Below are 117,676 nucleotides of genomic sequence, written 5' to 3'. Positions count from 1 at the left end.
TATAAGATGGTTTGCACCTTATTAATATGACATTAACTAGAAGTTGTGACATATATGAGTGGTCAAATATTTAAAAACCAGAATGGCAAAGGGACATTGGACATAAATCCTTGACTTCAAGAGTCAGAGTAAGACTTCAAAGGGCTGGGTGCAGTGGCTCATGCCTGTAATCCCAGCACGTTGAGAGGCTGAAATGGGCAGATCACTTAAACCCAGCGGTTCAAGACCAGCCTGGCCAACATGACAAAACCTCTTCTCTACTAAAAACACAAAAATTAGCTGAGCATGGTGGCAGTTGCCTATGGTCCTAGCTCCTTGGGAGACTGAGGCATGAGAATCACTCAAGCCTGAGAAGCAGAGGTTGCAGTGAGACATGATCATGCCTGCACTTCAGCCTAGGTGACAAAAAGAGAGTAAATCAATAGAATAGGGACCAGTAACATTGTTCTTTCCTTTGGCTTAAATTCCAGAATGCAACATAGTCATTTTGATAAATGAAAAATGGGGTCAAGTTAGAATAAGAATATAAATGTCACTGAAAGTGGGTAGGTTCTCTGACAACTGTTATGGGGCATGGAAACTAAGTTGGTAGTAGGTGGTAACCATGGCAGATTTCATAGAGTTTGATACCTGGGAAAGATTAGTTCTCTAACATAAGACTACGAAAAAGATTGACTACCAAAGCTCAAATTTACTTTCATTTTTAGGATTATTTTAACATTTGTAATACAGACACCAGTGAAATTTTAACTCTGGTATAGTGTGAACTAAAACATTTACATCTTCATTACAAAGAAAAGACAAAGATATGAAATATGGATTTGAAGCAAGTGAAATGGCCATTTTTTTTTAGCATAAAAGCGGTTGCCTATTGGCAGTTCTATATAGTTTATTCTGAAATGAACTCTGTAATGTTAAAACTCAACGTTTCTAGAGAAATTTTATCCTGGTATTTTATTCACATCTTCTCTTTATGTAACCTAGATGCCCATAGATTACTGAAATCCAGCAACACTGTCTGATTTTATTACAACTCAAGGTTCATTTTTTTGATGTAGTTTTCCCACATTTCTAAATACACTATTCCTTGGTTTTAAAGAAACATGCCAAAGCCAATCTTAACCAAAAGCCAAATTATTCTTGATTCTGTATTTAGGTTATGCAGTGTTTCTGGAAACACTTTGCTGCGGTGTGCAGATTCGCCAGAATCTTTCATCACCCAGCCCTTTTCCTAACACATTTAAGATTTCTGTGGCTTCATTTTTCCATCACACAGCATCCTTGAGTATGGAACTACTTGGAAAATCCTTTGACAGCTGGCAGAGAAATCTCCCAGGTAAGTGCTAGTTTCTATGCAGATTTGTAGAAAACACCCAGAATCTATCAAGTTAAGGATTAAATGACCTTAAGTTTAATGGCCAGACACTTATTTACCGGGTTGGGCCCAACATTGTGCCAGCGAGCAATGCAAAAGATCTAGGAGGCCTTCAGTTAAGCCTGCCTCCTAGGACACAGGTTGCTAAGGCAATTTCCTTCTTTCTTTCCTTTCCTTTCCTTTCTTTTTCTTTCATTTCCTTTCCTTTCTTTTCTTTTCTTTCTTTCTTCTATCTTTCCTTCCTCTTTCTTTCCTTCTTTCTTTCTCTCCTCTCTCTCTATTTATTTGTTTTTATTTTACTCTAAGTTCTGGGGTACATGTGCAGAACTTGCAGGATTGTTACATAGGTATACACATGCCACGGTAGTTTGCTGAATCCATCACCGCCCATCACCTACATTAGGTATTTCTCCTAATGTTATCCCTCCCCAATCTCCCTACCCCCTGCTATCCTTCCCCTAGCTCCTGACCCCCCAACGGACCCCAGTGTGTGATGTTCCCCTCCCTGTGTCCATGTGTTCTCATTGTCCAATACCCATTTATGAGTGAGAATATGTGGTGTTTAGTTTTCTGTTCTTGTGTCAGTTTGCTGAGAATGATGGTTTCCAGCTTCATCCATGTCCCTGCAAAGGACACAATTCACCCTTTTTTATGGCTCTGTAGCATTCCATGGTGTATATTTGCCACATTTTCTTTATCCAATCTATCATTGATGGGCATGGGGGTTGGTTCCAAGTCTTTGCTATTATAAACATTGCCACAATGAACATACATGTGCATGTGTCTTTATAACAGAATGGTTTATAATCCTTTGGGTATATACCCAGTAATGGGATTGATAGGTCAAATGGAATTTCTATTTCTAGATCCTTGAGGAATTGTCACACTGCTTTCCACAATGGTTTAACTAATTTACAGTCCCACCAACAGTGTAACAGCACTCCTATTTCTCCACATCCTCTCCAGCAATTTCTGTTGAACTTTTTCAAATGCATTTGACAAGTGACAGAACATGTACTTAATGTGAAATTTAAAGAATATCAGCTTGTGGTTTAGGATTTCTAGGGTAAAGAACAACTAAGTGGGAAAGAAAAGTGGTATAGACATTATAAGAATCTTGAGTCCAGTGAAAAATGGTTAACATTCTTTAAGAAGGAACAGGTTAGGTGACTCTTACAACTGCTGTAAGGAAGCTGAGCAATTGGACTGTGATTAGGAAAACTCAGTGATAGGCCTAGAACCTAAGGTCTTTAGTAAAATATGGGTGGTATCTCCTTCAAAAAACCTCCATGGTTTCCACAAAGAGGCTGCTGGCTTCTTAAAAATATACATTGCTTTATCCTCACCTTCTCAACTTTATGAACCTTTACCTGTCACCCGGGCTGGGGACTCCTGTGTCTCCTCAGTGTGACAACTGATCACAGGCAGAGCTTCAAGTGCTTTATCCACCTCCCCTTCCAGCCCCTGCTTCACCCAAGACCCTTAGAACTCTCCTTAAACAAAATCTTCCCAGCCTCACCCTTATCCTTTCTGCTACTTTCCATTGTGGCAGTGCTTGATGTTTTTCATTGTGACCCACTGTCAAAGCATTAGCACCAGGTTCCAGAACATGCAGGTTGCATGTATCTTGCAGGCTAACTGACCCCTTGTAATTCCCTTTATGTGAGTCCTCTGTGTGTGTTCTCTGAAACACCTGTTCCCAATTTGCTGAACTTGCTGATTCTGACCTACTCATAGCCTTACTTATGTATTCTCAATCTAACCTGAGGATGAGGTTGTACCCCTTCCTTCCAAAACCTCTTTTCCCCGGCATTAATGCCTTGTTCTGAAGGTAACTCCTTCTCATGTAATGGAGAGGATTCCATCTTTAATTCTAAAATCAGTCTGCTATATTCATCTCCTCCACCAATTCTGCTCTTCAAAATTGCATTTCACCTCCCCAACTTGGGAATGCAGCAATTTTGGTTCGGGCCTCTAAATGTCCCAGTGTTTTTGAAGATGAGATCCCCATCCACCTCCCTCTCAGCAGCTAGAAGAGCTTGTGAAAAATGCAGCTTCTCTAAATGCTGTGTGGTATCCTGGATTTGATCCTGGGACAGATGAAGAGCGTGAGTGGAAAATCTGATGAAGTCTGGAGTTAGGAGTAACGTGCCAACACTGACTTTTTAGTTTTTACAAATGTACCGTGTCGATACAAGATGTTCACATTAGTGGGAAACTGGTAAGGGCATACAGTAACCCTGCATTATTTTTGTGACTTTTTGCAAGTTTCTTTTTATAAAACAGCATCTTGGGTCCAAGAACTAATGAATCTCCATTCCTGGGGCCAAGGCGTAGGAATCTAAAGTTGTAGCAGACACCCTGAATGATTCAAATTGAAATTCTAGTCCTGTCAATTTCCTTTTATTCCTTGTCTGAACAGTTGCCTCTCCCTCGTTTCACTTACCTTAACGTGAGTTAATCCTTTAACGCTTCTGAATCCTAAGATTTAAGTCCTGTTATCTACTTTTCCCAGATGAGAAAACTGAATAGTAAGAGGTGGAGTGTCCAGGATCCCAGAACTCATAATAGGTGAAGTTGGGACTTAAATTCCCAATCAATAAGGCTTGCTCCCAAGTCTATGCTTATAGCCACGAGCTCAAGAGCTCTGTAACTAAAGGAACAAAAAGCAGCATTCTCACCAATATTATCCTGGGCCCACCTATTTATCCACCTTTCTAAGTCCACCAGTCCCTCTGCTTCAGCATGTGGACTTTGCCCTTTCCCTCCTTTCCACTGGAGGAAAATGAGCAATGGGAAAGCATGGGGAAGATGTGCTGAGGAGAGCCCTGCACATGGAAGGTGGAAGGGGCAGTTGCTCTTCTCTCAGGACTTAGCTTAACAGCTGTATTTTCTAGTCTGCCTCTCCCAGCTGCCTTAACTTACATACTAATGTAACAAAGTTCATAGCACCTGCTTTGACATGAAATGACATGCTCTCATATATTACTAATTCACTTCTCACTAGATTTATGTGATCTCCCTGAAACACTTTAAGCTCCTAATTACAGAGTCATGTCTCCCACAGACTCATGTCTCAGAGTATGATGGAGAATGCTGACATACCAGGCGTTTGGTAGACTGGTGGCTAACCTTTATTTTGCCAAAGCAGCAATCAGCAGAAGGTGGTGTGAAAATGCATCTGAGGCTCACTAAGCATCTGTTTAGATTACTAGGGAGAAGCCAACTCTCGGTTTGTGCCTGAGCTTCCTGATGTGGATTTGGAGCTCAACAGCAAGTTGTGGGTCCAACAGGTGTATAGGAAAGTTTTGGGAGTTTCTGTCCTCCAACCAGACACATAAAAAAGCACTGTTTCTATTCAGATTGTTTCAGCATAAATTGAGCATTTATAAAATGGAAGGCTATCTTGGGCAATGACTATTTTCCCATGTATCTTCATTTCTTCAAGTGGATCATGAAACAATAACAGGTTTGCCAGGAGAAACCTAGGAAGCATATTCAATTAAAACATGCTTTAATTCGTTCTGCTTCTGTGATTGGAATTTGCTTGAGATTAATGATTAATAAAATTTTTGCTGCTTAAATTTTAGGTACATCTGAAAACTGATTTTAGAATTAAAATCCACATCTTTCCTTATAAATCCTTAGGAAGCAGTGTATCTCTACATGTAAACATGAAAAGAGACTTCGATGGCATTTCTTTATTTTCTTTGCTATTGCTTTAATGTATTTTAAAATTGATGTACATTAATTGTGAACAAAGAAACAAAAACACATTTCATTTTATCATTAATAATATCCATATTTAACAAAAATGTTACATCATTATCTTTCTATAAATAGAAAACACACAAAACATTTTTGCAGATAATAAAATTACCAAAAATAGGACTAACATAACCAAATACAACTGCCTTTCTACTGACTGTCAGGAACAAAATAGAAACAAGACTTAGCAAGATGACCTGGGTTTCTTTTTGTAGTGTTAAAACTTCAGATTTATAATCTCATCAATATTATATAGCTTTTAGCCAGGACATAGGCATGGGCAAAGACTTCATGACTAAAACACTAAAAGCAATGGCAACAAAAGCCAAAATTGACAAATGGGATCTAATTAAACTAAAAAGCTTCTGCACAGCAAAAGAAACATCATCAGAGTGAACAGGCAACCTACAGAATGGGAGAACGTTTTTGCAATGTATCCATCTGACAAAGGGCTAATATGCAGAATCTACAAAGAACTTAAACAAATTTACAAGAAAAAGACAAGCCCATCAAAAAGTGGGTGAAGGATATGAATGGACACTTCTCAAAAGAAAACATTTATGCAGCCAACTAACATATGAAAAGAAGCTCATCATCACTGGTCATTAGAGACATGCAAATCAAAACCATAATGAGATACCATCTCATGCCAGTTAGCATGGTGATCATTAAAAAGTCATGAAACAACAGATGCTGGAGAGGATGTGGAGAAATAGGAATGCTTTTACACAGTTGGTGGGAATGTAAATTAGTTCAACCTTTGTGGAAGACAGTGTGATGGTTCCTCAGGGATCTAGAACTGGAAATATCATTGGACCCAGGAATCCAATTGCTGGGTATATATCCAATTGATTATAAATCATTCTACTCTAAAGACACATGCACATGAATGTTTATTGTGGTACTCTTCTCAATAGTGAAGACTTGGAAGTAACACAAATGCCCATCAGTGACAGATTGGATAAAGAAAATGTGGCACTTATACACCATATGCCATGGAATACTATGCAGCATAAAAAAGGATGAGTTCATGTCCTTTTCAGGGACATGGATGAAGCTGGAAACCATCATTCTCAGCAAACTAACACAAGAACAAGAAACAAAACACCGTGTGTTCTCACTCATAAGTGGGAGTCGAACAATGAGAATACATGGTCACAGGACACACTGGGACCTGTTGGGTGGTAAGGGACTAGGGGAGGGTAGCATTAGGAGAAATACCTAATGTGGATGATGGGTTGATGGGTGCAGCAAACCACTACGGCATGTGCATACCCATGTACAAACCTGCATGTTCTGCATGTGTACCCCAGAACTTAAAGGGTAAAAAAAAAAAAAAAAAAAAAAAAAAAAAAAAAAAACTACTCCAACTGCATATTAGGCATGAAGAACTAACCTTTAGGACCACCAAACCGTAAAACTGCTACCAATAGGAAGTGGTAGGATCCTATTACTTGAATCATTGAAAACCAAATAAATTATAAGGAGTATGTGGGTGAGAAAGCAGGCCAAAGAATTATTAGCTCTGTTATTCTGTATGTCATATGATGTCATGAACTTCAGTTACAAAAACAAAACCGTTTACAAAGACTATGAAAAGTGTCCAAATTATTAGTCTCTTAAAATAGGAGCAGAGATGTCCTAGAAGTGTTAGGTAAGTCTTCCTCTTCAGTTGACACTCTAAGTAATCACCTATATAGTATACTACATTGAAGGAAAAGAGACTGATAATTTTTATTACTGATTTCATCATTTCTCTCTTGTTTTCTTCACTTGGAATTTGAAGCAAGGTCCATAAGTCACTTTGTGTCTGTATTTATGGCTGGCACTACACAGGCCACGTGGGACAGGGCAGGGGCCCAGAGCTTCAGTGCGTAGTGCTCAACAATGATGCAGGAAGAAATGCTTCACTTTTGGTGTAACAAGGATTTAGGAACAAAATAAACCTTTACAGGAAGGGCTTCAAGCAGGTCAATGGGGCACCAAGTCTGTGATGCTGAAGTTGAAATAGTGATAGTGGAAGTTTAGATTTGAAAACTGGAAGGAAAATCAGAGAACATTTGGCTTAGGTTTACAAAGGTTGCACTAGAATCACTTTGCTTTAGTCAATGCGGTGAGAGAAAAAGGATCCTCAGTTGTATGATGTACTTTTACTGCTGGTTGTATTGACACCATGATTGAGTGGTTCTGTAAGGAAACCAGAGACCCTTCAAATGGGGCAATTTAGCGGGATTGTAAATGGGACAGCCACTTTGGAAAACAGTCTGGCAGTTCCTCAACACAGGAAGCATAGAGCTGCTACATCACCCAGCAATTCCACTCCCAGGCATATTCTCCCAAGAGACGTGAAAAGCTGGACCTACAAAAACTTGTATGTAAATATTTACAGCAACATTATTTGTAATAGCCAAAAGTGAAAACAACTCAAATGTCTATCAAATAAGAAACAGATGTTACTGTACGTATATTCATATTCAACATAAAAACAAATTGCTTGCTTACTGATGCATGCTTCAACACTGATTAACCTAAGTGAAAGGAAAAATGCTAAGTGATAGAAGCCAGTCACAAAATGCCACCTACTATGTGACTCCATTTACATGAACTGTCCAGACGGAGCACTGTGGTAGAGAGGTAAGGTAGACTGGTGGTTGCCGGGCAGGGGAGAAAGAGGAATGCGGAGTGACTCCTCATGGGTATTGTGTTCTTTGGGGGATGGTGAAAATGTTCTGAACACAGGTAGTGATGACAACTTCCCACCTCTGTGGAAACACCACACACCCAAGTTATGAGCCCAGTGGCACACAGGGCAATGGGGGGAGGTCTCGAAGCATCACAGTGGAAAGAGGTCTGTAGCATTAGGAGGCACATAGGGCTCTGTTTCATCCCGGGGGCTCAGCCCCAGAGCCCCAGAGAACAGCTGGGTCCTGCTCACCCCACTCCGCGAAGACCCACCCTGGCCTTCGAAGCCAAGGCTTCCAGGGGCTGCAGAGGGGAAAGGGGGGCTCCTGCCACCCTACCCTGCACTCAGGCGGTGCTGGTGATGTGCAATTGGAGGAGTTGGGAGGACTGGTAAGTGCAGCAGGGGCACGGCCACCACCAGGACACCCAATCACCCCCAGGGCACCCGGTCCCTCCCATTGCAACTGATGACCCTCACTGGACCTGGCTGCCCCCACTCCACCTAATCACCCTCACCACCACAGCACCTGATCACCTCACCCACCTCATGACCCTCACTGCACCTGGCCACACCGACTGCACCCGATCACCTTCACCACACTCGATTACTCCCACGCACCCAGCATCCCTTGCACCCTATCACCCCCAGGGCACCTAGTTCCCCACCACACCCAACAGGCTGGACCGAGTGCCTCACTCAGAGCTCTGGGTCAACCTCCTGTCATTGGGAGACAGGGAGACAGAGGGCATCTCCGTGGTCATCGTTTGGGGAAACGCTGACTTCTGGAGAGGAATTGCGGTGTCAGAGTGCTCACATGTGCCTGCATGTACCTTACTTAGTCAGCCCACACCGACCTCAAAGGTGAAGGCACTGTGGTGCCCTCACCCAGGAGCTTACCTCTGGTGTGGAAGAGAAGATGAAATCCTAAGGGTGACATGAGGCAGTGGTAAGTCCTGTGAAAGAAGGACAAAGCACTAGAAAGCCACCCAGAAACCGGGAAGGCTCCCTGGATGAGGGGGTGCCAAGCAGGGTTCTGAAGGCCTGATGGGACTCAGGAGAGGAGGTTGTAGAGGAGAAGGTGTGTGGAAGGGGCAGCAAAACTAGAGTACACAGGTGAAAAGGCATCCTCTAGACATAGCGGCTCAACCAGTTTGTGACCACCAGCCATGGTGGGGTGGGTGGGGCATCTTAAGACCAGATACTTGAATTCCTTGTAGAGGAGTTGTTTGGGCAGATTCTAAGAGAAACTTGAACTCAGTGACTCAGGAGTCCAGAATGTAGGCTGGGGATATTAAAGGTGCTTTTGTGAGGGAAGAGAGAAGGCCCAGTCAGGATCTGACATGCTGTGCCTTGAATAGAATGCAGTTTGAGACAGATTTAGACATCATCTGCACACATAAGGTGTTTCTGTTGGTGCCTTGGCTAAAATGCATCAAGACCTCCCACACTTTGTATTAGCTGTCTACACTAAACCTACATTAAGTCTTCAAGATGGCATTTGTGTAAAGCAAAATAAATGATGATGTTTAAAAAATGGTTAATAATATTCTGGTACTAAAAGTTTTTTTTTAGTTTTAAACATTTCTGTGAATAAAAATAATAATCTTTGAACAATCTTGCAAAATTCAAGAAGTACTGGAAAAATGTTAAAAACATTATCATCTATAAGTGTACCGTTTAGGTTTGGTTACTGTTAATATTTTTAGTTTAAATAACAAAAATGCTACAACATTTATCACAAGGAAGCATGTGATAAGGTGAATAAGTTTAAACTGAAAAGGAGTTTTGGAAAAATTAAAAAAATATGTTTGATAATGTTCATGATGGAATTCAATAATCTACAAAAGTGATTACTAAAGGAAAGATTTAACATACAATGGTGATAATTTAGAGGAAGGCTTTTTGTGCTTAAAAAAAAATTCTGGGTTTTATGTTAAACTGAGACCTCCAAGCACACAAGGGTCACACTTTGGACCCTCCAAGGGGCTAAGCCTACATACCCAGCACCCTCCCACCTTTGCTTTGCTAGCCCCTGCCACCACCACCACCCAATTAATGATGGAGGAATGGAAGTCTCTTCTTTTGTTCCCCTTCTCCTCAGTGTTTCCCTCTTCCTGGTTTCCTCCCCAGCTAGCTCTTTCCAGAAGCCACCTGATTTCCTTGGCATGCTTGGATGCGCTGTCTGTCCCACAAAATGAAAGCTGCAGGCAGGCAAGATTCCAACCTTTTGTGTTGATTGTTACATCCTTAGCTCCTAGAACAGTACCTGGCTCCTGGCAGGCATGCAAGAGGTATTTCCAGAATAGTGAATGAACTGATGGCATGGCGGTAAAGAAAAAACCAGATGGCTTGTGTCAAGGGCTCACAGAGCAAGCCCAGCAGCAGCAGGCACGGAGCGGCAGCCCCACAATGTCGGCACTCATCCTCCAGGAGCCTGTAGGCCACGCTGATGTTGGGGCACAAGAACTGAACAGGCAGCAGGCGGAACTGGTGGAAGGTGCCTTGGAGCCAGTTCTCACGAATGCAGAAGGAGAGGCTTTTCTCCGGGAAGCAGAGCTCCCAGGGCTTGAGGGAGCTGCAGGCTGGAAAGGAGGTGTTGAAGGAGAAGTACACTCGGGCACAGCCTGGCCACTGGCACTCGCCCTCACAAAGGGACATAGGTGACAGAAGACCTTGAGGTAGATGGTGAACACCCGGAAGCCTCCGTCTGCAGAGAGAGAAGTCAGGCCTGTGGGGGCATCGGCCACACCTGCCAGGCAGTCGGGAATGGGGAGGAGGCAGGAGCTCCAGGCCTGGTGCAAAACCTGGTCCCCACCAAGGTCCACAAGCCTCAGCCTGGTGCTTCAGCTCCACCTGCTACCTCCTTGCCTCTGCTGCAGTGCCCCACAGGCCTAGCTCTCATCACTCAGTTCTCAGCTTAGAGGCCCCTCCTTAGGGAGGCGTGCTGAGCACTGGGTTGAAGTCTCCCCGACTCTGTTGGTGGCAACTTTTCCAGTAAGTGGTGACCAGTGCCCTGCCTGCCACACCCTCCCCAAGGAGGTTTGGAGTGGCCGCAGACAGACTTCCTCTGCCTAGAGGGGGCAAGTCCTGCAAGTTCCATCACCGAGGTGCCAAAGCGATTTCCACTGTATTGTGAGGGCTTTCCCAGCTTCCATCTCAGCTGGAGGTGGGCGGCTGCTCCTCAGAGCTGCTCTTCCCATATTCTTTGGCATTCTCTGCTTTTTGCTAGCCTGTCCATCACTGCTCCAATCCTCTGTTGTAACTAATTCTTTACACAAACTTTCCCTGTTCAAGTCACCATATGGTTTCTTCCTTGACAGGACCTGGCCATGTATGAAGCCTCTCCCCGCTTTGGAGGGCTCAGACCTCCTAGGAATCTCAGGCCCAGGGCTAATTCCATGCTGGCCCCACCCAGGGACTCCCATTTCTCAAGCTCCACCCTGAGGGCTCAGGTTGAAGAGAACAGCAACTAAGTGCATAGAACCAAGACTCATCTCAGATGCTGCCTCCTTCAGGAACTGCCTGGGCTACCCCGGAGGGAGCTGCCCACCCAAGCCCTTCCCTGTCCTGCACCGGGCTGTCCCTGGCAGATGGACCAGGATGCCTGCTCTGCACTCATGGCTCAAGGCTTGCCTCTCACCAGCAGACAGGGCTTAGGGTGGTTGTGGGGGCTGAGCAAGCCGTGGCGCTCGAGGGGTCACAGGGGGTGGGAGCTACCCGGGGCAGCATCACTGTTCCCTGTCACAGGCACCCTGCTTTCCCCACCCTTCCCAGCTCCAATGTCATGTGTGGCCATGACTCTAGCACTGACTGCTCCACTTTCCTCCCTGGACACCCGGGACAGACACGAGTCTCTGTCACAAGCCGGCTCTGATAAGAAGTCAGGCTTTCCTTAGGAACTGCCGCTTCTCCAGAGAGTTGCAGGTCATTTGGTAAGTCAAAACTTTGGGATTTTTTTCAGCCCCACTTACTCCCTCTCTCAAAATCTCCTAATCGTTTTTAGCACCACTGGAAGAATTCAGGTCTGGCAGAAGAGTGTACCCGGATTCCTGTGTGTCTCCAAACCCCCACAGCCTCAGGAAGCCCCAGGGTCACTGGCAGCCCTGAAACTTGTCCTGGCTTCTCTCAGGCTGGACATAGAGGCAGGCCAGCCTCACCTCACCCCTGACCCCCTCCACACCCTCCAGGCTGGACACAGAGGCAGGCCAGCCTCACCTCACCCCTGACACCCTCCACACCCTCCAGGCTGGACACAGAGGCAGGCCAGCCTCACCTCACCCCTGATGCCCTCCACACCAGGGGTGGTGGGGAAGCCACCCCGAGCCTCAGTGTCAGCGGTTGTGATGAGGGCAGCTTGAGGAAGGGGTGGGGTGGGGTGTGGGGATGGGAGTGGGGGCAGCTCCCTTACTGCAGACACTGAGCTTCTCCCAGGTTCTCTGGTCCAGGTTCCAGTTAATGTAGAGGAGGCTGGTGTCCTCCTGGATGCGGATCCAGTTGTTCTCGTGCAGCTGCATGTGGTATGTACCATAGAGGTGCTGGCCCAGGTGGAAGCTGGGCACTTCCCCAGGAGTGTCCCGAAGGGCATGGACATAGAGCAAGGGCATGCCGGCCGGCTGATCCACATACAGCTTCTCCCAGTAAGCATCCCTTGAGAAGTAGAGGCCCAGTGCCACTGTGGGAAGTAGGGAAGTGAGTGAGGGATGGTGAGGATAAGGCTTCGTCAAGGACAAAAAAAATCATTGGTTTAAAATTCCTGTCTTAGCAGGAATTTTTCATCTCCAGTCCTGAGAACATGAACACTCAATTATTTGTGTAGTTACATACTGGCTAGAAAAGGACTGCTTTAAAATAGAGAAAGGAAAGAAGACAGGGGAGGCAGTAGCCACAGTGGCAAGCCTGTTCTCAATCACCCAGGCCGGAGGGGCACCCGAACCACACAGGCTTCTCAACAGGTCACCCAGAGCCAGAGTGTTCAAGGACAGGAGACACTGCCAGCCATGCAGGCAGGCAACAGTTGACAAAAAAGAAGAAAGCTCTTTACAGGAAAGTCATAAATCTTTATCTAAACATACACCTACCATATGACCCTGCAATTCCACTCCATTCATCCAAGAGAAGTAAAAACATACGTCCATCAAATGACGTAGTGGGAACTGGAGGGATGATTCATAGAAGCCAAGAGCCTAGAGGCCCTTCAGCAGGTGGATGGACAGGCAGACTGTGGTCCAGCCATGCCACAGAATCCTGCCCAGAAAAAGGGTGAACTATGGATACACACAAACACCTGGATGGGTCACACACCCATGCAGTGCCACATACCCGTAAGTGCTAAGTGGAGCCTGGAAGAGAAGAGGTGAGATGTCTGGAGTCCCACACTAGGAAAACAGAACAGGAGAAGTCTTCTCTTGAAGTGCTCACTGCACATAGGAACACGGCTCCCATGACAGCGACCTCGGGATGGTGGTTGGGGTTGCATTTCTGGTGACAAAGAGGGTGAGAGACTATAACTCACAGTGGCCTCACAGGGCGAGGAGGGGCTGGATGCCATGGGCCTGGATAAGCCCCCTCCCAATCCCATGTGGCATCCCATGTCTGGGCTATTCATGTAGGTGGCGGGGTCCACATTCTCACCCCAGAGGGGAATCTACGGACTGACTGAGCTCATGTCGAGAGAGGCAATGCAGCTCTGCCAGATCTAGTTTTCTCTGGGACACACGCCTCTGGCCCTGGCCTTCCAAATAAGAACTATTTGCCCTTTGGTGGCTGCAGAGTGGCTCTGGTGATGCTCAGGCTGCAGAAAAGTGGGCACCCCTCTGCCGCAGGAGCAGATCCAGACTGGGAATCCCAAGGTGCTCCTCTGGGGCCTCCGAGATGTGCATGCACCTTCAGTGGTCCAGGGACTGGAGGTAGGACAGGCCTGGGTTCCCCAAAGCCCCCACCACAAAGACCGTATGTGCAGGAAAGAATGGGCTTTCCTGCTCCCATCTGGTGGAGCCCATCCCTACAGGATCATGTGGAGCCCAATCCCAGTTGGTCTCCCTGCTGCCAAAAGGGATTTGTGGGTCAGGCAATGATTGCGAGCAGAAACAGACTTAAATGCACTTAAAATGCCTCCCAGGTGGTCTCTGCAGCTGGGCACAGCTGTCTTAATGTTCCTGCTTGTCACAGGCACGTCTAGATGGAAAAACACATGGTCCAAGTTGGGATAACCAAGGAGGTGGGTGTAGGGCCAGCCTCAGCGGAGTGCAGCCTGGGCAGTCCTGGTGGGCCCTGCACAGAAGTTTCATGCTTGGTTTAATGCTTTGTTGCTACAGTCTTGAAATTCTTCATAATTCTAGAACAAGCAGTCCACAAATGATGATGCAGCCAATCGTGGTGGGTCAGTGACAGGGGAGAGCTGACGAAGAGCTGCTGGTCAGACACCATCGGGCTGTGCAGCCTCTGTAGATCACTGGCTTCCTCTGGACCTCAGTTTCCCAGCTTCTAACTGGGAAAGGCATGCTAGGGAGAGGAGGAATGGCCAGTGCAGGTGAAGCCAGGCGTGCACCTCTACACAGGGGTGTATCATCATGAGCCTCTCATGGCAGACTAATAGCCAATGGGTGCAGATCCCTTCACTGCCCATTTCACAGATAAGAACACCGAGGCTGAGAGGTGAGAAGCCTGACCAAGTCAAACAGCTGAGCGTGCTGTGAGACTTTGTGTCTTGGGAGTTGGAATAATGGCTAAGGCAGTTGATGGTGGAAGTCCAGTGCCAACAGGTGTTGAGCCTGCCAGGAGGTCCAGGGCCCTGCTGACTGGCACCCATCCTGCTGCTGCCATTCTGCCTACCAGGGCCACCTGGTCTGTGGACCAAGGCCAGGCCTGTGGGCTGAGACTCGCCTCTGGTAAGAGCCACCCCTGGCACCATGGGGAGGTCACCAGCAGGACTTGCAAAGCTTTTCCCACCCCATGCATTCAGGGCCCAAATGACACGTGGTGACAGAATCCTCCCCTACACCTAGAACACAGAAACAGAGATGGAGGCATGCCCACCCAAGACCTCATCTGCTTTCACCCTGCCCACCTCAGCAGGAAAGACTCGGCCCTCGTGTTTGACAGAGTGAAGCGCTAGACTGTTTCCAATGATCCACACTTGGCTGGGCTGTTTAATTTATTCATCTTTGGATGCAGAGCGGACCAATCCCGAGCGCCCTCATTCCACACGTGTGTGTGCACACACCTTAGGCCACACACTCTGTCCAGGTGTGCACATTCTCAGGCCCAGTTGGGCCTGGAGCAGGCTCCTTTGCAGGCAGCACAAGGCCAAGCTTTATTCGTGGAGGGAGGTAGAGCAATGCTGGGGACAGGCCAGGGCTTGCTCCTGTCTCCTGCTCATTACACCTGCCTTTTCTGGGTCCTGCTGCCCAGCCAGCCCACGAAACAGCGTGTGCTCCACTCTAGGGCATACCCAAAGCATTCAGTCCCTTGGCGCTGGTGCAACCCACACCTGAGCCTGGCCATCAGCTTCCTGCAGCCCCAGCCTCAGCTCCTGTGCCCCAAGGGGTTGCCTCCTACCAGCCCTGAACCTGCACAGCAGCCCCGGCCTGGCATCCAGCTCCTCCCTCAGACTCTGACTCCAGCTGGGAAGGGGGTTTCTTCCCTAGTGCCCATTGCAGCCAAGGGTGCCCCACAGAGCTCTCCCCACCCCCCAGCCCTCTTTCATCACAGTTTTGTGCCTCTCATGTTACTGCTCTTGTCCCAGGGACCACGTGGGGCTGTCTCCTGGTCTGATCCAGACTGACACATGGCACACATGCATTCCTTTTCTCTCTCACACACTCTCTTGGATGCATATTACACACCACAAGGGCACACACTGCTACACACTCATTCTCCCATAAGCTCACACATTCTCACACAGCCAGTCTGGCTCTGACAAGCACATGTATTTGCTCATACTGGTGCACACCCACTTTCACACCCAAGCACACACATTTTCCTGTACCCTCGGTGCACACATACTAAGCTTGGCCTGGCCCTGTCTACAGAGGCGGGGGGTCACCAGCTCTCCACAGGTTCCTGGCTGTGGCCCTTGGTCTCCCACTCCCCCAATGCCATCCACCTGGCAGCTCTGATGGGGCACTGTAGGTCACCCTCACCATGGCATGGTGACACTGCCACAGAAACACAAATGAAGCTTCAGATGGTGAAAAACTTCCCTAGGATAGCAGTACAAGGGCCGCAATTTGAGACTTCCAAAAAAGGAAAGAATAACAACTGAACAGTGTGAATTAGAAGCAGCGCAGGGCGTGTGTGCAGAGTAGGCCCTTCCTGCAGAACCCCACATGTGACACTAGCCCCATGCCTGCCCTTGATGGGTGGCAGACAATGGAGTTGACAGATTTATTATGGCCCAGCAGAATCTCTTTAAGAGACAATGTCCTTTGTAGGGACATGGATGAACCTGGAAACCATCATTCTCAGCAAACTGACACAAGAACACAAAATCAAACGCCGCATGTTCTCACTCATAGGCGGGTGTTGAACAATGAGAACACATGGACACAGAGAGGGGAGCACTACACACTGGGGTCTGTTGGGGGGAAACAGAGGAGGGACAGTGGGGGGTGGGGAGTTGGGGCGGGGAGAGATAGCATGGGGAGAAATGCCAGATATAGGTGAAGGGGAGGAAGGCGGTAAATCACACTGCCACTTATGCACCTATGCAACAATCTTGCATGTTCTTCACATGTACCCCAAAACCTAAAATGCAATAAAAAAGAAAAAAAAAAGACAATTTCCTAATGCAATCATCTTCCCAGGAATGGGAAACATGCCCCAAGGCTCTTCCCTGGGGGCTGGGGGTGGAAAAGGTGGTCCCCACCACCCCAGGCCAGCTGTCCCTGTGGGAGTCCCTCCAATCCCACACTGAGCACTGTTATCCTCTCAGGATGTGACCTGTTACCCTGCCCCCCACCCATCGCTTCCCTCCCACTTCCCACTCATGTTTTCTCTTACTATAGTTAAATATTTGACATGTATAAAGAATACATTTCACAGAACATTTATGTTGAACAAACACCCAGGAGCCCGTGGCCCTGCTGAACTGGATGCCTGGCCTCACTGCTGCCCCTCCCACCTCCCCACCTGCCACTGCATCCCACCCCCACCAGCAGGAGGCTGCGCCCGGCTTTATTCTTGCCTTGTGTTTTGGCATCATTCGTGGAAGGCACATTTTTGCTGGGTGGAGAGTCCCACGTGGACAGCTATTTTCCTCCTTGCTTCTGTCTTTTGGCCTCACTGCTGCTGCTGAGGGCCCATGCTCAAGCTGCCCCTCCTGGGTATCCCACCTTCTCCCAGCTGCCCGCAGGGCCTCCTCTGTCTTTGGTGCTGTCCAGCATCTCTGTGATGCTACGGAGGCTGCTCACCTCGGCTGGTTTCCTCCTCTGCAGCCTGTCCTCTAGATGGTGGCAGCGGCTCACTGACTAGCCATATCCGGGCCCGGGGCTGCCAACCCAGTCTCTGTGCTGGTGTGCAGTGTGCTTATCAGCAGCCTAGACCTTGGCCCGGGGCCAGCTGGGCATCTCCATGCCTTGCTCCCTCCACTCCTTTGCCCTAGTCTGGCCCCTCCTCACCCCAAACTGCCCCCAACTCTTCCCCATCTCAACACGGCATGGCCCCGCCTCACTGCTCAGGTCACACACGTCAGTCCACAAAGCCCTGTCTCTTTCACCCTCCACCCCAGCCCCCAAGTCCCCTTTGCCAACACCATCCAACCCTGGACCACACGCTGGGCAGCATAGGCCACTTTGCACAGAGCAGACAGGGTCCATCGGATCATGGCACCCTCTGTGGAGCCCTGTGTTAACTCCGCTGCTTGCAGAATAAAACATAGCTCCTCATCAGGGCTCCCAGGGACCCCTCTGGCCTCCAATTCACGTCCTTCTCACTCTTACAGGGTGCCCACGTTTCCACCACATCTGCTAACTCACTCTCTGTGAGCCGAGAGAATAAATGAATTCATGAAGCAATGAATGAATCAATTAATCAAAAAGTCAGTACAGTGGTTTCATAAACAGGAGTGTAAAAGGGCTGGGCATGTTTGGGAAATGGTCAGAATTTGGGGTGTGGAAGGGATTGGAGAATGGGAAGACACTGTGGCACGGTCTCGCAGGCACTGGAGCCACAGGCAGGTTGTCAGTGGCAGGACAGAGCTGTGTGGACGCCTTGTGCACACACAGAGTGCCCACGAGTGCACCAGTAGCCTTGTGGGGCCAGCCACTGTGCTCAGCAAACAAGCCTGAGGCTGAGAACAAAATCACTCCTCTTCAGCTCAGGAAATGATCTCTCGATGCCTGAGGAGCCCTGGGCACCGGAGCTGCCAGCTAGACTTGCCCGGTGGGGACCACCTGCAGCATGCTGCACAGACCTGGGTCCTGGCTCTGTCCCTGCTGGAGGCTGCTTTTGCCTGGGACTATAATCTAACTTTACTTTTAGGAAAAAAACATGGATCAAGTAAGGCTCTACCAGAAATAACAAATTTGGAGGTGTATATAAGGATAGATCCCAGTTTTAAAAGTTATTTTAAATTGTAAACTACACATGGAATTTATCATCTTAAAATTTTGAAGTGTATAATTCAGTGGCATTAAGTGCGTTCACACTGTTTTGCAAACCATCTTTCAATAGCACTTTTTTATCCTGTAAAACTGAAATTGCACCCTAAGACAATTACTCTCCCTCTTCTCCTCCCCCAGTTCCTGGAACCCTCCATTCTACTGTCTCTACGAATGTGAAGACTGTAGGGACCTCATATAAGTAAAATCATACAGTGCTTGTCCTTTTGTGCCTGGCTGATCTCACTTAGCATAATGCCCTCGAGGTTCATCCATACTGTAGTATGCGGCAGGATTTCATTTTTTTTAAAAGCCAAGTAATATTCTATTTTATGTCTGTATTATATTTGCTTACTTGGGTAACTTCCACTTTATGGTTACTGTGAATAATGCTGCTGAAAACGGGGATGTACAAATGTATCCCGCCTGCTTCCTGCTTCCTTTCCTGTGTGTATTCAAAGTAGAGGTGCTGGAGCCGAAGGCAGTTCTAGGTTTAACCTCTGAGGAGCCTCTCTGCTGTTCTCCATGGCAGCTTCCCCATTTACCTTCCGGCAGTGCACAAGGCATTCTCCACATCCTCACCAACACTGGTTCTTTTTTTTTTTCAATAGTAGACATCCTAATGGGTGTGAGGTGGTATCACACTGTGATTTTGATTTGTATTTCCCTAATGACTGGCAGTGCTGAGAATTTTTTCATGTGCTTCTTGGCCATCTGGAGAAACATCCACCCAAGCCCTGTGCTCACTTTTTTTTTTTTTTTTTGAGACAGAGTCTCACTCTGTCACCCAGGCTGGAGTGCAATGCTGTAATCTTGGTTCACTGAAACCTCCACCTTCTGAGTTCAAGCAATTCTCCTGCCTCAGCCTCCCAAGTAGCTGGGATTACAGGCACCCTCCATTACACCAGGCTAACTTTTTTGTATTTTCAGTAGAGACAAGGATTCACCATGTTGGCCAGGCTGCTTTCGAACTCCTGACCTCAAGTGATCTGCCTGCCTCGGCATTCCAGAGGATTACAGGTGTGAGCCACCACACCTGGCCCCCTGTGCTCATTTCGGAATCAGGTTTTTTTGTTGCTGTTGTTGTTTGAGGAGTTCTCTATAGATTCTGGATTAACTCTTATTAGATCTATGAATTACAAGTTTTTCTCCCATTCCATGGGCTGTGTTTTCACTCTTTCGATTGTGGCCTTGGTTCACAGAAGTTTTACATTTTGATATAGCCCAATTAATCTGTCCTTTTTTTTGGCTATCTGTGCATTTGGTTCTTACAGGGGATCCCAGTTTTGAAGATGTGCACGCAGCTAAATTTTCAGCTAGAATCAAGGTCAGACAGAAGCATGAAGATTTTGGCCCCATCTGGCATCTCCTTGCTGTCCTGGCCACCTGCCTGGGGCAGGTACACACCTGGGCATGGCCAGTTTCTGTTATGGTTCCCACTTCAGCTACTGGCCACTCATAAGGCCACGGCATCCAGGCAAGGGAGCGCCCTGACTGGTTGGGGAGCACACCATCTCTAGGCGGGCGTGAAGGCTCACACAGACTGGGCCACTCATGCCAGCCCTCGGTGCCAGGGTCACGGGGGACAGGAGCCTGCAGAGGAGGAACCTCAGCTGTTAACCGGCACTGCTGCTGCATGTGCCTGGGCATGCAAAAAATGTTTTCATTTTAATTAATTTTAAAATCAAAAGGATGAACTAAATATAACAATAAGGAATAAATAAAGTGGTCTGGATTATATTTGTCTTACACCAACACTGTCGCATAATGCAATTTTGCTTTTGGATGTGGGAGGGGCCCGTGGCACACAATGTGGCCCTGGCTTGAGAGTCACCTGGTGGTGCCTGATCCCCAGGAGGATGAGGCTTAGCATGGAGCACGCAGCCCTGGGCAAGGCAAGGACCTATCTGAGGCCTCAGCAGGGGGGGCAGTGCCTAGCGGCAGCCCAGTCCCATCTCAGCCACCTTCTGATGCAGAACCCTTCCCTTTGCCATGGCTCCTCCTCACACGAGCCCAAGTGCCAACCCAAGAGCCTCCTGGGCAGCCATCATGGGATGCTGGTTTCCATGTGACGACTAAGTGCACCCTGCCTGGCGTCCTGCTCTCTTCCTTAATTCCCTGTGTCTTCCCTGCATCGGGGGCAGCTCTCATCACCTCTAACTCAGGAGGTTCAGTGGCCTCTCAGCCTCACCCCTGCCCAGGGCAGCCACCACACACAGCTGGTCCCAGGTGTCTCTCCAAGCCCTTTGCCAGGCCTGGACCTGCTCACACAGTTTCCCCCTGCCCCATACACAGAGCCTGGTATGTGCGGCTGCCTGCATGACCCCGTCATCAGCCCCTCACTCTGGGCTCTGGTGCTCACTCTGCTCAGCCTGGCCCAGGGCTCCCAGGTTCATGGCCACCCCTGTCCTCTTCACCTGTGGGAGTCCTGCCCACTGTCCTGAACAAGCTCCTGCCAAGCCCCAACCTTTGCCTCAAGTCCTTACCTTGCTGGCCTTTGGTGAAGACAGTGGTGGTGATGGTGATGCTGATGGTGGAGGTTATGATGGGTGAAGGTGGTGATAGTGGTGGAGGTGATGGTGATGGTGGTGGCAGAGGTCATGCTGGTGAAGGTAGTGATAGTGGTGATGGTGATGGTGATGGTCATGGTGGAGGTCATGATGGTGAAGGCGGTAATAGTGGTGGAGGTGGTGGTGATGGTGATGGTGGAGGTCGTGATGGTGAAGGTGGTGATAGTGGTGATGGTGATGATGGAGGTCATGATGGTGAAGGTGGTGATAGTGGTGATGGTGGTGGTGATGCTGATGATGGAGGTCAGGATGGTGAAGGTGGTGATAGTGGTGATGGTGATGGTGATGGTGGAGGTCATGATGGTGAAGGTGGTGATGGTGATGGTGATGGTGGAGGTCATGATGGTGAAGGTGGTGAAGGTGGTGATAGTGTTGGAGGTGATGGTGATGGTGATGGTGGAGGTCATAATGGTGAAGGCGGTGATAGTGGTGGAGGTGATGGTGATGGTGATGTTGATGGAGGAGGTCGCAGTGGCAGCCTGCAACCCTCCCCTAACTCTAAGGGTTCTTGACAGATGATAACAAGAGTATGAGGCTGACGGATGCTTCCCATGCACTCAACCTGCTCTCGGCAGGAGTGGCTTCATCCAGATGCCCTGCCTATGAGCCAGAGGAGGGTCTTGCTGGCCAGCCTGTGGTGGTTCCGATCAGGTGGGACAGGCCACACGTGCTCCATGCCTTCCAATGTGTCCTTGCATATAGGGGCAGGCTCCCTGACACAATGTTGTTGGCCCTGGTGCACAGCAGGAGCACCTTGGTTCTGCCTCTTGACAATGTCCCCTGGGGTACTGAGGTGTGTCCCACAGAAAGAACAAACATGCATTCCTCCACGCCACCTGCATGCCTTGGGAGAGGTGACAGTAACTGGGTCCTGAGTACTTACTTGAGCAGCAAAAGAAGCGGCTGTCCTGGCAGCCCACAAGCCAGGCAGGACAGATGGACACACACATGCTGATGGCCTTCTGGCCACACACAGCCCTGGGCTCATGGGGAGGAAGCTTGCTGGCCAAGAAAGCAGATAGCTCATCAGCCCTTTCCCTGGCAAGGAATCCTTACATTTGGAGAGATGAATGTGTTATACCCTAAGGCTGGAGACACTGGGACACCTGACCCTGGCAGAGACGTCAGGAGAGCTGACTGGGACACCCATGTGCACCCTCCCTGGTGTCAGCTGGGCTGGCAAAGTCATCACACCCTTCTGCTGAGCTGCCACAAGCAGGAGCCAGTGCCCAGCAGGACAGGAGGGGAGGAGGGGCCTGGCGGCAGAGCCAGAGTGAGAGGAGGGGAAAAGCAGCAGGAGGTGGATATGAACAGCAGCAGCACAGAGTCGGAGGCAAATGCTGGCTGGAGACAGGAGGCCAGCTCCATGGGCCATGGGGACATGCATTTTGGAAGAAGAGGAGGTTGGGGAAGCTTGTGGATACCAGGCAAGGCTGTGGACTGTATCTGGGTAAAGGAGAGAGTGTGTGGTGCAGTGGTACCCAGCCTGGGGCAAGGGACATATGTTTGTGTCTTAGTATCTCCTCTGTACCCCCTGAGACTCAGAGCTCCCACCATACATGGGGGTGTTGGGAGCTAGAAGGAATTAATGCAGGTGAAATTCACACAACAGTGGCTGGCACCAAGCAAATGCTCAGTGAAGATGGCTGCATCACCACCATCGCCATCACCATCACCTCTACATCATCATTATCACCTCCACTACTACCACCGTCTCTACCACCACCATTACCACCACCATTGCCTCCATCACCACCATCCCCACCTTCATGATCATGACCTCCACCACCACCATCACCTTCACTATTACCATTGCTTCCACCACCACCATAGCTTCCACCACCATGACCTCCTCCATCAACATCACCATCACCTCCTCCACCACATTCTCACCTTCACCATCGTGACCTCCACCACCAGCATCACCTTCACTACCATTGCTTCCACCACCATCACCACCACATCGCCTCCGCCATGACCATCTCCACCTTCACCATGATGACCTCCACCACCACCATCACCACCACCATAGCTTCCACCACCATGACCTCCTCCACTAAGATCACCATCATCTCCCCCACCACATCCTCACCTTCACCATTGTGACCTCCACCACCAGCATCACCTTCACTACCATTGCTTCCACCACCATCACCACCACATCGCCTCCACCATGACCATCTCCACCTTCACCATCATGACCTCCACCATCACCATCACCTACACTACCATTGCTTCCACCACCATAACCACCACCACTACCTTCACCATCATGATCTCCACCATTACCATCACATTCACTACCATTGCTTCCAACACCAACACTACCACTGCCGCTGCCTCCACCACTGCGACCTCCTCCATCAACATCAACATCACCATCACCATCACCTCCAGCACTATCACCACCTTCACCATGATGACCTCCACCATCAATGTCACCATCACCACCATCTTCACCATTACCATCATCACCATCATCACTCACCATCATGACCTCCACCGTCAACATCACCATCACCTCCACCACAACCACCACCATCACCACCTCTACCATCACCATCACCAATACCACCACTACCACCATCACCACCATGACCAGGCATGAGCCACTGCACCCAGTCAATTATCTGTTATTTTTAGCGTCGGGGTTGAGGGTAAGCAAGAGGGCAGCCCTGGGTTCCCATGCTGCCAAGTCTCATCTCGTGGGTGGGGTGGGGGTCCCTTGGCACCTTCCCTCTCCTCCATCCTTCACAGGGTGGTTCCTGGGCAGCTCCTTCTTATGCACAAATGGTGACACCATGGCTTCCAGGAAGTTTGTGCTCAATGTGGCCTCAGTGTCCAGGTCTTCGAAGAATGTTCTCATGGTCCCCGAGGACAGTAGTCAATGCCCATGTGAGGAATCAGTCAAATCCACGCCCTCCTCACAAGAGACCTGAGGCTCAAGCACTGACAGTGATGAAGCTGCTTCTCTGCAGCCCTCGGTGCAGATGTGACAGCAAAGTCAGCTGTACAGTAAGACGGCCACCCAATTAGACAACAGGCAGAGGGCTCGAAAAGATGCTTCTCCAAAGAGACATGCAACTGGCCAGACTGAACAGGAAAAGATGCCCAGCACGCCATCACCAGGGAAAGGCGAACCAAAGCCACAACGAGCTAGCACTGTGCACCCGCTGCACGGCCAGAGTGAGATGTGAACCAGAGAATAACAGAGAACAATGCGAGGTGGTGAGGATGTGGATAGATTGCAACTCTTGGGAATGTAACACAATTCAACCACTGTGGAAAACAGTTTGGCAGCTCCTCAGAAAATAAAACAGAATTACCTAGTGATTTCATGTCCAGGTATGTACCCAAGAGAACTGAAAGCAGGGACTCAGGTATCTGCAACAGGAATGTCTCTGGCAGCATTTTTCATAATTGCCAAAGGGTGGAAAGCACCCATGTTTCTGTCCACAGATGAATGGGTGACGGCACACTATTTACCCCACACAGGAAGGGGCTGACACATGCCACAGCCTAGAGGAACCCTGACGACCTTATGCTGAGTGACTGAAGCCAGACAACAGTCCATGCAGCTGAAATGTTCCAGGACAGGCCAAGCTGAAGAGACTGAACGCAGGCTGGGCGTTGCCTGGGGACAGGAAGCAGCTATTTAATGGGTATGGGGTTTCCTTTTGGGGTGATGCAAATGTTTTGAAACTAAGGCAATGCCTGTGCAATGCTGTGAATGTGCTAAATGCTCCCAAGTGGTTCACTTATAAATGGTTAAGTTTATGTTATATAAATTTCACCTCGATTAAAAAAGAGTAACCCATAATTATTTGCCACTCTGTTTCCCCCTCCCTCCCCCTCAGCTGCTGGGCCCACCCTCCCTCCCCCTCAGCTACCAGTCCCTGCTGTGTAGCGCAGGACAAGGGTGGGAGAGCCGACAGGCAGGAGTGTGTGCAGGCGCACCCCTGCACGCCCCCATCCCCGTGTCCTCTGCACTTCAAGCCTCCTGTGGTGAGTCAGGCCATGTGACAGGATCACGTGGAACACAAGCAAAGTGACACTGGCCCCTCCCAGGCCTCAAAGCTCCTCAAGTCTCAGCCTCCTCGAAACTCTGTGTCCTCCTGTGCACACAGCTGGGCACATGGGCTGGGAGGTGTGGCCACCAATTCCAGGGCATAAGGGCCATGCCAGGGTGTGCCACAAGCAGGACACAGTAGACAGCGTTAAGCCCCGAGACTGGGACGTTCCTGTCATCAAGCACAGACTCACCTGCCCCTGCAGATACAGGGGGTGGGGAGGCTAGAGGAGCAAAGACAATCTGAGGCCTTCCTGGGTCACGAGTTTTCAGGGTGCTGTGGGGTGTCCTGTATGTGACCTGCCAGAAGGGTCACCTGCAGAGATGACCTGAGGGCTGCCCACTGGTGATGGGGCCCACAGCCAGGCTGGCCCCTCACGATGGCAGAGCAATGTGCCCATGTCACCAAGAGACTGTGAGCCCCGTTGTTTCCCTGGGTGAGGAGGGCTAGGCCTGGACCCCCGCTGGAGTTAAGTGTCAGGCTTCCCTGGGGTGCCAGACACCCTACAGGCAATGGTGGAGGAGCAGAAGGGGGAGCAGACCAGGAGGGAGCCCCTGGCCCCTGGCCCAGCACCAGCTGCCAGGTTTGTATCAGTTTCACTGGCAAGAAAAATGTGAGGAAGAAACTCAGTGAGCCCTCTCCCTCCCTCTGGAGCTGCCCCAGCTCGTGCTGCACCCCCAGCTCACCCACCCTCGGGTGCCAGCACCAGAGTGCACATCTCCCCCAGCATCTCCTCAGTCATTACTTAAATTCTTTTTTTTTTTTTTTAATTTCTCTCTTTTTATTTGACAGAGTCCCACTCTGTCATCCAGGCTGGAGTGCAGTGGCGCAATCACTGCAACCTTGACCTCCCCAGGCTCAAGTGATCCTCCCAACTCAGCCTCCTGAGTGGCTGGGATTATAGGCACATGCCCCTACACCCAGCTAATTTTCTTATTTTTTGTAGAGATGAGGTCTCACTATGTTGCCCAAGCTGGTCTCAAACTCCTGAGCTCAAGCAATTCTCTCGCCTTGGCCTCCCAAAGTGCTGAGATTACAAACATAAGCCACTGTGCCTGGTCAACAATTAAAAATTTCTATAGAGGACAACAACAACAAAAAAACCCACAGCACCCCACCATCACCACCACACACATACACCATAAACAAAGCAAAAAACAAATACCACACTGGAAAAACAGATGGAAGTCTTAAATGAGGGCAATTTCCTTAACAAATACTAAGTTATAATCAATCCATAAGAAAATAAAATGGCACAGAAAACAGAAGGAAATATAAGTGGTTTTAGGACACAAAAAGACACTCAACTTGATGCAATTAGAGAAATGTAAATTAAAGCTACAAAATTCTATTTTCCACCTATCGTATTTGCAAAGATAAAAATACCTGACAATACTTCAGGTCAAAGAGGATGTGGAGAAACAGGGACTTTATATCCTGCAGTAGGAACATAAACTGCCAGAGACATCAGACAGTAAAAATCACAAATGCATTTTACCTCTGACCCAGACTGTGCATCCTGAAACACCAGACCCTCAGCACCCTGAGGACAGGGCTAGATGGGCTTCACCTCTGCGCAGGCTCAAGCAATTAAGAGCCTCGCCTGACCAACTGCCAGGCGGGCTGCCTCTGCTGAAAGGGGGCCTGCATGCTTAGGCTGAGGTCTGGGGCCCAGGAGAAGGCCCAGGCCCCAGGAGGAAGTGACAGGGTTTGTCCTCTTTCATCCAAACACCTGTATCACACACCTGGATCCTGAATCACCTGATTCTTCCCAGCTCAGAGATTCTGGACCTTGACAGAAACCATCTCGGCTGGCCACGCTCATCTGTGACCTGGAGTCACAAGCAGTGTCCTGTGGATGCAACAGCAAAATCTTGCTCGGGGCAGCCACAGACCCGCTGCTTCCAGCAGAGTTTGTACTTCAGCAAACAGTGACCTGTGCTCCCATGGACTGTGCCCTCCCACAAGGCAAGGATCAGGGCCCAACACTCCTACCTCTCTCAGCACAGAGCAAGTCCTATTGTACTGCAGAGGCTGCCACAGACAAGCCTTGAGAACCAGGTGTGAACCCATAAGGTGTGTTTCATCATGAGAGCTGAGTGACAATCCCTGAGTGGGGAGGCTGGTAGCTCTGTCCCATCTCATAGACAGGCAATGACTCAGAGAATGACAACCACTCAACCAAAGCCTAGCATCTCCACCTGAGGCTCCCTTGACACCTTCAAAACAACCTCCGAGGACATGGCACGGTTCTGAATAACCCAAGCTTTCACTAAACAACAACAAAAATCTGGGAGGTTTAAATTCATTCATAAACCTAACAGGCTGTTTCAGATGTAAAGTGGAGATGATCAAACATAACCCTGCCCCTGCAGCTTGAGAGGGTTGATGCTTCAGTGGACGCAGAAGTGCTCCAGGGCTGGTGTTCTGGCTCCTAGGCTCTGGGTGCCCTGGCACCCCCTGGGTCCCAGCTCCACTCTGCATATTAAGTTCCTAGTAAGCTCACCTTTCACTGAACATCAAATGTTGCATCCGAAAAATGAGCCATTCCTGGTTTTTTTTGAGATGGAGTCTCACTCTGTAGCCCAGGCTGGAGTGCAGTTGCACGATCTCAGCTCACTGCAACCTCTGCCTCCTGGGTCCATGTTCCTCCAGAGTAGCTGGGGTTACAGGCACGCACCACTATGACCAGATAGTGTTTCTATTTTTAGTAGAGACGGGGATTAACCATGTTGGCCAGGCTGGTCTTGAACTCCTGACCTTGTGATCTGCCCTCTTCAGCCTCCCAAAGTGTTGGGATTACAGGCGTGAGCCACCACACACACCCGGCCAAAAATGAGCCCTTCTAAGAAGTGAAGATTCCCACCTCTGTGGCCCTCCATGCCCTTCATCTGCTGGTCCAGAAAATAATTTTCTCACTTGTTTGCTAAATGTTTACTGAGCACCAGCTCTGTATGTGCCCTATGCTAGGCACCAGGACGACTCAGACTGGGTAATGCCTTCGAGGGCTTCATGTTCTAACTGGGGAGACAGGACACAGACCATGACAAGGCCACAAGCGTCCTGACTGTCCTAATGACACGTACCTGCCACAAAGAGAACACAGGCAGAACAAGACTGTGTGCCTGGGAGTCGGAAAGAGTTCCCAGAGAGGCAGCGTTGGATCTAAGACTTGAAGGAAAACTTACAGATGCTTATGGGGCAAATGAGAAGGGGTGGCCTTCTGGGCAGAGAAAACACCAGGGGCAAAAGTGCGGTGCTTCAGAGCCCTGCAGGGACTGAGTTCAGCAGCAGGGTGAGACAGGAGACCTTGGATATATAGGAGGCCAGGAGAGGAGACAAGCAACTAGTGTGAGAATCGCAGGCACAGAAAGGCCTGGCTGCAGACATTCAGGGAGTAGAGGGCAGGCTCTGGCATCAGACTGGCAAGGGGTCAGTCTCAGCTATGGCACTTCCTCATTGGTTGTCCCTGGGCAGCCCTCCTGCCTCTCTAACCCTCAGGCTCTTCATCGCTGATAGGGAGATAACACTGCTCCCTTGCAAAGTCAGCATTGTGTCAGGATTAAATCTGCAGCATGAGTAAAGCGCCCGGCACATAGTAAGTGCTCAGTAAATGCTAGGTGCCATTTTCACTGTTCACTGTTCTTCTGGGAATGGCCCTGCAGCCTTCTCGGGGGAGAGGCTGTCTAAAAGAGGAGACAAGGTGCTCACAGGTAAAGGTGGTCAGAGGATAGCAGGTGTGTGTGGACAGGGGAGTGGGGAGGGACTGCTTGCAGCTGCTGAGCAAACAGGGCCAAGGGGCCTGCAGCAGATGGTCCCTCAGACGCATCCCAACTCAGATATTCTGTGCCAGGTGACAGGTGGGCCTGCCAGGGTGGCACACATTAGGTGCTCAATGAATATCTGCAGAATGAATTAATAAGCATCCTCCAATTTCTGCTCAAAATTAAATTTTGACACCTTTTCAGAAAGAAACCATTGGAACCTTGTCAACCATTGAAGTTCCTGTCCATTCCACTTCATAAGCACCCCCCACCCGTCCATGAGGAACGCTCACCCCGGGCAGACTAGGTTAAGACCTGCTCACTGCAAAGCCTCTCATGCTAAGCCTGCCTCCTACAAAAAGGATTCAAATTTACTTCCTCTCCTCACTCTAGCCTCCAGGGAGCGGCCTGCTAAGGGACCCTGAATGCCTGGGACTGCCATGTCCCTGTGGCTGTGTGACCTTAGGGGGATGTGTTTGCTCTCTGGGACTCAGTTTCCCCAATGGTGAATGAAGGGGCCACTGGGTGAATCTGGAAGGCTGACATTCCCTACTCAGCCACACTGTCACTCCCTCAGAAATCCCCAGCCCAGCCGGGGGTTGGGGTGGGGGGTGGCTGACAATGTGGTTTGAAGTCATTTCCTGCAAGGAGGAGGGGAGGGTCTTTTCCATGGAGAAGATGACAAACCTGAGATGACAAAAGAGGGGGCTTCTCCCGGGCTTGCGTCTGGGCACGATCCATGAGTAATGGATTACCTCACTGGCTGGGAGACCCCACCCACACCTGCAGTCCCAGGCCCTTCCAAACAATACGAGGCTCCCCCACCCCACACCCCCCAGCAGATCCATTACTTAAGACCAGAATCACACTGAGAGGGAGCAGACCCTGCCCCTCTGCCAAGCGGGCAGGTTCGGGCGGCCACTGCCCAACAGACCCCTGGATACAGCTAAGGGAGGAGAGGGGCCGGCGGGTGCGGAAAGACAAAGGCTTCGGGAAGCAGGAGACAGTGGCCAGGGCACGCTCGCAGGGAGGTCCACCCAGAGTCCACGAGGGCCCGGCTCTCCGCGCTGGGCTAAGGGTGTACACAGATCCCATGCCCACACTCCATGCCGCGCGCTGAGGGTGCAGGGCGGGCTTCCTGGAGAAGGAAGAAGACCCGCAGAGGCGCGAAGAGGAAGGAGAGAGATGAGACAGACACCCGGACGGACTGACAGAGGGAGATGCCGAATGAGACCCGGGCCCAGGGGTGCCGGGTGCTCGTCAGACCGATGGCAGAGACGGAGACCCAGAGACGCACGACAGATCCAGAGGCAGGGGCGGGGGAGGAAGGCAGGGCACCCGGGGAGACCCAGAGACCACGACACCCGCGCAGAAACGGACGCTCAGAGGCGGCCCAGGAGACGCTCACCCCCGCCGGCCCCGGCCGGGCCTTGCCCCCGGGCCCCACTCACCGAGGCCGCAGACCTCACGGCGCAGGCTGAGGCGGCCGCGCTCCTCCGCTATGGCGCGTAGCACGTGCTGCAGCGAGCGCTCCTCGGCCCCGATGCCGCCAGCAAGCTCTAGGGCTGCGGCGGCGGGGAGGGCGGGCGGCTGCAGCGGCGGCGGCGGCGGCGGGGAGTGGGGGAGGCCGGACCCGGAGCCCCGCGGGCGCGGACGCCAAGGCGCAGGCTCGGCCCGGCCCGGTCCGGCGGCCGCTCGGAGGCTGCGGCGCGCTCCGCCGCCCCATCACCAGCGCAGCCCGCCGCGAGCACCAGGGAAGCCACAATCCGCCTCTGTGCACGTCGCGATCGCCGTAGTCACCGCCGCCGCTACCCGCTAAGCCCAGCACCGGCGAGCGCACTTCTGCGCCTCCGCCTCCCGCACGCCCGCGGCTCCGCTCCGCCAGCCCCTCTACTTAAATTCTTAAAAAGGAAATTACGGGCCGGGCGCGGTGGCTCACGCCTGTAATCCCAGCACTTTGGGAGGCCGAGGCGGGTGGGTCACGAGGTCAAGAGATTGAGACCATCCTGGTCAACATGGTGAAACCCCGTCTCTACTAAAAATACAAAAAATTAGCTGGGCATGGTGGCGCCTGCCTGTACTCCCAGCTACTCAGGAGGCTGAGGCAGGAGAATTGCCTGAACCCAGGAGGCGGAGGTTGCAGTGAGCCGAGATCGCGCCATTGCACTCCAGCCTGGGTAACAAGAGCGAAACTCCGTCTCAAAAAAATAAAAGGAAATTACACGTTTATTTTTTCCCTTTCAGGAACACAAGGGTGAGGATCCTCTGGAGTCACAGGCAGACAAGGGAACTGGAAGCAGCTTGGTGGCCACTGTCCTGCTCCTGCCCTGAGGCCACACTGCCCCTCGGGTGCTTCCCTGGAACCCTGGCTCCTGCAGGGCACAGGTATCAGCAACACAGAGGAACAAGGGCCAGGAGCAGAAGCACAGCTGCAGCATCCGAATCTGGGAGGGGATTCTGAGACTGTAGGGCCACAGGCTCTCCCCTGAGCACAGAGCCCCAGCCCCAGGCCATCTGGGTATCCCTGGTATCAGGGAGGAAAGCCTGTACCCGCTGGTCCACCTGTGCAGCGGCGACCTTTCTGTGGTGGTTCCTGGGCATCTGTACTTTCTGGAGCCATGCTTGAGGCAAAAGCGAACAGAGGTGTTTGCTCGGAGCTGGCCACCTGCTCCCTCCAGGGCCAGGTGCTGCCTGCCTGCTGTCCTTAAGGTCTTGCTGGCACCATGTCCCTGCCCCAGGCTTTCCAGAGGGCAGGAGCACAGCCAGGAGGAGCTTTGGGAACAAGTACACCTCATTGCCTGCTCTTGCCCAGCTCCGTGCTGCCTGGAGTCTAACGTGGACATCTCAGGGACTCCCGGGCTTCATGGCCTCTAGGCTTGGGGAATGGAGGAGAGTGTGGTTGAGGCCCCCATGATCACACAGCTGTGGGGCCAGAGCTCCATGGAGGTCCAGGCCACATCCTCTCATTACCCATCCATGTGCCCAGGCCTGGCCCCAGAGCTCAGGGAAAGGGGGAAGAAGCAGAGAGGTAAGGCAGGACCCCAGAGGCTTCCAAGTGTCCCAGAGCCTTGGTCAGGAGAGCGCCCATCCTCCAAAGATCCCCTATGGGAGGCAGAGCTTTCCTCAGGGGGCACAGAATCAATCCCCCAGGCTTTGCCTCAATCCCTGAGCCACCCAGACTGCTGTTCTAGTTGGGGAGCCAGGTGGGCTCTGGTGGACCTGGGGCCTTCGCCCCTCCCAGCCACGAGGGAGGCAGTGCCTGGGTCATGGACCCCAAGGGATCTCCCAGCTTGACCTCTCATAGTCCCACTGACTGGCAGCTTCCTAGGGGCCAAAGACCCCACCCCATGCAGCACAGAAGTCGGCTCTGGCAGGCCTAGAGGCAGACGGGCAGGGAGAGACAGCCCCGTGCCATCACCTCCTCTGTGATCGTGGCCGGGGCTCACTTCCTGCCTGGTGGTCACTGCCCAGACCCCGCCCCTCACCACACAGGCATGTGGAAGTCACTACGCAGGGTCTCCTTGATGAGGGTCTCTCCCTGCCACGAGACAGCTCTGGAGGTCAAGGGGCCCTGGGGCTGAGACCCCAGCCCTAGAACAGCCTGGCAGGAGCTGAGGCTCCCTCAGAAGTGCTCCCAGGCTGCTGCTGTTACTACCAGGCTGCTGCAGTTACTATTATTGTTACTTTTTTAAAAATTGTACTTTGGGCTCTGGAGTACACGTGCACATCCTGCATCCTGCAGGATTGTTGTATAGGTACATACATGCCATGCTGATTTGCTGTCTCCATCCTACCTTCCCCACCCACCTCCCCACCTTTATCACCTACATCAGGCATTTCTCCCGGGGTTATCCCTCCCCATCCTCCCTGTCCCTGCCCCACTGCTGTCCCTCCCCTCCCCTCACCTAGCCCAGTGAGTGTTGTTCTCTTCCCTGTGCCCAAGTGTTCTCATTCTTCATCACCCACCTATGAGTGAAAACATGTGGTGTTTGGTTTTCAGTTCTTGTGTCAGTTTACTGAGAACGATGCTTTCTAGATTCATCCATGTCTCTACAAAGGACACAAACTCGTCGTTTTTTATGGCTGCATAGTATTCCATGTGTATATGTGCCACATTTTCTTTGTCCAGTCTATCACTGATAGGCATTTGGGTTGGTTCCAGGTCTTTGCTATCGTAAACAGCACCACAACGAACATATGTGTGCATGTATCTTTATAATAGAACGATTTGTAATCCTTTTGGTATATACCCAGTAATGGGATTGCTGGGTCAAATGGAATTTCTATTTCTAGATCCTTGAGAAATCACCACACTGTCTTCCATAATGGTTGAACTAATTTACACTCCCACCAACAGTGTAAAAGTGTTCCTATTTCTCCACATCCTCTCCAGCATCTGTCTCCCGATTTCTTAATGATCACCATTCTAACTGTCATGAGATGGTATCTCAGTGTGGTTTTGATTTGCATTTCTCTAATGACCAGTGGTGATGAGCTTTTTTTTCAGGTTGTTGGCCTCATATATGTCTTCTTTTAAAAAGTGTCTGTTCATATCCTTCGCCTACTTTTGAATGAGTTTTTTTTCTTGTAAAATTGCTTTAGTTCTTTGTAGATTCTGGATATTAGCCCTTTGTCGGTTGCCAGTTCACTCTGATGATTTTTTTTTTTTTTTTGCTGTGCAAAAGCTCTTAAGTTTAATTAGATCCCATTTGTCTATTTTGGCTTTTGTTGCTAGTGCCCTTGGTGTTTTAGTCATGAAGTCCTTGCCTGTGCCTATGTCCTGAAAGGTGTGGCCTAGGTTTTCTTCTAGGGTTTTTATGGTGTTAGTTTTTATGTTTAAATCTTTAATCCATCTGGAGTTAATTTTTGTATAAGGTGTCAGGAAGGGGTCCAGTTTCAGCTTCCTGCATATGGCTAGCCAGTTTTCCCAACACCATTTATTAAACAGGGAACCCTTTCCCCATTGCTTGTTTTTGTCATGTTTGTCAAAGATCAGATGGTTGTAGATATGTTGTGTTGCCTCTGAGTCCTCTGTTCTGTTCCATTGGTCTATATCTTTGTTTTGGTACCAGGACCATGCTGTTTTGATTACTGTGGCCTTGTAGTATAGTTTGAAGTCAGGTGGGGTGATGCCTCCAGCTTTGTTCTTTTTGCTTAGGATTGTCTTGGCTATGTGGGCTCTCTTTTGGATTCATATGAAGTTTAAAGTGGTTTTTTCCAGTTCCATGAAGAAGGTCAGTGGTAGCTTGACGGGGATAGCAATGAATCTATAAATTACTTTGGGCAGTATCACCATTTTCACAATATTGATTCTTCCTAACCACGAGCATGGAATGTTTTTTCATCTGTTTGTGTTCTCTCTTATTTCCTTGATCAGTGGTTTATAGTTCTCCTTGAAGAGATCTTTTACATCCTTTGTTAGTTGTATTCCTAGGTTTTTAATTTTCTTTTTAGCAATTGTAAATGGGAGTTCGCTCATGATTTGGCTTTCTGTTTGTCTGTTGTCAGTGTATAGGAAGGCTTGTGATTTCTGCACCTTGATTTTGTATCCTGAGATTTTGCCAAAGTTGCTTATCAGTTTAAGGAAGTTTTGGGCTGAGACGATAGGGTCTTCTAAATATATGATCATGTTGTCTGCAAATAGGAACAATTTGATTTCTTCTTTTCCTAATTGAATGCCGTTTATTTCTTTTTCTTGCCTAATTTCTCTGGCTAGAACTTCCAATACTATATTGAATAGGAGTGGTGAGAGAGGGCATCCTTGTCTAGTGCCAGTTTTTAAAGGGAATGCTTCTAGTTTTTGCCCATTCAGCATGATATTGGTTGTGGGTTTGTCGTAAATAGTTTTCATTATTTTGAGATATGTTCCATCGATACCTAGTTTATTGAGAATTTTTAGCATAAAGGGCTGTTGAATTTTGTTGAAAGCCTTCTCTGCATCTATTGAGATAATCGTGGTTTTTGTCTTTGGTTCTGTTAATATGGTGGATTACGTTTATAGATTTGCATATGTTGAACCAGCCTTGCAACCCCAGAATGAAGTCTATTTGATCATGGTGGATAAGCTTTTGATGTGCTTTTGGATTTGGTTTGCCAGTATTTTATTGAAGATTTTTGCATCAATGTTCATCATGGATATTGGCCTGCAGTTTTCTTTTGCAGTTGTGTCTCTGCCAGGTTTTGGTCTCAGGATGATGTTGGTCTCATAGAAAGAGTTAGGGAGGATTCCTTCTTTTTGTATTGTTTGAAATAGTTTCAACAGGAATGGTACCAGCTCCTCTTTGTATGTCTGGTAGAATTTGGCTGTGAACTCATCTGGACTTGGACTTTTTTTGGTTGGTAGGCTATTAATTGCTGCCTTGACTTCAACCCTTGTTATTGGTCTATTCAGGGTTTCAACTTCTTCCTGGCTTAGTCTTGGGAGTGTGCAAGTGTCCAGGAATTTATCCATTTCTTCCAGATTTACTGATTTATGTGCATAGAGCTGTTTGTAGAAATCTCTGATGGTAGTTTGTATTTCTGAGGAATTGGTCGTGATCTCCCTGTTATCGTTTTTTATTGCATCTATTCTATTCTTCTCTCTTTTCTTTTTTATTAGTAGCTAGTGGTCTATTTTGTTGATCTTTTCAAAAACCAGATCATGGATTTATTGATTTTTTTGAAGGGTTTTTTGTGTCTCTATCTCCTTCAGTTCTGTTCTGATCTTAGTTATTTCTTGTCTTCTGCTTGCTTTTAATTTTTTTTTAATCTTGCTCCTCTAGCTCTTTCAATTTTGACAATAGGGTGTCGATTTTAGATCTTTCCTTGTCTTTCGCTTGGGCATTTATTGCTATAAATTTCCCTCTAGACGCTGCTTTAAATGTGTCCCATAGATTCTGGTATGTTGTGTCTTCGTTCTTGTTGGTTTCAAAGAATATTTTTATTTCTGCCTTCATTTCGTTGTTTATTTAGTCAACATTCAGGAGCAAGTTGTTCAATTTCCACGAGATTCTGCAATTTTGAGTGCTTTTCTTAGTCCTGAGTTCTAATTTGATTGTGCTGTGGTCTGAGAGACTGTTTGTAATGATTTCCATTCTTTTGAATTTCCTGCAGAGTGATTTACTTCCAATTACGTGGTCAATTTTGGAGTAAGTGTGATGTGGAGCTTAGACGAATGTGTGTTCTGTGGATTTGGGGTGGAGTGTTCTGTAAATGTCTATTAGGTCCTCTTGGTCCAGATGTGTGTTCAAGTCCTGGATATCCTTGTTAATTTTCTGTCTCATTGATCTGTCCAATATTGTCAGTGGAGTATTAAAGTCTCCCACAATTATTGTGCCGGAGTCTAAGTCTCTTTGTAGGTCGTTAAGAACTTGCTTTATGTATCTGGATGCTCCTGCATTGGGTGCATATGTATTTAGGATAGTTCGCTCTTCTTGTTGGATTGATCCTTTTACCATTATGTAATGTCCTTCTTTTTCTCTTTTGATATTTGTTCGTTTAAAGTTTGTTTTATCAGAGACTAGGATTGCTAACCATGCTGTTTTTTTTGTTTTTTTTTCTCTCCATTTGCTTGGTAAATCTTCTTCCATCCCTTTATTTTGAGTCTATGTGAGTCTTTGCACATGAGTTGGGTCTTCTGAATACAGCACACTGATGGGTCTTAACTTTTTATCCAGTTTGCCAGTCTTTGTTTTTTGATTGGGGCATTTAGGCCATTTACATTCAGCATTAATATTGTTATGTTTGAATTTGATCCCGCCATATTGTTACTGGCTGGTTGTTTTGCTCATTAGTTGATGCGGTTTCTTCATTGCATCATTGTCCTTTACCATTTGGTATATTTTTGCAGTGTCTGCTACTGGTTGTTCCTTTCCATGTTTAGTACTTCCTTCAGGAGCTCTTGTAAGGCAGGTCTTGTAGCAACGACATCTCTCAGCAATTGCTTGTCCGTAAAGGATTTTATTTCTCTTTCACTTATGAAGCTTAGTTTGGCTGGATATGAAATTCTGGGTTGAAAGTTCTTTTCTTTAAGGATGTTGAATATTGGCCCCCACTTCCTTCTAGCTTGTAGGGTTTCTGCTGAGAGATCCACTGTGAGTCTGATGGTCTTTCCTTTGTAGGTGACTCGACCTTTCTCTCTGGCTGCCCTTAGGATTTTCTCCTTCATTTCAACCCTGGTGAATCTGAAATTATGTGCCTTGGGGTTGCTCTTCTTGAGGAATATCTTTGTGGTGTTCTCTGTATTTCCTGGATTTGAATGTTGACCTGCCTTGTTAGGTTGGGGAAGTTCTCTTGGATAATATCCTGAAGAGTGTTTTCCAACTTGGATTCATTCTCTCTGTCACATTCAGGTACACTGATCAAGCGTAGATTAGGCCTTTTCACACAATCAAATAGTTCTTGGAGGCTTTGTTCATTTCTTATGTTGGCAATTTTAGAGGAAAGTAATACCTTTTTTGTTTGTTTTTGCTTTTCCTTTTTTGAGATGGAATTTTGGTCTTGTTGCCTAGGCTGGAGTGCAATGGTGCAGTCTTGGCTTACTGCAACCTCCACTTACCAGGTTCAAGCAATTCTCCTGCCTCAGTCTCTTGAGTAGCTGGAATTACAAGTATGTGCCACCATGCCCAGCTGATTTTTGTATTTTTAGTAGAGATGGGGTTTCACCATGTTGGCCAGGCTGGTCTTGAACCCCTGACCTTGCGATCTGCCCACCTCGGCCTCCCAAAGTGCTGGGATTCCAGGTGTGAGCCACTGCACCCAGTCTTAACATGCATTTCTTTACTAACTAGGTGGCTGACCACTTTCTTCATATGTATGCTGGCCATTTAAACCCTCTGCAAGTTGTATGTAGATCAATTATTTTATTAGACTATCATGAAACCAAGAGAACCATGGCTTATCTTTCACAATATATGCAGCTTATTGTAATGTTGGTGGTTTTATCATTTTCCCGAAAGTTCAGTGTTTTTCTCCTTCGAGGAGTTAGGAAAAGGAGGTGGAGCTGGTAGGTGTGCTTCTTGGAAGGCCTACAGGAGTGATAGAAAAATCAACATGGCTATGACAAAGCACTAAAACAGCACTAAGATGTCAGTTTTTCACGTGAGATTAGCAGGCATTAGGATGCTGGACAATGTTGATATTGGTGACAGTGTAGGGACATTGAAACCCTCATGCATTGCTGTAGGAGTTGTGACTGATTCCACGGTCTGAATAGCAATCCAGCATAAGGTACACTTGTACCTTATTACCCAGCAGATCCACCTCCAAGTATATGTTCCAGAGAAAGTCTCAGGGCATTAATGAAACTGTCTGAGTATGCTCACTGCAGTGTTATTGGTGATGGTGGAGTTGGGGCCATGCAGGTGTTCATTTCTGGGAGACTGAAGAAAAAGATATGGGGGGGTGCACATCATGAAGGTACCAGCCAACAGTGCCAGCAATGAGAAGCAATAAATTAGACACACACAGAGCAATGTAGGCAGATCTTAATATAAGTATTTACTGAAAACAGTAAGAAATGGAATGAGATATATGCCACAGCATTATTTGCATAAATGTAAAATACATACAAAACAATACATGATTTTCAGAAATACTTTTATTAACAAAAAATACACTTCAATACATTACAATGACTGCCTGAAGGAAGAAGGGAAAGAGAGAGGAGTGTGGGAATGAAAGGGAATCGATGCACACATAAAACAAGAGAGGTACCGGTGGTCATAGTGAACAAAAGAACATGATAAACTGAATCTGCATTTGATGCCCAAAGGGAAACAGAAGAAGGAAAAGCCATGAGCACTAGGAGAAGTTAGATAGAGCCAGCCACCTCCCAGGTTAGCAAAATTCCTGGCTGCATGGGTTGTTCAGGACCGTGGAGAGCTGCTCCACATCCCAGCTCAACTGGAGGCTCTGCTCTGTTCCCTTCTGCTTTTCTCTTTCATGTTCCCTTTTCCTCCAGCTGACTCTTTTCTCTGTTTTTCTTTCCAGTGTCTTCTCTGCCACCTTATCCTCAGCCCTCCCACCTCCCTTGCCCACTTTGCTCCCTTTTCTTCTTGTGAGAGCCTCAGCCCCTGAGCTCTCCACTACAAATGGGCTTCCGCTTGCTCCCCTGGTTTCCTTCCCAGTGCCTCTTCCCTTCCCCATTCCCTGTTTCCACCCCTCCCTCCCTCCTCCAACCCCATCAGCAGCTCCGCTCTCGAGTCCCCACCGTCCTCCCTGCTCCACTCTGCTCCATCCCTGCTGCACCCTGAACTATCTGATGTTAACCCTCTTCTCTCTTCCTCACGGCTGGCAGGACCACAGGTTTGAGCTCTGTTTCTCTGTCACTTCCCACATCTCTTCTCTGCCTCACTCCATTGCCTTCCTCCATGCCCACTGCACCCTTACTACCCTTCCTGTCATGAGGGGCCCGTGGCCCAGCCTTTGCAGACTAAATGCAGCTGCCCTCTCCCTATCCTCACTCCTCAGCCTAGAGGACAGGGAGCGAGAGTAGGAAGAGGAGGAGGAAGAAGAGGAGGCCCAGGGTAAGGGACTGCCCCCTGGCTGGCGACCCATGGAGGACAGTAGCCCAGGAGGGGGATCTGCCGAGGGGGAAGGGAATCCCAGAGACCCTGGTGCCTGAGAGGAAGAGGAGGTCTCACTTTGGGATGAAGCCAACGAAAGGAGAAGCCACCAGTCCCTCTAACAGGTAGGAACAAGAAAAGTCTTAGGAAAGCCAGTCAGACTAGGTCTGTCCTGTCCCAGCCCATGCTTCTTGGGGGTTCCTTTCTGATTTGGGGAGCAGGCAGGGACTCTGGGAGGCAGTGGGTAGAACAGAAGGAAGCCCCTTGCTAGGACTGCCATGGAACCAATGCTCCTGTCACTTGCTAGGACTGGCTTCAGGAAAGTAGCTCCAGGGAAAAATTCTTTTTAATTAAAAAAAGTTTGTAAACATGGGAAAACTGAGGTGAGAGAAGGAGGCAGACCTGCCCAGTACCACACAGGGCAGTACTGAACAGTGGTTAGTATATGCACTGTGCTAGCAAAAGATCTTTGGTTTGGCCAGGTGTGGTGGCTCATACTTGTAATCACAGCACTTTGGGAGGCCAAGGCAGGTGGGTCATTTGAGGTCAGGAGTTCGAGACCAGCCTGGCCAATATTGTGAAATCCCATCTCTACTAAAAATACAAAAAAAAAAAAAAATAGTTGGGCATGGTGGTACATGCCTGTAATCCCAGCTACTAGGGAGGCTGAGGCAGGAGAATCACTTGAACCCAGGGGACAGAGGTTGTAGTGAGCTGAGATATCACCACTGCACTCCAGCCATGAGCCCCCAAACTCAACCCTAAAAATATCTGCCTTGAGTGCCTATTTTTCTTAAAACAGGTCCTTGATTTTAGAACCAATAAATGGGGGAAAAAATCCTCAGATTCACATCTCACTTCTAACCGAACTATTCAGCTAGGAAACAAGAGATTACATCAGACTACACATAGAGGATGGTGGTATGAGGGTCTAACTCCAACAGGTGTCTCAGTATGGCTGAACCAACTTTTGCTGCAATAGATCCTTGGCCCAAGTTTGAGAGAAAAAAAATCCCACAATCACCTGAGAAACACACTTAGAACCTCAGGAGTCTTCTTGTATGCTGATTCCCTTGGTAAGCCATTTCTACAAACGTGTGTAAGACACATAGAAAACACGTATTGTATAGGTCAGTATGCCTTCTTCCTCCAGGAGAGAGAAAGAAATGAAGTGCTTTCTTTCATTACTACCACCACAAGCTACTCACAGGAAGACTGAGTCCCACATAGCTCAGCTAATAAAAACAGATCACTTGCACCCCTTCAGACACAAGCAAATGAATTACTCATCTGCTGCCAGGTTATAGCCTTCCCTGCCCCCTGGAAGCAAAATCACAAACACAGCCAGTTCGCAACCTCGACTGAGTAGGCCACATTCCAAAGGCAGCTGGTTTGGACTCTGGTTTCCAGGGGAAAATAAGTGCAAGATGCAAATCAGTACCAAGCTCCCCAGATGGCTCCCAAAAGCTTAGTTACCCCATAATGTAGCCAAACATGGCTGGCACCAGCCTCACTAGTAAATCCCAGGAGAGGGGTGGAGGGGAGGCAGAAATGGAGTCATGAGGGTAAGGGCTCTGGGGACTGTGCAGTCACAGAGACAGCACAAATGGGAGCTCCAGACCTGGTGACTCCCACCATGCCCTAGAAGGCCCTGGGCCCCCAGGACTCTGAAAAGCACCCATGATGACACCATGATACACTGCCTAGCCTTACCTCCAAATCAGGAAGGGGCCGATGAACAGGAAGCAACCAAAATGAGTCTCTAGGCAGAGGAAGGCAGAGGCATACACAGGGAAGCCAGAAGAGGATGGGCTCAGACTTCAGGAGACCAGAGCCAAGACAGAGGAGTCAGCACCAAAAGGAGGGCAAGTGACCAGCACGCCCCATTCTTACAAATGCTCAGTCCAGCGTAACGTCAACCCAGCCTCCTCAGCAGGGAACTAGCCAAAGCTGATCAAAATCTAGAGTGTTTGCGGAACACCACTCACTCTCACAGGCCCATACGAGAATAGTCTGTAGGTTCCCTACTTCCTTTAGGAATGTGAGACAGTAATCGTTTTCCATGATGATTTTGTCACTTGTTTTGGCCCGGCCATCCTGCACTGCAAATAATCTTGGGCAGCCCCTTGTATCTCAAACTGGCGCAGCTAATATGAACTGACTGTCACTTCCCAATCCATGCCAGCTGAATGGCAGCAGGCCTCTACCTCATAACTGGAGGCAAAAAGGTATGCATGGTGGAGAATTCGGTACGCCTATAAAGTCAGCGAGTTCCAGCATAAAACAGATTCTGAGGACACAGGAAATAACACATAAATTCCAACTCCTAGAAACTCCCTTCTTAGCAAGACATCCCCTTCTACCTCCAACATCAAGCCAAACATATAAAGGTGCATATTACAAAAACTTCCTGTGGCATGCAACAGATTCAGTCTCCCTGGATGAGCGGCATGATGAGATGTTCATAGAGACTGTGTGTCCTCAGGGCAGGCACTGCTGGGGTGGCTCTGGGGAGCTCCCAGCTGCCGAGAGGCTTAAAGCCCACACCCAGAGCAGATCTTCTGAGAGGGGATCAAACCAGAAACTTTGTTACACACAAAATTTTCCTAGCACTTGAGGAACTTCTCAAGCCCAAGCTGTGGATTTCATCACAAAGTTCTACGGGCGACGGTGATTTTCCTCTACACAAGCGGGAAAACAACCCAGATGAAGGCATATTTCCCAGCTCCAGTAACTGCACTGAGCCCAGCGCCCTCATGGGGGAGACCAAATGAACAGTCAGCTTTCTTTGCCTCCAAGCGCAGGAGGGACAGACATCTAAGTAATGGTGCGTGATCCCATGCATCGGTGGGAACGGGAGCAGAAGTGGCAAGGCAATGCTAACGGAGCCCTCTTCAAAATGAAATTGGAATTGGCATCTGCAACATGATGACAGAAAAGCCTGGCTATGTGGAGGGGGGGAATTCCAGAAAATTCCAAAGGATTGTAGTTCTCTGTGGGAAAGGAAAGAAACTGTCCTGTCTTTTCAGGAGTGAAGCCAAGAGAAGTAGTGGCAGCCAGGCTGCAAAGGCAGATGGATCTCAGGTGCATGGGCAACGGCCTCACCTGCCACACACACCCCAAGGTGAGCGCTCACCCAGTGGGCAATACTGCAGGAAGCTCCATGGATTTGTAGGAGGGGCAGGACAGGCAAGCTCACGTGTGGGTCTCAACCAGCCAGGCATGAGGTGGCAGAAGGACTGAAGAGGAGGTGGGAGATACGAATGGCAGGAACCTCACTGGAAGGCAAATTCAAAAATGTCCACACAAGAAGTGGAGGCAGCAAGAGCCGAGAGAGGCTAACACAGAGTCCAAGGGAACAAGACGGGCAGGCCGGGCGCAGTGGCTCACGCCTGGAATCCCAGCACATTGGGAGGCCGAGGCAGGTGGATCACGAGGTCAGGAGTTTGAGACCAGCCTGACCAACATGGTGAAACCCAGTCTCTACTAAAAATACAAAAATTAGCTGGGTGTGGTGGCACATGCCTGTAATCCCAGCTACTCAGGAGGCTGAGGCAGGAGACTTGCCTAAACCTGGAAGGCGGAAGTTGCAGTGAGCCGAGATCATGCCACTGCACTCCAGCCTGGGTGACAGAATGAGACTTCATCTCAAAAAAAAAAAAAAAAAAAAAAAAGAGGGGCAAATGGCACTAACAGGGTTTCATGAGAAGTCGCGCAGGCTCAAAGGGAAAACAGAACAGCAAGGGCCTACAGCGCCGGGAGAGACACACCCATGAGCACCCTGAGCTGCTCAGCAGAGGGCAGGGAGGGGAGGGCCTGGGGCCCCACCCAGAGAGTCCCTTGGAGGACTGGGGATGACTGATGGGAGGAGGAATGTTTCAGAGACAGGCAGGGTCATCTCCCAGTAGGGGAACAAAGCCTTCCGCCTTCCACCTGGGAGTGGAGCTGGTCTGAGTGGCTCCAGACCACAGACCTCTGAACAATGGGGGGAGGGAAGTAGACCATAGCTCCAGGTAAAGAATGCATTTAACATCCACCCAGGGGCATAAAAGGAGAATGGTGGCTGGGCGCAGTGGCTGATGCCTGTGATCCCAGCACTTTGGGAGGCTAAGATGGGCAGATCACAGGGTCAAAAGATTGAGACTATCCTGGCCAACATGGTGAAACCTTGTCTCTACTAAAAAATACAAAAATTAGCTGGGTATGGTGGCGGGTGCCTGTAATCCTAGCTACTCGGGAGGTTTAGGCAGGAGAATTGCTTGAACTCAGGAGGCGGAGATTGCAGTGAGCCAAGATTGTGCCATTGCACTCAAGCCTGGGCAACAAGAGCCAAACTCTGCCTCAAAAAAAAAAAAAAAAAAAAAAGAGAGAGAGAGAATGCAGGACAAGATGGCAGGTGTGGGGCACCAGGGCCGGCATCTGGTCTGGGGTGACAGGTTGACAGGTGAGAACAGTCTCTGGGTCAGGATTGGTCAGCGGGGAGCTGGGGACGATGAAAGAAACACATCCAGCTGTGTGTGCCCCTTGAGAGCCAGAGCTGATGAGAGTCACATTCACAAAGCTTCTCTAGTGGGACTTGCAAAAAAAAAAAGTCCCATAGTCCTCTTTGTGAGAGATGAAATAGAGTCCTCCTGATTTGTCTCTCTAGCCCTCCTCTCATATTCTGGACAGAGGCCCCTTTTTTCTAGTAACCTGCTGCTTCCCCCTTTCTACCCACAGGGTTCCCGTGGAAAGAGCCATTTTACTCTATCCTCAGTTCATCATGAACTGATCCAGGGTCAAGGCCGCTACCCAAGCTGAGCCCATCGACTTCCTCCCTGGGATTTTTTTGAACTGCCACTGAGATAGAGTACATTTCTCATTAGGAGCTGAGGCTGTGAGGGCTGAAGCTCAGGAGGCATCTGAAGCTGATCTACAGTCAGAGAGGAGCAGAGACAGATGTAGATGGAAGGAGGAAGACAGGTTCCAGGCTGCATTCAAGACTTGAGTTCAGCCGGGTGTGGTGGCTCATGCCTGTGGGTCACTTGATGTCAGGAGTTTGATACCAGCCTGGCCTAAATGGTGAAACTCCGTCTCTACTAAATATACAAAAATTAGCCAGGCATGGTGGTGCACGTCTGTAATCCTAGCTACTAGGGAGGCTGAGGCAGGAGAACTGTTGGAACCTGGGAGGCAGAGGTTGCAGTGAGCTGAGATCGCATCACTGCACTCCAGCCTGGGCAACAGAGCAAGACTCCATCTCAGACAAAAAAAAAAAAAAGGTGGGCTGTGGTGGCTCATGCCTATAATCCCAGCACTTTGGGAGGCCGAGGCAGGCAGATCATGAGGTCAAGAGATCGAGACCATCCTGGCCAACATGGTGAAACCCCATCTCTACTAAAAATACAAAAATTAGCTGGGCACAGTAGTCCCAGCTACTCAGGAGGCTGAGGCAGGAGAATCGCTTGAAGTGGGAGGTGGAGATTGCAGTGAGTTGAGATCGCCCCACTGCACTCCAGCCTGGCGACAGAGCAAGATTCCATCTCAACAAATAAAAATAAAAAAAAAGAGATAAAGTCTTGAGTTCAGATGTTCCTGGGGTCCAGCAGCAGCCCTGCTCTTCCCTATGTTGACTGTTCGACCCTTCTAGTGGGATGTGTTGACCAGTATCCCATACTGACTCTGGCTGACTCCTCAAAAAGGACAACCTGGTACGACCACATCTACCAATAAGATTGTTTTTTGTACCCATAATTGGGTTCTGTCCCTTGCCACCAAGAGACCTAACCAATCCAGTCTGCCATCCATCACTGCTCCATGAGGAAGACACAGCCAGCATGTTCCAGAAAGCTGGGGCAGTCAAGCCAACCAGAGGGGCCCAGGTGCCTGATGGTGACATGAGTCCACGTGTCGGAGAGGCTCAGGCCCGGAGCAGCTGGCCCCAGTTCTAGGCTGCAGAGCCCTGGTCAGAAGCCAATCTTCTGGGCCAGGCTGGATCCTGGTACCCAAAACAGAAGCCAAAGAGGTTGGGTTTAGAGGTGGCTACTCTAAATTTCTCATCACTCAGATGCCTGAGCCAGAAATGTTCCCTTTCCTCTGACCCTCAGGGAATCACTGAGGCTTTTCCTGGAAGTCCAGGGCCTGGTCAGATCATTCCAGAAACCTTCAGCCAGATGTCCCTCAGAGTCAACATGGATTAGGGAGGGAAGAAAAGGTGAGAGGTAGAGGGACAGGGGAGGAGGGGGTAAGGAGGGAAACAGTGAAGAGGAACCTGCAGAAAAATCCACCTTTATTTCCTTGTCAGCAGTTCCTACGAGGTGCTTCCTTCACCTCTTTCCTTCCTCCAGCAGAGATCTGGACTTTACTCGCCTTTCAAGAAAGCTTTTCTGCTCAGCTGGAAGGAGCGGTCAGGAGTGCAGGGCTGATCAGCAAGGAACCACAAAGCTTCTGAGAAGCCCTTCTGGGCCTCAGCTACTCCCCAGGGGCTTCACGGTCCTGGCCAAATATCCTGGAGGATGCTCATTTTAAGGTGGAGAGAGCTGGACCCTACAACTATGCAGCTGGCCCTCCTGTCCACAGTGGAGACACAGCTGAGGACTCCGGCCCCGTTTGCTGCCCTGTTTGAGACAGGGGTGTAACTGAATAAGGTCCGAGAGCGGTTGTGCTGGGAGACTCTGTTGTGGGGTGGGGAAGGCAGTACCCTGCCATCTCCCCCACACTCACTACCCTCCTCCCAGTGTCCTTTCCCTACTGTCATCTCATGGAAGGGTCATAAGAGTCCCTAGAGGAAGGTCAACGATAACCATCATCTCGGCATTGCTGGAAGGATGAGTACCAGAGCCGGGGGCTCACCCACTGAGAGCCCCACAGCACACCCCTGCAGAACTCAGCTCTGCTCACCGCACCCTCTGCCTTGCCCTGTAGCCTTGTTCCCTCCTCTGTGCCTCCCTGCAGCTTGGGCTTCCTCCAGCTCTTCCAGCTTTTGTCCTGGGCTAACTTTTTATATGTTCTACTTCAGCCTGTTCAGGCTGTCCCCTAGTCGCTGTCACCATCTCTCTGTTCCACCTGCTTTCTTTCTGTCCTATCCCCTCTACTCATTCCCCTCGAGACAGCCCCTGCCTCAGGGACAAGTGGCACCCTGCAATGTCAAGGGAAATGCAGGCTGACTGGCAGGGCTTGCTGTGCTGTGCAAAGCTGCTTGCCTCTCCCTCCATCCCAGTCCCTCTTCCTTTCCTCTCCCAGCATTCCCAGACACCTCTGAGGGCTCTTCAAGGCAGACCCAAAGCTGGCTAGTTCCCAGGGTGCTTGGGAGGTATGGTGGGGAGAGGAAGCTGTTCATTAAAATTCACATCAAGAGAAATAACTAATCAGAAACCATTTGTTGCTTAATTGGTTTTAAACTTCAGGAAGATTCCTCATTAGCCTAGGGGTGACCTCTGCAGTCTGGACCAACTGGAAAAGGAGGAATGGGAGGAGGGGAGCAGAAGCCCCTTCCCATGCCAGCCTGCCCCGACTCTCCAGCTGGGCCATCAGAGATGCTCCTATGCTTCTTGCTGTGGGCTCCCATAGCCAAGTTCTGGCTTTGCACTCCTCTTCTTCCTTCAAGCCCCCTCTTCCAGGAAGCCTGCTGCTATAGTCTGAATGTTTGTCCCCCAAAATTCATAAGATGAAACCAGATCCCCAGTGTGATAGCATTAGGGTGAAGCTTTGGGAGATGATTAGGTCATGAGGGCAGAGCCTTCCTGATTTGGACTGGTGTCCTTACAGAAGAGGCCCTAGGGAGTGTGCCTGCCTCTCCTGCCAGGTGAGGACACAGCTAGACATTGGCAGTCTGCAAATTGGAAAAGAGCCCTCACTGGAACTTGATCATGCTGACACTCTGATCTTGAACTTTCCAGCCTCCAGAACTGTGAGGTATGAACTTCTATTGTTTATAAGCTACCTAGTCTGTGGAAGTCTGTTGTAGCAGCAGGAACAAACTAACACACCTGCCCTGATCACCGGGGGCATGGCTCCCAGCCATGAGCTCTGCACCACACTAGTTACCTTTCTTTTCTCTTTTGAGACAGAGTCTTGCTCTGTTGCCCAGGCTGGAGTGCAGTGGTGCCATCTTGGCTCACTGCAACCTCCATCTCCCAGGTTCAAGCAATTCTCTTGCCTCAGCTTCCTGAGTTGCTGGGATTACAGGCATGTGCCACCACACCCAGCTAATTTTTATATTTTTAGTAGAGATTGGGTTTCACCATATTGACCAGGCTGGTCTCAAACTCCTGACCTCAAGTGATCTGCCCACCTTGGCCTCCCAAAGTGCTGGGATTGCAGGTTTGAGCCACTGCACCTGGCCCACACTGGGTACATTTTGATGTATTGATTGTGCTTTCCAGCCTGAGAGCTGAAGCTGTCTCCCCATTCCTCTCATTAACTTCCATTTCTCCCTCTTCCTCTGCCTCCCAGCTCCTCCTGCTCTTCCCTCTTCTCTCCCTCCTCCTCTTTCCCTTTCTCTTCCTCCCACCCACCACCACTTCTCCTCCCTCCCAAGTCAACTCCCCTGGTGGCTAAAGGAAATACCACATAAGTGGCTGCCTCCAAGGGATGCGAGAGCCCTCCATCATTTTCATCAGCATTCCAGTGATAATTCTCAAATCCGGGCCCCATTCCAACTTCCAACCACACTGCTGCCTTCTGCCCAGGAGTTTGGGAAGAGGGCACTGGAAACCCCTTGTACTCAGAGGGGAGAACTTAGCTTGGAGAAATGAAGACTGGGGAGGTTACAATGACTCTTCATATTTTGTCCCATGCAGGCTAGAAGGACAGAGCCATGACTGGTGATAGACTGGATTTAAAGAAGAAGAATAGTGACAGAAAGGAAGGCCCCCAGGCTGGAGCAAGGGGAGGGAGCGAAGGCAATGCGGAGCATGGAGAGCAGAGAGGCCAGGCCAGGCTGGAATGAAGGGCAAGGTTTAGACTGTCTCCCAGGGGCTTCCTCAGAGGATCCCTCCTTAATCCTCCAGCCCCTGGTAACATTCTGAGTCTCATTACAGAGACTCCCTTGGAGGGAGATGAGCCTTATCTGGCAGAATGGAGAGACTGAAGTTTAGGGTGCTCTGAGCTGGGGGGCACTCAGCTGGGGATGACAGCAAGAGGGGGGTATGGAGGGGAGGGAGGCCCAAGTACTCACCCCAGAGCTGTACCAGGAGGACAAGCACCATGCCCGGAGACCCCATTCCTGGCCCATCAGGCCCCTCTCCCCCTCCCAGTTGACAGACTCCTGCCACAATCTCCACCTCCTGCTGCAGAGGCAGATGTGACACCCACGACCAGACAGACAGCAGACGTCTGGTGTTGCAGGCTGCTGGGGGCTCCACTTCCCACCACTGCGTGCCTCAGTTTTCCCAATGCATTTTCTATCTAAAAGGCAGTGTACGGGCCAGGTGACATGTGTCACGTCTGTAATCCCAGCACTTTGGGAAGCTGAGACTGATGGATCGCTTGAGGTCAGGAGTTCAAGACCAGCTTGGCCAACATGATGAAACCCTGTCTCTACTAAAAATACAAAACTTAGCTGGGCATGGTGGTGTGTGCCTGTAGTCTGAGCTACTCCAGAGTCTGAGGAAGGAGAATGGCTTGAACCCAGGAGGTGGAGGTTGCAGAGAGCTGAGATGGTGCCACTGCACTCCAGTCTGGGCAACAAGAGAAAACTCTGTCAAGCAAGCAAGAAAGGAAAGAAAGGAGAGAGAAAGAGAGAGGAAAGAAAGAAAAAGAAAGAAAGAGAAAGAAAAGAAAGAAAGAGAAAGAGAAAGAAAGAAAGAAAAAGAAAGAAAGAAAAAAGAAACAAAGAAAGAAAAATTAAGAACGAACAGTGTACTTGGGTGAGTGGGGGGAATGCACCACTTGCGATCTTTCTGGAAGGCTCTACATAAACACATGTGGGTACAGCAAGACACAATGAGAGAGCAGGTGACTCTGTGGGGGAGGGGCAGGCAGCATAAGCCTGAGTGGTGAGTTAAATGACAGGGTCCCTACCTCAATTGTTTTGCTCCAAGAATGTCTTTCTTTTGTTGGGCGTTATAGCTCACACCTGTAATCCCAGCACTTTGGGAGGCTGAGGTGGGAGGATTGCTTGAGCCCAGGAGTTTAAGACCAGCCTGGGTAACATGGTGAGACCCCATCTCTATTTTTAAAAAAAAAAAAGATACAGGCAGGGCGTGGTGGCTCATGCCTGTAATCCCAGCACTTTGGGAGGCCAAGGCAGGTGGATCACCTGAGGTCAGGAGTTTGAGACCAGCCTAGCCAACACAGCGAAACCTCATCTATACTAAAAATACAAAAATTAGTTGGGCCCAGTGGTGGGCGCCTGTAATCCTAGGCAGTCAGTGGGGTTGAGACAGGAGAATTGCTTGAACCAGGGAGGCAGAGATTACAGTGAGCTAAGATCCTGCCACTGTACTCCAGCCTGGGCAACAGAGTGAGACCCTGTCTCAAAAACAAAAACAAAAACAGCCCAGGGTGGTGGTGCATGCCTGTGGTCTCAGCTACTCAGGAAGCTGAGGCAGGAGGATCACTTAAGCCCAGGAGCTGGAGGCTGTAGTGAGCCATGACTGTGCCACTGCACTCCAGCCTGGGCAACAGAGTGAGTCCCTGCCTCTGGAAAAAAAAAAAAAAGTGTGGGCATGGTGTCTCACGCCTGTAATCTCAGCACTTTGGGAGGCTGAGGCGGGTGGATCACCTGAGGTTAGGAGTTCAAGACCAGCCTGGCCAACATAGCGAAACCCTGTCTTAAAAAAATTTTTTTAAATAAAAAAATAAAAATAAATAAAGTAAATAAAAAAGCCTGCTGGGTTCAAGCAATTCTCCTGCCTCAGGCTCCTGAGTAGCTGGGATTACAGGTGTGTGCCACCATGCCTAGCTAATTTTTTTTTTTTTTTTTTGTATTTTTAGTAGAGATGAGGTTTCACCATGTTGGTCAGGCTGGTCTTGAACTCCTAACATGATTCGCCTGCCTTGGCCTCCCAAAGTGTTGGGATTACGGGTGTGAGCCACCTTACCCGTTTTTTTTTTTTTTTTTTTGAGACAGGGTCTTTCTCTGTCACCCAGACTGGAGTATACTTTCTGTTACCCAGGCTGGAGTGCAGTGGGGAAACCATAGCTCACCGCAGCCTCCACCTCCTGGGTTCAAGCAATCCTCCCACCTCAGCCTCCTGAGTTGCTGGGACCATAGGCGTGTGTCACTGAGCCTGGCTACTTTTGTTATTGAGATGGAGCCTCGCTGTGTCGCCCAGGCTGGAGTGCAGTGAGGCAGTCTCAGCTCACTTGAATCTCTACCTCCCCAGTTCCAGTGATTCTCCTGCCTCAACCTCCCGAGCAGCTGGGACTACAGGCACAGGCCACCACGCCTGGTTAGTTTTTGCATTTTTAGTAGAGATGGTTTTGCCATGTTACCCAGGCTGGTCTCGAACTCCTGAGCTCAAGTAATCCTCCCATCTCAGACTCCCAAAGTGTTAGACTACAGGCGTGAGCCACCATGCACAGCCTAATTTTTAATTTTTTGTAGAGATGGGATCTTGCTATGTTGCTCAAGCTAAGAGCTTTGTCTCTATTTCTGAAAAATATGGGTATAGGACATAGGAGCCAGGCTTTCCCTGCCTTCATCTCTCCTCCCTCCCTCCTGGAAGCCGAAGCAGGAGCGCAGATGCAGTGGATCTTTGTCAGGCAACTGCAGTTCCCGCCGCCTCTGCCCCACCCTACCTTACCTGGGTTGTTACCTGAGTCCCTTTGCTGGCAGTGGCGGTGGCCACAGAACCAGGCACCCAGCACCACTGAGGCCACACCCACGCTCTCCACCCACAGCAGCACGAAGAGGAGTCCTGGGTGGGGGAAGAAAAGATGGTGTAAGCGGGAGGTTGGGGATGGTGATGGGGGAGGAAGTCACTGCGGGAGGAAGATGCTGGGGGAGGAACACGGGGCAGGGCCCACCTGGGAAGTTTGGGGTGGGGTTTCTGTTCTGTAGGGGATCATCTACAGACAGGAAATCTGTGTTCTGGGAGGCATCAGGCTCCTGTACCCTCCAAGGACAGAGCTCACAAAGGAGGACCTAAGTGTTCCTCCTCCTGCCAGGCTTTGTGGTTTCGGGCAGGTGTTTACTCTGAACCTCAGTTTCCTCTTCTGAAAAATGAGGTTCGGCAGGGCATGGTGACTCATGCCTACAATCCGAGCACTTTGGGAGGCTGAGGCAAGAGGATCACTTGAGGTCAGGAGTTCGAGACCAGCCTAGGCAACATGGTGAAACCCCATCTCTACTAAAAAGATAAAAATTAGCTGGGCGTGGTGGTGTGCACCTGCAGTCCCAGCTAGTCAGGAGGCCGAGGCAAGAGAATCACTGGAATCCAGGAGGCAGAGGCTGCAGTGAGCCAAGATTGTGCCACTGCACTCCAGCGTGGGTGATAGAGCAAGACTCTGTCTCAAAAAAAAAAAAAAAAAAGAAAAGAGGGGTGGGGAGTTGGGGAGAGATAGCATAAGGAGAAATGCCAGATATAGATGATGGGGAGCAAGGCAGCAAATCACACTGCCATGTGTGTACCTATGCAACAATCTTGCATTTCTTCACATGTACCCTAAAACCTAAAATGCAATTAAAAAAAAAAAAAAGAAAGAAAGAAAAATGAGGCTTATCATCCCTGTCTGGTTGGGTCATTGTGGAAAGCTGCCAGCTCGGACTTGTTGTCGTGAGCTCCGCCATCTTTGTCCTGGGTCTCCTGTTCAGTTGTTTTTTTGTTTGAGCATGGACTCTGAGCCACACCATTTTACAGATGGGGAAACTGAGGCTCAAAGCGCCTAAGTCTCTTGGTGAGGGTCCCCTACCCAGCAGGCGGCCAGGACCAGCTTCGAACAAAGCCCTTTCTCACCTCAGCTCAGAGAAGGTAACACTTAGGTTACTTGAGCACTTACTATGTCCAGGCCCTGTGCTAAGCACTGCTTTGTTGTTGCTGTGTGTTTTTCTGGAGACAGGGTCTCTCTGTGTCGCCCAGGCTGGAGTGCAGTGGCACGATCATAGCTCACTGCAGTCAACAAATCCTGGGCTGAAGTGATCCTCCCACCTCAGCCTCTCAAGTAGCTGGGACTATGGGTGCGTGCCACTATGCCTGGCTAATTTTAGAATTTTTTGTAGAGAGGGGATCTTGCCGTGTTGGCCAAGCTGGTCTCGAACTCCTGGTCTCAAGCAATCCTCCTGCCTCGGCCTCCCAAAGTGCTGAGATATCAGGCATAAGCCACTGCACTGGGATCATAGCACTTTAGCTATAACCCCTCTAAAGTCACCTAGCCTGATGAGGACACACTATTCACTGTATTTTGACAGCAGAGGGAACTGGCACTTTGACAGAGAGGTCAAGTCACTTGCTCAAGGTCACACAGTAAGTAAATGAAACAGAGGCTTGAATCCAGGTTTGTATAATTTACAGGAACCCCAGCTTAAAGGCTGTGAATGCCCCAATTAAGATACGCTCCGGCACCCCAACCCCCTCCTCTTACAGCCTCTGAGGTTGGCAGGCGATCTCTGGGGCCTACCAAGCTGCTGTTTGGGGTTGGAGGGGGTGGGGAAACCAGCTGTGTGAGGCTGGACCTATGCCAGCTCCCCGCCCTCTCAAGCTGCCAATGTGCAGCCTGGCGCCTCCACCACCCAGCCTCCTCTAATTGCTAATTGGCCCCTTTGACATTGGAGAGGTGGGGGGAGGTGGGTAAAGCAGCATAACACACCCCTCCCTTGAAGCAGGTACTTGTCCCTGTCAGCAGGCTGGTCCTACTAGCTGGAGAGGAACAGGCATCTCTAGGGGCTGGGAGCTGGGAGCTCCCTTCTGCCAGAGGGGGCTGGGCAGATGCCCAGGGCCCACAGGCACCCCTCACAGAGCAGGAGGGAAAGCCTGGATCCCCTTGTGTTTCCTGATTCTGCCCAGGATGGGTCTATAAGGGGGTGATGTGGCAAAGTGGGGAGGGCACAGGCTGCACCTCTGCCTAGTGGATAGTACTAGACATGTCTTGGCTCTCTCTGGCCTCACCTGTCTCATCTGTAAAATGAGGCAGCTGCCTTTGCTGATATGGAGAGTTTCTTCCAACTTTGAGAGTCCATGGCTTCTTTGTGAGAGGGAGTCTCACTCTGTGGCCCAGGCTGGAGTGCAATGCTGTGATCTCAGCTCACTGCAACCTCCACCTCCCAGGTTCAAGCAATTCTCCTGCCTTAACCTCCCAAGCAACTGAGATTATAGGCTCACACCACCACACCAGGCTAATTTTTGTGTTTTTAGTAGAGACGGGGGGTTTCATCATGTTGGCTACGCTGGTCTCGAACCCCAGACCTCAGGTGATCCTCCCACCTTGGCTTTCCAAAGTGCTGGGATTACAGGCATGAGCTACTGCACCTGGCCAATGGCTTTATTTTATTCAGAGACAAGATACCGCTCTGTTGCCCAGGCTGTAGTGCAGTGGTGTGCTCATAGCTGACTGCAGCCTCCAACTCCTGGGCTCAAGTGATCCTCTCGCCTTAGCCTCCCAAAGTGCTGGGACTACAAGCATCAGCCACTGTGCTTGGCTGATGACTTTCAATTCTGGATTCTAGAATTCTAGGCTTCTGTTTCTTTGTTTGTTTGTTTATTGGAGACAGAGTCTCACTCTGTCACCAGGCTGGAGTGCAGTTGCATGATCTTGGCTTACTGCAACCTCTGCTTCCCAGGTTCAGTTGATTCTCCTGCCTAAGCCTTCCGAGTAGCTGAGACCACAGCTGGACACCACCACAACCGGCTAATTTTTTTATTTGTAGTAGAGACAGTTTCACCATGTTGGCCAGGATGGTCTCAGTCTCCTGACCTCGTGATCTGCCTGTCTTAGCCTCCCAAAGGGCTGGGATTACCGGTGTGTGCCACCATGCCCAGCCAGGATTCTGTTTTTACACAGTCTAAAATTGCAAAATTCTGGCAGGGCATGGTAGGGCATACTTGTAATCCCAGCCCTTTGGGAGGCCAAATCAGGTGGATCACCTGAGGTCAGGAGTTCAAGGCCAGCCTGGCCAACATGGTGAAACCCCATCTCTACTAGAAGTACAGAAAAATTGGCTGGGCATGGTTGCTCATGCCTATGATTCCAGCACTTTGAGGGGGCCGAGGTAGGCAGATCACCTGAGGTTGGTGTAAGGCTGGTTGCGTTGCCGAGACCCCGGATGCTCCCCCCTCCTTCGTGGGGAGCTCAGACACACCCCCTCCCCTTGCCGGGAGCTCGGACACACCCCCTTCCCATGCTGGGAGCTTAGACACACCTCCTTCCCTTGCTGGGAGCTCAGATGCTCCCCTCTCCATCGAGGGGAGCTCGGACACACCCCCTTCCCTTGCCGGGATCTCGGACACCACCCCCCACCCCACCCCCGGGAGTCCGGGGGGAAAAAAAGCCCCTCCAGGACCTACCTGATAACATTTTGTCCAATCCAGGCCCCATTCCCTGCCTGCCATTTTGTCTTTCTGCCTACCATTTTGTCCTATCTGGGCCCCACTCCCTGCCCACCATTTTGTCCTGTCTGGGCCCCACTCCCTGCCCGCCATTTTGTCCTGTCTGGGCCCCACTCCCTGCCCGCCATTTTGTCCTGTCTGGGCCCCACTGCCTGCCCGCCATTTTGTCCTGTCTGGGCCCCACTCCCTGCCCGCCATTTTGTCCTGTCTGGGCCCCACTCCCTGCCCGCCATTTTGTCCTGTCTGGGCCCCACTCCCTGCCCGCCATTTTGTCCTGTCTGGGCCCCACTCCCTGCCCGCCATTTTGTCCTGTCTGGGCCCCACTCCCTGCCCGCCATTTTGTCCTGTCTGGGCCCCACTCCCTGCCCGCCATTTTGTCCTGTCTGGGCCCCACTCCCCGCCATTTGTCTCACTCACCTTGGGCGCAACCAAGAATTGAACTTACAAAAAAAATCAACTACGCCAAATTAACCAACTGTTGAACGTTTCATTATATTACTTTATGTTCTTTTTTTTTTTTTTTAACTTTAACCTTTTCTTTTTTGTTGTTTTTTTGAGACGGAGTCTCACTCTGTCGCCCAGGTTGGAGTGCCGTGGTTCTATCTCAGCTCACTGCACCCTCTCCCTCCCGGGTTCAAGTGATTGTCCTGCCTCAGCTGCTGAGTACCTGGGACTACAGGCGCGTGCCACCATGGCCGGCTAATTTTTTGTATATTTAGTAGAGATGGGGTTTCACTGTGTTAGCCAGGATGATCTCGATCTCCTGACATCATGATCCGCTTGCCTTGGCCTCCCAAAATGCTGGATTACAGGTATGAGTCACCGCGCCCAGTCAACTTTAACGTTTTCTTTCTAGATGACTGTGTGTGTGTGTGTGTGTATTTACATTTGCAGCCTACTTTTGTTAATGTGAATTTATTTAACACATCTTTGAGACTTTTGTGAACTTCATTTTTTTGTTCTTAAACCATACAATAATCCTCCAATATTAAATGTTATTTATGAAATGTTTCATAAGTATAGAAAAGTTTAGAGAGAAACCACAAGTGCTAAGTAGATGCAGCACCTAACATCTGTAGTTTCATATTTTGCCACATTTGCTTCAAAGGTGCCAACCCTCCGTATTTGTCCTTAACCCTAATTTTGGATGGGGATTCATTGATATCTCTGGCTTTTTATTCTTTTTTTGTTTTTGAGACAGGATCTCTGTTGCCCAGGCTGGAGTTCAGTGGTACAAACACAGCTCACTGCAGCCTCAAACTCCTGGGTTTAAGCCATCCTCCACCTCAGCCTCCCGAGTAGCTGGGACCACAGGTGTTCACTGCCATGCCTGGCTAACTTTTAATTTTTTTTACGTAGAGAGGGATTTAATTTTTATCCCTTATAGATAACCTCTATTGTGTAGTTGTTCTTTTCTTCACTGCCTATTGTATATCAATGTTTGTGTGTGTTTATTTGAAAATAAAGTCAGGCTTCCATGGAACTGTGGGTCTGTTTTTGCCCTCTGCTGTTTGTTTTGTTTTTACGCTGTCTGCCAGTATCATAATCTTAAACACTGCAGACTTCTAATGTCTTAATAGGGCAAGTCCCTATAATCTCTTTCTATTCAGAATTGTCACGTTATCAGTCTTTAGCTTTTTACTTTTCTGTGTGAATTTGAGGGTTATCTTTTATTTATTTATTTTTTATTTTGTTGAGATGGAGTTTCACTCTTGTTGCCCAGGCTGGAGTACAATGACACTATTTCAGATCACTGCAGCCTCCACCTCCCAAGTTTAAGAGATTCTCCTGCCTCCTGAGTAGCTGGGATTACAGGCCCCTCCACCATGCCCAGCTAATTGTGTGTGTGTGTGTGTTTTTTTTTGAGACGGAGTTTCGCTCTTGTTACCCAGGCTGGAGTGCAATGGCGCGATCTCGGCTCACCGCAACCTCCGCCTCCTGGGTTCAGGCAATTCTCCTGCCTCAGCCTCCTGAGTAGCTGTGATTACAGGCATGCGCCACTATGCCCAGCTAATTTTTTGTGTTTTTAGGAGAGACGGGGTTTCATCATGTTGACCAGGATGGTCTCGATCTCTTGACCTCGTGATCCACCCGCTTCGGCCTCCCAAAGTGCTGGGATTACAGGCTTGAGCCACGACACCTGGCCCATAATTTTGCGTTTTTAGTAGCGATGGGTTTTGCCATGTTGACCAGGCTGGTCTCAAACTCCTAACCACCTCGGCCTCCCAAAATACCAGGATTACAGGCAGGAGCCACTGCACCCGGTGGGATTATTTTACTATATTGTGCCACAGAATATTTTATTAGCTTTTGATTGCAATTGCATAGAATTATAAATTTTGTGTTTGTGATTTTCTGCTGGAAATCTTGATACCAAGGACATTCTGATGTTTGCATTTATGACAATTTTCGTTGGAGCTAAATTTCAATAAGTAGAAGTTTGGGTCAGAGGATGTGATCATTGAAAAACAACATTGTTTGATCAGATTGGCAGATATTTTTAAATGGGTGGACAGCAGTAATCACTGGCAAAGATTTGGGTAATGGGCACTTGAGCACACTGCTAGTGACAGGGAATTTTACACATTTGTGCATAGAATCTGGAAATGGCTATTAAGATTAAAAAACCAGTTTCAGCTGGGCACAGTGGCCCACACCTGTAATCCCAGCACTTTGGGAGACCAAGGCCAGTGGATCACTTAAGTCAGCCTGGCCAATGTGGTATCCAAGTGAGTTATACAAGAAACACCACGCTCTGAGTTTCAAATTAAGAGTCCTTTATTTTCTCAGCCCGGAGGAAGGGGCTTGATTTCCCTTTATACCTTAATTTAGGTAGGGGAGGGGGAGCCTAGCTGAAGCAGAATTTTATAGAAGCAGAACAAGCAAGTTAGATAAGGAAGCTGGTAACCAGTGGGCAGGAGGTTCCCAGGATTGTTGGTTGCTAAGGATATTTCCATACAATCACGAAGGGGGTTTGCAGGGGGAACTTTCCATACAATCAATCACCAAGGAAGCTATTCACAATAGCAGGTAGACTTGCCAAGCAGGATGTGGTTACAATCGTTACAGTGGTTACAGGTACTGTGAACAGTGTGAACCACTTTTAACTGTTCAAAGCTTTGCGTGCAGCTTGACCCAGTAAGACGCCTGAGGGGGCCGAGGCCGGGAGGGAGAAGCCAAGCTGGAGCCTACTGCCAAGATGGAGTCAGTTAGGCTAACACAGTCTAGGTTATGACACCAACATGGCAAAACCCCATCTCTACTAAAAAAAAAAAAAGCAAAAAGAAATTAGCCAGGTGTGGTTGTGCATGCCTGTAATCCCAACTACTCCGGAGGCTGAGGCAAGAGAATTTTTTGAGCCTGAGAAATGGAGGTTGCAGTGAGCCAAGATCATGCCACTGTGCTTCAGCCTGGGCAGCAGAGCTAGACTCTGTCTCAAAATAAATAAATAAATAAGCAAGAAGGGTAATAGAGTTCTAAATATGTACACGTGTCTGCATATATTTGTGTAAGAGCCTCAGGAAACAAAGAGCAAACACACCAAGCTTAAAATGGGTATTCCTAGGATCAGGTTGTGGGTAGGGAGAGAACTATTTTAAAATACATCTCTTTAATGTGTGCCTTTGTATTGACTTAAAATTTAAAAAGTAAGATAGAATTCACGTACCATAAAATTCACTCCTTTAAAAAGTATGCAGTTTGGTGGATTGTAGTGTACTCAAATTGTAATAATGGCCACTGTCTAATGCCAGAAGATTTTCATCAGTTCATTTATATTGACTTTTAATTTATTTCTTCTTAAAAATTTTTTAATTTCATTTTATTTTTGAGATAGGATCTCACTTTGTCACCCAAGCTGGAATGCAGTGGTGCGATCAGGGGTCACTGCAGCCTTTACCTCCTGAGCTCCAGTGATCCTCCTGACTCAACCCCACAAGTAGCTGGAATTACAGGTGCACACTGCTACACCTAGCTAATTTTTGTGGGTTTTTTTTTGGGGGGGGTATCGATGAGGTCTCACTATGTTGCCCAGGTTGATCTTGAACTCCTGAGCTCAAGTGATCCCCTCGCCTCAGTCTCCGAGAGTGCTGGCCTTACAGACACAAGCCACTGTGCCTGGCCTATGTTGACTTTTTATAAAAAGCATGTTGTGCTTGAGTAGTTTTTAAAACATAAAAATAATTTAAAAAAAAAAAAAAAAAAAACAAGAGTCACAGTGATTTGTCAGAGCGGTGGGTCTGTTCTGGAAAAGAGAGTTTTGCCTGTCCGTGCTGTCAGGGTCAGTCAAATGCCCAGCCTTTCTGGCGAGTCAGTGGTAGATTTTTCTCTCTGCTTTCATACAAATGGGATAATAAAATTGTATCAGCCATTTTAAGCAACTGAATGAAAATAAATTTTGCCTTTACCATTTTCATTGTTCAAAATCCTAAAGTTCTTGCTTCTTAGTTGATAAATTACACCAGTTGACATTTTCTGTAGCCTGGGGTGTGAATACTGTATCACTGCCCATCAACATTATTAGGTTAAATGAAAAGGTGTGCAAACTGATATCTTACTGTTTTGCAACTCTTGGTTTACAAGGAGGTTAAATTTTCATCATGTTTCCTAGTCATTTGTATTTAAAAACAATTTTGTTTTTTGGTGAATGGGCTATTCAGGGACACCCACTGGTAGTGGCATAGTGGCCTCAGCCCTTTGTTGTGTCCCCCTCATCCCCCAATGGAGTCTTGCTTTGTCACCCAGCCTGGAGTGCAGTGGTGTGATCTCGGCTCACTGCAATCTCTGCCTCCCAGGTTCAAGCAGTTCTCCTGCCTCAGCCTCCTGCGTAGCTGGGATTACAGGTGTGTGCTACCACACTCCACTAATTTTTTTATTTTTTAGTAGAGACAGAGTTTCACCATTTTGGCCAGGCTGGTCTTGAACTTCAGACCTCGTAATCTGCCCACCTTGGCCTCCCAAAGTGCTGGTGTGAGCCTCCGCACCCAGCCAAGCCCTTTGTTGAATAACCATTTCCTTCTCCATCTTTGTCCTTATTTACTGTGTATTTAATTCTTGTATTGTGATTTATTTCCAATGACGTGTTCACCTTTTAACATTGAGTTTTCTTCCATGTTTAGTGTGTATACGATGAAGAAGTGGAGGAGCCAGTACTGAAGGCTGAGGCAGAAGAAACAGAGCAGGTACTTGTATGAAATCACTCTTCAGCTGAGTTTCTGACTTTGAGAAATGTGGAAATCGATGTATTATGAGGGTACTAGGGATGGTGGGTGGGGGAGGGAAAGGGAGGTACTGCTCCTGACAGCAGCCCAAAAGGGGATTCTTTCCTTTGTTTCTAAAATGTAGTGTATTAACTAATACAGAGATCAGATCCTTGAATTCTGGCATAAGAATAGAGTAGAAGTCAGCAAACAACTTCTGTAAAGGGCCAGATAGTAAATATTACAGATTTGGAGGGTTACAGAGGTCATTTTTTTGCTGTGGCTTCCTGTGTTACAGATGCACCGACCCACTTCCTCCTGAGGTCTTCTCACACCAGAGCCCAAAACATAGCTAAGAGGTTCTAGGTCACACTGACTTCTTAGCACTCCAGCAGAGATTCCTTTTTCTTTCACTCAGGAAGGCACAACGGACTGTGAATAAGTTTATTACGGGAGTAGCTTTGAATTCACTGTCGTTTATTCAGAAAATATATATCACCTGTAAAGGTTGACGCTTTGTCACAGTTATTACTTGTGACAGATGAAGCTGTTAGACTAGGAAAGGGTATTAGAAACCAGCTATAGCTTTGCCTGTTCCCAGCTGTTTTTTTTTTTTTTAAACAGTTTATATTAAAAACAAATTTTTTTTTTTTTTTGAAATGGAGTCTCACTCTGTTGCCCAGGCTGGAGTGCAGTGGCACAATCTCAGTTCATTGCAACCTCTGCCTCCCAGGTGCAAGAGATTCTCCTGCCTCAGCCTGCAAGTAGCTGGGACTACAGGCCCGTGTCATCATGCCCAGCTAATTTTTTTGTATTTTTAGTAGATACAGGGTTTCACCGTGTTGGCCAGGCTCATCTCAAACCTGACCTCAAACGATCCGCCTGCCTCGGCCTCCCAAAGTGCTAGGATTACAGGCGTGAGCCACCGCACCCAGCCAACCCCCTTTTGATGTAGAACAAATTTATAAAATAATTGTAATTGTCCACTATTTTTTTGTCTTTTTAAACTATAATGGAAAAATGAGACATCTGAGTATTTTCTTTCAAGTCTTAACTCCTAAAATTACCCAAGAGACCCTTAACCAAGGCTCGTGAGATAGTCATGGTGAATCTGAGAGTATAGACCTGTTACTCCTCCAGCAGTGGGGAAGTAGCGTGCCATTTATTGTTAGGATACTTCTCCACACAATAGTCGCACCTCTGCTTTTGTAGATGATGACTGACCTTGGAGCTCTGGGACCTTAAGTAGTTCATTGCATATCTAGAAAGGGGCAAACTTGGGATTTAAAACTTGCAGTCTTTTTTTTTTTTTTTTTTTTTTTGGAGATGGAATGTTGCTCTGTAGCCCAGGCTGGAGTGCAGTGGTGCTACCTCAGCTCACTGCAGCCTCGAACTTCCGTGTCCTGGTTCAAGCAGTTCTCCTGCCTCAGCCTCCTGAGCAGTGGGATTACAGGCACGTGCCACCATGCCCAGTTAAGTTTTGCATTTTTAATAGAGACGGGGTTTCACCGTGTTGGCCAGGCTGGTCTTGAACTCCTGACCTTGTGATCTGCCTGCCTCAGCCTCCCAAAGTGCTGGGATTACAGGTGTGAGCCACTACGCCTGGCCAAAACTTGCAGTCTTACTCCAAAGTCTATGTCAAGGCATTCAGCAGAATTTGACTTTGTTAACATTTTTAATTAATTTTTTTGGAGCTCGAGCCTAGGGTTTAGAGAACATTCACAATATTCTCTTGGGGCGGTATCAGTATATTGGAGACCCATACTGCATGGTATTTGTTTTGTAGGAGAAGACTCGGGAGCAGAAAGAAGTAGATCTCATTCCTAAAATCCAGGAGGCTGTGAACTATGGCCTACAAGTATTGGACAGTGCCTTTGAGCAACTTGATATCAAAGCAGGAAACTCAGACTCGGAGAAGATGATGCTAATGGGCGAGTGGAACTGATCCTTGAACCAAAGGTAAAGACATTCAACTTAAATATTTAGTGTGCACCTGTTATGTTTGGGCTACTTTACTTGGGCACACGATTAGTAAGTAATGGAGTTAACGTTTAGGAAGTGAGTATGTCACTTAGCAGTCTCACATTGACTCCACTAGAAAGACTCGCTTTTCCCAAGCACTGATGGAGTGCAAGGCAACATGTCAAGTTGGGGGTGCAAAGATGCAGGGCATGGCTTCTGCTCTCGAGGTGTGTGTCGGAGGTCTGGTGGGAGAGTGAAGACATTCATACCAGTAACCATTATAAATGCTCTGAGAGAGAATTGGCTTCCAGCTGGAACTTTGGGGCAAAGATGATATTTGAATTGGGATTTGAAGGATGGGTAGGCTGGAGAGAGATAGAGAGTATTGGGAACCTGAAATTATGTAGCTTGGGCTAAGGAAGACTGCAGAAGAGCTGAAAGGCATTTGGGTTGTTTCCAGTTTGGGCAGTTATTAAATATAAATGAAGCTGCTGTGAGCATTCCTGTCCAGGCTCCCTCCTAGCCTAGTGAGTGTTGGTTGCTTGACTATGCCTTTCTCCCACATTGTTCAGGGAGATAAGTGGGGCAACACAGAGTCTCGGTGGTGAACACAGAAAGTTGCTACAGTGATTTTGAGAAAGAGCCCTTGTGACACACAGGGCCTTTTGAATTAAAACATGCCACAGAACCAAACTTTTTTTTTTTTTTTTGAGATGGAGTCTCGTTGTGTCACCCAGTCTGGAGTGCAGTGGTGCAATCTCGGCTCACTGCAGTCTCTGCCTCATGATTCAAGTGATTCTCTTGCCTCAGTCTCTTGAGTAGCTGAGATTATAGGCACCCACCACTACGCCCAGTTAATTTTTGTATTTTTAATAGAGACAGCAGGGGGTGTTTCACCATGTTGGCCAGGCTGATCTTGAATTCCTGACCTCAGGTGGTCCGCCCGCCTCAGCCTCCGAAAGTGCTGGGGTTACAGATGTCAGCCACTGCGTCTGGCCTGAACCACAGACTCTTCTCGTCATTCTTTAGCTTCACATTTCTCTTCCAGTTTACGCTTTGCTGTGTCACACCGAAGTGAGGCAGATTGTTTGGCACTGAGCAGCCCACTTGCTTCTTGGCTTTTCACTGTATGCCTTTAAAAGTCAGCTGTGGACTCTGGGAAATGTATTGTCTGGGCCACACTTGATACTTTCTTTCTTTTTTTTTTTTTGAGATGGAGTTTCGCTCTTGTTATCCAGGCTGGAGTGCAATGGCGCGATCTCGGCTCACCGCAACCTCCGCCTCTTGGGTTCAGGCAATTCTCCTGCCTCAGCCTCCTGAGTAGCTGGGATTACAGGTATGCGCCACCATGCCCAGCTAATTTTTGTATTTTTAGTAGAGACAGGAGTTTCACCATGTTGACCAGGATGGTCTCGATCTCTTGACCTCGTGATCCACCCGCCTCGGCCTCCCAAAGTGCTGGGATTACAGGCGTGAGCCACCGCGCCCGGCCCCACACTTGATACTTTCAAGACACACAGTGCTTTCTCTTTTTTTTTCCCCTGGCAGAAAAGTTGTGAAGGTACACTTTTCTTTTATAGGAGGATTTGGAAATGTCTCTGAGTCAGTGAGAATTAGTCCAAATTCACGCTGTCTTTGCTTTATACTCCATTGGTTGCTGTGACATCGTTGACCCTTTACATTAACCCTCCCAATCTTTCTGTTCTTGTATGAAACATCAGAATTATTCTCCCCTGCTCCAGGGTCCTTTGACAAGGAAGAGTTATTATTGTCAAAGGGCAATGCCTTACAGGGGACAGGGAGCTTTTCCTCCACCAGTGTAGGTAGGAGGCTGTCCAAGCGTGGAGCACTTTCTTGATTCTATTTTTTATTTTTTGAGACAGAGTTTCGCTCTTGTTGCCCAGGCTGGAGTGCAGTGGCATCATCTCGGCTTACTGCAGCTTCTGTCTCCTGGGTTCAAGTGATTCTCTGCCTCAGCCTTCTGAGTAGCTAGGATTACAGACATGCACCATAACTCTGGCTGATTTTTGTATTTTTAGTAGAGACAGGGTTTCACCATGGTGACCAGGCTGGTCTTGAACTCCTGACCTCAAGTGATCCACCCACCCCAGTATCCCAAAGTGCTGGGATTACAGGCATGAGCCACTGCACCCAGCCTAATCAATTTTTTATTAAAAAATATATATTTTCATTCATTAATACTGCTTTTTAGAGGACAGCTCGCCAGAAGGTTCAGTTTCTTTCCTTGGTCCTCCTCCTCCTGGACCTTATACTAGGAGGTTGCATCCTTTTCCCTGTTTGCTTGCCGCTGATAAACTTTTGGTAGGCTTTTGCCATTTCTGTTAAATTTTGTTAATCCGGCCCTTGGAGAGGGAGATTCTGTGTGATTCAGCTTTATCTTGCCATCTTTTTTTTTTTTTTTTTTGACATAGAGTTTCACGATTGTTCCTCAGGCTAGGGTGTGAATGATCTTGGCTCACTGCAACCTCCACTTCCCGGGCTTAAATGATTCTCATGCCTCAGTCTCCCAAGTAGCTGGGACTACAGGGGCACACTACCACACCTGGCTAATTTTTTGTATTTTTAGTAGAGATGGTGTTTCACTATGTCAGCCAGGCTGTTCTCAAACTCCTGACTTCAAGTGATCCATCCATCCACCTTGGCCTTCCAAACTTCTGGGATTACAGGCATGAGCCATGGCGCCTGGCCTTACCTTGGCATTTTTACCTAGGATTTGACTTTTTAAAAAATCAATGAAAAAAAGAAGTTTTTGGCTGGGCACAGTGGCTCATGCCTGTGATCCCAGCACTTTGAGAGGCTGAGGCGGGCAGATCACAAGGTCCGGAAACCATCCTGGCTAACATGGTGAAATCCCATCTCTACTAAAAATAGAAAAAAATTAGCCGGGCATGGTGGCAGGCTCCTGTAGTCCCAGCTACTCGGGAGGCTGAAGCAGAAGAATCGCTTGAACCGGGAGGGGGAGGTTGCAGTGAGCTGCGATTGCACCACTGCACTCCAGCCTGGATGACAGAGTGAGACTCTGTCTCAAAAAAAAAAAAAAAGAATTTATTTTATTTTTAAATTTTAGTCCTGCTGTATTTCTTATTCTCCTCCTTTGTTATGTAGCTTGTTTCGGGTAGTCAGATGGACCAGGGTGTCAGGTGGCATGTGTAAGTTTGTTTTCAACTGAAACGTTTGACGGCTTGTTCCTTTCCTGGTGTACAGGATCTATACATTGATCGTCCTTTACCGTATCTCATTGGGTCAAAGCTGTTCATGGAGCAAGAAGATGTAGGTCTTGGAGAGCTGTCCAGTGAAGGTACTTTTCTTCACCAAATAATTTTGTTAGTTTTAACATTTCTTTTTTTATTTTAAAATAATTTCAAACTTTAAAGTTTTAAGATTAAAGAATTCACGTATACCCTGCACTCGGGTTTACCAGTTAACCTTTCACCACATTTGTTTTATTATTCTCTACATATACATAATATTTTGTCTTGAACCTATTTGGGAGACATAATATTCATGCCATTACTTCTAAATGTTTCTGTGTGCGTTTTCTTTCTTTCTTTTTTTTTTTCTTTGAGCTAGTTTCGTTCTTGTCACCCAGGGAGTGCAGTGGCACAATCTTGGCTCACTGCAACCTCCACCTCCCAGGTTCAAGCAATTCTCCTACCTTAGCCTCCTGAGTAGCTGGGATTACAGGCACCCGCCACCATACCTGGCTAATTTTTGTATTTTTAGTAGAGACAGGGCTTTACTATGTTGGCCAGGTTGGTCTCAAACTCCTGACCTCAGATGATCCTCTGTGTGTGTTTTCTAAGAACAAGGACATCTCTTGTATAACTATAGTAGAATTACAAAAGCCAGGACATTATCTATTATCCAATCCGCTGTGTTTGAATTTTGCCATTTGTCCCAGTGGCACCCTTTACAGTCTCTCTCTTTTGTTCTCTGGTCTAGGACTCTATCCAGGGCCGGTTACCACATGTAGTTGTCAAATCTCCAGTTATCTTTTAGTCTGATGCTGTTTCTCAGCCTTTCTTTGCTTTTTATGACCTTGACATCTGTAAAGAGTACAGGCCAGTTTTCTTTTTCTTTGTAATGAATAATTTTTTGAGGAGAGATACTTAAAGACTACATAAATATCTAACTCCTTACCATAATGAAGACACTTTTAATTCCAGTAAATGGGTATAGATGGTTTTATCAAGATCTCTGTGTTGCTTTTGTATGGTGGTTTGTGATTTTGAGAAGGAGCTAAGGACGTTTTCTTGTGAATATTGGTGTGGTGACCCTTATCTCTCTTCTCAACAGAAGGCTCTGTAGGCAGTGATCGTGGCAATATTGTGGACAGTGAGGAAGAGAAAGAAGAAGAGGTAAGGGCTGTTTGGTACGACCAGGTCACGGTGGGCAGCAAGCTTAAGATGGGCCTAGCAGACTAAGTAAATAACAACTGTGAATTTGTAATCTGTTTCCATAAAGCTTTTAACAGTGATAGAAGCCACATTCTGCGTTCTTTTAACCTAGGGTTAGATTTCCTTTTTGCCTTATGTACAATAATCAGGAAAGCTGCTATAATCTGTTTCACTGTTATCCTACCTCCCATCTTGACACCAAATTCCTTCTTCACCCAATAGATTTTTGAGAAGGACAGCTTAGATGTTTTGGTGGAATCTCTGCCTGGGATATAGTCTTGAGTATATTCTGTCTTTGAATAATTCTAAAGAAAAAAAATACATACATTTAGAACTTTTGTCAACTATAAAACGTAGAGCAGGATATGCTGAAGGCAACCACATACATTCTGTTTTGCTGCTGCTTCTAGCACCTTCCTATCCACAGAGCATAATCTCATTTCCTAGTCTGGAATTTGAGTCTGTGGGCCTTGACCACAGTTGAATCTGCAGTTGTTCTTTAGATGGGATATTCATTATTGCAAGGGACACAGCCATGTTGAAGGAGAGTCCTTGAGTATGGGATTTCCGAAAGGAGACAGTGTTGTGTGTGTGCTTTTCTCTTCTCATTGGTCCCCCTTTCTACACTCTCCCTCCCCTGCTCATGTGTTGAAATGACTTTGTTTTTACATTTTAATTGAAGCATAGTATGTATATTAAAATTACTTTTGAATGATTTATGACTAAGTGAGGATTTTTTCAGTATACAACTTATTTTCCTTTAGGCATTTCATGTATTTAGGCTATTTCCTTTGTATATTTTTCCCCAATTTTCCTTTATAGTTTATCTTCATTTTTCTTAGAAAACAAAGAAGTAAAAAACAAATTGGAAAATAGAGCCTCTAAAAGAAGACTCAGTTACCCAAACTGAACTGCTTTGCATGAGTCCCTCTCCTGAGTCCCCCTCTCCTGTGTCCCCCTCTCCTGTGTCCCCTCTCCTGTTTTAAAACTGGAGACAAGCTAGTAGTGACATTAATGAATATTCACAAGATGAAAACTTCTGACCCTACTCTCTCAGTACAGTTATCTTAATTTTTGAATATCTAAGGGCATATTGTTTTCATAGTATGCATATTTTATTTTCTGCCCTTTTATGTTAACATTTCATAAATGTTTCCTTATTTTATTTTATTTTTTGAGATGGAGGTTTGCTCTTGTCAGCCAGGCTGGAGTGCAATGGTGCGATCTCAGCTCACTGCAACTTCTGCCTCCAGGATTCAAGCAATTTTCCTGCCTCAGCCTCCTGAGTAGCTGGAATTACAGGCGCCCACCACCATGCCAGCTAATTTTTTTGTGTTTTTATTAGAGATGGGGTTTTACCATGTTGGCCAGGCTGGTCTCGAACTCCTGATCTCAGATGATCCATCCACCTCGGCCTCCCAAAGTGCTGGGATTACAGGCATGAATCACCATGCCCAGCCTCCTTATTTAAAAAAGTCTTTGCAGTTTGCTTTGTATAGTCTTTGCTATATGCTTTTAAACTTACTAAATATGATACTGTCATAGTCTCTAAATGTATAAGGGAAAGAGTTTTATTTTTGATGTAATAATGTATTCAATATTTTCTTTTCTTTTTTTGAGACAGAGTCTGACTCTGTTGCCCAGGCTGGAGTACAGTGGTGTGATCTTGGCTAACTGCAGTCTCCGCCTCCAGGATTCAAACCATTCTTATGCCTCAGCCTCCCTGAGTAGCTGGGACTAAGGTGTATGTCACCACGCCCAGCTAATTTTTTGTATTTTTAGTAGAGACGGGGTCTCCCCATGTTTCCTAGGCTAGTCTAGAACTCCTGAACTCAGGAAATCCACCCACTCAGCCTCCCAGAGTACTGAGATCACAGGTGTGAGCCCCATACCCAGCCAATATTTTCATACATAGAAATCCTTTGCTTCTGTGAACTGTTTCTTCAGAATAAAGGGGTATAGAATTATTAACATAACTCTTAATGTCTGCTGGACCTTCTAAATTACAGATTATGCATGTTGGTTTTCCTACAATCTCATCACTGGGGTGATGACTTAAAATTTTTTTTTGCTAAAAATTTGCATTTAAATTTCTTAACTGGGAAATTTTTTTTTCACAAAAATATTTAACTATCAAATAAAGGATTTTGCATTTTCTGGTTGGTACTATATTTTTCTGGTTGTATTCATAAATGTGGTTGGTCTTTATAATTTTAATAATCAGTCTTTCTTCATAGGATATTTGTTTCTATGGAATTTCCTATTAAAATCTGCAAATGCAGACAGTTTTTCTTTTTTTTGAAACTGAGTCTCGCTCTGTCCCCCAGGCTGGAGTGCAGTGGCACGATCTTGGCTCACTGCAACTTCCACCTTCTGGGTTTAAGTGATTCTCGTGCCTCAGACTCCCAAGTAGTTGGGATTATAGGCATGCGCCACCATGCCCAGCTAGTTTTTATATTTTTAGTGGAGATGGGGTTTCGCCACGTTGGCCAGGCTGATCTTGAACTCCTGACCTGAGGTGATTGCCTGCCTCAGCCTCCCAAAGTGCTGGGATTACAGGTGTGAGTCACCATGCCTGGCCACAAACAGTTTTTCTTTCTTTCTTTCTTTCTTTCTTTCTTTCTTTCTTTCTTTCTTTCTTTCTTTCTTTCTTTCTTTCTTTCTTTCTTTTTTCTTTCTTTCTTTCTTTTCTTTTCTTTCCTTCCTTCTTTCTTTCTTTCTTTCTTTTTTTTGAGACAGGGTTTCACTCTTGTTGCCCAGACTGGAGTGCAGTGGCATGATCTCGGCTCACTGCAACTTCCACCTCCCAGGTTCAAGCAGTTCTTCAGTCTCAGCCTCCCTAGTAGCTGGGATTACAGGTGCCTGCCACCACATCCAGCTAATTTTTGTATTTTTAGTAGAGACAGGGTTTCACCATGTTGGCCAGGCTAATCTTGAACTCATAACCTCAGGTGATCCTCTCGTCTTGGCCTCCCGAAGTGCTGGGATGACAGGCATGAGTCACCACGCCTGGTCACAAACTGTTTCAAAACAGTACAATATAGTGATTAAAAACATCTGCTTATGCAACAGATTGGTTCTGTGTGCTGCAGCCAACCTCAAAGTTGTAAGGATTAAATTAGGTAAAAAAGTGCTTTTAGTAACATGCCTGGCACAGTTTGTTGATTCAAACATTGAAAAAAAATTTTTTTAAATTATACGTAGTAGTGTATACCTTTGGAAAAATTAGAACTTAACAGATGAGGCTAAGTTTGAGCCCTCCAGTTCTTTCCTTCTCTGCACACTCTTCAGAGGTAACTGGGGTCATGCTCTGGGAGCATGTCTTTCCAGGTCTTTCTCTTTGCTTTTGTAAATGCACCTGTTTCCATAGAAATGCTATAGTGTATGCAGAGGTGGTATCGTGCTGGATTTGTTATTCTGCACTTTTTTGCGTGACCTACCTTGGATGGCTCTCTAGTTGTTACAGCTTTTCTCTTTTAACTATTACTCAGTATTTTTACTAAGGTAAGACTATGCTGATTTTGTTTCTGTTTCTCTGGTATTAGGCCAGGCACGGTGGCTCATGCCTGTAATCCCAGCACTTTGGGAAGCCAAGGTGGGTGGATCACGTGAGACCAGGAGTTCGAGACCAGCCTGGCCAGCATGGTGAAACCCTGTTTCTACCAAAAATACAAAAAAATTAGCCAGCTGTGATGGCAGGTACGTGTAATCCCAGTTACTCAGGAGGCTGAGGCAGGAGAGTCCCTTGAACCCAGGAAGTGGAGGTTGCAGTGAGCCAGGATCACCCCATTGCACTCCAGCCCAGGCAACAAGAGTGAAACTCCTCAAAAATAAAAATATTTCTCTAGTAACAGCCAGTTTTGATATTTCAATATTTTGCTTTTTTTATTCTTGTTGTTAGTCTTATTAAATAATATATTTTTATTTAGATTCAAAGTAAAGCTTGTGTATTATTTGTTCCAGCTTATCTGCTGTTTCATAACTTGCTGCATCATAATTATGATTATTATTTTAAAAAGCTGTTACCTCTTTGCAGGAGGAGCCTAAAGGCTAAGTGACAATATCTCTTCTTCAGCTTGATGACTATCTAATGGTTCTAATCTGATTATTTTATACTCTTAGCACATGACACAAATGAGTGATGATGAGGATGATGATGGTTGTGACCTTTTTGCTGACTCCGAGAAGGAGGAGGAAGATATTGAGGACATTGAAGAGAATACTAGACCTGTAAGGAAGACTGTAGTTGCTATCACTTGGCAGGGTTTTAGCACTGATGACTTGTTTCTTGTTTTTGTATCACTCTCATTTTTGCATATTTGTCATTTCATTTACACTTCGGAAGATAATGGCGAGCATCTCAAATTGCATGTACCACTTTTCTGTCCAGATGTTATGATTTTATGATTCAAATCATTCAGAATGTGTGTGGTTCCAGAGTTTCAAGACCCTAGTGCTCCTGTCTCTCCCCCCAATGCACCCTATTTTCTTATTTAGATTTTTAAGTATTAAAGTGAAGTACTAAAAAAGTAAGAAAATAAAAGAACATCTCTCTTTGAAGAACATTTTATGAGTCCTATTCCTTGGGTGAGCTGTATAGTGTACATGTTTAAATTCATTTAATTACACTGTTTTTTCCTCAGTTGAATTTCTTTGCTCTTGTATACATAATGTTTTTAGGTGTCCAAAAGTGAAGTGTACTGGTTTGTTACAAAAAAGTGACTCTTTTGATTTCTCCTGCTGTAGAAAAGAAGCAGACGTACGTCATTTGCCGATGAGCTGGCTGCCCGCATCAAGGGTGACGCCGTGGGCCGAGTGGACGAGGAGCCAACAAGTGAGCCCCAGCCACATTGACGAGAAGTAGGGGAGGGGTAGTGCAGGGCCTTCTGCTGGCTTCACCAAAAGCAGGTTTCCCTTTTTATTAGTAACTACAAATGCAGAAGAGGCTTAAATTGTAGCGCTTACTCCTTTTTTGGTTAATGAACTCCTTTTGATAACTGAACACTGTGGACCCACAAGCAAAATGTACGTGTACACATCTAGATAATACTTTGCATATAATTTCAGGGGATTAATGGAAACTCCAGAGAACCATAGGCAACAGCTTAAGAATTCCTGGCTGAATATTTACTCCTGTATTTTGAGCAAATAAGAATGTACTATCTAATAGCACATTCTAGTTATATAACAGGGTAGAAAGATAGCATAATAATTCTTTCAACAAATATAATTCTGATACGCACATGAGCTGGTATGAAAGCAGAAGCCTTCTGCCTTACAAAGAGACTCTTGAGTGCCTACCATGGGCAGGGCAGGGGGTTCAATGCTCTGGTGAAGCTGAGATGGAAGGCAGTTGTCTTGTTCTTAGCTATGAGTTATGAGGATGACGGACTTGTAGTAGAGAAACAGGATGTGTATACTGAGGGAGGACTTAGTACTATTAAAACTGTGACCTATGCTTTTCAAGCCTTATCCTCAGGAGAAGCAAAACCTCGGAAGACACTGAAAGAGAAGAAGGAAAGGAGAACTCCTTCAGACAGTGGGCCTTTTCCATCAATTCTATTAATTTAGGAGCCTTTTGACTCAGGAATGTTGCTTACATAATTCATAAAGTACTGCTTTGCATGCTGTTTTCCCTCTGACAAATGGGTCTGTCTCCATTTACTTTTTTTAGCCTCTGAAAGCATGTTTTGGGGTGCTGGGAGGAGATGGGGGTATGGAGTAAAAATGCCTGTAAATATTTGATTTATTAGATTTTAGAGCAATCATGTCTTGTCTTTCTAGAATTCTTTAGAAGTACAGAAACTTAGGGATCTCTAGCATTTGTTTATAAGGAATATATCAGGCCTCTTCATATTAAGCAGTCATGTCTGCTGCATTCCACTTGTCCCTGTGTCAGTCTGCAGATCCCTTTGTTTAGTCTACCCTTCCTCCCCCCAGATTGTTGGGGAAATGGGTCTTGAATATGGCATCTGACCCTAATACTTGCTTCAAAGTAAATCTAGATCAAGGATGCTGGCCTAGAGAATGAATGCTCTCTGCTGCAAGCATTGACATATTTGAGAGTGGGGGCCCACAGGGCCTTTTGAGGGCATCAGTGGACTATGCCAGGGGTTTAGTGTCAAATTTATCAGACTGCCTCACACTTTGTTAAATAGGGTCAGATTAACTCCTTGCCAGTTTGGAGATGTTGCAGATGCCAACTCGGGAATCTGGGTTCCAGACCCATCTTTAATGCTCCCTGCAAAACATTGCTTTCTGTTTGCTAGATGAAGAGGATAACTTATTCGCACCCCCTAAGCTGACCGATGAGGACTTCTCACCATTTGGCTCTGGAGGCGGCCTGTTTAGTGGGGGCAAGGGGCTCTTTGATGGTGAGGATGAGGAGGTGAGTCCATGGTACCCAGCGACACTCCCTGCAGCTGTATCGGGTTCACAAGGAAGAAATATGCTTTGTTTCTTTAGTGGGGGAAAACAGCTTCTCAGTTGGAAGTTGTTTCTATTTTCATATTTTGGGACATTTTGAACTAAGAATCTCAGAATGAGAAATACTGTATTCTTCTATCCTTTGTTAGGTGAGGAGAAGATGTGCACTTGTTAGTGTGAATAATTTACTAGGTGATTGTTTCTTCTCTTTCATCTTTGTATTTCATTCCTGGACAGACCTCCCAAAGTGCTGGGATTACAGGTGTGAGTCACCACACCTGGCCTAAATTATTTTAGGGTCTGGTTTTGCCATAGTTATCACTTTGCAGCTGATTTTCTGGGAGCATAGTGAATACATAGTTTTAAATCTTACAGGTTACTTTTCATTAGAAATCCTCAAATGCAGCTATGCGCTCTCCTGTTTTTTTTTTTAATCCTTTGTCATATACGTTATTACAACCAGAGTGACTTCTTCACGGAAGCGCCCCAGGATCGACAAGCTGAAGCCTCTGTTAAGGAGGGTAAGCTGGGGGCTGGTCAACCGCGTCTCAGTGCGCAGAGTTCCAAAAGTGTCTTTCTCATTAGGAGATGGAACCCCGAGGTTGTTCCCAAGTCTTGTTTCTGCGTTGAGCAGGAAGCTGTTATTTTGACCTTGGTCCAGTTGAAAGTAATTCATCTTCGCTAATTCATGTCTTGGAAAAAACAGAGTACCATCTGCAAACCCACGTCACAGTCTTGCCTCTTTGTTAGGAGAACTCATCCAAAGTCAGACAAGAAAAGTACCCTAGAGCAATGTTGAGAATGGTTTTCATTTAATGAAGTTTAATTTAAAGAAACATTTTTAACATTCTGCATGTAAGTTGGAGACCAGTAATTCCCCAACCCAGTGTGCATTAAAATCATCTGTAAAGTTTTATATACACTTTCTTCCAGCAAACCTTAGTTTCATATATATAAGTAGAGACAGGAAGGTTTCACCATGTTGGACAGTTGGACAGGCTGGTCTTAAACTACTATCCTCAAGTGATTACCCGCCTTAGCCTCCCAAAGTGCTGGGATTACAGGCCTGAGCCACTGCACATGACCCATCTGTGTAGTTTTTAAAAAGCAGAAATATAAATCTATTTCTTAACTTACAAATGTTACTCAATTAGGTTTGTGGTAATTCTCGGGACTTGGGAATTAGTGATTTTAAGCTCCGCGTCTCCTGGGCACACGCATCAGAGCTGGGCCTCGTGGGCCACTCCTTGTGCTTGCTGTGCTGGCTGCTTACCTGGCTGCCCTCTGCTTTCTGCTGTCCATGGTTTGGCAGAGGTGACTTGCTTGGTTTCCCTCTTTGCTTTTATTGTCTTTTTTTTTCTTTTTTTTTTCTTTAGTTTTTGTGTTTTTAGTATAGACAGGGTTTCACCATGTTGGCCAGGATGTTTTTGATCTCTTGACCCCGTGATCCACCCGCCTCAGCCTCCCAGAGTGCTGGGATTATAGGCATGAGCAACTGCGCCCGGCTGTCTTCTTTTTTTTTCTACTGATGACTCACACATTTTTGCTGTTCTTTTTTACTTGTTCATTTTTATCCAACTGGAATGGGTAGAGCTGGAACTGTTTGGGGGAGCCCTGGTCATGCTGTCCCTGCCTCCGCCAGTGGTGCTCACTACCTCCCTTGGTGTTCCCCAGCCGACCCACTACTGTGGCTTGATCACAGTCAGCATGCTCTTCCATGGGAGTCATAGCTTGGATTGTGTTAATTCCAAAAGAAAAAAAGTCCTTTTTTTTTTTTTTTTTTAGGAAGGGGAGTGGGGGAGATTAAGGAGGAGTCAAGAAGAAAAGTCCTGACATCGGTAGATAGGAAAATACTAAAGCATTTTAAAATGGCTTGTTTAGGAAAAATTAGTTTCAAAATGTCTGGTACTAACTGCATATATTACACTGCATATATTTCAGGAAGAAAATTGCAAGGAAAGTTATTTTCCTTGTAAAATGGTTATCTCTTGCTATTTCATTCTAGAGTCTTTATCATCCAAACCCGGAAAGAAAATCCCAGTAGGAGCTGTTTCTGTATTTTAGGTAACATAACTTAAGGTTTGTTTTCTAAAAAGAACACAAATACTGTTTTTTCATTTTTAAAATTATCATCTTCTAAAGCCTGACTGGAGACAAGGAAGCACCTGGGAGCTTCAAAGGGCTTTGAGCAGCTTATAGAAAGAGCTCATCTACTCATGTTAGCTCTTATTCTCCTAGAGCTCAGTGGCCTTGGACTTTTCTGTGTTTGAGTGACCTGGTGATTCTGCATTGTGGGATGTTCTGTAGCAGTAATGGATGGAGGTTATTGGGCCCTGTTAATGCATTTTGTGAATTAACTGAAATGAAAAGTTCTTGGTGGGTGGTAATTTTTTCTGTAAAGTCAACAGGTTCACACTGGCTCACAGCTGTGGCTGTCTTGTCCCTCTGCCCACAGGAGACACAGATGTGTTTGGTGCTGTCTCCATTTCATCATTGAAGGAGCCCCAAAAGCCCGAGCAGCCCATTCCAAGAAAAAGCCCATACCTTCCACCTCCCACTGGCCTCTTTGATGATGATGATGATGGTGATGACGACTTTTTCTCAGCACCCTGCAGCAAACCTTCCAAGACGGGTACCTGTTTCTGCCTCTGTTTCTGGTACTTCAGCCAGAAAAAAAAATGTTGCCTATAAAGGGACGTAGGCTCCCCTAGTTTGTATCTCTTATAATACCAGATCCCTTCTCCAGCATTCCTGTCATTGAGCTGTTGTGTCTGTACTTACATAGCTATGGTGCCTGGGAGGCCTCTTTTATGAATCAATCTTTTCTGCTTTGGAAGCTAATTACTGTGATTATTTTCCTTATAGAGAGCTGAAATCTTTTTCCCTATAATTTTTGTTCCCAATTTCTAGTTCTGACCTTTGAAATTATAAAGTTTTAATTATACTTTCTTCCAGCAGACCTTAGTCAATCACATGAGCAGCACGTTGTGTGCTGGCCATTTAGTTCCCACCTTCTCTTCTCTCCACCAAAAAGCTCAGGTGGCCTTGGTCTTTCCTCCTGTGATGGGGTTTTCAGCCCCTTGGCTACTTTGACATTCTCCTTTCTTTTCCTCTTTTTTTTTTTTTTAAATTCAACAAATATTTATTATACCACACATTTGCCAGGAGCTATGCTAGGTACTTTTTATTTATTTATTTTTTTATTGCATTTTAGGTTTTGGGGTACATGTGAAAAACATGCAAAGTTGTTGCATAGGTGCATTCATGGCAGTGTGATTTGCTGCCTCCCTCCCCCTCACCCATATCTGGCATTTCTCCCCATGCTATCCCTCCCCAACTCCCCACCCCCCTCTATCCCCCCCTCTCCCCCGCAACAGACCCCCGTATATAGTGCTCCCCTCCCTGTGTCCATGTGTTCTCCTTGTTCAACACCCTCCTATGAGTGAGAACATGTGGTGTTTGGTTTTGTGTTCTTGTGTCAGTTTGCTGAGAATGATGGTTTCCAGGTTCATCCGTGTCCCTACAAAGGACGCGAACTCCTCATTTTTAATGGCTGCATAATATTCCATGGTGTATATGTGCCACATTTTTCCTGTCCAGTCTATCATCGATGGGCATTTGGGTTGGTTCCAGGTCTTTGCTATTGTAAACTGTGCTGCAATGAACATTCGTGTGCATGTGTCCTTATAGTAGAATGATTTATAATCCTTTGGATATATGCCCAGTAATGGGATTGCTGGGTCAAATGGAATTTCTATTTCTAGGTCCTTGAGGAATCGCCACACTGTTTTCCACAGTGGTTGAACTAATTTACACTCCCACCAACAGTGTAAAAGTGTTCCTATTTCTCCACATCCTCTCCAGCATCTATTTTCTCCAGATTTTTTAATGATCGCCATTCTAACTGGCGTGAGATGGTATCTCAATGTAGTTTTGATTTGCATTTCTCTAATGACCAGTGATGATGAGCATTTTTTCATATGTTTGTTGGCCTCTTGTATGTCTTCTTTTGTAAAGTATCTGTTCATATCCTTCGCCCATTTTTGAATGGGCTTGTTTGTTTTTTTCTTGTAAATCTTTTTTAGCTCGTTGTAAATTCTGGATATCAGCCCTTTGTCAGACGGGTAGGCTGCAAAAATTTTTTCCCATTCTGTTGGTTGCCGATTCACTCTATTGACTGTTTCTTTTGCCGTGCAGAAGCTGTGGAGTTTGATCAGGTCCCATTTGTCTATTTTGGCTTTTGTTGCCAATGCTTTTGGTGTTTTGGTCATAAAGTCCTTGCCTATGCCTATGTCCTGAATGGTTTTGCCTAGGTTTCCTTCTAGTGTTTTTATGGTGTTAGGCCTTATGTTTAAGTCTTTAATCCATCTGGAGTCAATTTTAGTGTAAGGTGTCAGGAAGTGGTCGAATTTCTGCTTTCTGCATATGGTTAGCCAGTTTTCCCAACACCACTTATTGAACAGGGAATCCTTTCCCCATTGCTTGTTTTTATCAGGTTTGTCAAAGATCGGGTGGTTGTAGATATGTTGTGTCGCCTCCGACGCCTCTGTTCTGTTCCATTGGTCTATATCTCTGTTTTGGTACCCGTACCATGCTGTTTTGATTACCGTAGCCTTGTAGTAGAGTTTGAAGTCCGGTAGTGTGATGCCTCCTGCTTTGTTCTTTTTGCTTAGAATTGACTTGGCTATGCGGGCTCTCTTTTGGTTCCATATGAAGTTTAAGGTGGTTTTTTCCAGTTCTGTGAAGAAGGTCATTGGTAGCTTGATGGGGATAGCGTTGAATCTGTAAATTACTTTGGGCAGTATGGCCATTTTCACGATATTAATTCTTCCTAACCATGAACATGGAATGTTTCTCCATCTGTTTGTGTCCTCTCTTATTTCGTTGAGCAGTGGTTTGTAGTTCTCCTTGAACAGGTCCTTTACGTTCCTTGTTAGTTGTATTCCTAGGTATTTTATTCTCTTTGTAGCAATTGTGAATGGCAGTTCGTTCTTGATTTGGCTCTCTTTATGTCTATTATTGGTGTATAGGAATGCTTGTGATTTTTGCACATTGATTTTGTATCCTGAGGCTTTGCTGAAGTTGCTTATCAGTTTCAGGAGATTTTGGGCTGATATGATAGGGTCTTCTAGATATACAATCATGTCGTCTGCAAATAGAGACAATTTGACTTCCTCCTTTCCTAATTGAATACCCTTTATTTCTTTTTCTTGTCTGATTGCTCTGGCTAGAACTTCCAGTACTATATTGAACAGGAGTGGTGAGAGAGGGCATCCTTGTCTAGTGCCCGATTTCAAAGGGAATGCTTCCAGTTTTTGCCCATTCAGTATGATATTGGCTGTTGGTTTGTCATAAATAGCTTTTATTATTTTGAGGTACGTTCCGTCGATACCTAGTTTATTGAGAGTTTTTAGCATAAAGGGCTGTTGAATTTTGTCGAAGGCCTTCTCTGCATCAATTGAGATAATCATGTGGTTTTTGTCTTTGGTTCTGTTTATGTGGTGAATTACATTTATAGACTTGCGTATATTGAACCAGCCTTGCATCCCCGGGATGAATCCTACTTGATCATGGTGGATAAGCTTTTTGATGTGCTGTCGCAATCGGCTTGCCAGTATTTTATTGAAGATTTTTGCATCTATGTTCATCATGGATATTGGCCTGTAATTTTCTTTTCTTGTTGAGTCTCTGCCGGGTTTTGGTATTAGGATGATGTTGGTCTCATAAAATGATTTGGGAAGGATTCCTTCTTTTTGGATTATTTGAAATAGTTTCAGTAGGAATGGTACCAGTTCCTCTTTGTATGTCTGGTAGAATTCGGCTGTGAACCCATCTGGACCTGGGCTTTTTTTGGGTGGTAGGCTCTTAATTGCTGCCTCGACTTCAGACCTTGTTATTGGTCTATTCAGGGTTTCGACTTCTTCCTGGTTTAGGCTTGGGAGGAGGCAACTGTCCAGGAATTTATCCATTTCTTCCAGGTTTTCTAGTTTATGTGCATAGAGTTGTTTGTAATAATCTCTGATGATGGTTTGAATTTCTCTGGCATCTGTGATGATATCCCCTTTATCATTTTTTATTGCATCTATTTGGTTATTCTCTCTTTTCTTTTTTATTAGTCTGGCTAGTGGTCTGTCTATTTTGTTGATCTTTTCAAAAAACCAGCTCCTGGATTTATTGATTTTTTGAAGGGTTTTTCGTGTCTCTATCTCCTTCAATTCTGCTTTGATCTTAGTTATTTCTTGTCTTCTGCTAGGTTTTGAGTTTTTTTGATCTTGCTCCTCTAGCTCTTTCAATTTTGACGATAGGGTGTCAATTTTAGATCTCTCCTTTCTTCTCATGTGGGCACCTATTGCTATATATTTTCCTCTAGAGACTGCTTTAAATGTGTCCCAGAGATTCTGGTATGTGGTGTCTTCGTTCTCGTTGGTTTCGAAGAACATCTTTATTTCTGCCTTCATTTCAGTGTTTATCCAGTCAACATTCAGGAGAAAGTTGTTCAATTTCCATGAGGATGTGCGGTTCTGGGTTGGCTTCTGAATTCTGAGTTCTAACTTGATTGCACTGTGGTCTGAGAGACTGTTTGTTATGGTTTCCGTTCTTTTGCATTTGCTGAGGAGTGATTTACTTCCAATGATGTGGTCAATTTTAGAGTAGGTGTGATGTGGTGCTGAGAAGAATGTATATTCTGTGGATTTGGGGTAGAGAGTTCTGCAAATGTCTATTAGGTTTGCTTGGTCCAGGTCTGAGTTCAAGTCCTGGATATCCTTGTTAATTTTCTGTCTCGTTGATCTGTCTAATATTGACAATGGGGTGTTGAAGTCTCCCACTATTATTGTGTGGGAGTCTAGGTCTCTTTGTAAGTCTTTAAGAACTTGCCTTATGTATCTAGGTGCTCCTGTATTAGGTGCATATATATTTAGGATCGTTAGCTCTTCTTGTTGCATTGATCCTTTTACCATTATGTAATGTCCTTCTTTGTCTCTTTTGATCTTTGTTGCTTTAAAGTCTATTTTATCAGAGATGAGAATTGCAACTCCTGCTTTTTTTTGTTCTCCATTTGCTTGGTAAATCTTCCTCCATCCCTTTATTTTGAGCCTTTGTGTATCCTTGCTTGTGAGGTGGGTTTCCTGGATACAGCACACTGATGGGTTTTGGCTTTTTATCCAATTTGCCAATCTGTGTCTTTTGATTGGGGCATTTAGTCCGTTTACATTTAGGGTTAATATTGTTATGTGTGAATTTGATCCTGTCATTTTGATGCTAGCTGGCTGTTTTTCCCATTGGTTGATGCAGTTTCTTCATTGTGTTGATGCTCTTTACCATTTCATGCATTTTTGGAATGGCTGGTGCTGGTTGTTTTTTTCTATGTGTAGTGCCTCCTTCAGGAGCTCTTGTAAAGCTGGTCTGGTGGTGATGAAATCTCTGAGTGCTTGCTTGTTCTCAAAGGATTTTATTTTTCCTTCACTTATGAAGCTTAGTTTGGCTGGATATGAAATTCTGGGTTGAAAGTTCTTTTCTTCAAGGATGTTGAATATCGGCCCCCACTCCCTTCTGGCCTGTAGGGTTTCTGCTGAGAGATCTGCTGTAAGTCTGATGGGCTTCCCTTTGTGGGTAACCCGACCTTTCTCTCTGGCTGCCCTTAGTATTTTCTCCTTCATTTCAACCCTGGTGAATCTGACGATTATGTGCCTTGGTGTTGCTCTTCTAGAGGAATATCTTTGTGGTGTTCTCTGTATTTCCTGGACTTGCATATTGGCCTGCCTTGCTAGGTTGGGGAAGTTTTCCTGGATAATATCCTGAAGAGTATTTTCCAGCTTGGATGCATTCTCTTCGTCACATTCAGGTACACCTATCAAATGTAGATTAGGTCTTTTCACATAGTCCCATATTTCTTGTTGACTCTGTTCATTCCTTTTTACCCTGTTTTCTCTAATCTTGCCTTCTCGTTTTATTTCATTGAGTTGATCTTCGACCTCTGATATCCTTTCTTCTGCTTGGTCAATTCGGCTGTTGAAACTTGTGCATGCTTCGCGAAGTTCTCGTGTTGTGTTTTTCAGCTCCATCAATTCGCTCATATTCCTCTCTAAGTTGTCCATTCTCGTTAACATTTCGTCAAGTCTTTTTTCAAGGTTCTTAGTTTCTTTGCATTGGGTTAGAACATGTTCTTTTAGCTCACGGAAGTTTCTTATTATCCACTTTCTGAAAGCTGATTCTGTCATTTCATCACGCTCATTCTCCGTCCAGTCTTGTTCCCTTGCTGGTGAGGAGTTGTGCTCCCTTGTAGGAGGAGAGGTGTTCTGGTTTTGGGTGTTTTCATTCTTTTTGCGCTGGTTTCTTCCCATCTTTGTGGATTTATCCACCTATCGACTTTGTAGTTGCTGTCTTTCTGATTTTGGTAATTTTAAGTCTGTAGTAGCTGAACTCATAAACCCCCTTTTCTTCCCCCTAGGTGGTCTGTCCCAGGGAATTAGGGCGTTATGATTTTCTGCTGTTGCAATGGTTTTCCCTGCCCACAAGGTGGCAGCCTAGTCACACTCAGCCTGCAGAGGCTTCATTGAGCTGTTGTGGGCAAATTGTCCTGGGAACTGCAGGGTGTTTCCCGGTGGGTGACGCCCCTCCTCCACAGAGCTGGACCGTCCCGTGTTCAGCCGTGTTTCCGGAGGTGTCCTCTTTGCCCAGGAAAACTCTTGGGTTGAGTCCCTGCCTCAGCTCCCCTTGCTGGCCCAGAGGGGATCCGGTCTCGCTCACTCTGCACAAGGGGCCGCTGCTCCCTGCCTCGGGTGCAGGCAGAGCAGCCGCGCCAGTCCAACCAGCGGCGCTGGCAACCCGTGGAGCTTCACCGCCTGTGAATCTCCTGGTCTGTGGGCAGTAAAAATCCGCTGCCCTGTGAGCCGCTGCATCAGCCAAAGCAGCGGCTCTGAGATTCGTGGCGCGCCCTTGCCCGGGAATGTCCTGGCTCGAATCCCTGCTTCAGCTCCCCTTGCTGGCTCAGAGGTGATTCAGTCTCTCTCGCTCTGTACGTGGATCCGCCGCCCCCCACCTCAGGGCGTAGGCCGAGCGGCGCGCCGCTCCGCTCAAACCAGCGGCGCTGGTGACCTGTGCGGCTCCTCCTCCTGTTAATCCCCTGGTCTGTGGTCAGTAAAAATCTGTCTGGAAATGCGGTGTCCACTCACCCTCTGCGCCTTCTTTCGGAGCTGCGATCCCGACTTCCTCCTATTCGGCCATCTTGAAAACCTCGCTCCTTTTCCTCTTAAATGTAAGTCCTGTGTCCCTGAAGTCATTCCTGTAAATCAGTTGTTATTTATGTGCAGATGAATCTCCCAGGGGCTTTTGTCAAAATGAAGATTCCAATTCAGTAGGTCTAGGATGGGGCCTGAGATTATACATTTCCAGCAAACTTTGTGGTCTGTGGATCACACTTGGAATAGCAAGACTTAGATTCATTGACTGCTTTTCCTGAAAAGAAAGGTAGATCCCTAAGGTGCACATAATTTTCAAGAACTTGAAAAAATAAAAAATGTTGGAATAGGAATAGATAGAACCAGAATGCATTTAGAAGCACGCTGTCTGGACTTCCTCTCCTTTTTCAGTGTTAGGTGTAGAAAGTAAGGATGGAAACAGAAGTGTGAAGAAAAATAAAAGCCTAGTTAATCTAGAAAGAGTGCAAATGGATGCAGAATGCACGCAGGTCTAGGTGAAGATGACAGTAAAGGAAGTTAGTAGTGCTTTTTGTTGCTCCACAGGGCTCTCACTTAGTGGGTGTCTTTGAGAACTGATTTAGAATCACTAGTAAATTGATGCTGCTTTGTTTGACAACTCCTAGTCTCTGGACATTCATGAGCCAGTGCCCTCATTTCAGCAACACATGCCTAACTCGGTCCAGCAGTGCTTATGGTGGTGAAAGGTTGGAAATTATTCAGATTTATCAGTAGGGTGAGCTATTGCCCTTCCATGCAGTGGAATATTGGCAACTGTTAAAAAAAAAAAGGGTCTATGCCTGTTGACTTGAAAAGATTTTATAGGTACAGTAAATGGAAAACGCAAATGGTAAGACATATTATTCAAATTATCTTCTAATTTATAGCCTTATTTGTAAATAACTGAAGTTAATTCATTAATATATCCTTTGGGGGAATTAGAAGCATGTATGCTGAACTGTTCCCAATGTCCATCTTGTTCGAGTAGGCAGGTGGAGTTATGAGGGAATTCCAGTATTTGTTTTTATCTGCTTTTGTATAGTTTGATTTTTTTTAAAAGCAGGAGCCAAGCCCTCACTTCTCAGATTCCTTAGATGATTGACTTGGTGGCCCTCTTAAATAATCTTTCTTCCTCTAGATCTTTCTTCACCTTTTAAGCCAGTCCAGGCTACTCTAAGCACAGGAGGCTGCTGTTTGGATAAGCAGGTCAGCTGCATGGTTAAACTATCTGTTCTGTTTTCAACTGAGCTGCTACTATGCTCTTTGAAAAATTCCAAGGAAAGAGTATAGTTTCACTTACTGTAACAACGTAACTTTTCTATTTATTCTTCGGGAGGGAAGAATTTTAAATCTACAAATTTTGTGGTAGATTTTTGACCTTAGTGTAATTTTATGCCTTGCTATTTTTTAAAGGCAAAGTCCAGTCCGCTGCTGCTATCTTTGATGACGAAGAAGGAGATCTGTTCAAAGAAAAAGCTGAAGCATTTCCAGAAGCCACTGTGAGTCAGACAGACGAAAATAAAGCAAGAGCAGAAAAAAAGGTGAGCAGGAGGGAAGAGTGAATGCAGGAGCATTGATCTGGGGCATCTTAAGAATTCATCTGGAGCCCAGAGGGAAGTATTGTTCCCTTTCACATTCATATTAAAGAACTTCAAACAGAAAGTGGAAAGAAGATTGCAGTGAACACTCAAATAACTACCACCCGGATTGATCAGTTCTTAGGGTTATAGATGTAAACTTTGTTACATATCTGTTTTTTCCTGAACTATTTGCATGTAAGTTATTTTAACTGTTTGCTGCATGGAACTGATTGCATGTAGTCATTGGGACATTCTACCCCTAAATATTTCATTCAGCCTCTCTTGAAAAGACTTCCTTATAACCACAATGCCATTATCAACAGCTGTGAGATGAACAGTCATTCTATAGTAGACTCTTAATATCTAGTCTGTATTTGAATTGCTGCAGTTTGCCTCAAAATGTCTTTGTAAAATCTCCCCAACAATATAGTCCATATTCTAATTTCCTCTCTTGTCCCCACAATGCTATTTATAGCAGCGGTCCGCAACCTTTTTGGCATTAGGGACATAAAGAAGAGTGCAGCCTGCAACCTACATCACTTGCATGCGCAGTTCACAGTAGGGTTTGCCCTCCTATGAGAATCTACCGCTGTGGTTGATCTGACAGGAGGCAGAGCTCAGGTGGTAATGCTTGCTGCTCACCTCACCTCCTGCTGTGGGGCCGGGTTCTTAACAGGCCATGGATTGGTCTGCAGCCCGGGGTTGGGGACCCCTGCTTTATAGTATTTTTTGTGTGTTTTGATTTTTTTTTTTAAAGAAACCCAGGATTCAGGCAGTGTGTCTACATTGCATTTGGTTGTGCTGTCTCTTTGGTCTCTTTAATCTGGAGCAGCACCTCCCACATTTTTTTGAATGTCCAGCCAGTTGTCTTGTAGAATGTGTGACATTGTGAATTTGCTTTATTATTTTCCTATGATTAAATTCACGGTCAGCAGTTTTGGCAAGAATACAAGCAGGCAGGGTTGTGCACTTCCTGTTGTATCACCTCCCAAGACACATCAGGTTCACTGTCTGCCTCTTTCTGACAAGTTTGTCACTTGGCTGTTAGGGTGCCCACCACACTGCTTCATTGAAAAGGTACCCTGTTCTCTTTTGCCATTGATAAGTTGATCTCTAAAGTGATAGTTGGGCACAGTATGAATATCTGTTCTCTCCCAGCCTTTTATTCAGTGTTTTTAAAATCCATAGATGATCTTTTCCTAAATTCAGTTAACCTGTTAGTGGGCATAAACCATTGTTTTTTAAATTCTTTATTAGTTGGCATTCTTCTGAATAAAGAGTTTTCTCTTCCACTCCTTCCCCCATTTTTAATATTCCTTTGGGATCATGGATTCATTCTTCAGTGTCTATGATAATCCATTACCATCATTCTTCCTCCTTTTTTTTTTTTTTTTTGAGACAGGGTCTTGCTCTGTTGCCCAGGCTGGAGTATAGTGGCATAATCATAGTTGACTGGAGCCTCAACCTATGGGGTTCAAGTGATTCTCCAGTCTCAGCCTCCCTAGTAGCTGGGACTACATGCACACACCACCACGCCCAGCTAATTTTTATATTTTTTGTAGAGATGGAGTTTGACCATGTTGGCCAGGCCATTCTTTTTGATGCTCAGATTGACCTTCATTTGGCCAGTCATTGTGTCCCCAGCAGTCTTTAAGCCCTTCTGGCTGCTTGACCTTTTGCTGCTGTTCTGCACAGCTGGTCCCTCCTCTTTCTACAGTTCATCTCATCATGCTGTGTTCTCTCTGTGAACCCTGACTTTCTCCTGCCGACCACCTAAGGCCCAGCATTCAGAACCTGACAGGCCCCTTGGGCAGCCTGCTTTTCTACTCTCTCTCTCACTGCACATGTCCCATCTGTGCACTGATTGACCCAGGCAGTGTGTCCTGCTTCCTGATACACCAGATGTGTCCTTTATTTGTCTCACTGTTCTCTTAACAGCTCCCTCGGTTTGGTGTCTATCACAGCAGAGACTCCTTGCATTTTCTAAATGGTTGATTGAGTAAACCCTCTTTTCTGGGTATCTTATTTGTTAATCCTTAATTTTTCTTTGTCTTTTTGTTTTCCCCATCAAAGGTTACCTTACCTTCCAGCAAAAATCTCAAACCCTCATCAGAGACAAAGACTCAAAAAGGCTTATTTTCGGATGAGGAGGACTCTGAGGTACGGTATTCTTTTCCTTAGTTGTGAGTATTGGCCTGTGGATATGACAGAGAAACTATTTCTGAATCAGATTTTTCTCAGTAGAGTTGTAAGACTTTTTGTGAAGTATTCCAGTTCTTTAAAAATCATCTCTTGAGGCTGAGCGCAGTGGCTCATGCCTGTAATCCTGGCACTTTGGGAGGCCAAGGCAGGTGGACACCTGAGGTCACGAGTTCGAGACCAGCCTGGCCAACATGATGAAACCCTGTCTCTACTAAAAATACAAAAATTAGCTGGGCATGGTGGTGTGTGCCTGTAATCCCAGCTACTCGGGAGGCTGAGACAGGAGATTCACTTGAACCTGGGAGGCAGAGGTTGCAGTGAGCCGAGATGGCCCCACTGCACTCCAGCCTGGGCAACAGAGCAAGACTTCGTCTCAAAATAAATAAATAATCTCTTGAGAGCATGGGATCTTTAGAAAGCAATATATTTACTTTTCACTTTTGGGTTGGACTTTACTTAATCTCCTGGAATGAAAGTACTCGCTCTCTAGGATGCCTAGACTTTAGACTGTTTATGGGCTCATGATGTGATGAGATGCTTGCACCAGAGTGGAGGTCACCATGCTACTTCCTTTATTGACATTCTCACTAACTAGAAAGTGGCTAAGTGCTATAGCAGATGGATTCTGGCATAGCCATCTGTCTTACTGAGACTGAGACTGCTAATACGCTGTGGGACCCTGCTTCACAGGTTGCTTTGGTCCCCCCAGGCACCGTAGAACCAACTCTCCAAAGCTTCACTGCTTTTCCTGAGTCCCTCAGGCCTAGGTCCTCTTAGATGTAATTTTAAGTTAGCCTTTGAGGAGATCAGAGACCTGTATGAGAATGTAATGGGAAGTAATAAGCCCGTTTTACAGAAAAGTATGTGGACATGGCAGAAACTTACATGTATTTCAAGAAACTGTGGGCTGTAGGTTAGGCTCTCATGGTTGGACTTTGCACTCACAGTGAGGATGTACATGAAACCCTTTGGAAGTAGAGTGATTGCCTTTGATGTGAAGAATATCTTTGAGGCTATTAATTCACTGAAGGCTAGTGTACAAAATGTGAATTAGCCAAAGTCCACTTAAGTCACAACCCTGACTCCCGACATACAGCATGGTGGAGCGTGCAGTGTCTTATCCTCATGGATCCCACACCTGCACCTCGGGGTTTGCACTGACCCCCGCCACTCTGAGTAATGCTGTTCCCAGAATCCAGCTTCCTTCCTCACTCTTCGGGTTCTCTGTGAGGCCTCCCTGATGAAATACACACAACAGGAAGCGCTAGCACACACCATCCTGAGCTCCTGGTCCTCTCTTCTGTTTCACTGTTTACCACAGCACATGTTGCCAGGGACAATGTAGATTTACTTATTCATTGTCTCTACTTCCCTCTAAAGTAAGTGCCATGAGGGCAGGACTTTTCATTCCTTGTTTGTATCCCTAACACCCTGTCCTTAATATCAGTGCTTGGCATGTGGTAAGCCATTCAGTATTTGTCGACTAGACAAGAAAATCAAATGTGACCAATTTCAGTGACTTACGAGGTGTTCTGGTTATTTATTGCTGTGAAACAACTCCAAAACTTAGTAGTTTACAACACCAATATTTTTGTTATCTCACAGTTCTAGAGGTTGACTAGGCTTAGCTAGGACATTGTCACTGACACATTGTCTGGTGTCTGAAGGTGGCTGGGCTTAGGTTCAGCTCACTCTGGTAACAGGGCACTGGGGCCCCTGGGATATCTCTCGCTAGGCCTGTGTGGCTTCTAGCCTGCAGTCAGAGAAGCCAGCCTCTTACAGGCTGGCTTGGGGCTGTAGGGGAGAGTCCTCAGAGAGAGCCAGGTGGAGGTCATGTTGCCTTCTGTGTTCCAGCCTTGGAAGTCAGCAGTGTTCCTTTTGTTCCATTTGTTGGTCAAGGTGGTCACAGAGGCCCATCCAGGTTCATGGGGAAGGGCCATAGGCTCCCCTTCTTGATGATGGGAGCGGAAATGAACTCGCAGACTTGTGTGAAAACCCCTACCAAAGGCTTTGCCCCATGTGTGACATCATAGAGTGAATGTTTTTATTGGATATTGCTGGGATTCTTAGTCAAGGAGAAGTAAAACCAAGGCAGTCTAGGAGATAAAGCTTTGGACCAGAAGGAATGCTTCCTGACTCCTCTGTATCTCAAGTGTGGAGCTGAAGCTTACCCTGTGAAGTCATTTTGGGGGAACCTATTTGAAGTAATGGAAGTGTCTTTTTTCCATTACCAAGAAAGGTATTAGTTAAGGGTCCAAAACTGTGATGTTGACATTTGTTTTTGTTCTTCGCTTTGATTTACTTTCATTTTCTTAAATCAGCAGAACCCTTTCTCTTGCCGTTGTGTAACACGCGGGAGGGGTACGGGATACCTGGAGCTCCCCATGTGGCCTCTTCTAGCTAAATAAACCCATGGGACTCCTGGGAGCACAGGGGAAAACCACTGTGTGGAGGAGAGCTCACTTAGTGAACTCATTAGGTCTATACTTGAGGAATAGACATTGACTCCATAATTTTTAAAAAACTGTCCGAAGAAGTCTTAGAAAATATGTTCTTGTCCTGTTTAATTGTTTGGCTCTTGTGTATTGAAGTTTCTCTTCCCAAGGGAATAGATGTCCCATTTTATGTTTCTAATTCATGTAGCTCAATTTGCAGGTATTTCTTTGCAGGATAAGCTGATGTCTTATAACATTTTGAAAATTTACTTTTATTTTTATTTTTTATTTTTTTGAGTTGGAGTTTCGCTCTTGTTGCCCAGACCAGAGTGCAATGGTGCGATCTCCACTCACTGCAACTTCTGCCTCCCAGGTTCAAGCGATTCTCCTGCCTCAGCCTTCCAAGTAGCTGGGATTATAGGCACCCACCAACATGCCTGGCTAATTTTGTATTTTTAGTAGAGACTGGGTTTCATCATTTTGCCCAGGCTGACCTCAGGTGATACATCCTCCCCAGCCTCCCAAAATGCTGGGATTATAGGCATGAGCCACTGTGCCTGGCTGAAAGTTTCTTTAAAATCTAACAGGTCTTTTCCTGGTTTGCAACGTCTTATACCTATAGTTGAGCTAAGAGGAGTAGCAAACATTTTAAAATAAAAATTTAATTTGTATTTATTTAAAATAATTCATAATCTTAGGAGAGAAGTGTGTTACTAAATAAAATAGTTGTAGCTCCTTTAATTTGAGAATCTAGCCCCTGTTCCTATATTGAACCTATCTAATCTCTGATTCTTTAGACAGTAACGGGAAGTCATTCTTATTTATTTAGTTTTTTAGCGTGCTATAGGAAATTGATTAGAAAACTTCTTCCTGCCTTCTGTCATTCAGGTGGGAATACAGAAGCCTCTGGGCTCTGCAAGGCCACCATATCCTGTGGCTTTCCTCCTCCTTACTGCCATTGCACATACGCTGGACAGACCCTGAGGCCTGTCTCTTTAAGGTCTCAGTCTGAGTCACCTTCCCTCTAAGAAAAGAAACCTAGACACATGGCAGCCGTCATGTCTGAGTCACTCATGTTTTATACTGAAACTGATAATTCCTATTAACCGGCGACTTTAATTTCAATCCAACAGGATTTGTTTTCTTCTCAAAGTGTGAGTAAGTTAAAAGGTGCATCTCTGCTGCCTAGCAAGCTCCCCACGTCGGTTTCCTTGTTTGATGATGAAGATGAAGAGGTAAGCATCGATATTGCAACACTAGATAATTCAGATTAGTAGAAAACTGTTGCTGATGTAACTTTCTACCCAGAGGCTCATACACTAGCAAAACGTGATAGGGAAGCAGTCAGGCTACCTGAAGTTTATAAAACAAAAATATTTCTGTTTTCGTTTCAGTGGCTTCTTCCTTTTATTTTCCTAGCTGTGCAATGGAGAAGACATTAGATTCTTGACACAGTTCTTTCTTCTCTTTTTTTTTGAGATGGAGTCTTGCTGTGTCACCCAGGCTGGAGTGCAGTGGTGCGATTTCACCTCATTGCAACTGGGTTCAAGCAGTTTTCCTGCCTCAACCTCCCGATAGCTGCAACTACAGGCGCACAACACCACGCCTGACTAATTTTTGTATTTTTAGTAGAGACAGGGTTACCATGTTGGCCAGGCTAGTCTGGAACTGCTGACCTCAGGTGATCCGCTTACCTCAACCTCCCAAAGTGCTAGGATTATAGGCATAAGCCACCGTGCCTGGCCTCTTGACAAAGTTCTTATGGAGTGAAACCTCCAGGTTTTCTTTTTTGAAATCTGCCTTTGAGAAATACAGTTGACCCTTGAACAATATGGGGGTTGTTTTGACTTCTGCATTGCAGCCAAAAATCCGTACATAACTTCCCACTTCCCAAAAACTTACCTACTAATAATAGCTTACTGTTGACCAGAAACCACATGGATAACATAAACAGTTGATTAACACATAAATAGTATCTATTTGTATATTTTTGTATTCATGATATATCTAGCTTTTTCTTAATTTTTTTGATATTTCTAGGCTACGTGGGTTGTCCGCCAAATTTTTCAAATTGTTGCAAATGTCCGCAAAATTTTCAGCATATTACTGGAAAAGCATTTGTGTATAAGTTGACCTGTGCACCTCAAACTCGTGTCATTCAGGGTCAGCTGTACTTTAGTCTAGAGGATGGATCCATGTTATACCCAATGACCTACAAGAATGTCTTGGACCAAGTGGGGATGCAAAGGAGAAGGCAGCCATGTCCTGACCATTGTGTTTCTTTCCCATCCTGGATGGAGAGCACAAAGTGGGGAAGAGAAATAAGACAGAAGACACCCCAAACCTTAACCTTCTGCAGTACTGGGCAGTGGTGAGCTCATAGGCTTTGCTGTCAGATCCCTGGGTTCATATCCCAGCTCCACCACTTGCAAACCAGGGATCTGGAGCAAGTAACTTAACCTTCCTTAAGCTCATATGGCTTAACAGTGAGTAGGGTCATTGTGGCAGCTGTAACTGCTAGTGTAAAGCTCTTGCAGAGTGCCTGCACATAGTAAGTGCATAGTGAATGTGAACTCTGTCATTATTATCCCCATTGGACACCAGCTCATTCTTCTCCTGGCCTGTCCTACTTTACTGTACTCTCCTTAAAGGCTCCCTTCATTCATCTTCACATTCCAGGCCTGTTCACCTGCTGTTAAGAGTTTTTCCATCCTAACTCAGACTCCGGCCCTCTGATGCTTTTGTTCCCCTTACCTGAATAAAATCACCTTAATAAATATAACTTTTGGGGAGTGCTTGACAACAGAAGAATTTATGAATACAATTAAACTTAGTACACCAGCAATTTTATGTAGTAAACTACTTCTTCACACTATATAATCTCCTTCAAGTTAATGAGAAACACGAGTCATGCCTTCCCTCCATCCCAGGTGTCTTTCTTAGCTGTAAAGAAGTGGAGACAGCCCCCCAGTTTTCTCCTTTGAGCCATTGTTCTGGTTTCTCATGCCCATCACAGGCTGTAACCCCCTGAAATGAGCAGAGAGGGACTTGCCCACAGGGTGACTAGATGGGGCCCAGTTTCTTCTTGTACATCATAACCTCGTTCACGTGTTGTCCTCCTGCTTCTTCCCAGCTACTCTGCCTTCGAGTTCTATGGTAATCTCTTTCCCTTCTATGGGTGCAGTGAGAAAAGGCTTTAGTGTGGGATTTACTAGCATTTTGTAGGTTTTCCCCACAGAGGTATTATTTATATACCTGACTGGAGACTTACTCCCTAACAGTTTATTGTAGGAGGATATCCTGTGTTTTCTGTTTATGAATTTGTCTTACCTTTCTGCAATTTGCTTTTCTAGGATAATCTTTTTGGGGGTACAGCTACTAAGAAGCAGACATTGTCTCTACAAGCTGAGAGACAAGAAAAAGCAAAACCCTCTGAGCTCTCCAAGAAGAAAGAATCTGCCCTGTTGTTCAGCAGTGATGAGGAGGTGAGCTGAGGTTTCTCCTAAAGAAGAGGGGATTATATGATGGGATTTAAGAGTTAAAGCCATCCCAAGTATTTTCTTTTTCTACCTGTTTTATATCTAATGACGTTCAGTGACCAAAGGTGACGTTCACAAGATTGTCTTTTCTAAAGAAAGACATTTAGTGTAATATATTAATTTAAAGATTAATCTCTTCAAAATGTTTGGAATAAGTGTGGCTCCCACATGATAGTGTATGCTCATTCAAAGGAGTTAGGCTGGCTAGGGGAGAAATGATTTCTAACCCATCACTAGGTTCATGGACAAGTCCCCTATAACAAATGACAGATTAACCACAGAAAATTGTGCAAGTTTATTTAAGGTAAGTTTTATCTGACACAGGATCCTTCAGAAATGAAGACACAGAGAAACAGGAATTCCTGTGTCTATTTTATGCTGCCTGATGAAGAAGTGACAGTTGTGGAGAATCACGATTAGATGAAAGGGGTGTGACCTGATGGGAATAAGCTAGGGGAGCTCAGCAAGGCCTGCAGGTCAGATCATTCTCTGCATCTTTACAAATAAGGAGGCTCCTTTCCTCTGGGAATAGGGAGGACTGGAATGAAGGTCTTATGACCTACTTTAGAGAGGATTAGAGGATTCATCTATGGTCTGCTTCAGAGGAGAAGGGCCAGGGAAAGGTCAGAGAGACCTTTCTGCTTCTGTTTTCTCAAATGCCAAGGGGTCATATTTTGAGGTAGCATGTCTTGAACCCCAATAGCCATATATAATAGTATCTTGTTAAACAACTACTGTGTTTCATTAATTTAGAACTATAGCTAGACATGGTAGGAGTAACTTATGCAGGTTAAACTTTTTTTTTTTTTAAGGAGTCTTAATAATAATTTGTGATCTGGATAGATATTGCCAAAGTCAGTTGTGAAGATGGTTTAGCTGCTCACTCAATCAAATTTAGTAGCAGGGAATCAGATTTAGCTGTACAGAAAAAGACTAATAATATTAAAAATCCTGATCATTAAAAATCTTCCTGTGTTAATAATAATTCCTCTTTATTTTATTATTGTATGCAGATTATGAGGAGGTGAAGTGGACAGATAAGTCATAGATATGTTCATGTTCTGATTGAAAGTAAATTAAAAATTCCAAAGCAGATTGCAAAAAAAAAAGTATTAAAAGCTTATGCAACACACATGTAAACAAGACACAAAGAAAAACTGCTAGTGATCCTTTTACCACAAAAGTCTGAATCTGGCCTTTAGAAAGCATTTAAGGAAATCACACCCAGCTATGCTCACGCCTCCAAATCAAGGAACTCCCAAGCATGTATAATTTGCTTTTTCTACTCAAATGTATGAGTTTATGATGGATTATCAGTTTTTTCTTTTAAACATTGTTAGTAGTTGTTCCCCCTGTAGTAATAGCCAGACATCAGCAGAGTTGCTTGTACTAGAGTATTATAGTGGTTCAGGGAAAATAAAAACATTAGCTAAAGCTGGTAGCAAAAAGACATGCAGAGGAAAGATAACCAAGGTTCTAGAACAGGGGCGTCCAATCTTTTGGCTTCCAAGGGCCACACTGGAAGAAAAAGAATTGTCTTCGGTCACTCATAAAATACATTAACAATAGCTGATGAGCTAAGAAAAGGGATCCATGCATAAATCCCATAATGTTTTAAGAAAGTTTACAAATTTGTTGTGGGTCACATTCAAAGCCGTCCTCGGCTGCATGTGGCCTGTGGGCCATGGGTTGGACAAGCTTGTCCTCAAACAAAGACTCTTAACTTTGATGCTCACTGGGATCCATGGGGAATTTTAAGAGTGCTGATGGGCCGGGCGAGGTGGCTCACACCTGTAATCCCAGCACTGTAGCAGTCCTAGATGAGCAGATCACCAGATGTTAGGAGTTTGAGACCAGCCTGGCCAACATGGCAAAACCTTGTCTCTACTAAAAATACAAAAATTATTCCATTGTGGTGGTGCGTGCCTATAATCCCAGCTACTCAGGAGGCTGAGGCAGGAGAATCACTTGAACCTGGGAGGCAGATCTACCGTCAGCACTCTTTCGGTCTTTTTTTTTTTAACTTTTTTTGAGACAGAATCCCGCTCTGTTGCCCAGATTGGAGTGCAGAGATTGCGCTACTGCACTCCAACCTGGGCAACAGAGTGGGACTCCGTCTCAAAAAAAATTTTAAAAAAAGACCCAAAGAGTGCTGACAGTAGATCCTAGCTCCAGAGTTTCTGAATTAATTGGTTTGGGATGCAGCCTTGTCATTGGAGTTTTGTGACGCTCTCTAGTGGATTCCAGCATTTAGTCACTGCTAAACATTGAGGACCACTTCTCAAACCTTAATGTTTAAGAAGTCACCTGGACATCCTGTGAAATGCAGGTTCTGATTCAGAAAATAGGGGTAGGGCCTGAAATTCTGCATACTTTGCTGCTGGCTTGTTGACCTCACTTTGATTTCCAAGACTCTAGACTGCAGAGATCAGAGCACTTACGCAAGTGCTTTGGAATTCTTTGATTTGAAGGGGTGTGAGCATAGCCGAGTGGAATTTCCTTAAATGCTTTCTAAAGGCCACATTCAGGCTTTTGTGGTAAATGGATTACTAGCAGTTTTTCATTGTATCTTGTTTACATGTGTGTTGCTTGAGCTTTTTACACTTTTTTTTTTTTCAATCTGCTTTAGGATTTTTTAAATTAAAATATCATTCTTCTCTGGAGTTGGAAGTTCTTGAGTTCTTGATATTTTTACATTCCTCTTCCTTCTTATCGCCTCTATAATTAATGTTGATCCCCTGAAATAGACAAGTTGCTTATCCTGAAACAGTGCAGAACCATAGTGGGAAGAGATATTGTGGCAGATAATGGAGGAGGAAATCATGAGAAGTTCTGTGAGGTCAGAGAACCCAGCTGTCTAGATTTGAGTTCAAAAGAAAGTCTTAGCATGAGCTTTCTTCAAGACTGATGGACTAAGTTTAATACTTAGTTTAAATACAACTTAGTTTAACAAATATAAGTTTTATTTTACTCCCCATGTTTTATAATATAAATTGCCATTGGACTTTTAATATATATTTTATGTTTTTTAAGGACCAGTGGAATATTCCCGCGTCACAGGCCCACTCAGCATCTGACAGCAGGTCAAAACGAGAACCCAAGGAAAGCTGTGAAAAAGACCAGTCTCTTTGAGGAAGATGATGAAGATGATCTGTTTGCCATTGCTAAGGACAGGTGAGATAGGGTGAGATAGTCATTGTAAGGAATCCCTCACTCCTTGTCTGTGGTAACAAGAAAAGGAATTTGATGTGCAAGACAGTTCCTCGGATGGTTGCTAATCATAGATCACATAGTCTTTGTGCCAGTGAGAATGTCTTTGCTTTTCACTCGCACGATCTTTTCTCTCAGTACCCAGAAATATTTGTCTTCATGGATCTTATCTGATTTCTACCCCCATTATTTTTTTTTAATCTTAAAATATTCTTTTTTGGCCAGGCGTAGTGGCTCACGCCTATAATCCCAGCACTTTGGGAAGCTGAGGCAGGCAGATCACCAGGTCAGGAGATTGAGACCATGCTGGCTAACATGGTGAAATCCTGTCTCTACCAAAAATACAAAAAAATGAGCTAGATGTGGTATCACGTGCCTATAGCCCCAGCTACTTGGGAGGCTGAGGCAGGAGAATTGCTTGAACCAGGGAGGCAGAGGTTGCAGTGAGCTGAGATCATGCCACTGCACTCCAGCCTGGAAGATGGAGTGAGACTCCATCTCAAAAAAAAAGTGACTGTTTTTCTTTGTTTGTCAGGGGTTTGAGTATAGTTTGGTATCTTTTGTTTGTGATTTTTCTCTGGGTTACTCTAAAGAATATCAAGTTTGGTCAGAGTTATTTAAAAATTTGTCATTTGGATAGAAATCTGCTCAGCATTGAACATATCCTATTAGGACAAAGTTCCCTGCAGAGCTGTGCAATATCCCGCCAGGGGTTGATAACTTGTAGCTGGCCTAGGTGCCTCTCCACATTAATGCTAGAACTGAAGCTGGCAGGATATTCAGGGTAAGTATGGGCTGTGGTTGATGTAACATGCTGCCAGATTAGCTTATGGATTCAGAATAACTTCCCTGAAAATAGTTTTTCTCCTTTTGAGAACCTTATATGATTACTTTGAAATTCAACTGAATGTTATTAGCAGAAAGAAGTAACTGATTGGACATACAAATCCTTTGATTTGGTGTGGTTAAGGATTATTTGATAGATTCAGAAGTACTTCAGATTTCTGTCTCCAAATACTGGGATCTTGTTAGACATCACCATTTCTACATTAGGCTTCTGTAATTTGACACTTGGATGCATTTTTGGCTTCTGATTTAGAATATAGGCTCTGGAAACTTGATATTAAATTCTGATTCTATATTCCTGTCTGAATAACCTTGGGCAAGTTACCTAGCTTCCCTGTGCCTCAATTTTTTCTAGTTTGTTAAACAAAAGTGAAAACAGTACTTCTCTCATCAGATTTTTGGGACGATGAGATGGAATCTAAATGTGAAATGCTTAGCACAATAGCTGGCACATTCTGAGCACTCGGGTGTTACCAGTTAGCATCGTGAGTGCGAGGAAATAGTACATTCCTTTATTTTTGTTGCTCTCTCCTGGGACGTTCTTCTTCCTATCTTGCCTGGCCACCTTCTTTCAAAACTCAGTGTAAGTCTTGTCTCTTAAGAAGCCTTCCGTAACTTTAAACAGATGAGAAAGAAAAGAAATAGGGAGCCCAGGGCGGACATGGTTCCACCTTCATGCCGCCATCCCCCAGCTGCGCATTTTCTACACTGTGTCGAGATTAGCTTGTTTCCATGGGTGCCTCCCAGCCCCACCCCACACAAGGTCGTAAATCGCATCTTGTTTGTGGGTCCAGGTTCCAGCCACACACCAAACCTGGCTTTCAGGAATACTTTCTCTGCTCCAGATACATCTTACCTCCTATTGTTTCTGAAGTTGTCTGTCAAGTTTTGTGTATGGGAAATAATTCATACCTTTCATCAGATCTCAAAAGAAGCTTTATACGCACAATAAGAAGTTTAGGTGAGGATGTGGAGGAATTAGAACCCTCATACTCATACACTGCTGGTGGAATGTAAAATGGTATAATCACTTTGGAAAGTGGTTTGACATTTCCTCAAGATGTTAAACATAGAGTCATCATACAACACAACAGTTTCATTCCTATGTATATTCGTAAGAGAAATGAAATCACTTGTTCATATAAAAGCTTATGCATGAGTGTTTATTGAAGCATTAGTCATACCAGGCAAAAGTGTAAACAACCCAAATGTCCATTAGCTGATGACTGGATAAACAAAATGTATAACCATATGATGGACTATTTTTCAGCAATAAAAAAGAATAAAGTAGTGATGCATCCTATAACATGAATGAACCTAGAAAATTTTATGTTACTTAAAAGAAGCGGGTCACAGAAAACCACATACTGTATTGTTCCATTTGTATGAAATGTACAGAATAGATAAACCATAGAGACATAAAGTAGTTAAGTGGTTGCCAGAGGCCATGGGGCAGGGGGAATGGAGAGTGATTGCTCATGGGCATGGCATTTCTTTTTGGGGTCTTGACAATGTTGTGCATGTAGGTTGTAATGATAGTTGCACAACTCCATGAGTATATTTTTAAAAACCACTGAAGTGTGTACTTTAAAAGGGTGAATTTGGCCAGATACAATGGCTCATGGCTGTAATCCTGATTGGGAGGCCAGGTGGAAGAAGGATCTCTTGAGGCCAGGTGTTTAAGACCAGCCTGGGCAACACAGAGAGACATCACCTCTCCAAAAAAGTAAAAAAAATTAGCCAGGCATGGTGGTATGTGCCTGTCATCATAACTACTTAAGAAGCTAAGGCAGGAGGATCACATGAGCTCAGGAATTTGAGGCTTCAGTGAGCTATGATTGTGCTGCTGCTCTCCAGCCTGGGCAACAGAGCAAGACCCTGTCTTAAAAAATAAAATAAATATTAAAAATAAAATAAATGAAATGTGAGTTTTATGGTATGTAAATTATATCTCAATAAAGCTACTAAGAAAAAGAAATAGAAGCCAGGCCACAGGGTCATTTCCCAGAGTTGGTCCCAGCCTCTGTGGTCTCTCTTGGCAACCACCTTCCTGACCACTCTGGAAATAGGTGTGTCCACTCTGGTTCTTTTTGTGCTATAGGAAGTGAGAGAGAATCCTCTGCTTGTGAAGGCTCAGGCATTGTGTGCTTTGCAGAGGTAACAGCTGGTGCACCTGCACTGGGTAGTAACAGGAAAGGGGCAATCTGAGGCGTAAGGGATAGAGGCTGGTGATTTGCTGGAGAAAGAGTTCATCTATTTCAAAGGTCTTTCCTGTTTGTTTTCAACTGTGTAAGGTCAACTGATGGCTTGGGTGTTTGTGTGGTAGGTGGGTTCCTGTAGGTGCAGTCTAGAAGGAATATCATTGTTATGGTTTTTGTTTTTTTCATCACACTTTTCCTTACTTTGACCTTTTATTTGTTTATATAGCCAAAAGAAGACCCAGAGAGTGTCACTCCTCTTTGAAGATGGTGCCGATAGCGGAGGCTCTCTGTTTGGCTCTCCTCCCACATCTGTTCCTCCTGCAACAATGGTATTTTTCATTGCTTAGTCCCAGAAAATGTCCTTGAGGTTATGCTACATCAATAGTGCTACTTCCCCGAATCAGCTCTTCATACCTAACCTTGGAGGCTGAGTCTTATGGAAGAATTTATTTGCCTAGCTTCAAAAAGACATCTTCTGATTAATAGTATTCTACAGAAGAAGCACACGTGCAAAGCCATCATTCAGTGTCAGGTGTAGGAACAAGAAACTGGGTCTCAGAAGAGACTTGGCCCCATTGGCATGGAATTCTGCTAATATTAGAGTACGCCGGTTAAGGCAAAGTCATTCCTTTTTTTAAAGCCTTTTTACAGAAGGCATTTGTGCATTACTGTGGAATTAAAAATAAACTCCAAACAAAAAATGTCTAGGAGGTATGGAAGAAGACTCTTCCTGTTAAATGAGGTTACACGGCTTATACCGGAAACTCTCAGCCCTGGGCAAGCATACTGCCCACCCTGGGCCCTAAGCTCCCTGCTGCTGCTTCTGGGGGCTCCTGAGCCTTTGCTTGGGTCCTCTGTACTTACATCTACCCCTTAGAGGACATCCAATGGCTGTACAGTTAAAGGAGTCAGGAGATCTGATTGGTTTTTCTTTGTAAATTATAAATAACCTATACTGGAGGGATAAATGAGCAATAAATTTTGCAGGCTCTGGAGCTGTAAAACTTCTTTCAACCTATGTTAATTTTGGTTGTTAAATAAAACAAGAGGTCAAGACACACAAGTTAAGTAGCCAAATAGTCTGCACATTTTTGATTATTTGTGAAATATAATCATCTTTAGACAACAGTAAATAAAAGATATTTTTTGTTTAAAGATATTTTAGTGTAAGTTAAATCTGACTCAGTTATAAGCCTATGTTGACCAAAAGATTAAACAAGAGGCAGGAGAACTTGAAACGTAATATAAGTTTTGTTCTGAGCCAAGCTTGTGAACTGCTAGCCCAGGAATGAGATCTGTACAAACTGAGAACGTGTCCCGGAGTGGGCCACACGAGACACAGCATGTATACATTTCTGTTACATAGAAAATAGAAGACAGGGGCAGTGAAACAAAGGTGACATCCTCAGCAGTTCTGAGTGGTGCTCAGTGACACTGTATATAAGATAAAGTAAATATGTGGGTAACGTATTTTACTCATTAGTCTTTTACCCTAATGAGTACGTAGGGGGACTCAGGGTCAGGAGAGGGATGGTTGATTCTGTGCTGCCTTTGTGTTTCATCCTATAGGCAGGTTGTAATCGGTACATGTCAGTGAGGTATTTGACAGGCTCTGGCCTTGCAGGTGAGGTTCAGCTTTCATTCATAGGCCCCGTTTCTATTATCCATATGGCCAAGATGCAGCCATTTTAGACTATTACATTTTTTTTTTCTTCATACTTTCCTTATTTTCTGATACCTATCAAGAAAGTGAATTTGGGCAGGCGTGGTGGCTCACGCCTGTAATCCCAGCACTTTGGGAGGCTGAGGCAGATGGATCACCTGAGGTCAGAAGTGTGAGATCAGACTGGCCAACATAGTGAAACCCTGTCTCTACTAAAAGTACAAAAATTAGCTGGATGCGGTGATGCACGCCTGTAATCCCAGCTTCCAGGGGGGCTGAGGCAGAAGAATTGCTTGAACCTGGTAGATGGAGGTTGCAATGAGCCGAGATTGTGCCACTGCACTCCAGCCTGGGGAACAGAGCGAGACTCCATCTCAACAAAAAGAAAAACAGAAAATAAACTTCATGACAAGGATGAGGAGTTAGCTCGTTTTCAAGAAAATTAAAACTAGTATTTTGGGTAGCATTTTCTGTGGTTTAGGACCTTAGTTATATAAGAAGGAAGAATATGATTTGCCGTACTTAAGTCTCTTTTTATCTCCCTTATCAACTAGTTGTATTGAATTTTTATGTAGTTTTCAGTGAGTGCAGCGTGTTCCACAAAAGCCTTTTCCTTTAATCACTTCCGTGTTGCCTCATCTCTTCTGAAATTCTTCATGAGCTTCCAGTTCAAATGGTTTTGCACTTGAATGATCTCTTCCTGACAATAACTGAAAATCCCCTTGCTCTGTTCATTTCCTTCATCACATTTTAAAATCATGATTAGCAATGCCCTTCCTTCGTTTCCCAAATCTGCCTTCCGAACTTGATTTAGGCATTGCCTCGAAGCTCACTTTCTCATGTTATATGGTAAGATTTGTATCTATACTGTACTATAGTAGAGCTTTAGTTTTTTTCTCAAGAACTTGTTGATAAGTCACTTGCCCCAAAGATGCCATGAATTCCAGGTCAGTCATGAACCTCAGTTTCCTAGTCCCTCAAATCCCTGCCTCCCTGATAAGATGAGATGAGAAATGGGCTCAAGTGCTTGCAGACTTGTATTGAGCGCTCAGTTGGTGTAAAACGCTGAGACTGGCCATGGAAATACAGTGTGTCGTCCTTTCAGATGAACGAATAAACAGATGTGTGCTAGCTGTTAGTTAGGAAGAAAGTCAAGGAAGGGTCAGGTGGAGAGATAAATACTATGCTTATTCAACAAAGCAACTGACAGGAGAACAGAAAGACCGTGGGTGACGTCTGAGCAGGGCTAAGGATGAGGAAGATTTGCTTCTACGGACATCGAGGGCAGTGTGGTATGGAAGTTTGAAAGTTTGCAGTGACTTTAAGGAATAGCAAGCACATGAGTAGAGGGAAGAATGGGGTGTCTGCTGAGTGTCATTTGCTTCAAGGAGTGCAGGTTTCGGGTGGGAGAGGACATGATCTAGGTGTTTTGTTTTATCAAGACAACTCTGGATGATGTCTTCTAGTTGAAATATCACAGGAGAGAGACAGAGAGAGAGACTCATATTCATCTGATGGCAGAGGTAAGGATCTGAGTGAGGGAGGCGTAGGGGTTGACAGACACAAGTAGACCGATGCAGGTGATGCATGAAGTACCCTGTCCATAAGTCCCGGGTGGTGATATTTGTTGCTTCTCCCTTTTGGTGCCGTCTTCACTATCCTGTCTTCTCTTCTTGGGCTTGTTCTGAATATGGCCATGCTCATCAGACACACTTTTTTATTGTTGTGGATGTTGTGTGCTCTTCTTTTGGTAGAAAAAAGAGACCATCTCTGAGGTACCACCTTTGCTGTTTAGCGATGAAGAAGAGAAGGAGGCACCACTTGGAGGGAAGTCTGTGGATAAGAAGGTTGAGTGCGCCAAGGAATCATCAGAATTTGGGAGAACTGATGTGGCTGAGTCAGAAAAGGTGGACTTTTTTCTCTTGTATACTTGAATACATTTGTCTCTCATATGTTGTTTTAAACACACACAACCCCTTAAGTTTTTTGACCACAGAAAATAAATGGTCCATTTGTAGATAGATTTGAAAACACAGATGAGCAGTCTGTGTCCCCCTGGTGCAGGAAGCCTCTGCAGGGCCTTTCCTCCTGGTCCTTCTACAGGACACATGTACACTGCCGTGTGCCTGCCACTGTCTCTGCAGTTACTGTCATGTCATGGCATCATTGCCTTTCTAACTTGTTCTCTTCTGTGCAGCGTTCCTGTTACCCTTGGTTCTCCTTTGGTCCCCAACTGTACTTGAATTTAAATGTCAGTTTTAGGCTGGGCATGGTGGCTCATGCCTGTAACCCCAGCACTATGGAAGGCTAAGGTGGGCAGATCATGAGGTCAGGATATTGAGACCATTCTAGCCATGGTGAAACCCCATCTCTACTAAAATACAAAAAAATTAGCCAGGTATGGTGGCGCATGCCTGTAGTCCTAGCTACTCAGGAGGCTGATGCAGGAGAATTGCTTGAATCTGGGAGATGGAAGTTGCAGTGAGCCAAGATAATGCCACTGCACTCCGGCCTGGCAAAAGAGCAAGACTCCGTCTCAAAAAAAAAAAAAAAGTCATTTTTAAGGGGATGTTAGTTAGCATGGATGATTGCATAAAACTGTCTCTTGGAGCAGCCAATCAAGAACTGACCTCAGTGTTTTGTTACTTGGGAGCAAATGTGATTCACCGTGTCTTGAATCATGCAAATGTGGCAGTTACTGAATTAATGAGAAGCTTGGCAGGCTCCATGTAGGATTTGCATTTCCAAGTGTTACTTATTTTCTTTCCCTTATTATTTTCATTTTCAGGAAGGACTTTTGACTAGATCTGCTCAGGAAGCAGTCAAACTTTCTGATTTATTTTCTTCATCATCCCCATTGGACAAAGGAACCAAGGCTAGAACCAAAACTGTTCTTAGCTTGTTTGATGAGGAAGATGATAAAATGGAAGATCAAAACACTATCCAAGCTGCACAGAAAGAAGTAGGAAAGGTGAGCAAAAAGCAGTAGTGGTTGAAATCTTTAGACGAGATAAAAGACTCTCATCTCATGGTGATCATTCTGTCATGTGAGTTACTAAAGGAATCTTATCCTTCAGTGCAGCATGTTAATGATTCTCTGCAGTCATCTATATATTTGGGAATCTTAATCAAGAACTCTTACCTCAAGTAGCAATGTTAGGATAGGGGATTAGAATTTTACCCACCTCTTCTGGGATTTACAGACCTTGTTGTTCCTTCTAGCAAAGCTTTGCCCCTTGGCCAGTTATGGGATGTAAGCAACAGGAAAAAGAAGTTAGGCTGAATCTGTACAGTTAAGTATTTCTAACATTCACTTTAAGAAATATGTGTTGTAGGCCGGGCGCGGTGGCTCACGCCTGTAATCCCAGCACTTTGGGAGGCCGAGGCGGGTGGATCATGAGGTGAAGAGATCGAGACCATCCTGGTCAACATGGTGAAACCCCGTCTCTACTAAAAATACAAAAAATTAGCTGGGCATGGTGGTGCGTGCCTGTAATCCCAGCTACTCAGGAGGCAGGAGAATTGCCTGAACCCAGGAGTCGGAGGTTGCGGTGAGCCGAGATCGCGCCATTGCATTCCAGCCTGGGTAACAAGAGCGAAACTCTGTCTCAAAAAAAAAAAAAAAAGAAAAAGAAAAAGAAATATGTGTTGTAGATGAACCTTTCATACTGATCAGATGTCAACAAACTCTTTCTGTAAAGGGTCTCACCATTTCAGACTCAGAATTCTGAGTGGGCCTACCTGCTCCGAGCTGGGGTAGAGGAGAAGGAAGAGTAGCTGCCCGCTGCCCATGCTGGAGGCTGGAGGCTGGAGTATCGGCTCTCCTCCCTGTTGCAGTTGGTAGCAGTGACGGAGACTACAGCGCAGCTGGAAAGGTAAAAAGATGGTGGGAAAGGTTTGCCATCTTGGCCCGCACAGCCTGAGGCATGGGGGATGGGTTGGGAGTGCCCTGCCATGGGCAGTGGGCACTATCCAGGGTGTCAATGCTAGTGTTGCGGGGGCTGGTTGGGGGGTTATTTGAGGCACCACTGCCCACGTAGGGGAGAGGGTTGGGGGCCCTTTCCTGGGGTGTGCTGCCCTTTGCTGGGGGCTGGAATGGGGCATGTCCCAAGCAGTACTGCCAGCAGCAGTGGGGCATTTTGTGGGCACTATCTCGTGATGTACTGCCCTAGGTGGGAGGCGAGTTGGAGGAGCTATCAGGTGCTGCAATGCCCTTGTCTGGGATGGGTTGGTGGCACTGTGGGGTGCAACACTGCCAGTGGTGAGGGATGGATTGGGGGTGTTATCAGGTGTTACATTGCCCCCAGTGGGTGGGGGGTGTGGTATCCAGGACATCATTGCCTGTGTCTGGGAGCTGGTTGGGGGCACTATCCAAGGCTGCATTTCCCACATGGGGAGTGGGTTGGGGGCACTATCTGGGGCTGCAGTGCTGGTGGTGGAGGATGGGTTAGGGTTACTATAGGGTGCTACACTGTTGTTGGTGAGGAGCAGTGGTGTTAAAGGCGCCATGGGGACTACACTGAGACAGAGGTTGGGGAGCTTGTTGGGAGAGCTACACAGGGTTGGACTGCCTGTGGAGGGGCGTAGAGGTTGGTGGGGGCACTCTTGGGGCTTGATACACAGCCTGAGTTGGGGGAAGGTGGCAGGTGGGTCAGGTGCTCTCAGAGATCTGCACTGCCTGGCAAAGAGTGGGTGAGTGTGCTATTCTGGGCTCCTTGGGTTGTGGTGGGGGCAGGTTGGGTGTGCTGTCGGGCTACCTGAGCTATCCATGGTGTTACTTCCCAAGGTGGAGAGGGAATTTGGAGTGCTCTCCGTGGCTGCAGTGCCCAAAGCAGGGGGTTGGTTGGGGGCTCTATCCAGGGCTGCACTGTTCCCAACGGGGAGTAGGTTAGGGCACTCACTATTCAGGGTTGCAGTCCCTGTAGTGGGGGGTGGTTTGGGTGCCATATGGGAGCATCACTGCCTGTGGTGGGGGTCTGCTTGGGGACGCTATCTGTGGCTACACTGTGCACCCCAGGGAGCCTGTTGGGGCACTATCCCGGGCTGTGCTGCCCATGGCAGGGGGGTGGTTTGCGGGTGCCATTGAGAGCTGCAGTGTCTAAGGCAGGGGCAGGTTAGGGGCTGCCATCAAGTGCTACAGTGCCGGTGGTGGAGCATGGGGTTTTGGCACTATCTTGGGGCTACACTGCCGGTGGTGGGGGATGGGGTTTTGGCACTATGCTGGGGTTACACTGCCAGTGGCAGTGGGTTAGGGGCTCTGTTGGAAGCTGCACTGCCCGTGGCAGGCGATGGAGGTTTCAGTGACAGCGGTGGTCTTTGAGAGAGGAGTGGTCCTCCTCTCCCTGGACTCTAAACTTTAAAGGGCCAGCTCCTCCTGCATGGTGGGCACATGTTTCTGTGAAAATCCTGATCACAGCAGGGTGCCCAGACCCATCATGGTTCCCAGGCCTGAGCTCTCACATTCTGTGTTGCGGAGACTGCTAAGGATGCCCAGGCATGCAGTAGCAGTCACCAGGGGGTGACAGGGCCCTGTGGGTGGAGGTCTCAGGAGTGGGAACCAGCATATTGGTGGGGAGGGCTGGCTGGGTCTGAGTTTCTGCTGCTCCTGCTTCCCGAGCACAGCCTGGGTGGTCCAAGTGCTTCCCGTGGAGCAGGAAGCCCAGGCACCATCGTGTCTCCAGTCTTCACTCCCTAGCAAGTTTGGGCCAAAAAGAGATACTGTGGACTTTGGAGGGTGGGTGTGGGTGCCTTCACTGAAACTGGCCCATGCCACCCAGTGGCCAGCAGGACAAGGTAGGGGTCTAACACTACCACTCTCTGTGTCCCATTCTAGGCTTTTCTGGCTTTGCCCACCCAGCTGCTCCATGCCAGGAGAAGGAAGAGCCATCTGCTGCATGCTGGAGGCTGGAGCCTCTGGCACCACGGCTCGCCTTGCTGCGGTGGGTGTAGCGACAGAGACTGCAGAGCACCGGAGAGGTAGGAGCGTGGCTGGCTGCCACCAGGGCAGGGACAGGGGTGCAGAGGTGGCCAGGTGGCAGCCTCTGAGGCGGCTTCGGGCCCTTGGTCCCCTGCTGCTGGTTATGGCAGGCAGAGCTGGGGTTGCCACTGCTTCTGCCGCACCATATGCCGGTGGCAGCTGCAGTTGAGCACATGGCGGAGGGTGGCAGTGCAGGTCCCAGACCTGAGTGAGGCCTTAGGGTCGTAGAATACTCCCTTCCCACCCTAGGATCCACTCCTCTTTGGCGGCTCCCTGAGTGCTGGGCTGTGGGTCTCTACACTATGCGGCCACTGGAATGGGGCTGAGCACCACTTCCTGCCCTCCTGCAGCTGGGGCTTCACTGCCTCCATTAGGGCCATGGTGGCATCTGGACCCTGGTTCTGTGCTGCTGCCTGCGGCGTGCATGTCCAGGATTGCCACCGCTGCTGACATGCACCATCTGCAAGGGGTGGCTGCAGCTAAGCCCATGGCATCGGCTGGCAGGGCTAGTCCCAGAAGACCCGAGGGCCATCCAGCAGACTGCCCTCCCAGCCTAGGGCCCCTCTTCCTTGGCCTATGCACAGAGCATCGGGTGGCGGTCGCTGGGTGCTGTGCAGCTGCTGGATCCTTGAGGCCGACTGGCTGGTTCTTGCTTTCCTGCAGAAGCAGGGCCGACTGCCTGTGTGAGGAGCTGTGGAGGCTTCTGGCCCTGGGATCCTCACTGCGGTGGAGCGGGCAGGCAGCATCAGTGGTTGTCACTGGCTCCTGCATGGCCGTGTGCAAGTGGCAGCTGCAGCTGAGCCCAAGGCAGAGGCTGGCCCTAGACAGCCCGAGAATTTCCCAGTGTACCGCCTAGGGTCCATCTTCCTTGCCCCCTCCCAGAGTGTGTGTTCTGGGCTCTGGGTGCTGTGCAGCCTCAGGGGTGGGACTGAGCACCAGTTCCCACCCTCCTTATCTTCCTTTTTGGCCCTGGTCCAGGGCACTGGTTGTGGGCGCTGGGTACCCTGCAGCCACTGGGATGGGGCTGGGCGCTAGTTCCAGTCCTCTTCCTGCTTCGAGGCCTGATTTAGGTGCCGCAGCAGGTTCTGGCCCTTGGGTCTGCGTTGCTGGTTGAAGTGGGCAGGTTCAGGAGTGGCCACCGCTGCTGCCACATGCCATCTATAAGTGGCAGGTGCAGCAGAATGCACAGGATGCCGCAGGGCTGGTCTCAGGCAGCCTGGGAGTCACCCAGGGAACCTCCCCCCCACCCTAAGATCCGTGCTTCCTTTGCCCAAGCCCAGAGTGTGGGGTTGCAGACTCTGGGCCCACTGCAGCCCCCGGGATGAGGCTGAGGGCCGGTTTCTGCCCCCTTGCAGCTGCGCCACCAACCACCTATTAGGCACCATGGTGACATCTGGCCCTGGGTTTCCTGCTGCTGGTGGGAGAGGACAGGGCCAGGGGTTGCCACTCATACTGACTTGCACCATTTCCAGGTGGCAGCTGTGGCTGAGCCCACAGCAGATTCTGGCGGGGGCATGGGGATCGCGGAGTGTACCGCCATCCTGCCATCCCACCCTAGGATCCACTTTTCCTTGGCCCTGGCCCAGAGCACAGGTTTGTTTGGCACTGGGCACTGTGCAGCCACAGAGTTGTGACTGAGCACCTCCTGCCCTCCCGTACCTGCAGGCTTACTGTGGCAGTATCTGGTCCTGGGTTCCATGCTACTGGGGCCAGTGTCCAGGGTTGCCACCGCTGCTGCCCTATGCATGTACAGCAATAGTCTGATAGCTGAGCAAGCTACTGAGTGCCTGACAGAATTGGTAGTGTAGACAGTGTGGATAGGCTACACAAAGGGAAATTCATGGCCCCCAGGCAGGGCAGTTGGGATAGTGTAAGATTTCATCACGCTCTTTGGAATGGCGTGCAAATGAAAACTGAATGTTTTATTTCTGGAATTTTCCATCTGATATTTTTGGGATGTACACAGGGAAGTGAAACTGTGAAAGCTACACTGTGGATCATGGGAAATGACTGTGCCTCTTAGTTTTTATATTAGTTTTCTATGGTTGCTGTAGCCGATGATCACTCACGTAGCCACTTAATATAATACAAGTTTATTATCTTTAAGTTCTGGAGGTCTGAGTTTGACATGCATCTTACTAGGATAAAATCAGGATATTGTCAGGGCTACATTCCTTTGGAGATGCTGGGGGAGAATCTGTTTCCTTGCTTTGTCCAACTTCTATAGAGGCTGCCTGCATTCCTTAGCTCATAGCCCCTCTTCCATCTTCAAAGGCAACAGTGTAGCATCTTCAAATCTCTCTCTTGACTCTCCTACCTTTTCCATCTTTTTTTTTCCCTCAAGACAGGGTCTTACTCTTTTCTCCAGGCTGGGGTGCAGTGGCATGATCATGGCTCACTGCAGCCTTGACCTACCTAGGCTCACATGATCCTCCCACTTTAGCCTCCCATGTAGGTAGAAGTACAGGTGTGTGCTACCACTCCCAGTTAATTATTATTATTATTTTGTATGTATCATAGAGACAGGGTTTTGCCATGTTGCCCAGGCTGATCTTTTTTAAAATATTTTTTAAATTTTACTTTAAGTTCTGAGGTACATGTGCAGAACATGCAGGGTTTTTACACAGGTATACATGTGCCATGGTGGTTTGCTGCAGGTGTCAACCTGTCATCTAGGTTTTAAGCCCTGCATGCTTTAGGTATTTATCCTAATGCTTTCCCTCTCCTTTCCCCCTCACACCGACAGGCCTCGGTGTGAGGTGTTCCCCTCCCTGTGGCTGTGTTCTCATTGTGCAACTCCCACTTACAAATGAGAACATGCAGTGTTTGGTTTTCTGTTCCTGCATTAGTTTGCTGAGAATAATGGTTTCCAGCTTCATCCATGTCCCTGCAAAAGACATGAACTCATTCTTTTTTATAGCTGCATAGCATTTCATGGTGTATATGTGCTGTATTTTCTGGACCACCCAGGCTGGGAAGACAGATTCTCACTCAATTTCCACCTTTACCGCTGCCTTCTCTTCCCTCTGCCGTCTTCTCCCTTTCCTTCTGTTCTTTGGAGAAAATAGGTCCGCAGAAGCCACTGAACTTTGTCTTGCTTTGTGTTCTACTCTTGTTCTCGCTTCCTTTCTTTCTCCTTCCACCTTGCCTCGCTGATTTTTCATATCATCCCCTTGAGAAGTCTTTTTGACATTCTTAAAAATCTTCTCAAAAGTGAATTTCTGCTTATGGTTTAAATGGATGCCATTGTCAGCAGGGGTCAGTGATGACCCACCCATCTCCTACACTACTTCCCTTTGCTCTCTGGTTCCCACATTTGATTCTGTTTTCTCCCACTTCTTCGGTCTGTCGGGTAGTCCCGGCCTGCCCCGATCTCTACCACGTGAATTGAGGGAAAGCTAAGCCGTCCTTCCTGGCTTTCCAGTGAGCCAGCAGGTGGCTCTTCAGACCTTCCTGCCTGTGTGGGCATCCAGAAACCTTTTGGGTTGTGTTGCCATGGAGACAATGGAGTATTTATTGTATTACCTTCCTTAGACTTTCCTATGCAACCTGCCCTCTTTCCCGGATTGCTGTGATGCTGCAGGGAGGTTTCTTAAATTGTCAAAATCGGCTTCGAATATTTTTGGAGCAGGAATTTCTTTTTAATCTCACAAGACACAGACTGTTCAAGGGAAGAATTAGGAACAAAGACAACGCAGAGGGAGTGGAGAGAACTTGGAGAGCATTTATTGAAAAGCAGGAAAATGACTGTTGGGTTGGACAATAGGAGCATGGATAAGTGGTGAGAGGAATGGGGATTATTTAACCAGGACAGAGAGGCTGACGGGTGACCTAGTAATAGGCTTCCAGTTTGTGGAGGGTTTGCACAGGGAGACTGGCTTCCCATTACCAGGGAAGAAAAGACACTGAAATTGGGAGGTAGGGGAGCCTGAGGCTGAGGAAGAACTTCTAATCACAGGGTCCGTTAATTATAGCAAGGGAGGTTGGATCACAGCTCTTCACCGAGTAGTCTTCCCAGACAAGAGCAGCACTGGGATGGTGGTAGGGCTTTCTGTGAGTCATCTGGTGCAGAACTTCCTGATCACTTGTTCTCAGATAGTAGCAAGATGGCTGCCTCAGCATCTCCAGGGACACATGGTAAAAATACAATTTTCTGGGCTGTACCCAGATCTTCTAGTTTAGAATTTCTGGGAGGAAAGTCCGGGTATCTGTATTCTTACACCCCTCCCCCCCAGAGAAATGTAGAACTAACTCATGGAGAACCAAGAGACTGGTGATGTGGAGAAAGAGGAAATGCCTTCCCCAGGTCCCTCTGATGTTCCCTGTAGCATCCTGCTAGTGCTTCCACTGCCCGTGAGCTGCTCCGGAGCCCAGGCCACACCTGCCCTGGTGACTCTGTCCAGCATCCCTGCTGGGCCACTTGAAATGGACCCTAGGGCATCAAAGATGCCCTACAGCTCTGAAGAAACCCTGTGTCTCTCCTTAGTCACAAGGGTGCTGGGAAAAATGCTCATTCCATGTTTTTGTTCTAGACTTCACTCGCAGTCACTGAAGTCTTAGGTAGCTGTTTTGTGGAGTTTTCCAATGCCACGGGGTCCCTCATACACAACTGCTGCCCCAAAGGGGCTAGAATGGAGAGAGCCTGGGAGTCAAGAAATGGTATCTCTCTTGAGCTTGGGCAGGGTATTTTACCTCTCCCCATCGTAGTTTCTTTCTCTGGAAAAGGAGGCACCCAGCCTGGACAATCTCTAAGGTCCTTCCAGCTTTACCTTTCTGTCTCTACTGGCTGTTTGATGAATTGCGGTGCTTGAAGAGCATAAAGTCGTAGATTCAGTGTAATATTTTGTAGTGAAATATTTTAAATTCAGTGTTTTTTTCTTTATATAACTTATCTTGGGAATTTTGGGAAGGATGAAGGAAAATACATGAATACACCTAACTTCAGTGAGCTCAGCTTGTGTGTGGGCCTGCTGTTGACCGTGCGTGACCATGCACGAGCTCTCTTGTCCCTTGGTGGCAGCAAACCAAACTACACATGCTGTTCTTTGGCCTCAGAACAGCTTTTTGTACGTTTTAAATGTGTAGCTTGGAATCAATGAATATTGTTCATTCATGGGAATACTGGGAAGGTTGTGGGGCTGGAATCCTTATTTCAGACACTTACACTTACTTGCTTGCTTGTTTCCTGCTGAATTCAAGATTGCAGTGTTACTTCAAAAAAAAAAAAAAAAGCTCCAAAGTCAATTATTAATCTTGCTTGTAAGCTTTTGGGACCAGCCACACCTGACACTTAAAAAATAATAATGAAATGTTAGTATAAGAAAGATTGCTAGCTGCCTATCCCAACCCTCTTTCTTAGTAACTGAACCTAATTCAAGGCACATTGCTACCTACACTGTAATAGTAGATTTTCCAGTCTCCTGTATGGCCAGGTAAGTTGTGGACAATGATTGAGATAAAGTACTGTAAGCAATCATTTAAGGAAGTCTTTTCTAAAAAAGTAAGAAAAGGATTCTTTTTTCCTTTCTGCCTTCCTCCCCCTCATTTCTCCTTCCTTCCCTTCTTCCTCCCTCTCTTCTTCCCAGAATGCAGTTGTAATGGCTGGAATTCCAGCAGCCACTTTAGACCATAACATGGAAATCAAGCACTGAGGATGGCAAAGCAAAAAGCTGAAAGCCTAAGACACGATGACCATGGGGCCGCCATCCCACCCCAGGACTGTCTCCCTTCAGATATCTCTTATGTGAGAAAAAAATAGAGCCACTGTTATCTTTTGTTTTACTTATGCAGCTGAACAGCATTCTAATGAATCCATATAGGTTCATTCAGAGCAGATGGTGCTCAGAGCAAGATGGAGCTCAGAGTGACTGGAGAGCAGTCAGCAAGGTGGAGCTCGGAGCAGATGGAGCTCAGAGCAAGATGGAGCTCGGAGCAGATGGAGCTCAGAGCAAGATGGAGCTCAGAGTAGATGGAGCTCTGAGCAAGATGGAGCTCAGCAGATGGAGCTCTGAGCAAGATGGAGCTCAGAGCAGATGGAGCGCTCAGCAAAATGGAGCTCTGAGCAAGATGGAGCTCTGAGCAAGATACAGCTCAGAGCAGATGGAGCTTTGACCAGATGGAGCTCTGAGCAAGATGAATCTCAGAGCAGATGGAGCTCTGAGCAGATTAAGCTGACACAAGGAGCTCCAAGCAAGATGGGGCTTGGAGCTGATGTTCCTCTGTGTAAGATGGACCTAAAAGCTAGATGGAGCTTGTAGTGAAAGGAGCTCAGAGTGATTGCAGCACTGAGCAAGATGGAGGTCGGAGCAGATGGACCTCTGAGCAGACGGAGCTCTGAGCAAGATAAAGCTCAGAGAAGATGGAGCTCTGAGCAAGATAAATCTCAGAGCAGATGGAGCTCTGAGCAAGATAAATCTCAGAGCAGATGGAGCTCTGAGCAGACTAAGCTCAGAAAAGAAGGAGCTCCAAGCAAGATGGAGCTTGGAGCTGATGTTCCTCTGTGTAAGATGGAGCTAAGAGCTAGGTGGAGCTCAGAGTGATTGGAGCACTCAGCAAGATGGAAGTCAGAGCAGCTGGACCTCTGAGCAAGATGGAGCTCAGAGCAGATGGAGCTCAGAGCAGATGGAGCTCTGAGCAAGATAGAGCTCAGAGCAGATGGAGCTCTGAGCAAGATGGAGCTCAGAGCAGATGGAACTCTGAGCAAGATAAAGCTCAGAGCAGATGGAGCTCTGAGCAAGATAGAGCTCTGAGCAGATGGAGCTCTGAGCAAGATAGAGCTCTGAGCAGATGGAGCTCTGAGCAAGATAAAGCTCAGAGCACATGGAGTTCTTAGCAAGATAGAGCGTAGAGTAGATGAGCTCAGAGAAGAATGGAGCTCAGAGCAGATGGAGCTCTGAGCAAGATAGAGCTCTGAGCACATTGAACTCAGAGCAGATGGAGCTCTGAGCAAGATAGAGCCTAGAGCAGATGAGCTCAGAGCAGATGGAGCTCTGAGCAAGATAGAGCTCTGAGCAGATGGAGCTCTGAGCAAATGGAGCTCTGAGCAAGATAGAGCTCAGAGCAGATCGAGCTCTGAGCAAGACGGAGCTCTGAGCAGATGAGCTCAGAGCAGATGGAGCTCAGAGCAAATGCAACTCTGAGCAAGATAGAGCTCATTGCAGATCGAGCTCTGAGCAAGACGGAGCTCTGAGCAGATGAGCTCAGAGCAGATGGAGCTCAGAGCAAATGCAACTCTGAGCAAGATAGAGCTCATTGCAGATCGAGCTCTGAGCAAGATAGAGCTCAGAGCTGATGGAGCTCAGAGCAGATGGAGCCCTGAGCAGATGGAGCTCTGAACAAGATATATCTCAGAGCAGATGGAGTTCTGAGCAAGATAGAGCTATGAGCAGATGGAGCTCTGAGCAAGATAGAGCTCAGAGCCGATGGAGCTCAGAGCTGATGGAGCTCTGAGCAAGATAAAGCTCTGAGCAGATGGAGCTCTGAGCAAGATAGAGCTCTGAGCAGATGGAGCTCTGAGCAAGATGGAGCTCTGAGCAGATGGAGCTCTGAGCAAGATAAAGCTCAGAGCACATGGAGTTCTTAGCAAGATAGAGCGTAGAGTAGATGAGCTCAGAGCAGATGGAGCTCAGAGCAGATGGAGCTCTGAGCAAGATAAAGCTATGAGCAGATGGAGCTCTGAGCAAGATAGAGCTCTGAGCAGATGGAGCTCTGAGCAAGATAGAGCTCTGAGCAGATGGAGCTCTGAGCAAGATGGAGCTCTGAGCAGATGGAGCTCTGAGCAAGATAAAGCTCAGAGCACATGGAGTTCTTAGCAAGATCGTAGAGTAGATGAGCTCAGAGCAGATGGAGCTCAGAGCAGATGGAGCTCTGAGCAAGATAAAGCTATGAGCAGATGGAGCTCTGAGCAAGATAGAGCTGTGAGCAGATGGAGCTCTCAGCAGATGGAGCTCTGAGCACTATGGAGCTCAGAACAGATGGAGCTCTGAGCAAGATAGAGCTCTGAGCAGATGGAACTCTGAGCAAGATGGAGCTCTGAGCAGATGGAGCTCTGAGCAAGATAAAGCTCAGAGCACATGGAGTTCTTAGCAAGATAGAGTGTATAGTAGATGAGCTCAGAGCAGATGGAGCTCAGAGCAGATGGAGCTCTGAGCAAGATAGAGCTCTGAGCACATTGAACTCAGAGCAGATGGAGCTCTGAGTAAGATAGAGCCTAGAGCAGATGAGCTCAGAGCAGATGGAGCTCTGAGCAAGATAGAGCTCTGAGCAGATGGAGCTCTGAGCAAATGGAGCTCTGAGCAAGATAGAGCTCAGAGCAGATCGAGCTCTGAGCAAGACGGAGCTCTGAGCAGATGAGCTCAGAGCAGATGGAGCTCAGAGCAAATGCAACTCTGAGCAAGATAGAGCTCATTGCAGATCGAGATCTGAGCAAGATAGAGCTCTGAGCAAGATAGAGCTCAGAGCTGATGGAGCTCAGAGCAGATGGAGTTCTGAGCAAGATAGAGCTTAGAGCAGATGAACTCAGAGCAGATGGGGCTCAGAGCAGATGGAGCTCTGAGCAAGATAGAGCTCTGAGCAGATTGAACTCAGAGCAGATGGAGCTCTGAGGAAGATAGATCCTAGAGCAGATGAGCTCAGAGCAGATGGAGCTCTGAGCAAGATAGAGCTCTGAGCAGGTGGAGCTCAGAGCAGATGGAGCTCTGAGCAAGATAGAGCGTAGAGCAGATGAGCTCAGAGCAGATGGAGCTCTGAGCAAGATAGAGCTCTGAGCAGATGAGCTCATAGCAGATGGAGCTCTGAGCAAGATAGCGCCTAGAGCAGATGAGCTCAGAGTAGATGGATCTCTGAGCAAATTAGAGCATAGAACAGATGAGCTCAGAGCAGATGGAGCTCAGAGCAGATGGAGCTCTGAGCAAGATAGAGCTCTGATCAGATGGAGCTCTGAGCAGATGGAGCTCTGAGCAAGATAGAGCTCAGAGCAGATGGAGCTCTGAGCAGATGGAGCTCTGAGCAAGATGGAGCTCAGAGCAGGTGGAGCTCTGAGCAAGAGAAAGCTCAGAGCACATGGAGTTCTTAGCAAGATCGTAGAGCAGATGAGCTCAGAGCAGATGGAGCTCAGAGCAGATGGAGCTCTGAGCAGATGGAGCTCTGAGCAAGATGGAGCTCAGACCAGATGGAGCTCTGAGCAAGATGGAGCTCAGAGCAGATGGAGCTCTGAGCAAGATGGAGCTCAGACCAGATGGAGCTCTGAGCAAGATGGAGCTCAGAGCATATGGAGCTCTGAGCAGATGGAGCTGTGAAGAAGATGGAGCTCAGAGCAGATGGAGCTTTGAGCAAGAAAGAGCTCAGAGCAGATGGAGCACTGAGCAAGATAGAGCTCAGAGCATATGGAGCTCTGAGCAGATGGAGTTGTGAAGAAGATGAAGCTCAGAGCAGATGGAGCTCTGAGCAAGATAGAGCTCAGAGCAGATGGAGCTCTGAGCAAGATGTAGCTCAGAACAGATGGAGCTCTGAGGAAGATAGAGCTCAGAGCAGATGGAGCTCTGAGCACATGGAGTTGTGAGCAAGATGGATTTCAGAACAGATGGAGCTCTGAGCCAGATGGAGCTCAGAGCAGATGGAACTCAGAGCAGATGGAGCTCTGAGCAAGAGAGCTCAGAACAGATGGAGCTCTGAGCAAATAGATCTCAGAGCATTTGGAGCGCTGAGCAGATGGAGCTCTGAGCAATATGAAGCTCGGAGCAGATGGAACTCGGAGCAGATGGAGCTCTGAGCAGGTTTAGCTTTGAGTAGATTAAGTTCAGAAAAGAAGGAGCTCCAAGCACGATGGAACTTGGAGCTGATGTTCCTCTGTGTAAGATGTAGCTCAGAGCTAGATGGAGCTTTGAGTGAAAGGAGCTCAGAGCAGTTAGAGCTCAGAGCAAGATGGAGATCAGAGTGATTGGACTTCTCAGCAAGGTGGAGCTCAGAGCAGATGGTTCTCATAGTGAAATGGAGCTTGTAGTGATAGGAGCTCAGAGCAAGATACAGCTCAGAGCAGATGGAAGTCCTTGCAAGTTGGAGCTCAGAGCAGATGGAGCTCTGAGCAGGTTACGCTCTGAGCAGATTAAGCTCAGACAAGAGGGAACAGCTTGGAGCTGATGTTCCTCTGTGTAAGATGGAGCTCAGAGCTAGATGGAGCTTGGAGTGATAGGAGCTCAGAGCAGGTGGAGCTCTGAGCAGATTAATCTCAGAAAAGCAGCTCCATGCAAGATTGGACTTGGAGCTGATGTTCCTCTGTGTAATTTGGAGTGCAGAGCAAGATGGAGCTTTCAACAAGATGATTGCTCAGACCAGATAGAGCTCTGATCAATAAGGAGCTGTAAGCAAGATGGAGCTTGGTGCAGGTGGTGCTTGGTTTTAGGTGGAGCTCAGAGCAGATGGTCTTTACAGCAGGATGGAGCTCAGAATGATTAGAGCTCCAAGCAAGATATACCTTGGAGCTGAGGTTGCTTTGAGCAACATGGAACTTGGAGCAGATGTTGTCCAGAGTAAGAAGGAGTTCCAAGCAAATGGCACTCAGAGCAAGATGGATCTTGGATAAGATGTTGTTCACGGTGAGGTGGAGCTCTGAGCAGATGGTGCTTAGAGCAAGATGGAACTCTTGAGTAGATGGTGCTCATAGCAAGATGGAGCTCTGAGCATATAGTACTCACAGCAAGATGGAGGTTAGAGTGATTAGAGGTCAGAACAGATGGAGCTCACAGAAATTGCTTCCATGCAGATGGTAATCAGAGCAATCTGGAGCTCCAAGCAGATGGTGCTCAGAGCAAGATGAACCTCAGAATGATCAGAACTCTGAGAAAAATTAAGCTCTGTGCAGATGGTGCTTAAAGCAAGATGAGCTCAGAGTGATTGGAGCTCTGAGCAAGATGGAGCTAGGAGAAGATAGAGCTTTGAGCAAGAAGTACCTCCAAGTAAGATGGAGCTTGCAGAAGTTGTTTCCTGGTGTAAGCTGGAGCTTGGAGTGATTGGAACTGTGAACATTGCTCTGAGCAGATGTAAAAATACATCTGAGAACTCTGAGCAAGATGGATCTCTGAGCAAGAAGGAGCTCTAAGCAAGGTGGAGCTTGGAATAGACATTGCTTGGTTTTAGATGGAGCTCAGATTAGACAGAGCTCTGAACGAAAAGGATCTCCAAGCAAAATGGAACTTGGAGCAGATGTTGCTTGTCGTAAGGTAGAGCTCAGGGCAGCTGTAAGGTGGTGCTCAGAGCAAGATGGAGGTCAGAGGACATGCTGCTCACAGTAGTAAGGTGGAGCTTTGAGCAGATGGTGCTTATAGCGAAATGGAGCTGGAAGTGACTGGAAATCTCAGCAAGGTGGACCTAGGAGAAGATGGAGCTCTGAGCAGAGGGCGCTTAGAGCAAGATGGAGTTTGGAGTGATTGGAGCTCTGAGAAAGGTGGAGCTTGAAGCAAATGCAACTCCAAGTAGATGAAACTCTGAGCAGGTGGTGCTCAGAGCAAAATGGAGCTCAGAGTGATGGGAGCTCTAAGCAAGATGAACTCAGAGAAGATGGAGCTTCAAGCAGATGGTGCTCAGAGCAAGGTGGAGCTTGGAGTAATTGGAGTTTCAAACCAGATGGAGCTCAGATCAGATAGACCTCTGAGCAACAAGGAGCTCCAAGCAAGATGGAGCTTGGAGCAGATGTTGCTGTTGTAAGATGGACCTCAGAGCAGATAGTGCTTAGAGTAAGAGGCAGCTTGGAGGGATTGGCACTCTGAACATTGCTCTGAACGATTGGAGCTCTGAGCAAGCTTGGATTGGAGCTCATTGCAACTTGGAGTAGATAGAGCTCTGAGCAAAAAATGAGCTCTAAGCAAGATGGAGTTTGGAGGAGTTGTCGCTAGGTTTTGTAGCTCAGAGCAAAAGTAGCCTATAGTGATTAACAGCTCCAAGCAAGGTGGAGCTCAGAGCACATGTTGCTCAGAGTAAGATGAACTCC

At 46.8% G+C, this 117,676-nt stretch overlaps 2 protein-coding genes across 2 annotated transcripts; one reads left to right on the top strand and one right to left on the bottom strand.

The window, feature by feature from the left end:
- Positions 1-6,519: 6,519 nt before the first annotated feature.
- On the bottom strand, positions 6,520-21,293 carry LOC110568592 (uncharacterized). The gene is given in 7 exon segments (XM_064370077.1): positions 6,520-7,180; positions 8,724-10,492; positions 10,495-10,533; positions 12,235-12,498; positions 13,146-13,304; positions 13,636-13,709; positions 20,911-21,293. Coding segments are annotated over 6 exon segments (1,338 nt in total). The 3' UTR covers positions 6,520-7,180; positions 8,724-10,073.
- A 10,418-nt stretch (positions 21,294-31,711) lies between these two features.
- Positions 31,712-103,493, top strand: LOC135271956 (WASH complex subunit 2A-like). Its single transcript, XM_064370076.1, is given in 25 exon segments — positions 31,712-31,856; positions 52,881-52,957; positions 59,957-60,019; positions 61,824-61,947; positions 61,950-61,996; positions 65,225-65,318; positions 66,317-66,378; positions 70,540-70,647; positions 71,164-71,251; positions 72,687-72,805; positions 73,307-73,364; positions 74,849-74,903; positions 75,294-75,475; positions 83,454-83,581; positions 85,694-85,780; positions 89,391-89,492; positions 91,611-91,742; positions 94,830-94,897; positions 94,899-94,970; positions 96,678-96,765; positions 96,767-96,813; positions 98,280-98,382; positions 101,471-101,623; positions 102,505-102,687; positions 103,434-103,493. Coding segments are annotated over 25 exon segments (2,445 nt in total).
- The last annotated feature ends 14,183 nt before the right edge of the window (positions 103,494-117,676 follow it).

Source organism: Aotus nancymaae, unplaced genomic scaffold (assembly GCF_030222135.1).
Source record: "Aotus nancymaae isolate 86718 unplaced genomic scaffold, 86718_ANA_hifiasm-v0.15.2.pri h1tg000099l, whole genome shotgun sequence".
NCBI classification, from domain to species: Eukaryota; Metazoa; Chordata; class Mammalia; order Primates; family Aotidae; genus Aotus; species Aotus nancymaae.
This window is presented reverse-complemented; position numbering and strand designations above follow the sequence as displayed.